Below are 144,179 nucleotides of genomic sequence, written 5' to 3' on the forward strand. Positions count from 1 at the left end.
ACATACGCCTTATTCTGCAATTGTTTGTGTTATTTTGGAGATTTCGAACTTTTAAAAAATACTTCGGAAGAGGCTTAAGCCCTTTCAAACCATTTTTTCCGCAGAAACGAAAAAATACGAATTTATTACTTTTATGTCTACTATCTGCATGCGTAACTTCCTTGGAATTGCTTGTGAATTTTCGTCAATTTTGGCATAGTATTTGAAGACATTTGAATGGGGACCGTTGCTCTCCCTACAACCGTTTTCTCACACAAAAGAAAACATCTGTGTTTCTTAATTTTCCATCTATTATGTGTATATGCACTTTTCTGCAAATTGTTTTGTATCCTTTTGGAGATTTCGAAGTTTTTTGAGAAAATTTTGGGAGGGGCTTAGGCTTCTTCAAACAGTTTCTTACACAGAAACGAAAAATAGAGGTCACTTTATTTTATGTGTAGTATCTACCTGCACATTTTCCTTGAAATTTGCGTGCAACACTTTGCGGATGTTCCATGTTAGCAAATAACTTAAAAAGGAACAATCATATAATGTGAAATATGACTGCAGTAAAAGATAGGCAATAGACAGAATATAGGAAGGAAAAAGAGGAAGAGGAAATGATATTCAAATTAATAAACATTATCATTATGAATTATGAAGGAACGATATAATTTTAACAATTCCTTCTGGAATTTTTCCCACTCTATTTCATTTAGTTTATGTAAGAGAAAAAACGTCTCCTTCTCTTCGCATCAACTTTGAATATAAGAGAATGTTCCACTTTGTTTATGACCACTTCACAGTATGGCTTCGGTTTCTTCGTGTTGATTAGACACGACCAACCACAAAATGTAAAAACATTATCCAGAAAACCAAGACAGTTAAATAAAGAGAAGAAAAAAAGAAAGACGATAAGTTTTTTTTCGAGAAAGGAAGAAGAATGAAGAAGAAAAACTAAATACGAAGCTAAGAGTAAAATTTTCCTTCCACTTAGGAATAACATCCGCCAGAATAAAACGAGCAATTCCTGAGCGAGCGGGAAAAAAATGACTGTGACAAAATATTGGATATTCACACTGGCTTTTTCCTCTTCTTCTTTCTCACGCTAAAATATGATCACGTTCTACCGCTAGATAGCGTAGTTGTAACAAACCGGCGAGAAAAAAAAAAAAAAAACAAATGCAAAACGATAAGAAAAAGGAAGGAAAATAATAATAACGAAACTAACTTTTAAGAAAAAGAAATTAAAAGTGAATATTAATTTGAATTTCGTGGTGCTTTTATGTTACAAAAAGGTCTACGGGGACTAATTCTGAAACTGAGTAAAGGTAATTTTTAGGTTAGAATCTAAAATGAAGGAAAAGAAATTACCGTTTTATAATTTAAAAAAAAAATTTCTGAAATTTGATTGTACCAAATTAGAAAATGAAATACACAGCGCCTTAGAATGAAACAGTTTTATATTTTAGAAAGTAGAGTGTAATGAAATGCAAAAGAACTAATTTCACACACATTGTAGGGTATACTGAATAAAAGGGTATATTTTCGCTTCTTAAGTGTTAATTTGAAAATAACTTCGAAAGAATGGACATATTCTAGCTCGTTTAGTTTATGTACCTAGGTAGGTCTCTGTACTACGAAACAACTGAAATCAAATTAAATTTGTTAATTAATTGATTGAGTATTGTTTGGATCATTATGCTAGGCACAGATCATGAAAGAATGTGCCTACTATTAAGTGGAATCGTACGCCCTAGTAGCAAGGTTGGTTGGTCCACCGTTGCGAATTGAGTGAAATTGGTGGGGGATGGTCGGTGCGAGCATATCGCGAAATGTATAGTTGGCCAACAAACTATTCTCCCGATCTTTATGCAACGGCACTAGAATTGACTACGATACTAGCCCGGTTTTCCCAACTAAGAAAACCGTTACTTTAGCGTTGGCTAAATGTCGGGGAACCGCTCTTTTGGTTGAGAAATGGTTGAAAAAGTGGCCAAACCTGACGTTGTGCCAACGTTGATATGTCGTATCGCCATCATTTTCCCAACGTTTGGAAAACTGATTTGCTATTAGCAACCTTTGGCAACGATTTCTGAATAACATTGGGCATAAGGGCATTTGGGTATATGAGTTTCTTGGTCAGGTGCCAAAGCTAAGATCCCAGCAAAAATATTCAGATCTTAAGGGGCAAACAATCAAATTTGCGGGCACTGACCTCTAGCCTTCCTGAAGTTGACACTCACTGACATAAGGACTTGATTTCTGTCTGTTAATAGTTGGCAGATGCACAAATGTGCTACACATCACGCAAAGGTGATTTACAAGAAAATTATCGATAAACAAAAGTCAAGATGTTGTAAATTTACCCTTTATCACTGATTAGTTATAAATTCCGGGAGTGCGGAGAAAAACAATCGCATGTGGAGTACGTAAAACACATGGAGTACGTATGTGTGTAACTCCTGTAGTTTTTGGAATTAACGTACAGCAAACATATAGCTGAAAAAGTATATTTTATAAGTACTTTCCGTATAAGTGTTCCGAATAAACGTACTTTCCATACGAACGAAAGAACTGTATATAGGTGGTCAGCATCTCACATACAGATGGACGTATGTGACATATAGCTGACGTATGTAACAGGGGTATATGTATGAAGTATACGGAAGACTGTTAGATGTCAGACATCCTGCAACGGCATGATGTGACATCCAAGTGGAAAAAAAGGCCAATTGTAGAATATGGATAACATCCGTTCGATTTTCTGTAGTAAACGTAAGGATACCATATATTTGTACAGTCCGCAGCAAAAAAACCTGCAACATGAGTATGTAAGCTTATTGTGAAACGAGGAAGTCTCTTGCTCCAAAATAAATGTGAAAGGCAGGATGCCGTGGTTTCTTCTGGTGTGATTCGTGCCACTTAGACGTTATGTTGATTCCCTGGGCTGATAGGCGTAGTTTCACAATACACTTACATGCTCATGTTGCAAGTGTTTTGCTGCGGACTGTACAATATACCGCTGTCCGGATAACGGATTTTTCTGTGTAGTTTAAGGGGAAGATTCCACCTGAAAACTACGAAATTCTCCCGCGAAGCCATATCTACGATAATTTTCAGTTTTTTTTACAGTACTAATTTTCACTCCCTGTACTGAAAATCCCAGTAAAATTTTTAAAGCACAGTGTCCCTGACTTCAAAGTATCTCGAAATAATACTATCGTGAATTCACCTGTTATAGCTAACTTTAAGCCGAAGCACCCATTAGAAAGCCTCAAGAAGTTTACATACGAAGAAGAATATTCACAAAATTTACTGCTGTACATATTTCTCTTAGCATGTTGTTAATTCACTCGTTTATTCTAGATTTCGATCCGATGCATTTGGAACGATTGTAAAACGTTAACTATATATACAACATTTCAAAACCGAATATTTTAACCCTCCCGTGGCCTTGGGGTCAATATGACCCCAAGGAACACGCATTTCTTAAATAATTTCTTTGTAAGATAATTTCGGTTATTGATTCTTTTAGTATTCCTCGGCCTAGTCTGATTCTTGTCATATAATAAATATGCACATAATAATGCATAAGGTTTTTTTTTTAAATATAATACTGAAATTATTGGTAACGTATTTTTAGTGTATATTTTCGTACACGGAAAGTGAGAATAGTAATAGAAAGTGACAACATATGGTCAAGGTCAGTTATATGAATAGGAAAACAAACTTTCCCATCAAGAGCAACAACAGCCAGTTGACCTCTTTGTAAGCTTCTCGGCCCGTTGTTTTTTCAAAACATAAACATATCTGATTACGAACGTATGGACTTCCCAGAAAATAAAATAGCAGCACACTTATTGAAAAACAATTTTTTGGATTTTTCTGCGTGATACGTCACGAAATTGAAGAATATAAAAAGCGCGGGCAAGAGACATGGGCAATGACAATTCATATCAACGAATCATATGCTTTTGGAATTAATCACCAGTAACCGCAATGGAGTTTGGAACGCTTGCCGTGTAAGTACCTCTCTTTTCCTATAGTATACCTTCTCCAACTTTGGGGAGGAGCTTCAGCAAAACTCTGCCATCTGGCATGCCTTAGAAAAAGTCATTCATCATTGTGGGTATAAGTCTCCTGTGGCAAGCGCCCCACTGTGCATTACAGTCTTAAAGATTTATTTTTATATTATTGAAAATTCAGTCATAATAAATTGTAGTTTAAATGGGACTTCATATTTTCATTTCAAGCCCTGATACTTAATTTAAATGGGTTTAAATTGCAGTGCACAGCCTAACCATTAAGGAATACAGTTTACTTATTTACAATGTACTACGTCTCCATATTTTAATATTTTATTCTTTATATAATTCAAAATTAAAAGTTAATTATTTTAAGGAATGTTGTTAAATAAACTGGGTAACACATCAGACCTTGGGGTTATATTGACCCCATTGTCTAATATTATTATTATTATTATTATTATTATTATTATTATTATTATTATTATTATTATTATTATTATTATTATTATTTATAATAAGCCACCTAAAGACACTAGATTAACTATTATTTAGTCTATCGTTCATGTTTGCATGCCTTTATGAGAAATTAAATAATTGGGGTCAAATAGACCCCCTGGACGGGCGTGTGTGTAGATTTGAAGGGCCATAGGAGGGTTAAAATGGACAGTATACAGAAATTTCAAGGCACACAAATTTTCAACTTCAAGTTGATTTTGATTCTTCATTTTATATTCTTTAACATCTTAAGATTTTAATGCGAAGCAATAAGCTATTTCTTTTTTACTAAATCTCAGATTGTAAATACCAACTTTGATTACTATTGGATACATGTTATGAAAATTGCCGTCTAACTGAGAAATAGATAGACGTCCAAATGCAAACTGTGTGAAATGGAAGAAGAGTCGTCAACTTCCCTTCAGCTTCGACGTTTCTAATTGTATCACCTGGTGATAGGCTGAATACGTTCGATAAAAAGAAAAGTTGATTGAATCAATAATTTATTGCCGGGAAAGCAAAGCATGAATATTACAATGGTTTCCTTGATTGATAGATCTAAATCAATTTAAAACTTTGTTAAGTTTCAATTTAAGACTCAGTGCACTAAGTTTTCGTCTGTTAAGACATATTGAAATTTCAAGCCATTTTTTTTCCCGTTCCCTTAAGGAAAAAGAGCCATTATTTCTCCATTCTTCCAACAAGCATCCTGATTATCTTTTATTTATTTGCTTTTGTTTATTTATTATGAAGAGCGCGCGCGCGCGCCAGAGAGAAAACAAAAGATAAATAGCTTTCGGGAGTTGGGGAAAAAGAGGAGAGAAAAGATGCACGTTCCTGAGTGCATAAGTTTTCGTGGCAGGTTTAATTTTCGAAGTGGAAAACCACCTGTCAAGGTTTAAGAGTACGGGCAGAGGGGGTGAGTTTTCTAGGAGGAAGAGCTCAGACTGTGTGCTTTAGTATTCCCAAGAGGAAGTTACGGAACTCCAGCACCACTTGTTATATATATATATATATATATATATATATATATATATATATATATATATATATATATATATATATATATATATATATAACGCTGTCTTCCAGGTGTACATTACATCACCTGATGGGGCTACGGAAAGTAGGAAAAGTAGGGAAAGTGGCCGGGTCACGGGTTGATTGATTTTTCTTTCTTCTTTCCTTCCGTACGGAAGCAGTTGCCCCTGAGATCAATTTATTGGCGCTTGGACAAACTTGAACGAGCAAACCGGAGGCTAATCGCAAGTTCTTTATCTTTGTTACACGTCTGTGGCGCTGGAGACTTTGTTTACCATTCTTTCTCCCTTGTACAGAAGGTTATGCTTCCTTGTGTCTTACATTTAAAAGAATTTTTGTTTAGAATTTTAGAACACGGCGTTGCCAGAACATGAAACAACATAAATCTCAAAATTATTGGATCTTCTATCGGGTAGTATCTTAAAGGAATTTTCTCGCAAGAAGTTCACGTAGATAAATAACTAATATGTTATCACTGTGGGACGTAGTTTTTGGTTTGATCCGCCAGTATTAACTTTCCATTTCTAGACCTTAAATAAGATATAGTTTTGTCAAAGGAGATAAGACTACCAGTTTGAAAAACTTTCGATTCTTATCTTTAGATTGAACTAAATCGAACAATTTTGACCATTTCGTACCTTCATTAATATGAAAAGACAATCAGTAAGATGTTAGAAAACTTGAAGAAGGGCTGTAAGAAATATTGGATGAAAACAAATGTTAGAAAGACAGAAGCTATGGTGATTGAAACGAAGAGGTTTGTGTCAAATATAAAAGTAGGTAGGGAGAATATAGAATATGTGACTAGTTTTAGATACCTGGGTAGTATTATTAGCAGAGATGCAAATAATCACTGGTTCATCAAGCCCTGGGCGAGTGGTTCACCGGTGCGGGCGAGTATTTAATATCATACCGAAGGTAAGTAAATTATTTCTATTGTGGGATGTGGACTAGTAGTATTTTTCCTTGGGCGAATGAAATTTTGTTGCTTATTTGCATCCCTGATTATTAGTAATGATATGAAATAAAACATGAAATAAAACCAAGGATAGGAATGGCGAAAGAATCCTTTAGGAGAAAGAAAATACTATTTTCTGGGACCTTGAATGAAGAGTTGATAAAAAGACTCATACAGTGCTTCGTGTGGAATATTGTACTGTATGGATCAGAAAAAAACATGGACATTACACGAAAAGGGTGAACAATGACTGGAAGCTTTCGAAATGTGGGTGTGGAGAAGAATGGAGAGATTTAGCTTGGTCGAGCCGAAAAGGAATGAGAGTATGCTAGAAATGGTAGGGTAGAAACGAATTATAAATAGTATTAAGAAGAGGAAGAGAAAAATGGTTGGGACATTGACTCAGAAGGAACGGTATCATGGGGGACGTCTTAGAGGGTATGGTGGCAGGAAAGAGAGGGAGGGGCGGAGTAGACTATAATTAATGGATGATATAAAAACAAAGAAATCATATGTGAAGACGAAGAGATTAGCCGAAGACCCTGGAGCATGGAAGCTCTTCCCTCCAGTTGCAGTAAGTGACCTGCCAATTATGACACAATACCTATGGTGATATCTTCATTTTAAGCAAGAGTGGTCAATTTAACATTAGTTTCGACAGTTGGTATCCTTGACAAGAAAAATGATACTTCTTTTGGCCACGAAAACAGCACCATACTGCAAGAAAAGAAAATCAATTTCTTGAATCAAAAAGAAAAAAAGGTATGTGTAAATCAGCAATGTTATTTCAGATTCTATTAGAGAAGGGGGTGAATACTCTCCACCAATATAAATAGAGTACATTACGATAGTACTGATTAAAATATAGGGACTATCATATATCATAATCAGGGATTTGTGGTGCAGTTTATTCAATCAACACTACCATTTACAACATCTAACCTAATTTGAACGCCATATATAGAGAGGAATAAATTACATTACTGCAACAGAAACAAAATAGTTGTATAAAACAAAATAATATTACTTACTACAATATCAAAATTCAAGCTTTTGTAAATGAATATCATCAAGCAAACAAACGTGGCCAACGCTTCTTTCCAAAAGACTATACAAAAACTCCTTTCCTCTATTTATCCTCTCAGTACAACGAGAGATATAATGACCTCTATTGATAGGGGGATCAAGGCAAAATTTTCACCCGAGCAAAGTGGCTTTCGGCGCCCCCCTAGTCCTAACCTATACTTAACATCTTATTACAGCGATTTTAATATTTTAAATCCATTTTTCAAGAAGAAAAATTAATACTCAAATGCATGGCATAGGCATATTTAGTATACTTAAAAATATACATATTGTGATTTTATTATCATTATTTATGTACTGATACCTATGAAGAAAAACAATATTGAACAGCATTTATTGAATACTTTATTAATTTTTACTTTTGATTGTTATTGAAATCTTGTAATTGAAGTTATGAAACAATTAACAATTTTAAAACACGCATCAGCTGATTGGTTTACTTCTCTTCGCACGTCGTGCGTAGAAAATTTAAATCAGCTTGTAACTGCATCCAGGGGTGGATCCAGAAGGAGGGCGGTCGGTGCGATTGCCTCCCCCAGCAGAGGAAACTTTCTTATTTTATATATAAATAAAACCCATCCCAGAGTTTGGAGCTCTTAAAAGTAGCTCTAAGTAGCAGTATTACAACCCATCGCCCCACCAGAAGTCCGTCTTGGATCCGCCCCTGACTGCATCAAGCTGAATTTCAACTATCGTTTACGAACGGCTCAACATTACATATGTGTTGCCACTTTCTACATTGTTTATATAATTATTCACTATTCAATTAATAATAATAATAATAATAATAATAATAATAATAATAATAATAATAATAATAATAATAATAATAATAATAATAATAATAATAATAATAATAATTTTTAGGTGTGTGGTTTTGGCTCCAGTTAAAGTTCGGAACCCTACTTTGATCGGATTGGCACAAACTGTCGTAGGTCAAGTTCTTTTTAGTGAATTCAAATTTTATATTGGATGAATCTTATGCGATAAGTAAAACTGAATTTATTCAAAAATTAGCTTCGCGTTTGTATTTGTCAAATAGTAATTCTATACTTGCCCCTCCATCCATTTTTTTTCTGAATAGGTCCTGGATAATATTTAATAAAGTTTCTATGTTATTATAAATACCACGTTAAAAGAATAACATATATAATAAACTCAAATAACATTCATTGCCTGGGAAAATCTCACAAAGAACATGGCCCGCTATAAATAATACCAACTCCTTCATTACTCTTTCTTCTACATGCCATGTCTCCATTTGTCGATACAGCTTCCTAGTACTAAGAAACTCTCTTCTTCCATGGTGGAATAGAAAAAGATGATGTAATTCACGCTACTTTACAATAATATAAACCAAAGAAGTCGGTAGAAAACACGTAATAAAATTTAAGTTTTGAGACTCGTTTTGGTGTACCCTGACTTTGGCGCCCCGGACAGTCGCTCGAGTTGCCTGGCTCTTAATCCTACCCTGTCTATTGCTTAATACATCAACAATAGAACCACAATTCCACATTCAATTCGTAAATTAAACAAAACAATACGTCTTATTCTGTGCAGATTTGCTTTAACACAACACAAAATATGTTTTAATTTGGAATATATGGTATAGCACTTACACTTGCTTTTTCCAGGTGTTGCGTTGTGTTGTGATTCACAAACTTTGCGAAGACTAGAAAAGAATGTGACCTCATATCTCTTGAACAATATACGAACTGGATATTTTAATAATATACTTGACATTTAAAAAAATGTAAAATAATGTTGCCGTAAAAAGGACGAGAGGCATTTGCCAGACCAAAAGTATCTGAACCATTAATTCGATATTTTTACTGGAAAAATCAACAACTTGGTGCGGTGAATGGGAACTGGCATTGTGGTGGTAAAGAACTATACGTAATAGTGTAAACATTCATAAATGTCTCCAAAATTCATCCACATTAACATCCAAGTTACGTAATAGCAGACCTCTTCTAGATATGACGAATCACCAATGCACATAATTAACATTTATTCAGTATACGTTATCAATTAATTGTTTAAATCGCCGTGTTTCATCACATATACAGTATGTTCATATCAACACAGTTTCAGCCTGAGTTCCAACGGTATTAAATGGGAGAAAACAAAGGTGTTTTATGGTGGACTGCACACCCATGGTCTCCCTCAAGTTACGTCTGTAGAAATTGGGATGGTAATACACAAAATCTTTTCTTACCGCTTACATCCTGCGAAGAAACATTCCTTGCCACTGGAATAGATTATTTATTAGCACGATCAAAACTTAAAATTGTGATAATAATTCATTGAGGAAGAAACTTCTCAGGTCTGTGAGGAATAATTGCAGACTTGTAAATAGTCTAATAAAACTAACAATTAAATACAAGAGTGGGTGAGTGAGTTGTCCTGTTGATTAATATCTCGGGATATAATGGACATAATGTAATAAAGTAGAAGACAATGTAAAACATGACATCTACGCTTCACTTCTGGATAACTTTGCACTTAGTCATCATTTACTTCCACGCACTTCCTCCAACGACGCACCAGCCCTCCCATGGCGGCACAGTAGAAATCCTTGCCTTTGGAGCGACACCACGATAGTCCAGCATGCTGGATGTCTTCGCAGTAGTAGACAGATGCAAAAGTTACTGGGTAAAACATCAGGTTTGTAGGTGCGTGTGGGTGGACAGTGTATCCAAGCTTCGTCCTTGGTTAGCTTGCTAGTGTGGGGCCAGCATTGTCATGGAGAAGAGGAGGAATTCCAATGTCAAGTATGATGAGTATCAGTCGAGATTTTACCTTCTTCAGTATTTCTATGTATTGCTTTGAGTTCAAGGTGGTACCCTTGGGAAGAAACTCGGTGTGGACAACGCAATTCATATCGAAAAGCAGAGTCAACAGAAATTTTCATGCAGATTCACAGACCTTGGATTTTCTTTGGAGTGGGAAAACCTCGTGACAGTACTCCATGGTTTGCTTTTTCATCGTTGGGTCATAGTGGTGGACTCATGATTCGTTGCCTGTGACGATTTGGCACACGAAAGTGCAGATTTTCCTCAGCCATCCATTTTCTCGCGGGTTTCATCTCACCTGTCAACATCCTTGGAATACATTTTGCTCATATTTTGCGGTACTTTAGTAATTCCCTGATTATGAACCCGACTCATCCCGGACATATGTCAAGCTGCAGGACAACCTCCTTCTGCTTGGTTCCTCAGTTTAGCTGATTAACTTCTTACCCGGGTCCCTTTATGAGTCACGTCGATGGCAGTTAATGGTCTTTCAGAGCGAAACTTGTCAATAAGCTTGAAATGGCTTGAATGGATTCCCTTGACTGCATTGACCCATCTTTAAACAGTGCTCTCGTGCACGCAGTGCTCACAGTACACAACTTGCATCAGGCGAAAAAAATTGGATGGGTGCAACTCCTTCCGTCGTCAAGAATTCGATTACGGCTCTCTGCTTTAAACGCACTTCCATACCAGTAGTCATCTTGACCACAACTGCTGATCACGTGGGCAGATGAAAACTCTTCCTACGTGACGTTGTAGATAAGGAATAGTGGAACGCTTATCAAAGTTTCGACATCTGCAAATAAAAATAAGAGAGATATTAACTAATGGGCAAAGTTTTTCAGCATATCCTCGTAATTTAGTAATAATAAAAATTTCGGAGTCAATTTTAATTGAAAATCGTTAAAAAATGTGACAATTAAAAATAATTAATTTTCTCGAAAACAATGTGAAATGAATATTTTTGAAAGTTATTTCGCTACTTATTTTAGAAACTTCATGGCGAATTTACGCCACTAATTTTTGTTATACTGTAGACCTTTCTCTCCAAGTGAACATTGTCACCTTAACTTGTTTTGAAATTATTGTCAAATCCTGCTCTCGGACTCTTCGAGAAATGAATAACAAAGATTTTTGATGGTTATGTTACTTATTTCCATTTGTATTAGATTCACAAAATATGGTTTAACAGGATTTGCGGTTACTTGAGATATGCTCCCTGCTGTGTGCAAATGTGGTATGCTATGCCTTTAACCATCTACTTAGGCCTCATTGCTTCCATGCCGAACTGCATTGCTCCTGTACTGCTAGCACAAGGTGAAGTTAGTAGGTATTAGGTAAGTGGTCATAATATGCAGTGTGCCATGCCTATAGCGACCTACTAAAATCTCATTGCTTCAATGTCAAACTGCATTCACCCTGTACTACCAGTAAAAGGTGAAGTTAACAGATATTAGGTAGGTGGTTATAATGCGTTATACAGGGTGGTACTATAATAAACTGTCAAACAAATAGAGGTGATAATAGACTTAAAAGTAAGCAAAAATATCTATTGAACATGGGTCAAAAGCTGTACCGTTTTACCATGAGAGGTGTTCAAAAACTGGCGATGGCGGTGATACAATGCTGAGTATCTCATGAGCACGAAAAGATATTATTTTCGGGTCAAAATGTTACACAGAAAGTCGCAACTAAAACATTGATTGCGCCGTGTAGACTTTGTGGTGGACAAACACCGTGCTCGTGGGTTTTCTCGGGGTTCTCCCGTTTCCTCCCACTTTCTTCATTTCACCATTTTACTCATCTCTCATCATCACCGTCTCCTTTAGCCTAACCGGCAAAACCGTGGGACGTTAAACTTAAAGATTTCATTTCAAAACATTGATTGACATACCGATGGTCACCGGGGTAACACAGATGGAGAATACGTGTGAGAATTCTCCAGCTATCAATAGGGGACCTCATTATCGCTGCGACCGCTCCACCAGCATCGGTACATTATTCCATTTCTCTGTTGCGACTTTCTATGTAGTATCTTGAGTCAACAGGAATATCTTTACGCGTTCATGAGATATCGGACATTACATAAGCGCCTTCGATACTTTTGGACACATCTCATGGTAAAACGGTGATTTTGACGTATGTTCGTTTGACAGTTTTACAAATATATATTTCCATTATCACTTCCTTCTGTTTCTCGGTGTATTATCGTATCACACTGCATGTTATAAAGGTAACCAAGAAAGTTCTATCGCTTTTTGTGGAGGTCTGTGTTCTATTGGGACTCACACTGTGAGTTGAATGCGAATGGAGATAAAGCAAAAGTTAGTTGTTGGTTTGAGGATATCCAACATACTACCTAGTTATGGCAATTCAGTTACACTGTAAACTTATCTAAGGACAGAGTGAATTTGGGACCTTCACAGAGCGTCAGAAGGGTGTGTATGCTGCACGAGTTCAAACTGGGGTCAAACGCCACTGCAGCGGGGCGGAAGATATGACAGGCCTTTTGCGGGGGTGTCGTGACTACATGGACAGTGCTGCGGTGGTTTAACAAGTTTAAGGCGGTGACGAACCACTTGAAGATGCACCACGTCTACACAGCCAACCAGACCAACAGAAGACCAACACATGTACAAAGTAAAGATCTCCAGGCAGCAATTGAGGTAAACAGTGGTCAGACATGTGAGGAACTGAGATTACAATTCAATGTGAGTGGAGAAACAATTCGCAGCACCTCCATCAACTTGGGAAGCACTTCAAGTTGGGTCGATGGGTCCAAAATGATTTGATTCCGGGCCAGAAGGCAACCTGTGTTTCTTTGCTGTCTCGTCTGACGAAGCAGCCATTTCTGGACAGGGTGTTGACATGTGATGAAAAGTTGGTCCTGTACGAAGGTCCACGGTGCGGTTTTTGGTTAGCATCCATTAAACCGTTTTTAAAACAGCCGAAACCAGCAGTGCACAAAAAGAAGGACTTCCGTGTTTGGAGGACTGCTAGTGGCATCGTGCGTCGAGAACTGCTACTAGCTGTTCAGGGCATCAATGTAACTGTGTACTGTCAGCAGTTGAACTGTGTTCAAGAAAAACTCAAAACTCTAGAGCCAGCATTTCTGAAAGGGGTCCTTCTGTTACATGACAACGCTAAGCTCACGTGGCTAGGATGACCCGGGACACCATTCTACGCCTTGGATTGGAAACACTATTGCATTCGCCATACTCCCTGGACATTGCACCATCCGATTATCACCTGTTCCATTCCTTGGACAATCACCTTAGAGGACTCCAGTTCAAATCCCTAGTAAAGGTGCAAAATGCATTTGATACACTCTTCGCTTCATGGCCCACCAAGTTCTACCGCGATGGAATCCATAGCATTCCAGAAAATTGGGAGAAAGTCGTCGATAATGATGGGGACTATTTTTGATCTTCCAGGTACGCCTTTCGTGACATATCGATGTTCAAAGTGGTGGGTGATAAAGCGACAGAACTTTCTTGGTTACCTTTATAATAATCTCTGGTTGTGAGCTCCTCCGAGGCAGAAGAAACCTGACCTCGACTCCCGTTTAATAACTTGGATCCCATGTTTAACTATGGATCCATGTCTTTTATAGCCTCACTGTTGGGAGGCGCTAAGGACCAAATTAACGGCCACGTCATACCGAAACTATTTAGTGAAACAAATGTTAGCGAAGCTCGTACTATCTGACTCATTGTGTCCGATATGCCACTTATACTAATGCCTGTTGTTTAACAAGTGCAACTTCTAGTAATACGTATTAAGTTTCATTAGGTGATATGCTATCTGATTTAGAAAGAATTTTTACTGGTGAGTTTTCTACAATATAAATACCTACCCCACTCGGTTCTTTTATTAACTCTATCATTTTTATATTGCGCATTCCCTGGGAATATACCAGATTGTCGTTAGGGGAAGTTTCGACCATGTTTCGCTAAATAAGATGCAGTGTATACAGGAGAGAGTGACACAAGAAAGTGGCAAAAGTGGTTAAGACAGAATAACTATTGACGATATATTCTAAGCCCTTGGAAGGTTTTTTTTTTTTTTTTTTTTTTTTTTTTTTTTTTTTTTTTTTTTTGTTGACAGGCAAATCCTCTTTTATAACGGACCATTGGTTTGAAAGGGAAAGTAGTAAAAGGAGTGGTGGAGATTACAAACTGATAGAGATGTTGCCAGGTTTCGTTATGAATGAAACGTGTAAACTTATTCTAAAATGTCACTATTGCAGGGGCGAATCCAGGACGGACTTCTGGGGAGGGGGAAGGTGCGGTGGGTTGTAGTTCTGCTACTTAGAGCTACTTTTAAGAGCTCCAAACTCTGGGATGGGTTTTATTAATATTTAAAATAAGAAAGGTTCGTCTTCTTGAAGGGGGGGCAATCGCCCCGATCGCCCCCTGGATTCGCCACTGCACTATTGTATCAGTTGACATTAATATTATTTGAAATTCTTATCTGTTCGCGCAAAGTAGGCTTTGTGGTGGACAAACATCGTATTTGTGGGTTTCTTCAGAGTCCTCCCGTTTGCTCCCACTTTATTCATTCCACCATTGCATTCATTTCTCATCGTCACCGTCTCCTTTAATCTAGTCGGCATATCGTGGGACGTACAACTGAAATATTTCATTTTATTTCATTTCTAAATATAATGTACGAAGTTACTCTTTCATTTTTCATCTTTTCATTTCGATACTTTTAACTAAATTTTGAAATGTCACTCTACATGTTACACTAAACATGTTTTGACCATATCCTGAATATGACGGAGAGCAGAGCATAAGATTTGTGAAGATCAAAATGAGCTGACAAGACAGCTAGAGCCATCTATTGTGTCTCTACGTACTTTTCTCAGCCATCAAGGAAGTGGTGTCATCAGACGGTATTCGAACGAACTAGTAATACTATACTTCAAGTGATCAGAATTAATATTATACAATTTCAGATATTTTCTTTCACGACATTTCGCTACTCCGTGTAATACAGTAGCAGCACATGCATTGATGATTTTTGCAGTTGCCTACATAACTCCAATATTTTAAATCTATACAAAAGTGTTTATGGTCATGGTCCGCGAAGGGAATTTTCTAGAGGGCATCTCCCTGGTTGGTATATTACGATTGGTGCTTTTTTTTATATGAAGAAAGTCTTAAGAAATTTGTTATAATCGTGCAGCCATAGACAAGAACATAGACATGTAACAGCGTTGGAGATTGAGATGTAAACATTTTTTTCTACTTGAAAAATTCGTCCTATTCAGTGCAGATGCCTCTTGTGTAGCAACCATTACGCACAATTAGTGATAGACAAATTCCCGGGAAAATATTTTTCAGGAATATTCCCCGGGACGATTTAGAAAAATATTGATATTCCGGGAATTTATGTACAAACAGAAAGAAAATTGCATTCTTGTAATACAGTATGATTTTTAAATATAATTCGACCTTTTTATTCATATTGCTGTCTCCATAGGATTTTTAAAAATATATATATTGAACACAAGCTCTCCACTGACTTCTATCCTTAGCTAACTGCATCCAGTTTCTACTTTGTATTCCAATCTCTGCGAGATCCATCTTAATATTGTCCTCCCATCTGCGCCTAGGTCTTCCTAATGGTCGTTTTCCGATTGGTCTTCCAGTCAAGACTTTGAAAGCGTTTCTACTTTCTTCCATTCTAGCTACATGACCCGCCCACCTATGCCTCCTAGACTTGACGACCCTAACAATCTTGGGTAAACCATATAAATTATGTAGTTCCTTGTTATGAAGTTCCCGCCATTCCCCATTCCCGTTCCTCTTGGGTCCGAATATTCGTCTCAGGATCTTGTTCTCAAATACTTTCAGTCTATGTTCTTCCCTCAGAGTAAGTGACCATGTTTCGCAGCCATACAGAACAACAGGCATGATTATCGTTTTGTATATTTTAAGCTTCAAATTCCTCGACAGAATTCGGGACGACAAGAGATTTTGAACCGAATAGTAACACGAATTCCCTGCTTTTAGTCGACATTTAATATCTCCGTGAATATGATTTTCCTCTGTTAATATTGATCCTAGATATTTGAAATTATCCACTTTATCAAAAGTATTATTTAATATTTTAACGCATCCATAATTTGCTATATTCCGGTCCCGACGCACTTCCATGTATTTAGTTTTCTCTGCATTTACTTCTAAGCTCACTTTTTTTTCGAGTATTTGGCGAATGGTAAATATTTGGTCGATAGTTGATCGATTTCGTCTAAATCCGCACTGATAATCTCCAATAATTTCATCTGCGTATGGGGTCAGTCTTGCTAATAGAATATTTGAAAGGATTTTATAGGACGTTAACAAAAGAGAAATGCCTCGATAATTATTGCAGTCAGTTTTGTCTCCTTTCATGTGAATTAGAACAATGATTGATTCTTTCCACTCTTGTGGCAATTTTTCCTTGTTCCAGATAAGGAGAATGAGTTTGTGTATCTTGTTCCACAATTTTTCGCCTCCAGCTAAAATTAACTCAGCCACAATTTCATCTACACCCGGAGACTTGTGTTTCTTTAATTTCTTTATAGCGGTTTCTACTTCTATTCGGTTGGGTTCTGGAATATACGGTTCTGGGGTGTGTATCTCCTTTTCTCCACGCACACTAATTTTCGGTTGCGTGTTAAGCAAATCGTCAAAGAAATCTTTCCATCTATTTAAGATGCTATCCGTGTCAGTGAGAACTGTACCGTCATATTTCTTTAATATATAAGCACGAGGTTGATAGCCTTTTTAAAATTCGTTGATTCCCTTATACATGTCCCGAATGTTTTTATTTTTACTATTATCTTCAAGTTCCTTAATTTTAGCTCTCAGAAAATCGCGTTTCTTTGTTCTAAAAGTTTTGGAAGTTTCCCGCCTGATATCTGCGAAATTTTGTGTAGTTATTTCATTCGGATTTTGTAGCCAGCGTAATTTTGCCTGTTTTCTCTTCTCTGCTAGTTTTATGCATTCCTGGTCGAACCATGGTTTGTTCCTACGTATTTCCCCGTGTCCCAATTTTTCTTTTGCTGAAATTTTAATGCTATCTCTAATTTCAATCCAGGTATCCTCAACACTAGTGCACTCCGAATCTTCTAAAGCCGAGAATCTATTCAAAACTTCAATCTGGTATTTCTCTCTTACCTGGCTCTCTTCTAATTTCTTTAAATTGAATCTCTCCGGACAATGAATATTACCTTTATTCAACGATAATCTCTCTCGTATTATCGCTGCTACCAGGTAGTAGTCTGTGTCACAATCAGCCCCTCTAAACGATCGGACATCAATTATGCTAGATTGCCTTCTTCTATCTACTAAAACGTGATCAATTTGATTGTGTTTCCCCGTTTGGTGATGTCCAAGTGTACTTATGAACGTCGCGATGTGGGAATTTTGTACTCTTCACGATTAGGTTTTTGGATGTTGCAAAGTTCACGAGTCTAACACCGTTGTCATTACTTTCCTTATGCAGACTTTCGTTCCCTATAATCGGTTACACCGCTAAAACAGTTTAAATATATGTGCAAGTGGATTTTCTAAACTTGTCCCCAGGTCGGTAGCCAGCCCAAAAATGTAGGAAGGGGGGCGGCTGAAGTTAGGGAGGGCCCGATCCAAAAATATTATAGTTAATCACCATATTACATTTCATTTGCAAGACTACCGTGCCGTGAAAAGTTTTTTTTGGGGGGAGAAAAATTCTTTTTTGGGGGGAGGGGCCGACCCCCTAGACCCCCTGGTCCCTACTACTGATATTATAAACATATTAAATTTTTTAAATGTTCTAAACAAATTAGTTTGGGTAACTTGCAGTGAACATATCTAGACTGTTGAAAAATTCGTAAGATTGGCAATGTATGACCTACAGTATATAGAGAATGTTGAGTTGAGGTACACGGTGTTTTGTTACTGTGTTATTACTGCATACTATTAAAGCTCTAATTTAAGAAGAAGATGGGCTATTTCGAATAATATACGGTACCCGGTGTTACAACAATTCGCCAACAACGCTTGCTACATAAATACAAACGTAAAAAAGCAAACAAATTCTAATTAACACAAGTTCGGAAACACCGGTACTAATGAAACATCCCGACAAGCAACCGTAATTTTGATATATAAACATTACATTTTAAAAATATATGCACTTACAACTACACAGAGTTCTTTATTCAATATCTGATTCTTAATTTTAAGCTTATGCATTCAGTTGGAATGCTTTCGTCGTCGTTTTGAAGAAAGAAAAGTAACTATAATCGTTAATTTACGAAATATAGCTCACTGGTAGAATTGAGAGGTATCTGAGAAGACGACGAGCGTTGTTTTTTGGTTTGTAGGGCATGTGGGTAGAAATAAATAAGAATAAATATTTAGAAAAAAGAGAGTCGAGGGTCCTAGTTTAGGAAGAAAGAAAAGGAAGGTTCTTAGGGCGTTTAACACCTTGGATGCGTGTTCCGTACCTCAGTTCCTGGGCGTCGACTGGTCGTCTCCATGTCTTGGCCTCTGTATCGAATTGGCGTGGGATTTGGAATAGATTTCTCCTGCTGTAGCTCACACTCGCTCCTCGTGTACTTCTCCGTTTCTCGTGTGCTAGTCCGCTTCTCGTGTGCTACTCCCATTTTCCGGGTCCTGGAACGTTTTTCCCTACCAACCAAAGAAGGAAGATGACCGTCGAAATTGTGGAAAACATCCAAAGTACGCACGTGTAAGGATTCAGGAAAATGCAAGGTAAATGGAATTCTCGACTTATTTAATAATTTATCAACAGTTACAGAACACTTCGGTTACATCAGGTTACATAAGCTACATAAATTTACCAAGAATGAAGAATGAGGAATCGTCTGCTAAAGAAAATTTTGAAATGTTTGCTGATTGTCTTATTATTCCAAGTTGTGACTGTTTTACATCATCCATAGAAAATAAGGTGGAAAAAAATAATAAAAAAATTGAAATCGTTATTAAATCTTGAATTGTCTTTATACTGATTACTAGGGTTAGGATTTTATTGCACTATAAATGCGGGTAAAATGCAAAATAAAAAATGCAATTATGCACTAAAAATCTAAACAAAATGCAGTATAATTTGAAAAAAATGCTTTCACAGAGAATCATCCGTTACTATTTATTAGTGTATTATATATATATATATATATATATATATATATATATATATATATATATATATATATATATATATATATATATATATATATATATATATATGTGTGTGTGTGTGTGTGTGTGTGTGTGTATGTGTGTGGTTCTACTCTGTTGTGTTTTTCTCAAAAGAGGCACGTAACACTGAGTTGCAATAAACAACAAAAATCATATGAAGGTTTTCGAATTGGAATGCATGGCGGTTGTCTGCAAATAATGATTTGTACATTGAAAAGGTTCTTTCAGTTTCTACAGAAACCACCGGAGCATATTCGAAATAGACCATATCACTTATTCCTAGATCACTTTCTAATTTGGGCAGTACAAATTTTCTGCCTGAAAGAATGTCCACTATTGCACACAAAACCTGGTAACCTGTTTTTTTTTTCAATACATCTGTCATTTTTCTTGACACTACCAGTCCTACATCCCCAGGAACACTTTCTAATGCACTTACTACATTTTTGATTGAGTCAATTGAAGTTGTCAACTTTTCTCCAGATTTTTCTAAGGAAGTAATCACACCTGGTAGAAATCCAAAATTAGATTGAATGTACACAAGCTTACCTTGAATTTCAGGATTGGCCAATATCTCTTGTGCAGTTCGAATCGCGGAAGCTTCGGAGGGGTCGTTTTCTTCACAGCTTCGAAGTTTTGACAATAGTATTTACAGGCTTCTAGCCACGTTCCCCACCTGGTAAGAACGGGGCTAGGTGGTAGAGGGAGTTCAGGATGCTCAGACTTAAAAGCAGCTACACGTGATGGGGCCTTACTCAACACTTTCTTTACACTTCCTATGAGTTTATCACCATTAGGAAACTGCACACGTATCTCTTCAGCCACTCTGTGGCAACCATGCGCGAGGCACGTAATGTGAACCATTTTCGAATATAGCGCCTGCAGTGAGTTCGCTGCTTTTACCATATACGGTGCAGCATCGGTTACAAAGAGCAGCACGTTTTCGTAAAGGACGCCATTAGGCCATAAGAGATGCATTGATTTATCAAATAACTTACTGATCGTGGAATAATTGACCTTTTCCAGAACTTCGCAATTCAAAAGAAATGTTTTACCCGGCCCACCCTCCTGCATCACTCCAACAACAACATTCACTACATTTCGTCCCTCCGAATCACACGTTTCATCCATGGACACCCATATTTTCTTTCCGTCCACTTCTTGTCTAATACACTGCATTGTTTTCTCGTAAAGTTTGTTCACGTAATTCTTCCTTAATGTCGAAGAATCGGGGAGGGATTTACAAGTGTATTTTTCCAAAGAGGCACGCAATGTCACGTTGTCCACTTTGTTCAACGGAATGTCAGCACAAATAAATGCTTCGCACAAATCTTCGAAAAAAACAGAATGATTTTTAGATGTACCACACTGCGGGAGAAGTTGTTGCGCGGCGTTTGCCCCTCGTTTCGCACGTAACTTAAGTCCCCGTGTGTGTTTGTCCCTTGAAACATGCTGTTCAACGGTGAATTTTCTTTCGGCCGAAACTGCCGTATCACACACCTTACAGTAGAGAACACTTCCATCTGTTATAAATATTTTTTCACCTCCAAATTCACTCACAAATCGTTTAAGCTTGGAAGCAGTACTCTCTTTTATCTTCGGCATTTTAACCAGATAAACTGCAGAATTAGGCGTCTACCAACAGCTCAAAAAAACAGAGAATGCCAATGTCACTGAATTCTCGCTCCTTCGCTTCATGTGACTAATCGCCAGAGACTGCAGTCTGCGGACATTGGCCACACCTACTCCAACGAATTTTCGAACTAGAATAGTGTAGAGCAATTTTCCTTGCATTTTATTTTGTGTAGGCGGAAGCATTCTGCTTTCTGCTTCAATTTATTGTTTTTATAAGAAAAATGAGAATTATGCAGTTAAAAGTAAGAATAAATACTAAATATGCATGTAAAATGCCCAAAAAACTGTCAAAATGCACTTATACACAGAAATGGGCAAAAAATGCAAAAAATGCACAAACAAGTTTGTCTTAAATGACTTCTTTTTAATAAAACAGGATTTATAACACAACAAGCAATGTTTATACTAATCCAGAAAAAAGATGCAAAATCATCAAGATCCTAAGCCTACTGATTACTAATAATATATGGGAAATCCAATATTTCTGCATTAATCAGAGAGCGATAAGTGCAGGGCAAAATCTGATTCTTCGGATGGGATATCTGAGTCTGGATAATCACTTTCACTGGTACACAATTCAATAGATTCTTCACCGTTTTTCGTAGAAGTACTTTGAATCATTTCCACCTCTTCACGTGATTTCTATACATGTTCTTTTCTGAGCGTGTCTGACTTATTAAGCAGTTTCCACTTATATGCCAAAAAAGTAAATTTCCTTCTCGTTAATATTATATTATTAATTACTTATGTAAAGTACAGTCAACGATTTTCAATCTTTTATACCTCCAAATTATTTAAAACCTACAAGTAAATTATAACAAATGAAAATAAAGTAATTAGTCATATAATTGTTATAATTTGGAAAATAAAGAAATGGAAATAAATTCCCTTTCGGGAATTTATATGCCAGGGAAAAAACTCGGAATATTCCGGTTTTTTTATTTTCCTTCCCACTGCCCATCACTACGCACAATAGTTGTTAGGCGAAAGACATGTGCAGGGAATAGAACGAACTTTTTCCAACAAGCAAAAATTTTTAGTTCTCTTCTCATTCTTCAATGCTCTTCCAAGTATATGTTTTTCTATTCTACAATGAATATTACAGGATAGATTTTAACTCATTTAGGACTTAATGGAAATATATTCTTAGCGTGTATACTATAATGACATAGATGCTTTATTTGACAGTATATAAAGGAGGGTTGATAAGAGTCATTTCTGCCCACGAGAGTCATGCTCAGTTAAAACCACTAGCTGTTCTCTCAGCTATGCGTATACTCGTTTGGAAGCTCCTAGCTGCACTGCCAAGAATTCCACCTGGTAAAATTTCAGTTCTAAGAACTTTACATGTACCCTTGAAGCTAAAAAAATGTTATATGAGATACATAACGTTGATATCGTGATAATATGAAAAAGATTGCCTGAGACATTCCTGAGATGATTGTCCAAACAAAAATGACGCACCACAAGAGAAAAATATTTCTTCAGGTTCTTTTTTTTGTTTTTTTTAGTTTTTTTTTTAGAACAATTGACTTATGCCATATCACCCAATTGAAAGTGTAACAATTTAATTACGAAATATGTCCAAAATGCCTGAGTTGTATAAGGAAAGGTCATAAAAAAAGCTATGAATTACTCCCTTTCGGTTATTCAGAACAAATGAGTTATTCCGTATTATCACGTTACCAAAGAAACATTTACTTCGCCTGAAAGAAAACAAAACCTGAAAATCTCTACCCCTTAAGTTTCTTTTCAGAACAAGTGAGTTATTGTGTATTATCATTTTATTAATATAAGTTATATATTTATAAACAAACAAAATTGTCAAAGTCGTGCTTGATAAAATCCAGCGCCATAACTTAGATATTTTTCTTGGGGCAAGCATTAATACGCGTATTTGGCCCCCTAAAGAAAGTTGTTTCTCTAATACTTGGGCCCCATCTTTCTCTTACTCTTTATGGGTTTCCAGTAGTCTGTAAGGCCTCCCGCACGGCAAGGTCTTTGGGTCCGTTAGTTACGCCCCTTGGCCTGTTCCATACCTGGCAAATTAGTTAAGGGGACAATATTTTTAAATCTCAAAGTCATACGAATAAATATTATCTCTAGAGCCTCTAATAGTAAAATTATTTTTTGTTTTGTTTATGTAATGAAGTGAACCTATTTGATGGTTCATTTATAATTTTGTGTTCGTATCGTATATCGAGTAACAAAATATGTCTTAAAGTGGGTCAGTAAAGGGACCGACGTATGGCCAGCCGAGTCAGCAAAAATTTTCTCGGTTTTGATTGGCTGATAGAGGCCACGTGACTTTAGGCCCCGCACAGGCGGGAAATTCAAATTTTAGCCACTCCCCAGGTCACGTGGTATGATGTCATGAGTCACCCTGCGGGGAAATTCCTCATTCTCTTTTATGACCAGGATTTTTGAAATTCGTTCCCTTTTACGGGTAAAATGAGTGTTTTGATACCTGATTCTGATTGGCTGACAGATGTCACGTGATCTTAGACCCTGGGATAATTGAAATTCATTCCCTTTTATGGGTAACATGAATGCTTTCGTACCACGATACTGATTCTCTGACAGATGTCACGTGATCTTAGGCTGTGGGATTTTTTTTAAAAAATTCGTTCCATTTTACGGGTAAGATGAGTGCTTTGATATCTGATTCTGATTGGTTGATAGAGGTCACGTGATTTTAGGCTCTAGGATTTTTTAAAATTCGTTCCCTTTTACAGTTAAAACGAATGCTTTGATACCTGATTCTTATTGGTTGATAGAGGTCACGTGATCTTAGACCTTGGGATTTTGGAAATTCGGGTATCCTCTTTGATGTTGGTACTACGATACTGATTGGCTGATAGAGGTCACATGATTTTAGACCCGCCACACGGTGAACAGGTTACATGGTATAACGGGGGGGGGGGGAAGTCCCTCACTCATTTGTTTCCTTTTACGGGTAAGATTAGTGTTTTGGTACCACGATTTTGATCGGTTGATAGAAGTCACATGATCTTAGCCCCAGCCCATGCGAGATATTCAATTTTTTTTTTAGATTACGTGATATGACGGCGATCCACCCTTGACCGGGATTTTAGAATTACGTTCCCTTTTATTGTTACTGTACTGGTTATGTACTGAAGTTCACCTTAAATATTATCGTTTCCTTTTAAGGGTAAGATGGTTCTTACCTTATATGTTTACGTATGGAGATCTTGTCCTTGAATTAGTATATCTCTGAAAGGATACATTTATTTCTAACAATGGTGAAAGAAGAGTCCATCCTTATCACTTGTAGATTTCATTGTTAGAATTCTTATAACACATTGTTGTGAGTTTAAGCGATGTTTAAACGCTCTGCAAGCGCTTCATTAATGGAAACAGTGTTGCCAGATTATTTTTACCTAAACTGCTCCGATTCTTTTCGAAACGGTTCCGCAGAGTGCAAGAATTTTTAAACTAAAAAATTTTCGAACTAAAAAATTCAAAACTAAAAATTTTTACGAACTAAAAGAATTGAATCAAAATATTTTCGAACCAAAAAAATTGAAACAAAAAATTTAAAAAAAATTCGAACTAAAAATTTTGAAACTAAAAAATGTTCGAACTAAAAAATTGAAACAAAATTTTTTCGAACTAAACCAATGTTTAAAAACAAAAGTTTCGAACTAAAGATATAAATCAAATTAAAAATTTTCAAATCAAACTTTTTATCGAACTAAACTTTTAAAATTTTCAAACTAGAAATTTAAACCGAGTTTTAGAAAACTAAAAAGAAATATCCTAATAAATGTTTCTCCAGGAATCGAACTCAGTTCTTTCAAACCAAAGACGTGTATGCTAACCATTTAGCTATGAATGAATTCCGTGTTATTTGTGCTTGGTGGATTTCGAACCATGGTCCCTGAAATACTTTACGATGTGTAAAGAAAGTAACGTTTCCGTTCGTGGATTAAAATAAAATGCTGAAAGACTTCTTTGTGTGTTGACATAGAAGCACATATGATTGAAATGCAAACGTCAGCGGATATTGTATTGTATTACTTTTGTTTTACTACGAACGTGTCAGCATGATTCATGAAAAAAGGAAACATTGACATTCTCTTATTGAATATGTGGAAAATGAAATGTCGTCACAGTTAGGACAGGTAGTGACATGATCCTGGCAGAAATCATTTGGGATGATGTCGTGATCAGAATTGCGATACTAGATGTCGTAACTATTGAGAAACGTGAATGACGTCAAGATCGATTGTTACACATCGTTTTGGTTCGTGATTCATGACGAAAGCAGCATTTTGATTGGTTCGTTGTGATGTCATTTTATGATTTTCCTCGTTTCTGATTGGTTGATGTTGACGTCGTTTTCACAGCGACCTAAATAAAAATCTAAATTTCATTTTTCAAATCCTACATCACTCTCAACTGTCAAGTGAAGAAGGTGTGCTTTTTAGAAGTGTCTTTATTACTCCGACTTTTTGTTCATCGAATTTGAGGTAAGTTCAGTGAGATTTTATTTTCACACAAGATTCGAAAATCATTTTTATTTAATATTTGTGGGAACTACACATTATGATCACGAATACACTGTTTTACTTTTAGCACGAAGTATTAGGGCTATGAGAGCATTTGAAGGAATTAGTGGAATGGGAAAGTGGGAGTACCCCGAATAAACTCACGAGATCGAATCAGGAACCCCACATATTAAAAGTATCGTGTTCTCTAAAACTAAGCACGAAAAATGATATGCTTTGTTTATTTTGGTTTAGCGTCGCTTCAGTAGTGTGAGCTTATTGTTGAATCTGAGCGCCCGTCGGGAATTGAACCATGGCCAGAGATATATACGATTGGTTTTTAAAAGAATGCATTACAAAACTTCGAAAACTACGACTGAGAATAATATGGTTTGATTCCCTTTGAAACCATTGTTTTAGTTTAGCGTCCCTTAAGCTTAACGTGATATTCGAGCAACCACACGGGATTGAACCAAGGACAGAGGTGTGTACGCCAACCACTTAGTATAATTTTGAAAAGAATCTATGGTAAATTTCGAAAATTACGCATGAGAATATTATTAAATTTCAGAAAAGGATTGACAGCGCCCTGATGTGGAAAGCAAACCCACCGAGGGTTGAACCAGGCCTTCCACGTTAGAAGCATGTACGCTAACCGCTTAGCCACGATGAAAAAAGAGTGCATGAATATTTGGTTAAAAGTTTTACGCTATACAGATTTTGTTTTGACAATTACATATGCGTAACTTTAATGTTTGATGAATCTCTTAAACTTGCGAACGCATTGTTTTAGTTTAGCGTCCCTTCAGCTTAACGTGATATTTGAGCAACCACCCGGGATTGAACCAGGGCCAGAGGTGTGTACGCCAACCACTTAGCTTAGTTTTGAGAAGAATGTATAATAAATTTCGAAAAGTACGCATGAGAATATTATTAAATTTCAGAAAAGGATTGACAGCGCCCCGACATGGAAAGCAAACCCACCGAGGATTGAAACAGGGCCTTCCACGTTAGAAGCATGTATGCTAACCGCTTAGGCACAATGAAAAAAAAAAAGAGTGCATGAATATTTGGTTAAAAGTTATACACTATACAGATTTTGTTTTGACAATTACAGATGCGTAACGTTAATGCTTGGTGTATCTCTTCAATTTGCAAACGCATCATTTTAAAGTCGAGGAGAAAAATGCTTACGTGTACTTTGTCACATCTCAGCACTGTTGAAACATTCATTCATTTCATGCATTCTTTTTATCACTATAGAATGGTAGGTCAGTTATATGCTGATGCAATGGTCTCGAGTTTGATTTCCAGTATGACAGCAATAAAACACACATTTCAGTAACATAATTATTTTAAGAAAAACTTTAATTTCTAGTGCGCGTGTTTTAATAATGGGGCAGTGAGCGCCCCGCCGGGAATCAAACTCAGAACCTTTACATGAATTGGTTAGTTAACAATTTATCATGAATGTTATGATTTCATGTTTATCAGGTGATTAAGATTTTTCTTTCTTCTTTTCTTTTGTAGTAAATTCACGCTGCTCAATTCCTTTTTTCCCCATTGCATATTTCTTTTACCGTAATTGTACCTGTTTGTTTGCTTTTCCTTTTTTTAAACTATGGCTGAATCGGGTTTTACTGTTCGTAACGAAGTCACTCGTCATTATAGACGATTTGACATTCAGGGCAGATTGATGGAAGTACAATTTAACGCACCACCCGTAGGAACCGATATTATCCAATACGTGCATAATAGTTTCCAAGCGATACTGGATCATTTATTAGCCAATGTTGACATGAGACGATGGTTGGTTTATCGGCAATATCGCCACGAAATACCAATAAGCCATTTTGGGTGAGTTTTCGCCAAGCCCGAAACCCGACACTGGAGACGATATGGGCCTCGTTCGAAAGAGTTTTACAAAACAATGCATTTCTCCTCCACGAGCAATTCACCGTTCATTTTCATCGTGTGGATATTCCACGTGGCTATGGCGGTTTGCGGCAAAGAGCACTTCAAAATGAAAAGTTTTTACGTTGCAAGCGAGGGATTGTACGCGTAAAAAATCAAGATTCAGGGTGTCTGGCGTACGCCCTTGTCATTGCTATTGGCCTGAAAAAAAATACAAGAATGTAGATGGGAAACGACATAAGTAGTATAAACATCAATCGAAATGTGTTGTGGATCAAGAAGTCGATGCGTTATTGTCAAATGCAGGAGTGAATTTGGACCATGGTGCCAGTGTAAATGAAATACGACAATTCCAGCCATACTTCAAAGGATATAAAATTACTGTGTATACTAGTTTCACAGGCCATGACATCATGTATGAGGGGCCCAACGATGAAAATCACACTTGCATAAATTTGATTTGTTTGGCTGGCCATTTTGACATAATCTAATCTTTAACTGCTTGTTTTGCAACCAATTTCTACTGTGAAGCGTGCCACAAAAATATGATCAGCGTAACAGACATGTGAAAAATTGTCCTGTAACGTGCTCCAAATGTTTACAGAGACCTGCATGCGACAAGAATCAAACGCTGGTGCTGTGTAACGACTGCAATTTTCAATTTTACGTTCAAGACTGTTTTAACAATCATCGTAATGCTCCATATCATCAAGGGGAACCTGTATGTAAAATGATGAAGCAATGTACTAAATGTTACAGAGTATATTCTTTTGTACGAAGTGGACAACGCATTCATGATTTAATGAGATCTTTTGTAATGTTAATGAGATCTATTTTCCATAGTTTGCTGGCAGCAAAAAGAGAACCTAGAGGGTATGGTGGCTGGAAAGAGAGGGAGGGGGCGAGGGAGACTACAATTAATGGATGATATTAAAGCAGAAAGATCATACGCGAAGACGAAAAGGTTAGCGGAGGACCGTGGAGCATGGAAACTTCTCAGCTGCGGCAAGTGACCTGCCAATAAAGGCAGAATACCTATGATGATGATGATGATTTGTAATGTTTGTAAGAAGATTGTTCCAGGATCGCATCAATGTTTCATGCTTCCCTATCGGCAATGCTTGAAACCTGGTGTTCCATCACTCATGCACGCAAGAAAGCCTTATTGATTTTCTACTATATAGAATCCATGCAGGACAAGAACATTGACGATAATATGTTTGTACACGTTACGAATTTATTGGTTGCACAACATGTATGTTATGCATGTGTTGAAAACTATAATATCCAGCAGTCTTGCAGTACGTGTAGTTAGCGCCAGCATATTTTCCAGGGAGAGGATCCAATTTATAATTTTCTCTAGTACTTGCGGGAAAGTCGTCCCAATATAAATAGGTTTTTCTGTCTCGCTCACAACTCGAAGGGTTACGATGGACATTTTATTCTAAAGACTATGGTAGAACAATGTCAATGGAGACCTGACGTCATATTAAATGGGACCAAGATAATGAGTTTAACGTTGAATAATCTGACGTTCATTGACTCTTTGAACTTCCTGCCTATAGCATTAAGCAAATTGTCGAAAGCGTTCAATTTACCTGCAACCAAAGGCTACTTCCCGCATTTCTTCAACACCAAAGAAAATCAATCGTATATTGGACCACTTCCAGAAACGAAGTATTATGGTGCAAATGAAATGTCCGTTGAAGACAGGAACAAGTTCGTGCAGTGGTACAACGACCATCGTAATGACACGTTTGATTTCCAGAATGAAATTATCAACTATTGTATTCAAGATGTCAATGTACTGCGACAAGCATGCGTTTCGTTTATGACGTCATTTGAAGCAGAAATCAAAGTGAATCCCTTCTTGGAGATGATAACGATTGTAAGTGCTTCCAATTTTGTATTCCGCCGGAACTTTCTCAAGCCCATTACCATTGGAATTATACCGGCACATGGTTATCGATGGAGAAGTACGCAATCGATCGCTGCAATGCAATGGCTGGCCTACATTGAAAAAAACTAAGGAAGTCATGCGGCCTGCATGCGGCCCGACAAATCTTACATGCGGCCCGACAAAAAGAAGTGTTTATTGCGGGATTCCATGTTGATGGCTACTACCAAGATCCTGAGACGTTAGAGGAGCACGTCTATAAGCACGCCGACTGTTTTTATCACGGCTGTAAAGTGTGTATTACTACAGGCCGTAATCAACCCATCTACGGCAATCCAGAAGACACCATGGAATTCCCTTATGGACGAACGCAACGAAAAAATGTAAGACTGCGTGAATTGGGGTACATTGTACATGAAATGTGGGAGTGCGAATTTAAACAGTTCTTGAAACTAAATCCAGCAATGGCGACGCATCTCAAGAATCATCCGTACATGAACCGCAGACCCTTAAATCCAAGAGATAGCTTTTTTGGAGGAAGAACCAATTGTGTGAAATTGTACCATCAAGTCGACGAAAAAGCAGAAAAAAGTATTTCGATATTGTTTCGCTTTATCCGTTCATAAATAAGTGTGCTAAATACCCTGTAGGACATCCTAGAATTTATTTACAGGGTGATGAAAATATATCACCAATAAATAAAGTCAATAGTCTGATCAAAATGACGATATTGCCAAGTCGCCATCTTTATCATGGTCTCCTCCCTTATCGATGCAACAAGAAACTACTGTTTCCACTGTGTGCTGCTTGTGCCGAAGAAATGAACCCAGACCCTACAGCAACGTGTACGCACAACGATCAGGAGCGATGCCTCACTGGAACATGGGTATCATTATATATATATCGGGTGGCCCATTTTAACCTTTCCACGGAGATATCTCGATAGAACGGCTAAATATAAATGAATCCAACAAAAACTCAAATGTTAAATGCAATGGGACACACCAAATATTGTCGTTTCAGCGCCCCCAAGGTCCAACTTTAAAATTTTAAATGGAAACGTGCGTTGAGTGATATCTCGTTCGATAGATCTTCAAACACTAAACAGAGATGTGCAAAAGATTTTTCGTATCAGTCATTGTATTCAAAATGGTCGCCAAGACATGGTGCCTGTATCAGATAAAACGTCCAGTACACTAACATGAAAACGGTTTTAGATAAATGAACAGAATAAAGCTCGTATAGGAAATCACCGGGAGTTGTTGTTCGGTTATTTATTTCAACCGTTTTGATATTATTCGTACTGGGCCCTCCTGAAAGCTGGCCCTGGGGTCACCGCAACATCATTCGACGTGCACTATGCAATTTTCCTGTTTCTCTTTTTGTTCTGCTCATTTATCTCCAACCATTTTCATATTAGTAGTACTGGACGTTTTGTTTCACAAAAGAATCATGTCTAGGTTGCCATTTTGAATACGGTGACCGATATGAAAAATATTTTATCACAAGTCCATGTAGTGTTTGAAGATTATCAAATGAGGTTTCAATTTAAAATTTTAAAATCGGGCCCTTGGCCTTCGTGAAGGGCTGCCCTGATAGGCATCGGGACAACACCGTCCGATGTATCTCATTGCATTTCCTATTTGAGTTTTTGTTTTGTTCAATTGTGTTTAACGATTTTCGAGATATTTCCGTAGAATCCGTGATTATTAAAGTGTAAATCGAGACGCTACAAAGCATTTAAACTTGAATGGCAGAGCTAATTATGTGACGTTGTCTCCATTTCAGGTAGTTTTTCATTTTGACAGATGCGGACTGTTTTGAATAGTTTCAGCTCTTTCGTTTCTCGTTAAGTACGTGATTGTGACGAGACCGATATTTTTGCATGGAAGTAAAATAATGTCCCATATTGAACATTTATAAAATCAACAAAAAATCGAAAAGAAATCATGAAATTGATAATTTAATCAGAGCATGACTTTTTGTATATAAAAGTTGCATTATTTATGTTATAAATTATTTTGGACAGTAAATTTCTGTTTGTTAAATTTACGATTGAGTGATTCTCTTTAATAGAGAAAATGATTTTATATATCAACTAATGAGCATAAGTTGAGTGACAGAGCTAATTGTGTGATGTTATCTTCATTTCAGGTAGTTCTTCATTTTAACAGAAGCAGGCTTTTTTAAAAATAGATATCTCAATGTGACATAATTGACGTTTGGTTTTTGAGTAAAAGAGTGCCTGATATTGACCATTTTAGCACATCTCTCCTTTTAAGGTCACCTTATCCATCCATTATGATAGTTTGCAAACTGGTCAATAGCTTACATTTCACGCGTTGTTTAATAAATGCGATGTTTCGAATGGTGAGATCATTGACGTAGAAAACATGGAATATCTGATAATATTTATGTGTTAAAATTATCACAAATCTTGAAATAGAAGTTTGAAAATGAAATTATAAAGTTTAACGTCCCACGTAATGTCTATTAAGTTAAAGGAACCTGTTGATTAATGGATGTCAATTGTAATGGAAGAATTGATGGAATTAGAATGTGGGACAAAACGGAAATTCACTGACACATTGTTGTCCACCAGAAACTTACTTGGTGGAGGTTCGAACTAGAAACCCACTGGTAAACCATTGAATTATATATTATTATTCGTGCCATCGTGCCCCTACGAGAAGCTTCAATTATGTATTATTTTAAGTTATGATACAATTGTTGGCATAAAGTTTCTATGGAATGACAAATTAACATTAATTATAATTTTTACTATTAACACAATAATTCGTTTAAATTAAGTTTTTGTCCAGACCAGTTTTGAATTCAGGGGGTAGCCCGGGGGGAATCTCCCCCCCGAAGAAAATTCATTCCCCCCGGAGAAACAAAAAATTTCAGTCACAAAATGTAGAAATTACTTCACCCAATTATATGCTTTTCTTTCCGTGCACGTGCAGGCGAAATCCGATCTCTCAATATACATATAAATGACGCAGACCCATTCTATATAAATATTAACCCTTTATTTACTGACGGTACTTTTAAGTACATGCAGAAAGAAAATGTTATAGAAAATCATTTGTACGTTGTGTTCAAACGGTACTTCTTGGTAACGCTTCACTCTGTTTTGCAAAACGACCAACAGCTGGCTGCACGACGTAGAAGAAATATTTTCCCCGCCAAAGCCATTTTGTTTCAGCAATTCAGAAAGGGTGCCACGCAGTTTTGGCTACTAAGGATTTGAAAGGTCCTGGAGAGTTAACTAAAACAGGCAGGTGCTGAGATATTTTTTATTTTTATCAACGTACTCGGTATTCATGTATTCATTGTTTAGTTTCGGAATCCTTTGATTGTTGTGTGCGAGAAAGCCAATTGTTGTTTCTTGCCTTTGAAGTACCGACCGGGCTGGAAAGATAGATTATTGGCTCATTTTACTTGTTTTTGTGATTTTTATGGGAGAATTGAGTAAACTTCTCCACGTAATGTGAAATGTGTTTGGAACTTCTTTGAATGAATGAAGCATAGATATATCTGACTCAGATGCAAGCACTGGCGTATGTGGACAGGGGGTAGGGGGCATTCGTCTCCATGATTTTTTTATATAACATAACGTATATTTGGAAATAATCTGAAAAATGGATACCTTAATCAAGTCAAAGTAAATAGGGAATGTTCGGGAAAGCATCTGATGATCAACCTTCCCATTCTGGTCGCGCCAATAATGCACTCATTAATACAATCAAATGTTTCATTGGCGCGAACAGCAAGGTACCAGTGGGGAGAGTTTGGGACTCAATCTGATGAGCAATCACACTTCCGGTTGTGCTAGTAAATTTGTAAGTTTCTACTAGATTCCTCAATAACATTAGTCTAAATAAAATTGCTTTACGGCGCAACAGCTTGTTAGGACCAGGGCCAGCTAAGCGGCTTTTCTGCGTGGTACACGTGGTCAGTGTGCCGCTATTCCCAGCCGCTTTGAGTAACCTTCTCGACTGGTTTGATTCCGGTTTTCCTCGGCACTCATTTTCAGAGGATGAGTGAACCTCTGGGATAGTGCTCTCAACGGGTCGGATAAAGGTCCAACCCGACCCGACCTGGGACCCGAGTAGCTCTGACTTGACCCGACAAGTGACTCTAGCTGCTCTGACCTGACCCGATCCGTTTGAGAGCACTACTCTGGGACTTAAGGCCTGAGGTGGAAGGTTCCTCTAATACACCCACCGGAAATTGAACCGGGGTCGATGGATTGGCAGTCGGCCACCCTACCGACTGAGCTACAGGTTAGGCACATTTGAGTTAATAGGGCTCTAAAATTAACTTATTTGTACGATATTTATGTAATTCTCCTACGATACTAACTTTTTTTTTTTTAGAATGCTGAACATAGACGCCTGCTCCCCTCAAACGAAATCCATTTTTGCTTGGAAGAGATGGAAATGAAATGAAATATTTGAGTTTTACGTCCCACGGTTATGCTGATTAGGCTAAAGGAGACGGTGATAATGAGAAATGAGTGAAATGGTGGAATGAAGAAAGTGGGAGGAAACGGGAGAACCCCGAGGAAACCCACGAGCACGGTGTTTGTCCACCACAAAATTCACTTGGCGGGGGCTGGGATCGAACCCGGAACCCCAAGCACCAGAGGTGAACGCTCTACCACTGAGCCACCGCGCCCCACCTGGAAGAGATGGATGACAATGTTGTAACGCCTGAGGGTTCAAGCGACGAAGAAAATGAAAATCTGAGTTCTGGTCAATAGGCAAGTTCTTGTTCCAGAGAATCGCCATTACCCGAAGATAGGGAACCAGAAGTTGCTGTTCAAGATGAAGAAAGTTCGCTTCCATCGAATATTCCAATCGCAAGAAAATGGCGGAAGAAGGATGTAAGCACAACTATCCCGATTTTCACACTGCAGAAAGGTCCCATTACAGAAATATTCTATTCATTGGATACCGCTACTGATTATTTCCTGACATTTTTTGACAATAATGTCATTAATAACATCATTTACCAATCCAATTTGTATTCCGTGCAAAAACAAAGGAAGATACAGCCAATAAGTGTGGAAGAGATTTATGGGTTTCTTGGTTTCCAGTTTCTCTTGGGTACCACAGACTTCCGAAAATCAAAGACTATTGGTGCAGTGATATAGATTTATGCGTTCCAATCGTGCCAAAGTAGTCTAGGCTCAATAGAAATAGATCGAAATTAGTATTAATGTTTATACTAATTTCGACGTTATTCCTGTTGGTACTTAGGCTATCTTGTATTCAACTGTGGTTATAGTGCTGCCAAAATGTCTTGAGCCGTGGCAAAAATGCGAACTAAAGCTCACCCTCGACACACCCACGCGTTGAGCCAATAAGGGTTCAGCTGTTGCTAAACGGGAGAGAATTAGCGAAAGGGAGTGGAATTTCTTCAGTCGACAGCAGCGCTCAGAACAGGAGACTAGGTGTCAATTCAATGTGGTATATCTATAGTAAATGTCTACATTCATTTCTAAGTGGTAATAAAGCTCAGTTGTTCACTTACAATGTCATATTTTACTTAAAAAATCACAAAACAAAGAGTTAAAACATTTTCTTGTATACTGTGCATTTTGTGAAAAATGACATTTCTGACCTGACGGTACTTTTGAGTCAAAGGGACCGCCAAAAAATCAGGAAAGATTTTTTTTTCAATTGTTGCGCTAAAATATTTTATTTTACTCCAATTCAATCAAAAAGCACTAAGGAGATCATGTCTAGCTTTATTGGTTCATAATGTCGTAAATAAAGGGTTAAACATGTAACATCTAAGATAGAATACCAAATAGTCAATAAAACTTGTATTTCTTAACGCTATGACCGAGTTTGACAGAACATGAAATTGTTAACTGTTGAAGAAAGGTTTGTATTTTAGTAGGTACTATACTCTCGCCCTATATTATATATTAGTAGGTAGCACTAGCACAGATTGAGATAGGAAAGGAAAGATAGGGAAGATCTTTCGATCATTCCATATTATATCTGATGTCAGCAGACTTCAGTTCTTGAAAATGTACAGTTCTTGCGTTATTTGAAATAGAGCGCCTAAATCCTATTTCTCGCATCGGAAGTAACAGACATAAATGTGATTTATGATTGTTAAAGTAAACACAGCTTTCTTTAATTAAAAATAAGTCAGTTAAAGGGTGAGATTCAGAGGTCGTCATTTAGAGGGATCAGGGAGGAACAGTTATCCCTCCTGGGTTAGAGATTTATATAGAATTTATCAATATGATAGTAGTATATAAGTGGAAGATTGCTATTGAAGGTGATGAAGATCCTGCTTAGTGCCATGCCATGGGGGAGGGGCAAGCGGGGCGCCGAAGTAAGGGGCGCAAAATTCGTTAGGGAAAAAGAAAGGAAAACAAGGAAAGAAAAACAGAGGAGTGAAACACAGTACAAAATGAAAGGAAGAAAAGAATAAAAAGTGTTCAAAATCAAGGAAAAGCAGGGTTTACTTTTTAAGATTTTCTTACCTTTCGCGGCTGGTCTGTTGACCTCACTCATATATACGTTGGTGCCATCGTATACTCTCGCGCCAAGCGCTGATTTTCCACGGCACGGCACTAATCCTACTGAAGATTTCGTAAACTAAACTATACCAAGGCTAATATGCTTGATTTAGAATCAGAAGTGTGAGAAAGAATGATCGCTTTTTGTTAAGATATTCCTATGTATGTTTGTTTTAGGACAAAAAATATTTGAGTTAATTTAAATCTTTTTAAAAACTTCTACATTAGTAACAAAAAGTAACTACTGAATATAGGAAATAATAACAAAAATAGCTACTGTAAGGTCCGTTACACAGTGAAGCGGAGCTACGCGCTACGCGCCACGTGATTACATACAAAATTCTCCTCAGTCAGTGTTGCGAGTCAACATGAGTAAGATCGAAAGGACAATACTGGCTTCTTATTATCTCTGTAAGAAGAGAAAACGAACACAGAAAAATGGGCGGTTCCAAAGTCACCCCTTAGTTACTCAGAGAATATTGAAGGGAGCTTTTGTGACTGTGTGTGTAGGTTTGCGACAAAATGAGAAAAAGTTCTTCAATTATTTTCGCATGTCAGTCCGGTCGTTCGATGAATTAATTGGAAAAATTGCGAATCTCAGGATTTTTGTATTCTACGCAAGCGGGATCCCACAAACATGGTCTTAATTCAACTTCTGTAATAAGTCTTTCTGGATCAATCTCCATTTTGGTTTTGCTACTATGCACCTTGCTCTTTACATTTTAAAGGGAAGTTGCTGCTCCGCGCGCGGAGTTCCGCTTGACTATGTAAGCACCTATTTGCTCAATGGCCCTATCCGCCTCGCGGAGGACAGAACGCGGATAGAGCCACGCGGAGGCTGCTCCGCGTGACTATGTATGCATCCATAAGAAACAATAAATAATCTTGTCACGCGGGACTCCGCGTGCGGAGCTCTGCGTGACTGTGTAACGGACCTAAATAGCAGTTAAACTTTTGTGTAAAATATTTTTGTCAGTCTTTATTTAATGTTCTAGATAAAATTAAACGATTGTTTTTTTTTAAAATTATAATCTCGCATTGAATATTTATCAGCAATTAGTCTCAATATTAGGTAAGATGTGCATGTGAATGGAATTGTTAAATATGCTGCTTTCTTGCAAAAATACAGAAAAACAACCCTTCTCCCCGAGGAGTTGACATTCCCCCCGGGTGAAAATGTCTGAATTCAACACTGGTCCAGACCCTTGGTGTTTTCCAATAACAATAAAATTTATTCTGACCACTAAAGAACATCACTAAGAAAGAGTTAAATGTCCAACGCTAAAAACTGCTGTCATTGAAGACAATTCACCATTGTCTGTGAAAATAATCTATTACCATGGATCTTATAATCTCGTGATTCTAAAGGCCTGCATTTGATATGGAACATATATAGGAAAGGAGTGTCTAATAATATGTGCTTGGTGTGGGTTTCTGTCACCACGGCATGGCGCTTCCTCAGGTTGCAGATTGAGGAGAAGGCCTCTAGATATAAAGGTTAGCTGCGAATTTACTGAATAAGCAGTCGCGGACAGACGACTACGAGTGGTCCTCCAGTTTGGGGGTTTGGATAAGGCTAACAACCTCATCCTGCAAAAAAAGACAATTGTTCAGAAATATTCACAAAAGACTCGGACAAGGACTGATAACTTGGCACGACCTCAGCAAAAGAAAATGAACATGAAATTTGGAACATGGAATATTAGAAGTCTTTATAGGGCAGGCGCGTTAAAATCCGCAACGAGTGAGTTAGAAAAATACAGGATGGACCTAGTAGGACTTCGGAACTGGGTTTTTCGTTCAGAAACGAATATTACCAGCAATTAAACGGGTTGAATTCGTTACTGACAGACTTTCTTTTATTACTCTTAAGGGACAGTGGTGTGATATTATTGTTTTAAATGTACATGCACCAACTGAAGATAAGGATGACGATATAAAGGACAGTTTTTACGTAGAAGTAGAACGGATATTTGACCAACTCCCGCGATACCATATGGAAATTCTATTATTGGATTTCAATGCGAAGGCAGGACAAGAGGATATTTTCAAACCGATTATAGGGAACTAAAGTCTGCATAAGGAAAGTAATGACAAAGGTGTTAGACTCGTGAACTTTGCAACATCCGAAAACCTAATCATGAAGAGTACAAAATTTCCACATCGCGACGTTCATAAATACACTTGGACATCACCAGACGGAAAAACACATAATCAAATTGATCACGTTATAGTAGAAGAAGGCAATCTAGCATAATTGATGTCCTGTCGTTTAGAGGGGATGATTGTGACACTGATCACTACCTGGTTGCTGCGATCATACGAGAGAAATTATCGTTGAATAAAGGTAATATTCAATGTCCGAAAACGGAGGGATTTAATTTAAAGAAATTAGAAGAGAGCCAGGTAAGAGAGAAATACCAGATTGTAGTTTCGAATAGATTCTCGGAGTGCATTAGTGTTGAGGATACTTGGATTGAAATTAGAGATAGCATTAAAATTTCAGAAAAAAAAGGATACGAGGAAATACGTAGTAACAAACCATGGTTCGACCAGGAATTATTAAACTAGCAGAGAAGAGAAAACAGGCAAAATTACGCTGCCTATAAAATCCGAATGATATAACTACACAAAATTTCGCAGATACCAGGAGGGAAACTTCCAAAACTTTTAGAAGAAAGAAAAGCTTTTTTTGAAAACTAAAATTAAGGAACTTGAAGATAATAGTAAAAATAAAAATATTCCGGACATGTATAAGGAGATCAGCGAATTTAAGAAAGGCTATCTACCTCGTGCTTATATATTAAAGAAATAGGACGGTACAATTCCCACTGATACAAATAGCCTCTCAAATAGATGGAATGATTTCTTTGGAGATCTGCTTAACACGCAGCCAAAAACTAATGTGCGTGGAGAAAAGAGATACATACCGCAGAACCGTATATTCCAGAACTCAACCGAATAGAAGTAGAAACGGCTATAAAGAAATTAAAGAAACACAAATCTCCGGGTGTAGATGTAATTCCGCCTGAGTTAATTTATGCTGGAGGTGAAAAATTGTGGAACAATATACACAAACTCATTCTCCTTATCTGGAACAAGGAAGAATTGCCACAAGAGTGGAAAGAATCAATCATTGTTCTAATTCACAAGAAGGGCGACAAAACTGACTAATAATTATGGAGGCATTTCTCCTGTCAGCATTCTATGAAATCCTTACAAATATTCTATTAGCAAGACTGACGCCCTACGCAGATGAAATTATTGGAGATTATCAGTGCGGATTTAGACGAAATCGATCAAGTGTCGACCAAATATTTACCATTCGCCAAACACTCGAAAAAAATGGGAACACAATAAACCGGTACATCAACTATTTATTGATTTTAGAAAGGCGTACGACTCGGTTACGAGAGAAACATTATACAACGTTCTTACATAACTTGGAATACCGAGAAAGCTAATTAGATTAATTAATATATGTTTAAATGAATCCCAAAGTAAAACCCGGGTAGGAAAATTTTTGTCCACTTGCTTTCACGTCGAAAATGGCCTGAAACATGGAGATGCGTTGTCGCCATTATTTTTTAACTTCGTTCTGGAATACGCTATAAGGAAAATCAAAGATAGCAACCAAGGCCTAGAGCTGAACGGTATTCATCAGGTTATGGCATATGCTGATGATGTAAATTTAATAAGGGATGATAGGAGAACAATAGAAAGAAATGCAGAGATCTTATTAAACGCTTGCATGGACATGGGTTTAGAAGTAAATGCAGAGAAAACTTAGTACATGAAAGTACTAAATAAAACTTTCGATAAAGTGGACACCTTTAAATATCTAGGATCAATAGTAACAGAGGAAAATCATATTCGCGAAGAAATTAAATGTCGACTAAAAGTACGGAAGTCGTGTTACTAGTATGTTCAAAATCTCTTGTCGTCGCGAATTCTGTCGAAAAATTGGAAACTTAAAATATACAAAAACATAATCGTGCCTGTTTTTCTGTATGGTTGCGGAGCATGGTCGCTTAGTCTGAGGGAAGAGCATAGACTGAAAGTATTTGAGAACAAGATCCTTAGACAAATATTGGAACCCAAGAGAACGGGAATGGGAAATGGTGGAAACCTCATGATGAGGAACTACATAATTTATACGCTTTACCCAACATTGTTTGGGTCGTCAAGTCTAGGAGGCTTAGGTTGGCGGGTCATGTAGCTAGAATGGAAGAAAGTACAAACACTTTCAAAGTCTTGACTGGAAGACGAATCGGAAAACGACCATTAGACAGACCTAGGCGCAGATGGGAGGACAATATTAAATGGATCTCGCAGAGTTAGGAATACAGAGTAGAAACTGGATCCAATTGACTAAGGATAGAAGTCAGTGAAGAGCTTTTGTGAACGCGGCATTGAACCTCTGGGTTCCATAGGCCATAGAGTTAGTTAGTTAGTTAGGGCCTTATGCATTGTCGTTTTGACGTCTGATTAACGACATACTACGGGTTTGACTAGCGGATGGTTATCAAAATTGTATTCAGAGTCTCTGATTAGGACGTAATATTGGACGAAGTTAATCTCATGTGACTAATTAATCTAGATCAGTGACTAATCTTTTACCCTCGGTTTAGCCCGTGCGATACAACATTTCGTATTTCGTAATTCATGTATTTTCGTTTTTACAGACTACGCATGCGCTCACCTACTTTTCCGTAGTTGCCACATTTATTTTACTCACCGATGCATTGGGGTTCTATAAGTTAGTCACACCCAAATCATCATTTTAGTTGTACTGAAAGTAGACTCTCAATGCCAAAAGGTGCACCTTCTTTCGTAAAGAGTTAGTATTCTTACTAACTAGACTGTGACTAAACTTCGATTAACGAATTCGCTCTGAATACAGCCCTTAATGTCTAATATTAATATTTGCATTTTGAAATTATGCAAATTTTTGAAATAAAAGGTTGAAAAATTAGTATACTAATAATCAGGGCTAAAAATATGTCTTGAAAGGTAGGGGGCGCATGACGTCACGCTGTACCCCGTGTCTATCTTCAGTGGCGGCGCTTGGCTCGTAATAGTAGGAGACAAGGGGAAGGCAAGAAAAAAGATTGGGGATGCTAGGTAACCACACTGTTTTGGTTTGACGATTATTATTATTAGTCTACTATCATTATTTAATTCTGAGGCTTCTTCCAATCCAATTTATTTATGATTGCACTGCTTTATGCTTGTGGGTAGTAAATGAGCATCGGCACGTTTCTGGACACACTTTAATGTAAGCGCAACACAGAAACATAAACTTACAAACAAATATTGAAAGAAGCATATCATACACATACAATAAAGTGAATTGTAAATGTTGAAAGCACGTATGCCCAAAGTATATGTGCTTAAAACTGCAGTCATGTCCAAAATGATTGTCGCATGTCTATAAATATGTTATTGTACGAATACTATATAATTTGATAACGATTCCCTGTATTTCTTACAATGTTAGTATGTATATAATCGGCAAAGATATGTATGTGGTAAATTTCATGAGAAAAGAGCAGTAAATAAGAACAATATTACGCATAAATCTTTCTTCTTCATTTACCAACTTTTTGTTTTACTCATTCTAATATACGTATTTATAATTCTTTTCCTGTGAAATTTACCACAAAATACATTTCCCAGTTATACACATAGTAACAGTATTAACTTTATTACACACATGTGGCTGCAGTTTATCAATAGTTATCATTAGACGTACAGTAAGTACAAAGGGATTATAAAATGTTCAACGTAAAACATGGAAATACTCAGTGGTTAGCCATACTCAGAAGAATTTATTTAATTAGAGATCAGAACCTGCATTAAACAATGCGATAATGAATAAAAGAAGCTTCTATATCTATCAATATGTAAATGAAGAATGAAGATTTCAGTGTCATATAGATTTCAGTGGCAAATTCTACAGCAGTAGCTCGTGATCAGGAGTTCACCGGTTGCACGTAGAAAAATGGGGGGTCGAAGGAGGGGTAAGAAAAAAATATTGGTGTGGTGGTAGCACCTCCTCGCCTTCTGTAGGGCCACCACTGTCAATTGTATTTTTTTATATGAAGTGGAAGGTCGCCATACATATTTTTTCGGAGACTCCCCGCATTCCCCCACACTTTACTGCTGCTTATTATGTGATTGTTGTTATAAAGTTTCTAGTAGATGACATATGAACACTTAATTTAGATACCCGGTAGATTAAGTATGTACACTTGCACTTGTGTATCGCAAAGTAATAGATATTAGTGTAGAACAAGTAACCTTCTCATGTCGTCTAATAACGACTATATGAATAATTTTATTCAGATTGTGTGTTTCTTAAATATATATATTGAACTGGAATCACGGCGAGCAAGGGCGTCTATTTCTCTGTAACATTGGAGATGGGTCATTCGTATGTGTGTTTTGTTGCAGACAAGGGTCTAAGAAGGCTTTTATGAGGTTATTATGAGAAATTGAATTCAAGATATGTAAAATATTGTATATTCATTAAAATATATATTCATAAAACACATGGGACATTGGGAAGCCCAGGCCCCTCAGAATTGGCGTCCTTGACGGCGAGTCACGTTGAATTTTTATGCTAGAGACATTAAACGGCTTAATTGGGTTCTTAATGCAGTATTGTTATTAAATTGTATTGAATGATGCATTAAGACTAATTTAAAAGAGTATAACGATTTCAATTTGTTATTGTTAACTTTAGGATCATTAACCACCTGATGGGTTTCCCGATATTAATAAGAAATATTCATAAAACTGAAGGCCATCGGTTAAAAAAAAATAATTGTGTAACACTAATTCATGCTGAGGCTCCTTCAGTGTCTGCAAATATTCTGCGTACAGTAACGCAACACACACAAAAAAGTAAAATGTCATTGACTACTATCTCCATTATCGTAATATTCTATTTGCGTTTATGCAAACCGTTAGCGAAATTGTCCGTTGTCTTTCCAAAATAATTTTTCATTGACACCGAAAAAAATTATACTGTACAATTGAAGTTTAAATGGAGTATGATATTAATGAAAACATGTTTTTATTTTAGGCAACGTAACTGTTATCATAAATGTTTTGAATTGTATCGCAAGTATAGCGTTGCTATAACGCAATCAATTACTGAAAGTCTCCATTGCTATTACACAGTCTTCTATCGGGACCAAATAATTTATATCGTCCTGGCACCTTGCGTCTGTGTGAGTTAGTGATGGGCAAAATGGTTCATTTCGGAGAATCGATTCATTTAGTCTGATTCAGTGAAATGATTCGATCATTTAATTCGTTCATATGAATTGGTTGTTAGCGCATTCCCTTCGCGCAAGTGAATTGGTTGGGAATGATTCGCTCATTGAATCAGTTAGGTTTCCGCGCATCTATTTTGCGCAGATGAATTATTCGATCATATGAATTGGTTGGGAATGATTCGCTCATTGAATCAGTTAGGTTTTCGCGCATCTATTTTGCGCAGATGAATTATTCGATCATATGAATTGAGTGGGAATTATTCGATCCTATGAATCGCTTGGGCTACTGCATTGCTTTTCTGCGCAACTTAATAAATTCCTTGTGAGGAGAGGAAGTACACCAGATGACACGGCCATCGTTGCATTGGGGTGAGTGGTGGCTCGGTGCTATTATGAAGTTTCAATAATATGGTGTTGCTCTGCTCCCATTGTTGTTATTTTTGCATCTTGTTTTGATATTACGGCTTGAGGCAAAAACTAACACTGTTGCAATCTCCACGTTTTTTCTGCCAATTTCAGTTCTCGAGGAAGTACTTTGATGAAATATACTCCATAAAATTTTCACGGGATACTAGCAGTTTTAAGAATATATTTGTAACTTCTTGTTGTCGTACATATTAATATGGGGAAAAATATAGAGTCCTAAGTGCAATGTATAGGCTACATTCATGTTTTTGGTTTTAAATACAAAAGTACTATGCAATGAGTCCGTAGTAGTATATTCATTTCTGATGCGTATTATTTCCCCAGGTACACTTTGTAAAGTACACATTATGTTAATGAATTTTATTCTGTTGTTACGTCTTACAGTTTTGCACTATAGGCTAAAGAAGAGACGGATGATTAATTAAAGTAAATTGTTATCTTGCAATCCATTCTATTCTATCCTGAGGTCACCGTGGCTCACTGATAAAGCTGTTACCTCCGGTGTGTGGGGTTCTTGGTTTGATCCACTGCTAAATAAGTTTGTTGTGTACATCATGATGTCGGTGGGTTTTGTCGGGTACTCCCGTTTCCTCCCACACTCTCATTCCACCTATTCGTCCATAATCATTTACTTGCCTTAATCATTCGTTTTCCTTAGATTAATGGACATAAACGTGGAATGTTAAACTGCAAAATTTCTATTTTGTCCTATTACATTCTAAAATATGTTCTATTTTATTCTTGACTGGCAAAAAATAATGATCTTTTTGAATTCTTTTGAGCTAGAGAAGAAAGGGAGTTAACACATCAAAATATACTTAATATTATTGTGATCATTTTATAAGGTTTCCCTCTGGGAGATATTGAGTAAACGCAGAATGAAATGAAATGTTAAAAACTTTTACGTTCCATGGTTATCTTCGTCGAGACTAAAGGAAACGATGATGATGAGGATGAATGAAATGGTGAAATGAAGGAAGTGAGCGAAAACGAGAGAACTCAGAGAAAACCCACACATATGGTGTTTGTCCACCATAAAGCCCATTTGGCGTAAATAGGAGAAAATCAGGGACCGCAAGCAACAGAAAAGTTTATTTTGAAAGTAATCTGCTTCTAACAACGCGGCTTCCTCTCTTCGCAAGAAGCAACCCTACCACGCAGGATGAAAAAAAAAAAAAAAAAAAAAAAACGCACGCCATCTACGAAAGCAGGAAGAAAAAACACGCGTACGGTTTTCTTTCTTTTACCATTCCCCGTGAACTGTAAGCGCATTTGCAGAAGCAACCCTATAAATTCTCACACAAGCTGGCACTTTGTGATTCTCAATTCATTTCGATCACGGCAAGCAATTCAGTGGAAAGTACAAATGATTCATTAGAAGAATCGATTCATTTCTAGCAAGAATCATAATTCATTTGATTCACGCCATGATTCGTTCATAATGATCGAATCGTTCATGATCGACACAACACTAGTGTGAGTCTTTCTCTTGAAACTGAAAGTCGTTCTCTGGTATGATGAGTTAAAATCTTTTATGCTACAGTTTATATTATCATACATACTATATTAAAAGCCGGGTTAAGTTTAGAGTTGCCCTTCCGTTTTTTATAAAAATTAGGAAAATTTACAGGAGAGATGAGGTAAGAAATGATTTCAAGTTCTTATCTGATGTTTGTGTGTGTAAGTTTGGCAATAAAGTTATGCTTACTACGAGAAAAGATGTGGAAGTGGGTACTATTTTTAAGACGCGGAAGGTTCGATGATTCAGCGGCATACCCATTTTATGTCGAGAACAGAAAGCAACGAATCCGTTCCTATTTCTACAACAACTACTACTGCTTATACAATGGATCTGTATAGTAAAACTGCATATTTTAATGTGTTTACTGATTTTTGGTGGTTGGAAACTGGAGGGACAACTCTACATTTAAGCGAAAACTCCTATTGTCAGTGCCGCTCCAGCTGGTATTCTCAAAAACAAAAATTACACTATTAATTTTACCAAAATGGATCAAAATTTCTTTAATTTCAAGCTAACTCGTTCCTACCCAAATCCTACTTGCCTCTATCATATTCTACTAGCAGGATTCTAGAACACAGGTCCCCCTTTCCATTTAGTTGTAATAAAGACCGAAAACAACGTGCCCTGCGGAGCTCTATCCCGCCTTCACTCGCTCACGCTCGCTCGGCAATACTATTTGAAATTAATATTAAACTTTGGTACAGAAAAGAGCATTTATTCCGAACTGGGGCGTCCGCTTTCGCGACGTGTTTTCGCTGTTATCTCTTTTCCACAGTTTCTGCAATTTGTTATTGGGTTTATTAATCCGTGCTCTTCACAACTTTTAAAAGATTTTGCTCGTTATCAACGTATTGCTTCACAAGTGTTAAAACTGTTGGTTCATTGCCCTTGTACATTCCCATGTTGATAACATAAATGCTCGTTTCTTTCCCACAATGCATCTGTTCAGTTACCTTGCGCCGAGTACTTCCCTCCGCTCGTCGTATAGTTCCATGTTTATAACCGCTTACAACAAATAAACAGATTTTTTGATACTCTTATATATTATGAAGCACACAAACGATCAAATTATCTATATCTTTCCTGTAAATATAAAAAAAAAATTGCTGGAAGTGGACTCCCAACTTTGGAACTTAAACCCAGAAAGGAATCAACCTAGCTGCTAACCTATGTAGGGAGGACCTGTGTTCTAGAACCTTTCCTATTCTACTCTATCCTAGTTTACTATACTTTTTTAAAGCAGTCCTACTTTTCGATTCGCAGGTGGGGCGTGTATTGTCAAGTTTTCCCAATTCTCCATATCAGCCATAGATAAAACGAGTTTTTATTTGTTGGTAGGATCTATATCTGGGACAACAATGTCTTTAACCGGTAGTGATTTTAGAGGAAAAAGAAGAAAATATGCTAACTTGAGTTGGTATAATTTCTAAATTCACAATGTGCCAACGTGTATTTGTATATAAATGAAGTATATGTTTTACGCATAAATTTCTTATTTCATACAGTTTTTCTCATTGTAGCCTACATATTTTTTTCCGTGTCGTATGAGAAGATCCTACTTAACATTGATGAAACTCACAGGATCCACCAGAAATAATTGTTGAAACAAATAAATACTCTTACGACTTGCGTTTAAATATTCGGTCCAATAAAAGGAGATTGAATGCAAAATAGACAAATGAATCTGTTATGTACCAAAGAGTATGAATGTTATGTACCTAAGTTACATAGTGCGAATCTGGTAGAGCCCCGCCGAAGTTCGCTTGCACGTCCGTAGGACCATGGGCATCAAAAACACTGCATTTGCTTATAAGCGATAAAAGTGGTAAATCGCGACAAAGGCATTCCCATTTTTTTAAACCTTGATATTTATTTGATGGAGGGCAGGATTTGCGTAGAATCATGAAAAGAGTTATAATTTCGCTAATTTATATTAATGCTATATTTGATTAGTTTCTATACATTTGGCCTCTTTCGTCTAGATGACCTTTCTTCTATATTAAAGCAGTTAGGTTTCTAAACCTAGATACGGAAAAATTATGTATCATACAGCACATGAAGGTTTGTCGTTTCATCTTTATTTTGTGTGTCTAATTTTGTATTGGAAGAATATGGCAATATCAAAAATGTCATTACGTATTGCATTAAATTCACAAAATATAATAGGTTAACGAGACATATATTTATTTATTTATTTATTTATTGAACAATTTCCCAGATACAGCATAACTTTGCCATTTTACACAGGGACATATTAACAAAAGAAAGAAAAAAAAACAATACAACAATAACAACAACATAGAAAAAAAGAGTGTAAAAGTAAAACTATTCCGTCAAAGCTCGTTTAATTGCTCTTTCAAACACTGGGTAGCTCGAAAAAATGTCCACATCAGTTGTTACTTGATTATAACTGTTTGGTATTCTATAAAAAAGAGACCTCTGTATAACAGCCAACCTAGGACGGGCAAGATGGAATAGGTGGGTATTCCGAGTGATGCGGGAAGGGACACGTAAGGATAGTTCCTGAAGTAATATTTCCGATCTTAAGGTTCCATTAACTATTTTATGTAGATATTTCAGGTCAGAGATAATTCTGCGTACTTCAGGAGTCTGAATATTAAGATGTCGCAAGAGCTCCTTCTTAGATAATATTCGAAGTGCAGGAACACGAAATCGGACTATAGCAATGAAGAAATTGAGAACAGAATCAAGTCTGGAGAGATGTGTAGGTGCTGCCATGGCCCATATGGGAGAGCAGTATTCGATCTTGGGCGCTATTAAAGTCTTATAAAAAGTTGCTAATGAAGAAACAGTGCGTAGTTCGGTGAATCGATAAAGAAGTCCCAACATGCGCATTGAATTCTTTAGTATTGAGGAGATGTGGTCAGAGAAGGTGAGGTTTGAATCAAAGATGACACCAAGATCGTTATGACTAGCAGAATGTGTGATAGGGGAATCGTTGATATGGTATGTGGAGGGAACAGGAGACTTTTTCAAAGTAATAGTAATACTATCACATTTCTTACTGTTGAGTTTCAAGTGCCACATTTCACACCAGCCTGTAAGGTAATTTATGTCTTCCTGTAGAGCAATTGTGTCATGGAGACACGATATTTCTCTGTATAACTTACAATCGTCAGCAAAAAGCAGAAGGCCACTAGGTTGAGCTGATAAGTGCGTGTAGAGATCATCCATATACAGGACAAACAGTAGAGGCCCAAGTACACTCCCCTGAGGCACCCCTGAGATCACGGGTTGGGGGTTAGAAGTCGCCCCTGAAAGAACAACTCTCTGTTTACGGTCCTTCAAGTAGCTTGTGATTAGAGAGAGAAATTTGCCATGTACATTTAATCTATTGGAGAGTTTATGAAGAAGATGAATGTGACTGACAGAATCAAAGGCCTTCGAGAGATCAAAGTAGATAACATCTAATTGAGTATTGTTATTCATACATTTGACTGCACAGGAAAGAAGAGTACTTAAGTTTGAGAGACTTGAGCTTTTCGGTAGAAAGCCGTGCTGAGAACTATGGATGTAAGGTGAGGTGAATTTAAGTAGCCTGTCTTTAATTATTTTTTCGCAGATAATTGATATTACAGAAAGAAGAGATATTGGCCTATAGGAGGATACATGATCTTTAAGTCCTGATTTATATATTGGGGTCACGTGAGCCAGTTTCCAACTGGTGGGATAATACCCTTCCTTGAAGCATCTATTGAATAAGATAGATAGAGGAACTGCAATAACTGAAGCAGTTTTGTTGAGAAAGAGAGGACTAATTTTATCAGGTCCAAGTGATCTATGTGGAGATAACGATAGCAAGAGAGCCAGAACTTCGCCCGGGGTGGTAGACAGAATGGATAAGGTGTCCGAACAGATGGGGTGGAGAGGGGGGAGATGGGTTGTAGAGGAAAGGGAAGTAAATGTTTTGCAGAAGTAGTTATTGAAGAGGTCTGGTCTTTGATCATCACTCGCTTCAGTATTTTCATCTTGAATTGTTGCCGGTATGCCCGGAGATTTTGTTCTAGGTTTAATTACAGACCAAAAGACTTTAGGGTTACTAACAGTAAAATCACCAATTGAGTCCATGTATTCAAAATATTTACGTCGCTGTACCTTCTTGGCAAGACTTCTAATTCTAGCAAAGTTTTTATATGTGTAGTCACTCGGATGTGATTTCCATAGAGTCCAGGCAAGCTTTTTGTTTTTAAGAAGGTCACGAAGTTCATTGTCGTACCAGACCGGAAACCTGTTCGATTTTGATGCTTTCACCGGCACAAAGTCCTTTATGGCTGAGTGGACAACGGATGTAAATAAGTCCACAGCGTCGTCAACAGTTCCTACCTCTAACAAACACCAAGGAAACAGTTCAATAGCCCGGCAGATGTCACCCCAGGGGGCTTTCTTCCATAGAAGTTGTGACCTATTTTTGAGGGGCTGGTTTGTAGTAGTGGAGGGGAGGAAATCGAAAGAAACATCCAAGGAATCGTGATCCGATATATGCAACAAGGGATCACGTGCACTATACATATTGTATTTTGTTTATTTATAATAGTGTTTGAAAAAAAATCAGCATTTCACCTCACTACATTGTAACGATTCATGATGTGAACCCTTTATAAAAAATGGGAAAATGTAAGCAAGTTTCTTTAGAGAAGTGGTGGTAGAATTGTTAGAATTCTAGAATTTTGCATAAATTTGTTTTCGTAAAATTAGGGCAGAAATTCTATATCTTCCAAAGTTTCCTCCAGCGGGTCCAATCCTTTGTACAATCAGTCGCTCGTAAATAATTTTCATAAGTTCCAAAGAAATAGCTTGCTGCTCGTAGTTTTGTTGTACAGTATGATAAAATTGACTAAGAGCATTGAAATGTTTGAAGTTGCTCTGTATCAAAAAGAACTTTCGTTAAAATTTTCTTTGAAATTTAAGGATATGACATCGTCAGAGATATTGTTTTGCCATTTTTCTCGTAAGACAATGTGAACGTCGCTATCGGTTAAAAATACCAAGAGAGCAGTAAGAATTATTGCGCATCGTGTACTATCCATTACATAAAAATGGGCCCCTGATTTCGCGGGCTGCCCTGACGTTCACTCAAAACTTATATTGCGATACTTAAGACACACAAGTTTTCTTTGAACTGTGTTGTGAAAAAAAAGAAAAAGGAATCGATGAAATAGTGCTTATTTTGTTGTACTCTTTTTGTAGATTAATGTTTATAGAACTATATATTGGATTGGAAACAATATCACGTTAAATAATTTTCTAACTACGATATGTAGACTGTAAGTTGGGAAAAGTTCAGTTTTCATTACTTGATACTTTTGTGTATTAAAAATAAATCTCTGACGTTCTGATCTGTTTTACCGTTGTAGATTGAGAAACGTGTAGAACACAGTTCGAAAATTTGGAATTGTAGTGTTCCAGATATGTGGAACTTTTAACGAAAAAGAATTTACTTGGTAGTAGGGTTGGCTGGTTTAAACCAAAAAACGAAAAATGTCCGTAAAAGTGTAAGTATTCGTAAAATCTTGATGAACACACATTTCTGGGTTATCACGTTTCACTCCCCATATATTATTCGTACTATATTCAGACCTAGTGATGGGCAGTGGGAATATTCCCGGTGGGAAGGAATTTAAAAATGGGAATATTCCCGGGTTTTTTCCCCTGGCCTATAAATTCCCGGGAAGGAATTTATTTCCATTTCTTTACTTTATCTTCAAAATTATAAGAACCACATCACTAATTACTTTATTTTAATATTTTATGATTTACTTCTAGGTTTAAAAGAATTTGGAGGTTAAAAAATTTAAAATTATTTGACGGTACTTTATATAACTAATAATATGATTTTTAAATTCCATTTCCATTTGCACCAAAATGTAAGGTAATTGTTTAGTATTGGGGCGCCAAAACTAGCAAAAAGTAGGATGATTTACGGAAGAAATGAGTTGATAGTGATGTTCAAGTAGTCAAGAAAGTGTCGAACACATTTTTTAGTGCAGTAGGGGCTTTGTACAATCCGCGGCAAAAAACCTGCAACATGAGGATGTAAGTTTATTGTGAAACTACGCCTAACAGCACAGGGAATGAACATAACCTCTAAGTGGAACGAATCACGACAGGATAAACCTGGGCCTCCTCCCGTGCACATTTATTTTGGAGCAAAAGACTTCGTCATTTCACAATAAACTTATATGCTCATGTTGCAGGTTTTTTGCCGCGGATTGTACAAAACGGAAAGGTACGTGGAAGTGATTTGTGTGAGAGAAGAAAGTGAATTGTTGGTAACGAAGACAGAAAAGAACGTGCCATGTGAGCTCTAACCCGCCTTCATTCGCTAACGCTCGCTCTGCAATGCCGTCTGAATTTAATGTTGGTAACGTAATTTAACGTATGAGACCATAAAACAACCGCATCGGAATAGAATATCGCCAAAAAGTAGGTGCAAAAGCTGGACCCAATGCTAAAGAACAGCCAATATTAGCAAAGTACTAATTTTCAAGTGATGAAAAGGAACCATTTTGTAAAGTACCGGTAATTTAGAATTATGTAGAAATAGAGACGAAGTACTATTAATAAACCCTGAATCACCATTAGTGATAGACGTCGGTCTGTCTCCTCTCTCTTACTCGAATTTCTGAAGAAGTACTCGGACTTCTTTTACATGTGAATTAACGTATGGAATTTCGAGAAATAGGTAGAATGAAAGGTCTTGTAAGGCAATGGTACGTGCTAAAATATAAAGATAAGTAAGTATCTTGCAAATTTTGTGAACATAAATATGTATGCGCAAATGTTGATAAATTGGTGAGACATGTATCTTCTAGCATTTACCCAATCTAATTGGTTTATAAGATTTATAAATTTAATGTGTTTATAATATCAGTAATAGAGTCAAGTTGAGCAAATCCATTTACATATAACTGTTACTAAATAATTTTTCACAGATATTTAATTGATAGAACATATTGTAAATAAATATAAATTTATGCGTACTCTCTAAATATAATAGTGTTAATAAAGTAACAGTACCGTTCAGAATATATAGATTTTAAAGAAACCTCTGTGGACAACAGTAATAATATGCTGTGATATTAAAATTAATTCAACTTTGAAATCATAATATGGTAATAGAATACAATTTTCTTTCTGATTGAACATAAATTCCCGGATAAATTCCCATTTTGGGAATCTTCCCGGGAATATTCCCAGGGAATATTCCCGAAAAATATCTTCCCGGGAATTTACCCATCACTATTCAGACCTAAATTCCCCATTCTTTACTCAAAGAGATTATATTACTAAAACAACTTTTTTATGTAACTTTATGGATGTTTTTTTTGTGATTTTTTATACTTTGTTATAATTTTTATGCAACCAAAGAAAAATTATAAACATTGTTTCATTTTAATAATGTTTACTATTGATAAAATACATCGAAATGACGTACTTTTTTGGGAGGGGTTCATACAAAACCCACGAGAGGCAATTATTAAAATAAGAAGAATTTTTGGTAACTATTTATGTATAAATAGGCCAGAGCTAAAGTGGACTCAAATAATTCGTATCTTTATTTACTTTTCGTACTGATATGCAAAGTAAGTCGTTATATTTCGACTTGGACTTATAAAAGTCGTAGTGAACTGACTTGGACTAAATTAGTTCTTCTGTACTCTGTAGTACTTTGAAATTGTCCATATGTAATTCTGTATAAAGGATCCACTTGTGCAATTGTTTATCTTTTTCTCCTTCTGTACTAATGACTCTTGACGATTATATTAACAAATATGTAAAAATCACTCAACGCATTTTTACCAGGAGTCCTTCGTGAGTGAATCGGCAGACATATCGAATTTGTGGCATATTAATCCCGGTTTCAAGTTCAAATGGAGGACAATTTCTCTTAGATGTAAGCCGAGGAGCTGTTTGGATTCCGCTTTAAACTTGTGACCCCTTCCAACATTACCCGGTTGTTGCATACTAACACTAAAGCGCAACAAGATTACTTCTGTCCATATGTGATATAAATACATATTGCAAGTTATATTGTGACAGGACACGCTGCCCCATCAGCATTTGTGTACCCGTTGTTTTCGCAAGTTTTGCGTTTCGCTCACTTCGAGCGGTGTGACTGAGCGCTCCGCTCAGTAACCTTCTGAACACCACCAATGTTGTCTAAACTTCAATGGCAACATTGTCAACACATGATCATGAGCAGCAGTGTGAATCGACAGCAATTGGGCAGGTTGAAGGAGAATAATAAAAGAAGAATGCAATTATGAAGAATTATTTGTAAGTGAATTAATAGAACAAGAATTGTTAAAGGACTTCTTTTGTTTTAACCTGCCGGTAAAGGTAAGAAAACTAAATGTGCTCGAAAAATAACAAGTAAGCCATATTCGTGAAGAAGCCAGCCACTGCCAGTAAACATCGCATGTCACGTACTAATGTTAACGAAAAGAATTAAAACGAGCGATATGTGTATACGGATACGACACACTAAAGCATGCTTAGCATTCGTAACATTATAGAATTATTTTGATATTACCGTAAAAACATATGCGCATATAAAAGGTAAATTTACAATATTGATCATTATTTATGTAAGCCGATGTAATATTCATTTCAAATACCTCACTCATAACCTAATCTATTTTATTGGATACTGCATATCAGTGCTACAAAAAGTAAATATAAAGTTTCTTGCGCCAGTCAATATTAGTAGAGGTTGATAATTTGTATACACACTAAAGGATCAGTAAATATAGAACGTCGTGCATATAATGAGCGCATAATATGAACGGATTACTTTGCATTGAATTCTTTTACTCTTAAGCTCAAGTTTGAAACATATATCCACAAAAAGCGCTTAGGCCTATATAATAGCGGAATATTACTTCAAATTATAGCTATAAAAATATCTAACAACCACAGTAGTGATATAACATCGTTAAATAACTGCATTATTTCTGAAAACTGTGCTAGCCAACATATTTATCTGTGAAGAATGTTTGAAATATCAGTAATAAGTTGAATTCAATTTAAAAAAAAGTTCGCCAGTCGTGACTATCAAGTGTCAATCAGTTAGTCACTTTGCATTCAAATTAGTATTTCACTAGTGAATCATCTGTTCAGGCAAAGACAGAACTGAAGATAGAAACATTTATACCAAGCGGCAAGTATAATATAATAGTTTAGTGCATCCGTAAAAAGGAAATAATTAAACATAATAAATGAATAATAAATACAAATGTAAATAAGAGATCAAACTTCTTTCTAGACATTTGAAATAACATAATTTGCTACTGTCGTCTGGACTTCCATTTATTCTGAAAAGACTTTTAGAAATATAGTAGAGAAACCTTATTGCATGTACTACTATTATTTTTGTTGTATATAGTATTTTGTATGTTTCCTTGTTTTATATATTTTATTTCTTTTGAGTACTTGTCAATCTCATTTTTATGTTGAACGAAATTAATAATTAAAATCAGTGATGTTATCAAATCATTATTAAAGCGACTGTTTACGCCAAAATATTGTTCGTTTGTGGTGAGCATTATCTGTTGTGTATATGAATACTATTTTGTGATAGAATGTGGTATTATAGAAACAAATATAGTAAATAAATACGTAGGGTTTTTAATAACAAGTTTACGCAAGTGTATTCTGGAACTTTTGAGTCTAGATTGCATCATCTCTCTACGTCCACACTACGTCTGACAACTTCGTGAATTACAACATTGTGGTTATTTGTATTGAAGGCTCGAATGGTAAGTTGTCGATTACGACCGAAGAGTGTTGTAGTATTAATATTAGTATTCTTATTTGAGTTCACTATTTCTTGATACACTTTTTTTCGGAGCGTGCGCTCCTGCTACCGAGATTCCCGATAACGGGAGGTTATTAAAATTTTGTTTCATATTTTAATCACTAATACTCTCCACCGTTACCGTCACCGTTACAATAGAAACAAAAAAATCTGGTTTAAACCAAAAAAAAAAAAAAAACGTTTAAACAAAAAAAAGTTTTTTTGTTTTTTTTCAATACAAACCATGGTTTTTGCCAACACTGCTTGGTAGAGTATGTATTAAAATGAAAAGAAAAGTGTTTATCCCAACATTCTGTGCAGTGAGTGGAGAGTCATGTGGCAGCTTAGCCTTTGAATTCCCCGGCATTATATACGTAACTGGAATTGCAGCAACGCTGTACGGACCATCTCGTGCTGTTTTGTCGCATTAAGGAAGCTCGCAGCTGGAGCCTACATCATATGAATGTAATAGGAAAAAATGTAATGTCTCATGACCTTTTACATCAATCTTAATAACAATAGCAATGGATGAACTATCAATGAAACATCGAAATGAAACTTTGCATAGCACATCCAAAAATCTATTAATCTAATTACTTCATTCGTTTTCGCCACATGTTGACTTATCGCTGCTGCTATCTTTCTGAACATGTATTATTCACAATGGCTCCATTTGTACTTTAAGATCTATCAGTATCCACATTTTCGAGATTACAAACATGTTAAAGGTAAAAAAGAAATGTAGCCTTGGCAATCACGTTTTCACCCAAGTTGTTCTGCAATCAATTCCCCGGCCGAATGTACCAGATCAACATGGGTGTTATCTTTTCCTTCATTGAATGAGAACAATATGGAATGTGTAGGTGACGAGGGCTGTTTATGGTATATTGTAAATGAGGAAGTACTGATGATGTTTTCAACATTTCCCTACGGTTTGTATACGTCAAATAAGTACACACACACATATACTCACATCATACAGGGTGTCCGAGAACTCCTTCCCTGATTACAGAAATTGATAACTCAGGCTAGAAATAAGATAGAAATATGAAACTGGTGTTGAATTGTTTACAAACTATAAAAGTTTTGGTCACATCAGTACACTTCCACATGAGCACACTTGGTAGCACGTAGCACATCTAGGCGATATTCAATTTCCATCCACCGTGTCTGCTGAGGTTCTTGGTCGACCAGACCTCGGAAGGTCAGCAACCGACCCTGTGTTCTTGAACTTCTCATACCAGGCTTTAATGCTCTTGACATCAGGTGGAGTCCTCCCAAATGTTGTCTGGAACTGTCTCTGCACCGTGGTTGGTGATCGTGTCTCATGGTACCACAGGACACACTGTGCCTTCTCCTGGTTGGTTGGCATGGCTTCTTGGGCTTCTTACTTACGTACTACAAACCTAAAACAAACAAAATTGAGACTTGGTAAAACAGAACAAACCTAACACAGACAAAAACTTTTATAGTTTGTAAACAATTCAACACCAGTTTCATATTTCTATCTTATTTCTAGCCTGAGTTATTAATTTCTGTAATCAGGGAAGGACTTCTCGGACACCCTGTATGTGTTGATTGCAATAAAACGGGCAAACGTGCATTTATATTTTCTGGAGTATTTTTCGATTTTTCATTCAAAGATATGCCTATTTGTTCTTGAAGAAAGACACTTTAAGATCCTTTTATAAGTGTTTCTTTTTTTTTTAATTTTAATAATACACCGCAGCAATTCAGAGATAATGATGTCTCAACTTTCACTGACTAACATTAAAATTACTAAGTATTGAGTAATGAAATTTTCAGGACTTAAAGTTAATAGATGGACCTACATATCGCGTACGAGAAATTATTTTACGATTTCTTTTCCGATATATAGTCGTATGAACATTAACCAACCAAAAGAGTACAATAACATAAGCACTCTTTCATTAATTCCTATTTTTCTCAGTTCTCAGTACAAAGAAAAGTTTCATATCTTAAGTATTGAAATAACGACATTTTAAGAATAACTAACGAGATACGACAATGCAATATAAATTTCGAATGATCATCAGGTTAGCATTACGAAGTGAAGGGCGTATCTTTATGAAATGGATAGTAGTAACTAAATTACGGTATCGGAAATCTTGAGTATAATACAAGATTGCTAACTTCGTGCAAGTATTAAGGAAAATATAAAATAAATTTTGAATTGGAACATGTCGCTATCTCCGTATGTTCCGTCGCTTCTTATATATACGTGGTTAACACTCAGTGTTAATATGAGCTCCTCCGTGGATAAGCGGTTAGCGTACGCACCTTTGGCGTGGGGGACCCGGGTTTAATTTCTGGCCTGAGCTCATTTGGCTTTTATTCCACGTTAATCAGTGGGTCCACGTCTCATAAAGCTTCGATGCTAAAAGGGACGTTAAACTCAAAATCAACTCAACTTAGTGTGTTAATATCATTCGAGTAATGAACTGTGGCAGTTGTGAGATCAGAAGACCCTGACAGTGTAAGAAATACTGCTGAAACTCTGGTAAGCCTAGTTGATTCCTATCGGAAAAATCCTTCGGGGCGATTTCGTTTTTCCTGGAAGAGGCATTCACTATCGTAGAACTAACTCCTTCGGCGGTTTAGGAGAATGTTGTTTCACTACTATTATATAAAGTACCAAAAGGCGCACACGGCTCAAACCAGTATTTATAAAACATGGGGAAAATACTATACAGTTGTTTGTATGGTAGAAAAAATTGCTGGTAAATATCTGTTTAAATCTGAAGGAACCTTTTAATGTGAACAGGCATTTATTTTAGTAAAATAAAATTGTTGTAAAGTTTTGGTTAAGTAAAAATATAACACATTTCTCTCACCTTTATATCTCACTTTAATTTACAAAAGAATTCGGACTTGTAGTTAGCATATATGCCAATAAGGCTCTTCGGTGTTAAGATCTTGTGATGTTGATCTTGATGTTTAAATATCGAAGAACTGAATTACATCGAAAATAAAAATGACATATCGTTTTACGAAATGCTTCAGTTCTATAAAATATACCGTATACCTATGCTCTTAGTACTTTTTTCTTTCGTTAATTTAAGGTAGTTGTACGCTAGACGAGAATGAGATTGTTATAGGCCCAATTACATCTCTATTTAATATCTCTCTAGATGCTCTTTAGATAAGCCTGTACGCCTTATGCGCGAAAGATTGGTTTATTTCTAGTAAGAACATTTGCTGTTAGGATCCAGCATTAACCAGTAGGTCGATGTTTCACATAACTTTGCTACCAAAATTTGCACTAAACACCAATACGCCTAATTATCCGATAAATACCATAAGTTGCTGTATAGAAAATAATCCAATTACAATTAAATTTTCGAAATCGAAAATACCAAAATATTAAAGGAAATTAGAGCACGCAATAACGACGCAAATTAAGTTTAAATAGAAATAGCTAGAGCTAAATGTATTTGATTAAGGATGAGAGGCTGGAGACAAGTAGATCTGTCTTTAAGATATTATAATACGTCTTGAAAATGTAAACCATTTCTAAGTAAAATTTGTATAGCATTGTTTTTCATATTTTATTTAAGAAATATAAGCTAGGTATGTAGCACAGTTTCCTGTCTTCAGGCAATACTGATCGTACGTAGAGAATTCATTACTTTAAGAAAAAGAGAGAAAGAAGGCAATAATCGTACTTAGATAAAATGTATTTACGTATAATAAGAAAGATTATTTATATCTATAACATAAACTATTTATTAAATATAGGTAGTTTTTGTTAAATATAGTTATCAGGAAAATAGGTTAGTTTTCGATTTATCAAGAGAGAAAAGAAAGAAAAATCGGATATTAATCTGCTTTTCAGTAGTTCGTTGTGCTTCTGTATTTTTGGTATTTAGATCTATCGTTATTATTTTATTAGTAACAACATTTCAAAAATTTTAAGATACTTGTTCCAGTACCTTTTATATCCCTAGTCTGATACCAAACCATACCACCCACAAATCAATTTCATTTGAACTGGCATTATTTTGGTGTTTCCCCCAGCTTCGTGATAAATTTAAATAAAACGAATATTTTTCTTATTCCTTTCAGATTTGTGTTTTTTCCTTGAACATTGAATGCTGAAGATTTCAAATCTCAAACTTGAACAATTTTTTGTATTAACGAAACAGCTTCTCATTATTTCAACGTTGTAATAAAATTGAAATGGAAACAAACAACGTTCCTATTAAAGCTGAAGTGGAAAGGGAAATCGTGTTATCTCAAGAATGTAATTATGAACTTTGTAGTAGCAGCTCTGACGATCATAAAGATCCTCTTGCAATACGCTTGGAATGCAAGGAACGAGAAAGTACAACGGAGGGAGAGAATTTCGCTCCAGAAAGTAATGAGGATAAAACAATATCAGATTGGAAACTAACATCTAAAGCAATATGTTTGATCAAGCGTTTGTCAACAGTTGAGGTACCTGTAAATTCCAATAGTTTTCACAGTAACATCAAGCCAAATTCCTCCGATTTAACAGACAGCACAGAAGAGTCAAGCAATCAGATATCTTCCAATATTGGATATAAGAATGATCCCGAAGGGGACGTTCAAGAGAATGATAAGCAAGACGCAGGTGTCAATGCTCAGGTTGTCAGGTACGTTTAGATGTGTCTATTTAATAAGAGTTATATTTTGTATATTTATTTTTTCAACTTGCAATACTTCGTTAACTATTCTTTCGTTTAGTTTTAACTGAGTAAATGGAATCGCAAACTTGAATAAATAAATAAAAAAAGAGAAAAAAAAAAAAACAAACGCATCCTAATGTTTAGCTTATAAGTTCAAGTGAGCAATACTTGATCCGTAACGAAATGTCATCAAGTTCAAACTTTAGGTTTTCTTGCTTCATTTTTTAATAATGACTAGTCACATCATAGTTTATGAGAAGCATTGCAAACGATGCCTTATAATCGTTAAATGAGTTGGCAGGCAAGTACTTTTTTATACTTGTATGTGCTGTGGCCTCTTTATTAAATAATAAGGTATTAATTTTTTGAATGATTGGCAATATGCAGTTGATTAACTCAAACTATCTTCGTGTGGTGGTTTGAATTGTATTTTAAGGAACATTTGTTGTTCTACTGTTACTGTGAATGAAGGGAACGTTTGAGTGATTAACCATAGGTATTCACACTTTAATAAACAACAAAATGTCAGCGTTCTCTGTGTTCTCTACCTTTCACCACGTCAAATTCAATTCAAGTTGCGTGTAACTAAATAACACATAGAAGAAATGACAAGATATGTATGCTCTTTCTCAGCAAATGTTGCTTGGACCTCGATGAGAGAAAGTGACGGTGGATTACAGTGGTTGCAAAGAGTGTTAAGTCATAGTAATACACGGAGGGTTGAAGTAGATACGGACTTACTAGACCGTGGATGTGACACGGATGAGGTTTCTATTGAACCATGCCGTCTCGAATATATACATCACTTAAATAATCCAGAGCCCTTTATGCTATTTAAATTTACGTATTGCCTTAAAAGTGTAGAGTAACTGCTAGATGGATTTCTAGATAAATTGCGCACAAAATCAAATTAATAATTTAGTTGACTAAAGTTTTTTTAATTAACACAGTGCTTTGTTTAAATATTCGTTTCTCAATTTATTTTGAACCAAACTTACGAATTTGGTTTATTCTTTAACACTAAATCTAAAATATATTTGATGGTTTTCAGTTTTTTTTTGGTTTCACTGGTATTAAAATATTAAAGTAGTCAATAGTTACACGATACTAATCTTACACGTTCCAGGCGTGAGTAGTAATGCTTACTTTTAAATTTGTCATCGATATTTCAGGTACAAACGTCGAACTCCTTTTATTGGGTATTTTTGGCTAATCTCGAGTGTTTGGTTTTTGTCATTTTATTGATGGCACTTCGTTGAATTTACTACTAACTAATTAAACGTGGAGCTAGCACGAAACTTCTCACGTAATAAATATAAATATTATTTCTAATTCAGCAGTAAGCGGAGAAACGAAAGTTAAAAAAAAACGGGACAGGATGCTTTAAAAAAATTATTAATTGGACAGGATGCAAATATGTGGTGATCTTTGTCCCCATTTCTGCAAAAAAAAAAAAAAAAAAAAATTAAGTTATATGTCTAGATTGTATAAATGTATGCGTAAATTGTTGTTGGTCTAAACAGTAACAGGTAATACAAGATAATTGGTAGCATCTTTAAGTAAGAGATGCACCGACTTCTCACTATTTTGACGAAAATTTATTTTTCACAAATGTACGAGTGTTTGAAACCAATGACTTGTTTACATTTTCGCTTCGGTTTTACCTTTAACCTTGAATTATAGTTTTACCCCACACCAAATTGTGCTTCTTTGCATTACTATAGTCTTAATTTCGTGTAAATATCTTTTCGGAAAGACCATTCATTCAGTTCTAGCATTTGTTTCACTTCATCTGGTATTGTCTAGATTTTTGTCCCATTCTCGTATTTCTTTTCCGACATCAGACAAAAATTCAAGACTCATACTACCCACAGAGAAATAGTCAGCTAATTTTTAGTGTAATACGAGCTATTAGTTTTCGGTGGATAAAAATCCTAACAAAAAAAGTGTGTGAAAAAAATGCTAGAAGTTGTAATACCAGAAACACATCTTTAATAAGGAGGGCAATTTCTATTTACGTAATAGGAGCGATAACTAGTTACGGTAGTCGTAGCTATACACAATAACTAGTATACGTATCTGGTAAAAAAAGAATCTATATATTGATATTCCTTTCAATTTGTTTTAGCAACTGTATTAATAAATTAGTGAAGTTAGTTTGTTATCATAAGCACCTATGTCTATATTTATTGGATAATTTCCTAATTAAGATTTTTCTTCTAATGATTTCCTTTTTTGTGTTGGTTATCGATGATTTTACTATTTATGTGTCTAAAAATAAACATACTAGTTCAGCATTTCTGGTATACATAAAAAATATATTTTAGAAATGCATTGTTTTAGAAATGGGTTTGTACTGCGGTTTATTTTGTACTACAGATTTGTGTACACCAAATTCCAAACAAGATAGATTCATTGATTTTTAACGGAGTAGATTCCCAATATTCTTGTTTGCTAGTGCCATTTTCTGGAAAAAAACACTTTCAAATGTCATCATGCACCATTTTTCCGTTATTTTATTTATAGTTTTAAGTAGCACTTTTGAAATGCTTTTTCCAATTAATAAAACGCAACTATGGACGAATTATCCTAGGATATCTTTGACTTCTTTTCTAATGTCAGACTCTTTCTATTTCTCTGTCTTATTAACCCACATTTTTCCGAATTAATTTTTGTGGCGAATTTCCTTGGTATTTTTACGGAGTACTCTGTGATGAGGAATAATCACTAAATTCTTGAAATAAATGATCTGCATCCTACGTGTACACTTTTCGGAGGGTGGGTCGAAAATGACACATCGGAAATATCGTTCTTAGTCACAGGTGTCGTTTTCGACCCATTGAGAACATGAGGTAAAGTTTTCAATACGTTGTTCTTCCGAATAAATTTGTTAGTCAGTATCAACTGGAATAAGTGTTTACATTAATTAAAATTTGTTAATTTTAATTTTTACATTTTTGTCAGAGACGTGTTGTTTTGATAGATCTACAATGTTTGAACAGTTTATAGAGCATTGTTCTCAAATTTCTTCTAAGAAACATTTAGATAATAACTGTATGATTTATATATACGTGAAAATACATTTTACACCATTTTGTATCTACACTAGCGCACCAATGATGGATATTTATGGCTGAGAGTGAAACGCGTCGAAACATTTGTCATGCAGAAATAGTTTGCATTTAACATTGTTTCATTTTTGCAAATCTTCAGATCCTGCTTAAACTTGAAACCATTACTTTATGATCTATGTTGTTGTACCTGAGAATGGTATCTGAAGATTTAGAAGTTGCAACATCCACTTCAGGCCCAGGCTTTAAATTCCAAAATTTCCTTAAAATTACCTTGCAAATGCTTATGTGCTATTGTGGAGGGTCACCAGTATATCCAGCCTTCCTTCCAAGTATACAACAGTTTGCGGTAACAACCTTTAGCATCCAGACTGAACGGGAAATACCACTTCATTTCACGACTGAAAGAGCGATAGAGCTGCAGGTTTGGTCCAGTTTGTCCGCTCTACACATGTTTGCATTATAGTCGGAAACCAGTGCTGACATTTGCACCAGGATCCACTTACCAGACGAAGAAGAACGGATTGATGTTGTCTTCAGTGGTTAGGCACCGTGGCAGAAATAATTGACTTCGTCCCGTCGTTGGAAAATTCTTGTGTGAATTGTAGCTGTTGCTAGGTGTGTATGTGGCCGTAGGCGTGTGATGGGTACCTTTATTTAACAGTGATAGAATCCGCTCACTGTTAGAGTCCGAAACTTTCAACGGGAATTGGATTTTATGCCAAACTGGGTTGAATTTGGCCTTGGTTACCACGTGTATATATCATAGCGTATGATCAGTATGTAGAAGAATTCATAATACTCAGACTCCGTAGAATTTGGCCTTGAGTTTCCATATGAAATTGATTTGTTGCTAAGGGGATATAGCATTTAATGACTATTTTTTGACGGAAGTATTGAGACACATGATGTGTGTGTGTGAGGTCGTATGTTTCATGTAGTAGAATCACGTGATGAAAAGTAGTGATTGTGAGTAGGATGATGATGTAAACGGAACGCAGAACGTACACGTATGTGTATGTGTATATCATTCCGTTAGCAGCTGTTCTGAAGGAAGAAAAATCGAATTAAAGATGACATGGTCGATAAATATATTAGGTAAGCTTACTACGCAATCATTGGATCCCTTTAACCCTTAAGTACTATGGACGAAAATAATCACATAACTACTATGGAGCGGTCTGTCAGACCGCATTGTTCTTTTTCATTTTCTGAAAAGTAGTGTTATTATATATTTTTTAAAATGCTATCCTACATATTATAGTTGTTTATAGAAAAATAAAGAGTAGTAATTTCACTATGTAAAAAAGTTTTATATTATTAAAACAATGAGAAACGAAACATAGTCAAAAGTTTAAACAATTCTTTCTCTGTTGTTATAAAATTTTAAATATTGAAATATTCCATTTATTTCTCTGTTTCTATATAGTCAAAATAACACTATTCCAAAATATATTGTTCTTATAGATGCACTGAGATTAAAAAAAAACAAAAAAAAAATCATGGAATTGTAGCTTTTTCAAACCTACAAGAAAGTATTGTTACATTTTTGTTTAGTGAAAAGGAAATGAATAAAACTAATTTTCCGTTCTTATATGATGGCGAATGTATAGAAAATGCATTTTACCGGTAAAGAAATAACTGTAATAACTTTTCTGACTTCATGGACTATCTTTGGGCAGGCACTTGGAACATTTCTTTGTTGCACTGAAAGCACATCTGCACCCCACACCCCTGACATTAATAATTTTCTTTCCGCTTAGGACGCATTTTACGGAAGACCACAATTTCGTCTTCTTGAACTCGTCACTCGTGCGGGATGGTGGAAATCTCACTTTCAATCTGCAGTATGGTCTTGATTGAAAACCTCAGGCCTTTGTGACAGATGTCCTTTGAACAAACTACGTTCCATATGATGCCTCAGAAATCCTTTTGCCAACATTTTCATGAAATCAAATTTTGTCATCACTGCTGACTTAGCGTAGGATTGATGCAAAACATACGCATTGATACCATACGCAACATCCAGCATACGCAGCATAAAGAAAATTGTCAATGGCTATCATCTTGTTCAACGACTTGAGGTGTAATTTGTACATTTTTAGTCTAGAGTATCCACTCCGCCTTTAGTCATAAGATATGATTATTTCATGTTTTCCAGTCTCTGGCTCATTATTTGATATGTGGTGCCAGACAAGCCACACGGGAAGACACAAAGCAGTTAATAATTGGCAGATAACGAAAGACTGCTAAACAGTAAAATACTCATGTAACTACTATAGTACGTCTGTGAGACCGCGCGACCCACCCAGCGCCGCGTACAGGAGATCAACTATAACACAAACTTCACAATATGTAACTATTTGTTAAACAGGTTTTTACACGAAAAGATTCACTTGTAATGGTAGTGGTATAGCAAATATAATGATACAAAAAATCACAGCAATCTGAGAGACGGTCCATAGTACTTACGGGTTAAAAAGATGCGTGATTTAGAGATTTGCGTACCATTTCGTATTGTAGACTTTGAGGTAATTACAGTGATTAATGGAAGGAAGGCATGTGTCACATTTCAAGGAGGATAAAACAGTAATTTTACCATGATGCTGTACTGGAAAATTAGAAGAAGATAATGGTGCATTATTATCATATTTGCAAAGTGGAAAAATATGTTTAACATGTAAAGGAATGAAGATTAATTTATCTGGACGTACCATGCACGATCTTGTATTTACTGAGATTGTATCTTGTTCGTAAATATATGGAACATGTACAAACAAGACGAAGCATGATTTTTCCACTTCTTCTTCCTTACCGTTCGTACGTGCAAGGATATCCGTATGCATAGTGACATTATTCTGTGCATTAGCTACTGGAATGAAAGGTCTATGTATACTTGTCTACCAACTATGCATACTAAGAACGATTACTTACTAAATGGTACTTTTCATTGGTACTGGAACATAGTCTTAATTCAATAGAAAACAAATTAATTTGTATTGGATTGGATAGTGACACATTTGAATCAGTGATTCATACCGGTTGAGGAATTGTGTTTGGAGCAAAGTTAAATTTGGCAGAATGTGAGAATCTATAAATTTGACACCGTTTGTTTCCGTCTATTTCAAGTTTCAAGTGAAAACTACATTTATAAAATCTCTTGGACAGAATAAAAAACTGGTGTTGCGAAAAGTATTGTTTGTAAAATTAGTGATGTTACAGAAGAAAGGAAAGCTTCATGCTCCTCGAAACAGTGTATAATTGAATTCAAGTGATTGGCTTTACTTTTTGGAAATTTTACCGTGAATTGTGCATGCTCTGAAAAACAGTAAAGCTTGCAGTGTTGTGCTACGTGAATATTTTCACTTGTGTACAGATGCTGTTCGTAATCATGAACAATCGCAGTTTCTTACGTGTAGAAAACTTACTAGAATTTATACATGTGTGGACGTAGAGAGTATTATAAATGGAATGAACTTCAGTTTTCCAAGAGTGTCTCTTCATAATAATAATAAGGATGGTGATATAAACGTGGATGGTGAAAGATTAAAATTGGAAACGAAAGTATTTGGCAAACAAAAACTCATAGACTCACTAACGAGTGAATTACTTGACAGTGCACAAACACAGTCATGGTGGAGGAAACCGATACACAACGTTTGCATTGTATGGATGAGGTGGGCTTCTGTTAAGAAAGAAGGAAATTATTTTTTCACTTATAGTGAGCAGTGTAATCATAAATTTAGTGCATTTAATAATAAAGATATAGCGAAACTAAAATGCTTTATTTACAAATAAATTTGTGCTTTCTGTTCGTTTAATGCACTTAAATTTTAGATAAATTTTTATTACTTCAGTAACATTTTACGTTATATGAAAAGAAAATCATGTAATATTTTCGTTGTGTACTATGAATATTATTTATAATAGTGAATTCACATATTTGAATGTTTTTAAATAAAAGAAAAATTTTCGTATTTGAATTTATTATTATAGAAATCTTTCTAAACTATAATACAATATTTTTTTATTTAAAAAAATAAAAAATAATTAATATTAAGTTTAAAACAAAGTCCTATTATCTTATTACTACTACAAGTATAATATTGAATTCACATACTTCTTTTGATGTACAAAAAAGATTCATTCCGTAGGGTTCAAATATTCATTCATTGATTTTATTATTAGTAATTGTATGGTTGTCATTGAATTTAAAAAAAGTTCTTGATTTTTTTTGAATAGTATAGAATCCCTTAATTCAATGAATGTTTTGGGAAAAGTACAAAATACGTTTTTGATATATATACTTAATTACTTAGGTGATCATAAAAACATTTATTACTAAATGGAAAAAAAAGTAAAACTATAAAAAAAAAACAAGAGCTGACATACTACTTATTGAATAATAGTGTTTACAAAAGAGAAGAAAAATTATGGTAAGTACATCTTTTTTGAAAAAAGTTTTTTTAAACTCAGTTGTTAAATATCATACAGTTCTTGAAAAAAGAATTAATGTTCACTGTAGGTATTACTTCATTTTCATATGAAACTGTCATTTAACAATTTTCTAATTTTCACTATAGGTGTCCCTTCATTTTTTGGTTGAATCTGTCACTGAGTATTATTATTTATATGTTGTAACGTCATTACTTTCTAAAAAAATGATTATGTTGATCACGATGTTCTTATTAAATGTGCCTAGAATTCATACTTACAAAGAAGGGCCACGCAGTGGCTCCGCTGAGATCCGAACGAGACAATTGTGTTTGCATTTGAAATGCTATAACTAGATGAATCCCAAAGTTATACGTGCCACCGGGAGGAATATCGTGAGTTACAACATATTTTGTAATGTATGAACTACAAAAAAATTACCTGGCAGAATAGTTTGAACCGAGTCATTTGTTCGGAAACGGTTGGGTAAGTGGAAAACTCGACCAACACGTATCCCATCATTTTCAACGACAAACTTTTTGAGGTAAAAAAAAATGTCCCAGGGTCCCCCGCAGGGCCCCAGACGGGGTCCAACTCAAAATTTTCAAATGGCAAGGGGGGTTAAGTGGCACATCATTTGAAAGCTGTTGTAAAATGAAAGAAAATGCAGAAAGTCTCGACTCTCTACAACAACCCTGTGCAAAATGGCAACGGGTCAAAGTGTAAACAAAAAACTTAATTGAAAAGTCCATGGTCATCCCTATAAATCGGAAATGGTGAGACAAATGTGAAAACAGGAAAGGATGTGTGGTATTATTTTCAAAGTACAACGATTTAAGTGAAAACGTCCTGTCCCAGGGTCCCCACATGGTCCCAGGTGGGGTCCAAATAAAAAATTTCAAATGGCAAGAGAGGTAGGACATCGTTTGAAAGCTCTTGTTAAGTGAAAGGAGATGGAGCACGTCTTGACTTTCTACGACAACCCTGTCCAAAATTGCGGTGGGTCAAAATGTAAACAAATTCGAAAACAATCCAAGATGGCCGCTTAAAACCTATATCGAAAGGATAAGCATGCCAAACTGCTGAAGCTAGGAAAACAAATTTGGCATTAATGTTGATTATTAAGTGACTAAAATATGCAAAATGTTCAAAAACGCGACATCTTGAGTTCAAAATGCCGCACTATGTATCGAACGCTTATCCAGCTCACACCACTGGTGTTGGTGAAGCGAACGTTTATGGTTAATAGTCCACAAAATATCAAAGAGTATAATCTGTAATCCAATATGGCTGCCAGCGTGAAAAATGAGTTTGTATATAAACATGTTATTTCTTGGAATTCTGTGAGCAAACCAACAAAGATTGACGCAGTTCGATGTACTGAAATGACTTACATATGTTTGGTACTACTTGGCAATCTTGGAAATGATTTTTTTTTTTATATTTGGTATTGCTTGAAGTATTTAGATCAAACCAACGAATGACATACAAATGTAACCATCACGAATACGTTACAATAGAGCCCCCAACCTAGTGGTGCAGCAAGTTCTTTCTGTATGAACTACGTATGACAAAATTAGAGAAATACCCGAAAGTATTCAACTTTTTTTTTTCACTATGGGTAGGAAGTCATAGTTGTGTGTTCATCGCATATTCGTTATATTCAAATAAATAATGTCGAGAGAACCGTGACGAACGTGCATTAAGAAGAAAACATATATGTGTTGTTACCGAATGAAATAATAGTTGAAGTGAATCGAAATTCAATTGTTGTTTAGTCTTCCTAGTATTTCTAAATACATAATAGAGAAAAATAGAGATTTAGATTTGTACTGTTATGAATGACATAGGTTTTAAGCGGCCAGCTTGGATTCAAGGTGCCCATAGTTTTTCAATTAAGCTTTTATTTACATTTTGACCCGCCACAATTTTGGACAGGGTTGTCGTAGAAAGTCAAGACGTGCTCCATCTACTTTCATTTAACAAGATCTTGCAAACGATGATCTTCTTAACCTCTCTTGCCATTTGAAACTTTTTAGTTGGACCCCACCTGGGACCCTGTGGGCACCCGGGGACAGGACGTTTTACTTAAATTGTTGTACTTTGAAAATAATGCCAGACTCCTTTCCTATTTTCATATTTTTCTCACCATTTCCGATTTATAGGGGTAACCATGGACTTTTCAATTAAGTTTTTTGTTTACACTTTGACCCGTTGCCATTTTTCACAGGGTTGTTGTAGAGAGTCGAGACTTTCTGCATTTTCTTTCATTTTACAACAGCTTTCAAATGATGTGCCACTTAACCCCCTTGCCATTTGAAAATTTTGAGTTGGACCCCGTCTGGGGCCCTGCGGGGGACCCTGGGACAAAGTTTTTTTTTTACCTCAAAAAGTTTGTCGTTGAAAATGATGGGATACGTGTTGGTCGAGTTTTCCACTTACCCAACTGTTTCCGAACAAATGACTCGGTTCAAACTATTCTGCCAGGTAATTTTTTTGTAGTTCATACATTACAAAATATGTTGTAACTCACGATATTCCTCCCGGTGGCACGTATAACTTTGGGATTTATCTAGTTATAGCATTTCAAATGCAAACACAATTGTCTCGTTCGGATCTCAGCGGAGCCACTGCGTGACCCTTCCTTGTTAGAATGATGTTGAACATACACACGATGTCGTTCCTTTCATTTTTGATATGAAAAATTTGAAAAGTAATTCAGAATTTTTCTATAATAAGAAAGAAATGATGAAATGATAATACAAGAACAAATGAATACTTATAGTAATAGACAGAACAATTGGAGATTATTTCTTTATGGTTTTGATGAGAATGTATGATGAAAATCGTTTGAGGACTTTCCTTTAGCCTTGAAACAGAAAAAAAATTATAAATAATATTCACGTAGGGACGATTTCACATTTTGAATTTTATTATTGGTGAATTTATTATAAAGAGAAATTCTACGCAGAAATTGAATGTGTTGAATTACAGAGGGAGGAAGTCGAAATATAGCGAAGTATTCTGCATGTGTTTCGTATTCTATTGTGGGTGACATCATATATAAAAATACATACGTCTATATATATGAAGTGGTACTTGAAAATAATAATAATAACGTACTTTTGAAAATATATGATTATGTTCCTCTGGTGATCCACTTCTAAGAGGGATTGAAATTTTCCATATGTGCTGCATAGGACACATTCTGGTAGAGGGTTTTTAAATTAACTTCGAAACAAACGAACACATCCGTGTCTAATAAAGTTCCAATGCTGCAGAGCCCTGGCTGCTTCATCTTGCATAATGTCGAAAACAAAGGTAGTGTATTCTTGAGCAAAGTCAAGGCAAAGAATGTTGTTACCATAGATTAAAAAGTAAATACCTGATCCACAAAATAAGGTTTGATATGAAGAAATATATGGCTTTTCTTCAAAATTTGGTTGTAAAGGTTTTCCATCAGTATGTAATGATAAGAAATTAATGTCAAAATATTTTGGGGTAGACGGATTGGAAGTTATCGTTCCTATATAGGCATCATTTTCAGTAAACGCCAAAATCGCTCGAGTTGGTAATACTTCCATGAATAAAGTTTGTATTGCTTTTGATTGAAGACCATTTGGAATAACGAATGAATTCATTTGAGTTCTTTTGAAAGGATATTTCTGTTGATGTTGATTATCGAAGCTTGTGTTTTGTTAGTTTTATTGTAGGACTAACAGCAACCTTTGAAATATGTGAAGCACGGACTAAAATATTTACTTTAGCCTCAACAGAGAAATAATTAGCGATGAGACAAAAATTTGGCTTAGCAGGAATTAATTTGATGCGTAGTTCTCCTTGGATTAAAAATGTATCCTGATTAAAAGTATCACAATGAAGATGTCCAAGCATGTCGAATTTTGCACTGTTTTTGCTAATCTATAACGCTGTTGTAATCCCTTACAAACACTAGTTTTTGCATCCATATGTCCAGTAGTATCTTGAAACCATAATGGACATTGAAAATGAGTGTTTTAGCATAATCATCATAATTTAACTTTTTTCTTACGGATGATCGATATAAATGATTATCACAGAAATGCAATCATTTTTTTATTTATTTAAATACCTCACTGAACATAAAATTTAAAGTACATTAATAGAAGTCAAACCCATACCGTTTCTCGAAATTATCCGTCTGGCTTAACGATTTGAGCTTAAATATAAAGAGTGTGTGTGGAATATCTATGTATTCATCACTTGTTCCTGGTATGACGTGTTATCAGCTAGTGAACTGATTGGTTTATTTGTAACAATATGATTATCTAGTATACTGCTTTGCGTTGTGAGATGTGAGAGGCCAGGATGATGATTTAATCGAAGATGTCTGATAGTTTCCTCTTCTTATAAAATCTATTTTTCTTTGCTTTCTGTGTACGTCTTTTCTTTTTACTAGTGCATTTCTTCTTCCTCCTATGATGTGTAATGATGAAGTGTTAAAGATAGAATGATGTTTAATTCTTTTCTTTCGCTGATATCCAGGTGCTGACATAGATTTCAGTGTATTTTTAGCTTTATGCAAGCTGGACTTCACTTCACCCATTCGCTGATGAAAGGATTCGTTAATAGGTTGTTTATCAATGATGAGTCATTAATATCGTTTGCGCCAGATTTTGATAATTCCTTCGTTATTGTTTTACGCCTTGTTTTACTAATGACATGACAGAGCGAAATAATCCTCCAAGGAAACTTTGAATAGCATGTCCATAATGATAATGTGATCCAGCATAAACCTTTCCAGTTGCAGAAAGAGATTGTTTTTATAATATGTAAATATGGATTGCTGATAGTTTTTGATGTTTTCGCACTGGTCAAAAATGTAGTTTACCGCATATATTTCCGAAACTAAATGCGAGTGGAGAGCCTGTACAATCTCTTATATCTATTTCATGTGTTCAAAATGCATGTTGTTAATAACTACATAATGTGGAGGTTTAAAATGTGTATAGCACTAGTTCCAAATGTATGATCACGGTAGTTATATTTTTGATTCATAATAATGGTGACAGTTTCCTTAGCCGAACCGGCATAACTGTGGGACGTATAACTCAAATGTTTCGAAGGTTTATAATAATAGTGCTACTGATCTCCAAAGACACGGATTCAATTATCAAATATGAAATATCAATATAATAACGGACAGGAATATGTACAGACTTCCGTTCATCAATTTTTGGACGATTGTAAACATTTTATTATTTTGTTCATTAATATTTAAATTTAAATGAGAATAATGAAACTCAAAAATAGCCACTTTCCATTTTTCACGGAATTCCATTCTTTGATGAAGTTTAGTAGTGTATGATGTTATGAGGAAAATATTCCATAGCACTATTACTGGGAAGCGTAACTGAAAAAGCTCCATCCGATTCCATTCAATTGATCTTTTGGGGTGATGCAGGTATCCAGGAGTTGAAAGAACAAGGATATACTTTCCGATGAATAAGAGATTCTATTCTGTTACCTATTCTTACGGTTAGTGTGCGTATGATATTATTGATGTAAAAAGTTTTTGATTACGTTACAGGCTGTGATTCCTTTCTAAAAATAGTCAATCCAGCGGTTCTTTATTTAAATCTTCTATTTGATAAACAGGTAGATCTCTAGGTATTATTTCGTTCACTTTAAATTTTTTCCATTTCTAGTTTCGCATCTATCCGTTATCAACTATTTCTACTTTTACTAATTCGTACTGTATCACCAATATTAAGATGTTTTAAAAAATCCCTAGTTTTCTTCTTCATTTTACTACAATATTGATTATGCCACGTTTGCAATAGGTTATTTTGAGAAACGTTTGCAGACATCATCTTAACACTTGAATGATACCTTTCATTCTATGATTTCTCAAGAAGAGGCAATACATTTCCATAATTATACGTTTGATACTTTGTGTGAAATTCTTCCACATTTTTTCTTTTAGAGTTCTGTTAAAACGCTCTGCAATTCTAGCCTTTAAATCAGGACTTTTGTTTGTAATATTTTTTATTTTGTTTCTTTAAAATATTTCTGTATTGCTCTTTTTGTAAACTCACTTCCTTTATCTGTTTGGAATGTAAATGGTTTCGAAAAAATTTTTGATAAAAGTCTTTGAAAATAATTCTCATATTTTTAAGCCATTTATTTTTTTCAGATTTTATTGGCAGACAGCAATTATATCATTCCAACACATCTATCACTGTAAGAATATAACGATATCCATCATTAAATGTATGAAGAGACTGAAGATCATTATTCCCACTCATCGTCAATATTGTTCACCACACAGAAATGTCTTTTTAAACGACGACGTACTGGTTTGTGTAATGTATATGTTGATTGTTTCAGTAAGCACTTTCTTATACAGCGTATTGAAATTTTCTTCTTTGTAGCTACCCACAATTGTTTAGCAGTTTAAAATAAAGCAGAATGTGATGGTCTGTTCTAAATTCTGTTAGAGGACAAATGTAAAATGTTTTGCATTTCTTGATCCTAACTAAATTCACACTTTTTCAGGGTTGCTGCTGATGTTGATTGTATACGATTAGAAATTGAGATGATGCTAAAGTCATTTTGTTTGCATGTTCCATATCACTAGCCAAATAGTAAACTTGAAAACGGACCACTTAAAATATAAGTTAATAATGCTGGTAAAAATCCACTTGTTGCAGTAAAAATGCTCTTTCTTTAGGATTGAGTTTCCATTGTTCGTAAGATATTGAAGTGTCGTCTTGTATCACATTAACCTAGATTTCTGTATCTTTATAAGATATAGGTTACATTTCAATGCATTATCACAACATTCGCAAATACTACGAATCACTGAAAAGTGCATTTGTCACTATAGCTTTAAGTAATTTAGGATTTGGTTTGCTCAGCGTACGAAGATCATCCTCGTGTTTTACTTTGGAGTCATATTTATAGAATGAAGAAACATTATAAAATTATATTATAAACACATAATGATAAACATCGTCAGAAAATATATTTAGAAACGATTTTCATCTGGTGTATCCTGTTTGAAATTAATAAATAAATAACCGTATGGTAACGTTGTTGTGTCGTTCAAACTTTGTTCAAGAAATTTTAAATTCTGATTGGTTATTTTGAATTTTCAGGAATTACCTGGTAACTCATATGTTTAATTTGTGATTTATCTCTTGGAATTTTAAATAATACATGATTAGAACTATTCAAAATCTTACAACTGCTACCTTTTCTTTGATGAAATATGTTTGAGTAATAAATATTACACTAAGATTTTTATGATGAAAAGCTTTTGTAAAGAAATCAATTATATAACGGTTCACTTCATAGATATCATAGTCAGTAATGACAATATGAGATCCACTTTCAGGTAAAAAGTCTTTTGTTTGAGGTAATTCTTCAATGAACTTTAATTTCATTGAAATCTCTATGTATTTTCAACTCTTCGTAGTACCAATAAGTATTACGAAAGGTTGAATTAACCATGCGTGATAAATTGGAAAGTAGTCGTGTTACAAAGGAAGTTTTTCCACATGCATCTGATTCTGCAACAAGACATGAAAACAAATATTTCCATGTCGTACTTATGTTAAGGAGTATGATAGTTTACTCTGCAACCATATATTTATAAATGTTTGTATTACATTTCTCTTTTCAATTGAGGAGTGTGTGGTACAGTTTCATACGCGTTTGGAATTCTACGTCGTTTTATGTAATTCACTTTATACACATTTGTTTCGGGAAGGCTAACGACAGTATGATCTGTCCTTCGGCACATTTTTCTCATTTGTAATTTTGCCTTCTATGGTTAGAGACGACTCTTCTTTTTCTTCATCTTCATAAACTATCACTTACTTCGTCACATCGAAATTTAACAGTTTTTAAGATTCATAATTTAGTGAAAATCCTTGTATTTTACGTACTTGATACTGTTTATTCATTTTGTGGTCAAAAATACGTAACGGATAATTCTTCGGACCAGCTGATACATATCCTGCGATATATGTTCTTTACTATTTTCGAATAATTCGTTTGTTAAATCACCTAAAATGTCACCAGTTGGGATAGTGCTTTCATCAGGTTTTTGTGTATAAATTACTGAATCGGTATCAAAATATAATACTTTTTCTAGTAGCTGATCTAAATTCTTATACAATTCCAATCTAGCTTGTGCTGTTGTATATGCGGCTGTGACGTTTACTCTTGATAATGAAACAGGGACTTCGTCTGACTATTGCCGATATACTTATAGCATGCCATCATTTACTAGAAATATTTGATGAACTTCTAAATCATGATCTGTTATCATATAATTCCTTTGGGTCATTAATGACGCTTACTTGTCACATATTCTCACGTTGACCAAATTTTTCAGAAATTGAATTTACCATTAACTTAGATATACTCCTAGCTACTAGATTATCTTTTACATTTTATATCTAGCCGTATTCCTTCTTTTTCATAAAATTGTTGAATGTGCATCTCTTTTAGCTCATCTGTCTCACAACAAGGTGACCATCCACTAGCTTCCATTTTTGCTTTTATATATTTATGTATTCTGCAAACAATCAACCACTATTTGTATTCTTACCATATTGAACAACATCATATGCTCAAATCTCATGAAAATTCATTTGTATCATTTATCCAATGATTTCTTACTTCATCTGCTACGCACGTACCATGTAGAACTCATTCTTCATCACTGTGTTTACAAGTTCACTCATTTCATTTGTAAGGCAGTATATAATGAGTTTTTGGAGGAAAACTTAACTAATCATTCTACCTCTTCAATCTGGGAAAATGGAATCTCCAAGCAAATAGATTGTCTAGTGACGAATTGCAAATTAATTACTTTTTCATACGAATAGGTACAGTCCGCAGCAAAAAAGCCTGCAAGACGAGCAGGTAAGTTTATTGCCAAAGTACGCATAACAGCGCAGGGAATCAACATAACGTCTAAGTGGCACGAATGACGCGAGGAGAAACCTGGGCATCCTCCCCTGCACGTTTATTTTGGAACAAGAGACTTCGCCGTTTCACAATAAACTTACATGCTTATGTTTCAGGTTTCTTGCTGCGGACTGTACAAACTATTAACGTTTACAAAATTTACTTTTTCTTCAGTCTTTTCGGTTTTATGATACAAATGTATGGCATTCGCACGCTCTCCATAAAAAGCGTCACTAGGATTCAATGGTTTTTTCTTGGTATGGGTGGTTTATAACATATTTCTTCATCTCTTCATTTCCTACCAACTGTTTTTTAAATCCACAACCCCATATTTCGTGAACTTCACATCCAAAATCCTTTAATTTTTGAATCTTGTTTGCTGCTTGATATCGAAATTGCATGGTGTCTTTAGCATTGTTACATATGTTTGTGTCGATCATTATGGTAGCAAAAAATAAAAACGTGTGTGAAATACACATCATATTTCCACACGTGTCTTCTTCCTGTGTCGTCTGTCCATTTACCATCTACCTTGATTGATGCAATTCGTTTTTCCTTACTACGTGCAGCATTCGTAATTTGAATTTTTGTTGTTTATTCTTCCTTTTCAATCGATTGTAAGTCTCTCCCGCGATACCCGTTCTTTGGTATCATACTAATAGTATTGTAAAGTACTCAAAATCTTCACATGTATTTTGTAAATTTATTTGGCTTATTGTCAAACAAGAAAGCGATATTGAAACTGTTTAGGAAAATAAAAACATAACGTAGGCGTCACACCACAATTATAGGAAGTTTTGCTATACGGAAATAACAAAGTAAGGCATTTCATAAGGAGACCTGAGCTAAGCTCTACGCTACAACCAGGAAGTATCTGAATCCCGGAAAAGGATTGTGCTAGGTTAGTACGGGCAGTGGACGGGATTTGGAATGAAGATCGCATAGTGAAAAGACATCGATTGGAGGTTATCAAAGATGAACTACCTGTCCACAAATATGAATTTAGTAATTTTGATAACCATTTGACTGTAATAACTGAGCACATTAGAATATTTATATAAACAGCATAGTTTAATACTTTTTATAATGTAATGTTCGAGATAAATAAAAATTACCCATAATGTAGCTGTAACATTTCTTATATTGTTCATCCTGACATATGTCCTCGTTTATTTTATTGATATGCTGATGTAGTTATGCTGTGAAGGTTTGAACCTATTTCGTCCATTTGTTTTAATTTTATTACGGATAGTACATAGCCGCTCCATCAGAAGTTTGTACTAAAGAGGAAGAACGAGTAATGATCCAGATTTTGTGATCGGAATATGTATCAGGAGCCGTAATCCATGAAAGACTTTCGTCACAATTCGGAAAGTATGTCTTCCCGCTAAATAGTATTTACAGATGGATTGAAAAATTCAAAAATATTCGCACAAATACGCTCAATGTTGACAACATTTTTGGCCCTAGATCGTCGTCCGACTCTTTCCTCGTGCGTAACACCAATGGGACCATTTTTGAATTTTTGAATGCTTTCCCAGAAACTGCGTTGCTTGAGGATACTGTTCCCGTAGTGTGCCGAAGGAAGAGAAACCGGATCACTGCTCATTTTTGCTCTTTGCTTCAAATTTCTAATGATGTGCCCATGATCTATCTGCAACAAAATAAGGAATTAGGATCGAACGATGACCACAAGAGGGTTGCGATGAGATACACGGGCAGATGTTAGTATGCACAACGCAGGAAAATATATAGCTACAGCGCGGATATTTTTTAAATTTTTCTTCGTATTTATGTCTGCTACATTTCTTTTCATAAACAGATCACAGCCTTTTTTACACTCAGTTTTAACTTTTAAAATAATAAACAATAAACACTGACTTTTTTCGGGATGCAGACAACTGCCGGGAACATCGTTTCACATCCCATGCAATAATAGGGTTGTAAATTCGATATAATATATTGCTTTCTTTCAATAGCATGGCATCAGCTTATTACGAAGGGCCTATTTGGTTTGTCATAAGGACCATATTCTGTCACGTGATCAACTCAAATATCACATTTCGTGCTAAATCGAGCCTAGAGATTCGAAATCCAAATCTACGATATTTCAAGCACGTAAGCTCCGCGAGGGATGCTCTGGATAATTAGCAGAAGATGCATATATTTTATCATTATTTTTTTATTTTTCTAAAACAACCTACTTTTCAGAACATTCTATCCATTTTTACTCTATGTGCTATAAGTCGGTTTTATGTTTTTCATTATGTGCTAGCCGTAATCTTTTAATTAGCTATCCCTGTATTATATTTGTGGGGCTGAGAGAGAAATTATGGCAAGTCCAAGCCATATAGGAAGGACACTAAGAAGGTTTTGAGCTGTAGACAACTGGAAAGCAGGAAGTGAAAAATTGTTTCCTCAATAAACAATAGATTCTGTGCAACAATCTATTGTCTTGATAATACTTTTTCTCTTCTTCTGTGAAATTAATATTTGATGACTTATACTACTTTACTTTTTAGCCGCAGACTTTTTGAGATGTAGGGACATCTTTCTTCATTGATTTTCCGTTGAATTTAATGTTCATGATTCGTTGGTTTTTTTGACTATGTTATACTATGGAACGCATTTATTTTTGTGTGTTTCAAATTTGGGAGGTTACGTCTTGATAGCATTGGAAATTTTGGAAGTCTCTAACAGTATGAACCCAAGATAGACGAACTTTACGCATTTCCTCATTACCTTAACATCGAATTCTACAATTATAGTATCATGTATTTGTTATAATTTTGTGAAATATATATATATATATATATATATATATATATATATATATATAAAAAAAACATTTTTCAAATAGTTTTGTATCGGGACAGTGTTTAGACATGTATCACAACTAAACACGTAGATATTTCTGAATAGACGTTAATGTCGTAATATGGATTAAAATTTGCTAGCTCAAAACATTCTAAGGATAATAGAATCACTTGTAGGCATTGGTAAATTGCCTGAAATTATACCTTTGTTCAAACATTAGGAATTGTTATAACCTTTTAATCTTTATTTAAATTTTAATTGTTTTTGTCGTTTTACTAACAGTTTCTGGTATTTGTAATAGTAAAGATTCTCGTAATCAGTATCTCGCCATTTCTACTGTATTTTACAATGTCCCTTCTTTGTTCTTCAATGTTATTTTTATGCTTTTGCTTTTTAATTAATTTCTTACTGGTTCCATAAACACACTCTTTGCAGAGAAGCGAATACAGTTTTTGCTCGAAACCAGGCAATTTCTCATTCAGATGAGAAATCTGATACAAGCAAAACGTTTTGTAAAGGATTAACTCTATCGCATATGTCGAGATCACGTAAAAGTGTAAAACATACGCATCAAAGGTATGTAAAACGAATTAATATTAGAGCACACATGTTACTAAATACAGGAGAAAATCATGAGTGTGGAAACGAGTTTACTGCAATATCAAGTACGGAAACGCACCTAGATATACATAAATGTTTTAAAGCTCGTATGTGCCAAGAGTGTGGCAGGGAATTTTGTCAGAGTTCTAGTTTGAAAGCACACATCTTAACACATACTGGTGAAAAACCTCATATGTGCCAAGAATGTGGACGGGGATTTACTCAAAGTTTTAACTTAAAGAGACACATCTTTACACATACTGGTGAAAAACCTCACCAGTGCGAAGTGTGCAGCAAGGGGTTTACGAATAGATCAGATGTGAGAAAACACATCTTAACACATACGGGTGAAAAACCTCATAAGTGCAAAGAGTGTGGAAGGGGATTTACTCATAGTTCTAACTTAAGAAGACACATCTATACACACACTCGTGAAAAACCTCACCAGTGTCAAGTTTGCAGCAAGGGGTTTACTAATATCACAGATATGAGAGCACATATGTTAATACATACAGGTGAAAAACCTTATATATGCGAAGAATGTGGCAAGGAATTTACTCATAATTCTGCCTTAAGAAATCACACCTTCACACATACCGGTGCAAGACCTCATAAGTGCCAGGAATGTGGAAAGAGATTTACTCGTAATTCTGATTTAAGAAAACACATCTTTACACATACTGGTGAAAGACCTCACAAGTGCCAAGTGTGCGGGCTGGGATTTCGTGCGAATTCGCATGTGACAGCACACATGTTAATACATACCGGTGAAAAGCCTCACAAGTGCCAAGTATGTGGAAGGGTATTTGCTCAAAAATCTTACTTAAGAAGACACTTGTTTACACATTCTGGTGAAAAACCTCACAAGTGTCAAGTGTGTGGTTGGAGATTTAGTGCGAAATCACTTGTGAGAGCCCACATGTTAATACATACAGGTGAAAAACCTCACAACTGCCAAGAATGTGGACGGAGATTTACTCGTAGTTCTGATTTAAGAAACCACATCTTTACACATACTGGTGAAAGACCTCACAAGTGTCATGTGTGCAACAAGAAATTCGTTACAACGTCAAAATTGCAAGCGCACATGGTTATCCATACAGATAGAAATGCTCTCACATGTACAGAATGTAGAAAAAGGTTTAGTCATACTCGTACTCTGAAAAGGCACATCCTAACACATTCTGGTGAAAAACATCTTACATGTGTAGAGTGTGGAAAGGGATTTAGTGAAAAAGGTACTTTGATATCACACATCAGAACACATACAGGAGAAAAACCTCACAAGTGCGAAAGATGTGGAAGGGCGTTTGGTCAAAGGTCTCATTTGACAGCTCACATCTTAACACATTCGAGTGAGAAGACACTTACATGCGAAGAATGTGGAAAAGGGTTTAGTCGGAAAGATAATTTGAAAGCTCACATCAAAACACACAGGTCAAAAATCTCACACGCGTGAAGAATATTGAAAGGGATTTAGCAAAACTGCATTTTCATAGCAGACATCATAAATTAATTAGAAAATGTCATATTCCTAAAAGTTTTGAACTTAGTTTTTATTCGATTATTCTAAGAAGCTGTCGACATGTTGAAGTTTGTTAAGGAGAAATACCTTAAATTCAGTATTTGAACTTTTCAATTAAAGTACTTGTACACGTGTTTCAGTGTATTTTTTAAAATCTTTTTCGTAAGTGAACAAATAGGACGGCGTACTCTTCAATAACCACTCCATACAAGCTATTCGAATTCACACAAATATGAACCTTTAGGAGTGGAAATATCTCCAAGAGGAAAAACGATAAATGTATAATTTTACTCTGAGTATTAGTGTTCGCTAACATTAAATAAAGATGGTTACGGGCTGTCGAACTATCCTTCAAATACCATTCTTCTCTGACATCTAGCAGGAATATAGTATCTAGCAGGAATACGACTAAAGCTTAATCGTGATGTGTTGCCCACCATGTGATTGTGAATAAAGCAAGAAAGCATCTAATGTGAAAGTATTTCAGTGAGTCACTAGTAAGTGACATACTCAGATTTTATCTCTGAGTGTTCTATCTAAATTATAGAAAAATTATTGCAGGACAACACTTGCCTAGGGGTCCCCGTTAGTGTCATGTTCTTAATTGCAGTTTATTTACTGTCAGCTGAAGCACGTAGTTTATATTATAAATGAGCTAAAGCGTGAGGTAGGTATCCATCGATCGTAGTAAGAAGGGCTATCGCAATAGTAATTACAGCCAGCTGTTTCAGCTCGTCTCTACCAATTGTCTTCCGTCCGATGGTCCTCTTTCTCACTATATATATAAACACATTGCATAACCAGTTTTCGTTTGAACAATACTGATACCTGGATAACAACTTTATTATCTAGTCATTTGTTTTCGTCTTAATACGCCAAGTGTCAAGGTCATTACAATGGCTATTCTGCTTTCCCTGAAGTTCAAAATTTTTCTCTTATTAAATGTTAAGCTTACAGAACTATTTTTTTTTTCATTATTAACAACCCGTTGGATTTTATGCAGTGTGAAGTTCGAGGTTTGTAATCACGATTATAGATACTATTGGAAAGTCTAAGGAATTTCGAAGAGAAATAAAAATGAAATTTTTCTGTTTAAAGACCCACGAATATGCCGCTAAGCGTAAGAGAGACGGGTGATCAAGGCAAGTGAATGATGATCGGAGAACTGGTGATATAGCACCTGAACCTCGCCTGCTGAAAGAGAAAATTCAAATGTGTAATGTGGAGGGAAACAGAAGTACCCCGAAAAAACCTATAGACGCGATGTTCACCACAGTTTACTTCCCCGGGGATTGAACTAGGTACTCAACCAACCAATTCCACTCTTCTGTAACAGAGCCACCTTGCGCCACAGAGACAAAAATGTGTACAAAAAATATGCTAATTAGTAATGTAGGAATGGGCCATGGCCAGCGCTGCAAGGTTTGAGAGACAGGAAATTTTCTCGATCCAACTTCCTTTCCTACTCTAGTATCGGAAATTTACTCGTTGGGTCCAATGTGCCATTCATGTAGTGTTATGTAACTCTCACTGAAATGTTATTTTGTAATATTCCTGGAAAAATTGAAATTTTCTTGCATTGGTCCCTTGGGATCAATGGGGAATGGTAATGCCATTTCTGTATTGCTGCGACGTGTTGGTCCCATGCACATAGGCATACACTTTGTCATCTTGTAAGTTTTATGAATATTGATTTCTATCTTTTTACGTGAAGTATTTGTAAAAACAATCAGTATTATCAGAGCAGCATAACAATTATTTCGGAACACTTTTGTACTAATAGCGATTGTTTGAGGGTGAACAAGATAAGTATTTCTCCTACAAAAATGTTTCGGTCTCATATATTTTAAATATAATTGCAACTAAATTTACTTTTGTGCCTTTTTTTATTTTGAATTAGTTCATCAGAATAGCAACTAGAAATTATCGACTCATGAAAATAGTTCTTAAATTCACAAAATAGGCCTCTCTTATGATCATGTGGTACATCACATGAAAATCCATATTTTTCACCGCGTAGTGATAAATGAAGGTGTTTGCGAATCAGAATCGGACGTACGAGAGAGGATCAGGAAGTAAGCTTACAAACCCAATATTTCTCGAGGTTCCTTTCTTATAGAGGAGGGAGGAGAGTGCACTGCCACCTAGTGCACTAGTTGTAGGTAAATAAAAAGGGGACTTTTTTTCTGACACAACATGTAACCACAACTGAAATTCATCGGCAGCAGGTAGAGGTTTAATCTAGGACTTTTCACCGAGTGCCTCATTTTCCTTGAAGTCAGTCCGCACCCGCATACAGTCCAGCAGATCACCATGCTGTCGAAGCACTGTCTTATGATGTTATGTGATACTATGGTACTTGGGTTCAGTTCTCGGTGACGCTTCGATACATTGTATTATTGAAAGTAATTTAACTTAGTTTTATTTGCATAATCACTTATTTTTAATAAGTCATGTTACTTGATGAAGGAAGGAGGAAATACCATTATAAAAATTATTTACATTGTTCATGAATTGTCATCTTTGTTACGAAAAGCAAAAACTGCAGCTTAACGATATTACGTTAAAGAGAATTTACATAATGAAGTCATTATATAACTGCTTAATAATCACTATTAAATCAGCATTTTATTTCCAGAATTGTATTACGGAAATGTTTGTAACATTGTAAGAATCTCTGTATTCATCTCTTCCAGTAATTTCTTAGATTGACAAAATTTAAATTATCCGGAAGATTGCGTCTGGAGATTTTAAGTATTTTTGGTCGGCAGAATGTTCTTTCTCAACTGAATTTTCCCAAGAGTTTCCACGTACTGGCTGGAGCCATTGTTGTCCTGAAGTATCTCTGAAATCTGCAATCTCATGTTTTCGGTTACATAAAATTATTTCCTTGGAAATAGAGGAGTGAGTAAAGATTGAGAGCCGAGAGAGCGCGGACGGTAGAAAGAGACACGACGAACTAGTAAACGCGATGAGCCGTAAATTATAAACAAAATGAACATGTCACTTTGTGATACAGTACTACACTCAAAGTAACGAGACAGAATTAATCGTTTTAATTTAAAGTGTTCGGAAAGTTCGTGCATAGTTCTTATTTGCAAGTGTTTGACGATTACCAAGTTTCATTATTCCAAGGACATTTTTGTAATATCCAAAGCAGAGTTGCAGAAAAAGACTCTTGGCAACATGGATCCAGAAGTACACAAGGTATGACATTCTCTTTGGCCAGATTTCCTTTCTTTTATTCCAGATAATCTTTCAGACATTTAAACACGTCAAATCTAAGAACACTAAACTCTATATCCAATAAACTGATCTAGAATGAACATTAAGGTTTCTCTAAATTCAACGCTAGCACCATTTGCCACAACATTAATTATTTTTCATTGCCCGCAATTTGCCTAATTTTTCAGGGGCATGTTCATAAGAGAAATTTAAGATATATCTGTAAGTTTGATGTGGTCTTCTTTCTTAAGCTACAATCCCCACATTAGAGTAGACCAGGCTAACATGGTGGATGATGCTGAAGGATCCCAATTTTTACATTAGCCCTCCAGAACATGGTTGGAGATGCTTAACGATCCTACAGATAAATTAGTCCACGTAGTCAAGGCACAAACGTTTAAGGTGGAGATCCCAAATAGATTATTACCAATCAGCTGAAGTATTAGAAATTTGAAAACTTAACTAATTTCATTGTCCCTCATTAGAGTTATTTTAAACCCCTGTCCGCCACCCATTTTAGCCGTTCTATTTGTGTTAAGAACTTAGTTTTGTGGGTGATAAAAGACGACGGAAAACCGGCGACAATGTTCTCTTCATCTAAATATTATTACCTAGATTTAGGGGTATTGCGTAACTTTAAGAAATACTGTCCAACTTTTAGTGAAAAAGAGGAAGGAATTTTTAGGGACAACATTTTGTCATTAAGATACAAGAAATGGTTTTTAGTCCAATTTTCAAGAAGAAATTTTGACTTGCAGGAATTAATTGAATTAGGATTTAGAAGGCATTTTCTATCTACGATATCAGGGGTAGTAGAAACGTCTCTAACATTACGAAATGCATTAAAGTTGGCAGAACCCAATTATACAATATGTGGTATTTTTAGAGCTGGTGTAGATCAATTAAAGGTAAACACATGGTTAGAGAGATTTAGACATAACTTCAAATGTACTCCAGCTATCGAAATCGCTCGCTTAGTTCAGACCTTTGCTCGATTCGAGAAGCAATCTAAGATAATAGTATCCAGTGATGAAACATATTTGTATTTAGCTGCATTTGCAGAGCTATTCATGCAACGTAATGCATGGCTATTTAATTAAGGGGATCTAGCATGTAGTAGTAATCATTAATATGTAGTAGTTATTATCATAGGTTAAGAGAAAATATTTGTGTAGATAAATTCAATTGATGTACGATATTTTATATTTAGACTAAAAAACATAGTTTCTTGCTAATAATAATAATAATTAAAAAATTATAGACAGAACATTACTTACGGAGAAGCATAATAAACGAAGTGAGATTTCTTATGCCAGATATTAATGAAAAAATCGACTACTCACATCTTCACGGCATGCAGGTAAACATAAAGATAAGACAATAAAGGTCACATCAACATTTGAGCGAATGTGATATGTAGGTTATAAAGGATAAGGTATAACAACATCATAACATGTCTTTAGGGCATGAAGAAATGATACGAAATAAGTGATTCAAACGGAATGAAATCAAGACTAATAACTAGAATGGACTATCTCTAAAATATAAATATTAAGAGTTGAACTGATTTATTATTAATTTAACACGTAGATAATATATAATTAAGTGCTTAAAACTAAGTAGTTCAGGGTTTATGACCGTAGTTTAGCGACTCGATTTGCCGAGCGAGTCGGGCCGCTCGTTTCTCAACAAAAGCTCCATCTGGGCCAGACTAAAAACCGACCCTTTTCTTTTGAAAATCGTATCGAAAAATTCCGGAATTTAGTGAGTTTTTAAGAGTTAAGTAATTGCCGATTTAAGTTAAAATTTGGAAATATTGGTATATTTTAACAATTAAGTTTAGAAGAAATTTTTCTAAGATAAGTTCCCTAGATAGGTAGGAAGTCAACTTCTCAGGAAGTTAAAAACGGCATAGGGCCTGACTTCATTGAGAATTTTTTTTTTTAAATCACATTAGTCTTCGGTGACAACACTCAGAGGTAGCCAAATGCATCTAAAGAATAATCGGCTCTTAGCCTCGTTTGTTCCCTTGTAAAGCAATGATATTTTTTTAAATGTAGAATCCTACTTACCTAGAAAAACGTCTGTGGAGTACAAAAGGTCAAAAATTTTTAATGACTTCTTACAATCGTTAAGAAAAGAGTAAACATTTGAAATACAAAAATTACTTTGAATAGTTCGCAGCAAGTCAAACTAGGTGATGTATTTTCATATTAATATAAAAGAAATGCGTAACAAGCTCTTTGTTATGTAGCGTCGCACTATATAACGTTAATGATCAGTTATGTACGAAGAATTTAAATTCTTGACAATTTAACTTACTATTATTACGATAGATATTAAGAATGAAATGAATAACACTACGCAGAAATATAGGCATTAGACGAAACAGTTATTGGATTTAGACAATTTTATTTTTGACAAGATGAGTGACAAATATATATAGATTAAAGAATTTCTTATAATAATGTAATGGAAGTAGCAAATGATAATAAATAGTTGATTATGTATACAGTAACGTTATTGACGTACTTAAAGTAGAAATAACAAGAAAATGAAAGTAAATAAGTTATAATAGTTGTGATATATTTATAGGGTAAAATGGACAATGTAAAGCACGAGTCAAAGATTTCCGTAATAGATGTTTAAATGCGGTTACGATTTATAGTCAACACTAAGTGTAGACTATGGGTATCGTACAAAACTTGGGTTGAAAGAAAAATACAGGTGGATTTTAGAAGTCTTTTCAAAGATCAGACTTAGATGTCCACATTAGGAGCAATAATAATTAACGATAAATAAATATTTTCTAAGGCTAAGACAATATTTTCCCCGGATAGATATAAGAAGTCAAGAATGATTTAACACGATTTTAGACTAGAGCTAAGTTCTCTAATATTTAACGGCCAACAAACATGAAGGATTTATGCTAATAATTTTGATTATGACATATTTATATTCATCATAAGTAGAAGCTTTGCTTTGTATATACTTAAACAAAAACAAACTATTTGCTGAGCAAAACAATATATTCACATAAAAAACTACATACGTGTTACAGTTTCGCCAACTAACATTTTGGCTTCATCAGACACTATCTAATATATCTAATATAGTTTTTTATGTGAATATATTGTTTTGCTCAGCAAATACTTTGTTTTTGTTTTTTATTTATATTCAGTATTAAAGACTTCAGTTAAAATTCCTATTGCGTAGTGCACTAATGGCAATCAGGATTTTAGTATTTTATTCCGATTTAGACATTCATTTTAGTTAATAGACGTATTAACTAAACTCATTTTTCTGAAACTAATACTGAAAACTATTATGACAGGTCGACCACATTCATTATTATCCATAAATGAGCCGAAAGTTGTTCGTATATTTCAACCAAAAGATAAGACATGACGATATTGACATTGTACATAATTTCTTAGTTATATTAGTATCATTAGTTATAATTTTATAAGTTATACTATTTAATCATAGATACAAGCACTTTTATATAGTCATAAGATTTCTCTAGTATAGTATATATATATATATATATATATATATATATATATAGTACTCACGTTTCGCAGAACTCAACATGGGCTAACATAATAGGGCACACGTTCTTACATGAATGCCTCAGTATAACCCATGTTTAGGCGCACAAGGTCAAGGCCTTTTCAAGGGCAAACAACGCCGCACATTTTTCTTTCTCTTTACCACAACAAACATCAACAGTGACACAATAAACACCATTTATTTAATTGAAACTTCTTCCATTGAAACACAACAAAACTTAAAACCAACTTTTCCCCAAGAACCTCTTCCACCCGATGCCAAATCGTTACCGCACCACCACCCGAACCTCTTGGCCAGAAGATAATAATGTGAGCATGAAGAACAATTAGTTGACCCGCAAGAAATTCAACAAACATAATTTTCGAATGAAGACCGACACGGATTCTGCTCCCGAACATCGCAGCAAAGCCTGCAATAACTCAATTATCATCCTGGCAATAAGTAATTCTTTCCACCTCATTATTATGTAGTGTGCAACCCTTACCATGAGTACTTGCGCCATAATTAACAACAAGTGAATAAATTAGTGAAAAGTGAGAAAAATATTTTATCAATAAAAACAGTGTTTCAATTGCGAGTTTTCACAGAAATCTAACGTTGAAGTATTGTGTTTCATGTGTACGACTGCAAAATGTAGTGAGTTCAAAGATCAGAAAAATAATTATTTTTGGTTTCTTAATTATTTATTAACAAAGATGTGATCATTGTCATGTGAATCATCATGTCAGCATATCAGTTGGACAATAGCGTGGGATCAAAGTTTCCTAGCCGCTTGCGAAACGAATCATAACTCATCCCGCCAAGAGCAAGAAAGACCGCCGACTTTCATTCATTGCTGTAAGGCGGAGCTTAGAGTTATTTGTGCGTAACTTTACTCTTATTCTAATGTTTTGTTTTTACGTCGCCAGATAGCAGCATGTACTGGAAGAACTTTCTACACAAACTTTATCTCAATGCGTATTTGTGATACTGAAACATTAGCATTAATTTCACATTTAATATTTTATCTATTTACGTCATACCAAAACTATATGTATATATATTTATTTTCTTGTAAATTGCATTTTTTCTTTTTGACAGCACGAATCTGTCGAAGTTTAATCGCCGGGGGATGTTATGGGATGCTATGGTACTTGGGTTCAATTTTCGGTGACGCTGCGATACATTGTTTTATTGAAAGTAATTTAACTTAGTTTTATTTGCATAATCACTTATTTTTATTAAATTGTGTTACTTGATAAAGGAAGGAGGAAATACCGTTATGAAAATTATTTACATTGATCATGTAGTGTTATCGTTGTTACGAAAAGCAAAAACTGCAGCTTAACGATATTACGTTAAAGAGAATTTACATAATGAATTCATTATATAACTGTTAAATAATCACTATTAAATCTGCATTTTATTTCCAGAATTGTGTTACGGAAATGTTTGTAACATTGTAAGAATCTCTGTATTCATCTCTTCCAGTAATTTCTTAGATTGACAAAATTTAAATTATCCGGAAGATTGCGTCTGGAGATTTTAAGTATTTTTGGTCGGCAGAATGTTCTTTCTCAACTGAATTTTCCCAAGAGTTTCCACGTACTGGCTGGAGCCATTGTTGTCCTGAAGTATCTCTGAAATCTGCAATCTCATGTTTTCAGTTACATAAAATTATTTCCTTGGAAATAGAGGAGTGAGTAAAGATTGAGAGCCGAGGGAGCGCGGACGGTAGAAAGAGACACGACGAACTAGTAAACGCGATGAGCCGTAAATTATAAACAAAACGAACATGTCACTTTGTGATACAGTACTACACTCAAAGTAACGAGACAGAATTAATCGTTTTAATTTAAAGTGTTCGGAAAGTTCGTGCATAGTTCTTATTTGCAAGTGTTTGACGATTACCAAGTTTCATTATTCCAAGGACATTTTTGTAATATCCAAAGCAGAGTTGCAGAAAAGGACTCTTGGCAACATGGATCCAGAAGTACACAAGGTATGACATTCTCTTTGGCCAGATTTCCTTTCTTTTATTCCAGATAATCTTTCAGAGATTTAAACACGTCAAATCTAAGAACATTAAACTCTATATCTAATAAACTGATCTAGAATGAACATTAAGGTTTCTCTAAATTCAACGCCAGCATCATTTGCCACAACTTGAATTATTTTTAGTTTTCATTGCACGCAATTTGCCTAAATTTTCAGGTGCATGTTTATAAGAGAAATTTCCGATATTTCTCTAAGTTTGGTCTGGTTTTCTCCCTTAAGCACATTCACTTCGAACTAGAGTAGACCAGGGTAACAGCACTTTCGCTTGGACATCATCGACTACCCTCTTTAACCGCAGACCACGCTATAAACGACTTTCACCTTTTGCCGCACTTAGAGGAACACCTAAGAGGTCGTTCTTTCGCTTCGTAGGAGCAGGTGAAACATTTCGTAATAACATGTCTTAAACAGCTCTTAAACGCAACAACAGTTCTTTTACCAGCAGGATATCTTCAATATCGTTCGACGATGCGACAAGTGACTCAACCAATATGCAGACTACGTCCACAAATAACCTAATATATGTACATCTGCTATATTATTAGTTGTATGAAATATATACACACCTTTCACTGCAGGTTTTGTAATGTTAGTTTCTGATAATTCCTTGTCCATCGCATCTACGATTTTCTGCACCGATAGACCAGAAAGCACCGGTTTCCTGTTGTGATTAAGTATACTTGCTCGACCAGTGTGAACACAGGCGTTGCTGGAATGCTAGGAGATGGTAAAAAACGCTCCTTATTCCATAAAAGATTAAACCTGTCAAGTGTCCATTGTTTAAATTTTAGAAGTGAATGAAATATTTCCTCGTTGAATATGTGTTTTATGGTAAATTCATGTAAATCTAAGAAACTAAAGCTGAAAACCTTATCTTCCAAATTTAGTAACGCGTTGGTTATTATCCACGATATACATCGAAAACGGTCTGCGAAGATTATTCCACAGCTATCTTAGAAATTAATTTAGTTTCTATATTATGAGAGGTACATCAGTGCAATTAGTACCTTTCTGAGAAATAGACAAAGCATGACTCTATCTTTTCTATCTAGAAACATATTGGGTATTTTATCAACTATCTATTACGAGAAAGGCCAGCTACGAATTTTTCACAGCGACTTCGAAGCAGATTGGAAAAAATTGAGTTAAAACCTATATTAAGAAAGGTTTCTCCGTGTCATGAGCGTCTTTCTGAGAAATTGATTAACCCGCGATATTATCTTTTCTAGTTACAAATACATTGGATATTTTATCGACGATTTATATCGAAAAAGACCAACCACGAAATTTCGACCGCAATTCCAATTTTAGGAGAGGTTTCTCCGTGCAATTAGCGTATTTGTGAGAAATACACTAACGCGTAATGCTATCTTTTCTTTTTAGAAACACATTGAATATTTTATCAACGATTTATGCCAGTCCTGAATTTTCCACAGAAATCTCCAACCAGATATGGAGAAATACGGTAAATTCCTTAGTTGAAAGAAGTTTTTCTGTATATTTGCCATTTGTCTATGAAATTGAGTAACGCGTGATACTATCTTGCCTATTTAGAAACAAATTGATATTTAATCAACGATTTATATCAAAAAAGGCCAGACACGAATCTTTCACAGCGATCACCAACCAGATTTTGAGAAATTATGTTAATTCCTATATTAAGAGAGGTCCTTCCTTGTAATTAGTCTCTTTCTGAGAAATTGACGAACGCGTGATATCTTGACTGTTTAGAAACATATTGGATATTATATCCACGATTTATATTGAGAGAGGCCTGCATCCACCTTTCCAAAGCAATCTAAAACCAGTTTCGAAACAATAAAGTTATTTTCTATACTAAGAGAGGTCTTTCATATAATTAGCATCTTTCTGAGAAATTGACTAGCGCGTGATGATATATTTTGTATTCCGAAACACATTGGATGTTTTATCAAATATTTTTCTCGAAAAGGGCCACCCACAAATTTTCACAACGATCTCCAACCAGATTTGGAGAAATTAATTCCTATTATAAGAGAGGTTTTTCGGTGCAATTACCATCTTTCTGGGAAATTGACTAACGCGTGATGCAATCTTTTCTTCCTGTAAACACATTGGATCAGCCACGAATATTCCACAGCGATCTCCAACCAGATTTCCAGAAATTGAGGTAATTTCTACGTTATGAGAGGTTTGTCCGTGTAATTAACATTTTTCTCACAATTTGTCTAGCGGGTGAAGCTATCGTTTTTATTTAGAAACACATTGGGTATTTTATCAACGATTTATGTCGAAAAGTGCAAGCTACGAATTCTTCACAGCGATCTCCAACCAGATTTGGAGAAATTAAGTTAATCTTTATATTAAGAGAGGTCTTTCCATTTAAATAACGTCTTTCTGAGAAAACGACTAACGCGTGATTATATCTTTTCTATTTGGGAACACATTAAATATTTTATCAATGATTTATGTCCAAAAAGGCCAGTCAGGATTTTTCCACATCGATCTCCAACCAGATTGGAAGAAATTGTGTTAATTCCTAAATTAAGAGGAATTTTTCGTGGGATTACCGTCTATCTGAGAAATTGACTACAGTGTGATGCAAACTTTTCTATTTAGAAACTCATTGGATATTTTATCAATGATTTATATTGAAAACGGCAACCTACGAATTTTTCTCAGTGATCTCCAACCAGGTTTGTTGAAACTAAAGTAACTCTTATATTAAGGAATGTCTTCTGTGTGTGTACCCACACAGCATTGAAACCTCCCATGGACATCCATGAAACGTAACATGTGGAATATTGTGATGTCCCAGAGATATCCAAAAATGTCCACTCGTTGTAAATGGGACCTCCGTGCATCCCCAAATGTTCTCCTTGGTAACATCCCAGGGATATCCAGTGCGATGTACCTTGGATGTCCCATGAGGCATCTGTGCGACCTCCAAAACGCCTATTTTAGTTAGAATTCTGGGATATCCAAGTGCGATGTCCCTGTGATGTCCAAAATGTCTATTTTGGTTAGATCCCTCGGACATCTCGTGCGATATTCCTGGGATGTCCTATGCTACATCCATGAAACATCACTAGTGGGATGTCCCAAACATGATACAGTGTTACTACAGGTCTATAGACACGAAAATATAGGGAGTCTTTTGTGACGTCACGACATCCTAACTGGGTTTATTAATGTAAGCATAACCATCGTCATAAAGTCGCCTAAATGGATTCAGGTATTCTGATTTTTTTAAAAAAAGAGACAAACTATATTGTTCAAAAGATATCATTGTATAAGGCTCATTTTTAAAGACCTGAATCCAATTTGCGAGTTTCAAAAATGGCGGGCGATGGTTGTGAACACACTATAGCAGTTTGAATTTCATGAGAGCATTCATAAAGTCCTAAACATATATCTACGGATATTATATTTTCGCGACCATAATCCTGTAGTAACACTGCAATATCTTTGAGACATTCCATTAGTGACCTCAGACAATCCTGTAAATAAAAAAAATAAAAACATTCTGCGTTATTTTAGTCACATATTGAAATTATTGTCACATATTAATATTAGATCACCGGAAAGGAATATTATGCATAGCCATAATTTTGCTATAGCTTCGGCGGAAGGAGTCGTACGAATTAACCTTGTACTTTTAACTTAGTGGAGTTACATAGCAAAAGCCAAAAGCCGGGAGTTACATATTTCCCAATCATCCCCTCCGTCCGATAGCATAACTGTGCTTTGCCAACTTTCACCCCGGCTGGGGAGGACCTGAATGAAGAAGTTGGTCGCACCGTGTTTGGTTACGTACGGGCTACCTTTGACTAAGATTAAACAACAAAATTAACTTGATCTTTCTCTCTCCTTTTTTTCTTTACTACTGTCTGCCGCGAGAGATAGACCATTATTCGCGCTTTGAGGCAAATACGTTCCGCAACCTGAACACGCGGAGAAATTCAACTTGCAGAGAAAAGTTAAAAAGACAATTAAAACACAAATATCAAACTTGAAAATAATTAATATTTGTCCGCTGAATGACCTACATTACGAATAACGCAACACAATAAACATAATAACACAAATATGAACTGAACGTGCATAAACATGAATTATAAAGACAACAACAAACAAATCTCACACTTCTATCGTCAACTGTGCAACCGCAAGACATGCAAATCTTACTTATACACTGCTATTAATATATATATATAATATCGTCACCTAATCTATCTGACCGTTTATGTATTTTGTTTCCTTAAATTCAATCAGATTCTTTCTCCTTTTTTTAAATACTCTTTTACAGTGGCTCGTTGACTTGTTTTCACTACGAAAAATGAGATTTTAGATTGGCGTGCTTTATCTAACGAATGATGTTGTTTGGTCACTATAACTTCCCGTTTAATAACTTCACTGAAGTGATATGGAGGCGAAGTCTTCTTTTAGAGCGTCACTAGAAATGTTCCAAAACTAAATTACTTACTGACGTCTCACCGGCAGGTATTTCACCTCAATACTCCTGGGCAAGACGCTTATGCTCTTTGCAGTTCTCTTTCTCCAGGTTTTCCTTCTACTTCAATTCATACAGGCACGACAAAACTTTTATTAAACAGCTTTTAACGAAGCTTACTATTAACATTAACAAATACAAGAATGTCCTCCTCCGCACATTGCATATGCAGTTCATCTCAGGTCGCCATGGTTGAAGAGTGCTTGGCGCAATTTCTAGCCAGCACAAAGCACCTCACAGTCCATCCGCCATGGATGTAACGCTGTTTTCTATAGGCTGATAATCGAAAATTGTCCAATCAGAATTTAACTTGGAAAATGACTTAGGACATTGCATGATATAGCAACTTCTCGAACGTTCCAGACGACTACGCAAAAAGAAATTCTAATGCGTTCGACACAAAACGCTATTGTCCTCCACACTCACACATACACAGAAAAAGTCAGTTTTTGGCGTCAAAGAGACGACGTGTCCTGTAAGAGCACCCCTTGTATTTTACGTACTTGATACTTCTTATTCGTATTGTGGTCAAAAACACGTAACGCATAATTCTTCGGACCAGCTGATACATATTCTGCGATATATGTTTCTTTACTATTTTCGAATAATTCATTTGTTAAATCACCTAAAATATCACTAGTTGTGATAGTGCTTTCACCAGGTTTTTGTGTATAAGTTACTGAATCGGTATCAAAATATAATACTTTTTATTGTAGGTGATCTAAATTCTTATATAATTCCAATCTAGCTTGTGCTGTTGTATATGCAGCTGTGACGTTTACTCTTGATAATGAAACAGGGACTTCGTCTGACTATTGCCGATATACTTACAACATGCCATCTATTACTAGAAATATTTGATGAACTTCTAAATCATGATCTGTTATCATATAATTCCTTTGGGTCATTAATGACGCTTACTTGTCACATGTTCTCACGTTGACCAAATATTTCAGAAATTGAATTTACCATTAACTTAGATATACTCCTAGGTACTAGATTATGTTTCACTTTTTATATCTAGCCGTATTCCTTCATTTTCATAAAATTGTTGAATGTACTTCTCTTTTAGCTCATCTGTCTCACAACATAATGACCATCCACTAGCTTCCATTTTTGCTTTTACATATTTATGTATTCTGTTAACCATCAACCACTTTTTGTATTCTCCCCATATTGAACAACATCATAAGCGCAAATCTCATGAATATCCATTCGTATCATTTATCCAATGATTTCTTACTTCATCTGCTACCCACGTACCATGCAGTGATGAGCAGTGGGAATATTCCCGGCTGGAAGGAATTTAAAAAATGGGAATATTCCCGGGTTTATTCCCTGGCCTATAAATTCCCGGGTAGGAATTTATTTCAATTTCTTTACTTTATCTTTCAAATTATAAGAACCATATGACTAATTACTTTATTTTAATATATTGACAACCTCCTCAGTTCGTGTCTGAAATTCGGGGATGTTGAGGTGAACTGAAGAAGTCACCTTCCACTCACCATCTGAAATGAGTGGGAATGTATTTGACTAATAAGCGAGAGGTAAACTTACGATACATAACCTTATGGGGATTTTAGTATTGGAATAACAACTCACAAGTAAGGGACCATATGGTTGTCGAGCAAATCAGATGCAGACATACGCCGTCTGATTGAGCATGCAAAGATATGCAGAACACAGAAATTTAAGGTGCTAAGGGCCTAAGGGAGCGGAGCGAGGAAAAAGGAAACATTGAATGTCGGCAAAATTGGGGAAAGTCAGAAATGACGGGAAAAGTTAATTTCGTGCAAACAGGGAAAGAAAGTCAACCAAAAGAAAGAAACTAAACATAACAAGGGCATCAAGGATGAAGAAAGATCATAATCAGGGTTGCCATCCGGACCGCAGTGTTGCCAGCGCTGCATAACATTGATATGGAAGATATAGCACAGTATAGCAATTTATGCACAAGGAAAAATATATGTAACACAAAAGACAATGGAAAAGACTCTGTACACGTGCGTAAAAAGGTTTAACGTAGTCGTGAGTGAATATTACACCCGCGTGAATGCAAATGGAGGATAAATAGAGAACAGTTCACACCATTTGTAGTTTAATTGCAGTTGACGTGAAGATCACGAATGAATGCGTGATCAACACACAAACATTTCTCGCAGTGAGCACAGAGGATGAAAGCAAGCTGGTCACACGCGTCTCGGCAGCATTCCTCTGTGAGTCCTTTTTCAAAGCAATGTGCGGAAGGTGTTTCAAACTGTCCAGGATGTTCATTGGAGTAGCCACATTTGAAAAGCGCAAAGCGTATCACCTTTTGGAATCGCCCAGAGAAAAACTGTTAATGAACAAATGACTGAAGGCGGAGAAAGTTCTCACGTTGCCACACATTAATACTGGAGAACACTAACGTATCTGTGATGAACTTCACCATGTTTTTGAACGGACAAAAGAAGAACACATCAGCAGGTTGTACATTTCGGAGGAATCAGCTTTTTGTAGAACTGAACACCGTCAGGAACTGTTATGTTGTAAAGAGTGTCATCCTTGAGTTACCACCGGGTTCCGAAACAAGAACATACATGTGTGGAAGCAATGTACCGTCCATCCCGATCACCAGCATAATCATATAGGAATGCGTTGTTGCGGTAACTGAACGATGCTCCCAAACACTATCGTTTCTGTGTTATCATGTGTACCCCTTCACTTTCATGTCTATATTTGTCCTCCCTCATGTACATTATTCACTCATAACTATCGTTAAACCTTTTTACGCACGTGTACAGAGTCTTTTCAATTGTCTTTTGTGTCACTAATATTTTTCCTTGTGCATAAATTGCTATACTGTGCTATATCTTCCATATCAATGTTATGCAGCGCTGGCAACACTGCGGTCCGGATGGCAACCCTGATTATGTTCTTTCTTCGTCCTTGATGCCCTTGTTATGTTTAGTTTCTTTTTTTGGTTGACTTTCTTTCAATGTTTGCAAGAAATTAACTTTTCCCGTCATTCCTGACTTTCTTCAATTTTGCCGACATTCAATGTTTCCTTTTTCCTCGCTCCGCTCCCTTAGGCCCTTAGCACCTTAAATTTCTGTGTTCTCCATATCTTTGCATGCTCAATCAGACGGCGTATGTCTGAATCAGATTTGCGCGACAACCATATGGTCCCTTACTTGTCAGTAATTCGATTATGAATGCCGTGTGTATTTTCATAGTAAAATCTGTGCAAGTGTAAATGTCGTGTATTCAAATACGGGTAATTAGATGTTTTGCCAGATCGCGCATCGCATACCAAGCATTGAGCTGTTGATCAATGAATTGAAAGCAAAACATACCTCTTGGATTCTGGTCTACTTGTCCTCCGATGCTGGTCCTTAATGGTCTCTCTCCTAGACAGGCTGAGAGGTATTTCCGTTGATGGTATCTCCACGATGTAGGTTGATGGTTCGAATCTCGAACGAGAAGGAGACTAAGCCGTATACATCTGTGGTTCAACTATAGGCGAGCTTAACGTCTAATATAAGTGACGTATTTAACTTATAATGTTCGTCTGTTATACGAAGAATTCATGTGACTTTAGGCTAGTCACGCTAAACCGATGATGACCATCGTTCTCCTCCTTTCGAAAACTCTCCAAAACATTCTCTTGACAACTCACTATCGAATTCTATATCCAACTGTCCAACTCTCCCGAAACAACTGTCCGTCAGGTTTTGTTCAATTTCCTCTCGGTCGGAATTCGCCGCTGCTGCACGACGTCAGAGGCGCGTGCTCTTTTTCTCCAGGAAACGAGGTTGTTTCCTCATTGTGATCAACAACTGGCAATCCTTCGTCTCACGATTCTTGGCAATTCTAACATACCCGTGAAAGTATCTGATGTTGACAATCATTTTACAAATGCACTTACATTAGATTTTATTAATTCTTCTCATTCAAACATTTATGAGATTTTATTCCTTAATTCCCAGACAAGAAACAATTTGCTAAAATGGTGTTCTAAATAACTGGTTACGTAAGATTATGAAATTAATGACTGCTACATTTATGTAATATGTTATGCTGATACTAATCGTTTCCGTATTTTTCTATTATTCTACAAACCTTAACCAAAAATAAAATCTTTAATAAAAATGAACTTAATAAAATATACTTAAAAATGACCATGAAATATGGGCTCTGCCACAATATTATGATCCACTTCTAGGTTTTAAAGAATTTTGAGGTTAAAAAATTTAAAATTATTTGACGATATTTTATATAACTAATAATATGATTTTTTGGTTCCATTTCCATTTGCACTGAAAGTAAGGTAATTGTGTAGTATTGGGGGGCCAAAACTAGCAAAAAGTAGGAAGATTTACAGAAGAAATGAGTTGATAGCAGAGTTGGCGTGGGTCAATGCAAAATTTGACCCACGACCCACTGACCCATGACCCCACCGTGACCCACGACCCACTGACGCACCACCCATCATGACCCACCACCCACCGTGACCCACTCTGACCCACCACCCACTGTGACCTATACTGATTCACGAAAATCCATCGTCATCAACTCTGAACACGACCCACGGCCTCTTCTGTACTGACGAAAGAGTTTACACTTGTAATAGAACATGACTGTGAAATTGTCACTAATCGGAGTTTGAATTTCTAGTCAATCGCTCAAGCACCGCTCTGTCAGAATAACGGTGGACCTGATCTTTATGATATAAAATGGTAAAGTGTTTGTTAGTGAGGAAATTGAAACAGTTCGAGGTGAGGGGAAATTAGTGTGTGCGTAAAATATACTTGCACTAGGAGAGTATTCTTGCAAGTGTTAATTTCTCAACGCATTCCAAAAGAAACTTCTATTCGCAGGAAAATACCTTTGTACAATATGGAAAAGGTTATGGTTTCTCAGTTCACAGTATTTTTCTCACAAAAAACTTGAAAAATCAGTTTTTTATAGTGTATAAAGGTGCTCGGGTACCCTATGTGAGAGCATCTCCATAAAGTATGCTCATAATTGTAATTTGTGTAATCAGTAAACACCACGTTAAATTTAAGTTACAAATATGCATACTTGCAATTATTATGAATATTTATTCAAAGTAGTTTACCTAAAGCAAAGAAGAGACTTACTAAAAAATAGGTATAAAGTTGAGTAGCACAAATAAGCCATGAGTAATACAAGTAGGCCTATATATTATCTATAGCTCGTAATTTTCCACTTTAAAACAAACCTGAAATCGGGTTTATTTCCTGTTGGTAACTCTTTCGTGGTAAATCATCCGCAGCGGAATGATGTCCATCCTTCAGCCAAGAAATAACTAGCTCGTCTGCTTTGAGCTTGTCTAGCGGTGGCCATTAACATTGATGAACAACAAGTTAGACAGTGTTTGAGCACTTAGCATATTTCTAATGTCAGTCATCTGTAAATTCATAAGGGGAAATCCCCGTTCGCACTCTGTCGTGGAAATTGATAATACTTCTATCCGATTTCTGCAACTCCTCATCGACAATTTGCTTCTTAGACTTAAGTCTGATAACGATTTTTCTCGGTCAGTTTTGAAATACTCAGCAAGAAGTATCATCTCTCTATCACCATAGAACATCTTTTCCATATCGACCATGTCAGTTGGCAATGTCGACTCATGGAGAACAGAAACTTCATCTACCACGCCTTCGATAGGGAATCTTGTGAATAAATTATCAATTAAGGCCTGATAAACTGAAGATTTCTTATTTGATTATAAATTTAATTTTTGTAATTACACATGTAGATTTGATGCCATTACGAAGTTCCCTCTCCCGTCTAGAAAGCGAAATAGAACGTGGTTCTTGGAAAGTGTTCATAGGTGAATGGGAATTTCTCTCCTTCTTCCCCTTCAATTACCACAGTGCTGTTTGCCATGTGTGAAATTACGAGGAATTTCAATTAAATTATCATAGTATAATTATTTCCTTGTTGAATTATCAATACTTTTCAGTGGAAAAAAGGATGAAATTTGAAAGTTCCAAATCAAGGTAAGTAGACCAACATAAAGGGAAAAATGTATAAAATTTTCCATATAATTATGCGTACAATCCAAACTTCAAATTTCAGTGTAATTAAGCTTACAATACAAATTTTAGACCTATTTTAGTCACAAGTTTTTGTGTTGATTGCTCTGTGCTGTAAGCGCTCAATATAATAAACATAAGCTTCAGCAATTATTATAGTAGAAAGGAATGGGTATATGAAGCCAAGCACAGTAATTTTTTGTTTCTGATTTTTTTCTTAAATAACATCGATCGTTTTCGATCATTTTTACAAACCAACTCACTACCAATTTTCCATATATAGAAAGTCCCCCCCCTCCATAAAGGAGAATTTAAAAATATGCTACGACACATTCTGTTTATTTTCAATAAAGAGTTAATACACTGAATTTCAGCTCAGTTAGTATAACGGTTTGCGAGATACTAAATTTTTTTCGCAAAAATTCGGATCCTCACCCTCCTTAGGATATGTAGCTATTATAATGAAAGCAATACAACATCCCAATTTGGATTAAGGCCTAACTACATACCAGAAGTAATTTCATTTGACTTTGCAATTCGGCCGTGATGATGAGGCACACATAGTTACATTCATTTTTTTATATAATAATTTATATATTACAGTGATCGAAAAATGATTTTTTCCAGTAGTTAGCTCCTCTAAAAACTCACAGATCTCGAAGGCCAAGTAGTATATAAGCCTTATTGCTATTATTACAATTAAAAATATCAATATCCAAAAGCGCCTGAAGTTCCTTTTTCACTTGGTTAGATATACTCACCTCAGGTAAGTAGACAGAAACAAGTGGAAAAGGAAGGGAAATGAAGGTCTTGGAAGTAAAACGAAGACAAATTTACCAGTCTTCAGAAGATACTGTCTACAATGCAGTGAGCAGAGAGGGTCGGTAGATCATACTGAGTGGGTGGGTCGCAGTGGGTCATCCCACACAGCAAGGAATATTTCCTCAACCAAAAGAAAATATTTTCCTTGATTTGCAAAAGGTTTTCCTTCTCTGGAGATTTCCATTCTGGTTTCCCTAATGTATTCCGAATATTTCCCGAAAATATTTTTTAAAAAATGTTTGGAAAACATTTTAGAAATTACCGAGAGTACATTTTGAGAATGCTTGCCAGAAAGTAAATCCAGGAAAATATTCACAAAATATATTAGAAATATTGTTTTGGATGTATTGTAATATGTTTTTACTGTTCAGAGGGGAAATATTTTCGAAATGATACTAAAAATGTTTTCCATATATGATACGGAAAACAATGAAATGAAATATATTCCATATATTTAAAAAATGTTTTCTAATACGTTATTAACAATATTTTCTATTTTTATGAGAAAATATATTGAATATATATTTTTAAAATCGTTTTGAATATTTTAAAAATAAATTCTTTCGTAATATAAGAAATATTTTTTAGAAATATTTTAAAAAGATTTACTTAATTTTTTACAAAAGTATTTTGGTAATCTGCTCATATAACTTAAATGAAGTATTTCCGACCAATATTTTAGTATTATTTCCAGAATATTTTATCGAATTTTGAATATAAAACGTTAAGACAGGGAAAGGAAAACATATTAAAAATGAATAGAAAATGTTTTCCGTTATGTTTTGGAAAATATTTTGTGTTTTTAGTGAACCACATTTTCTGATATATTATAGAAACATTTTTACATTGTTTTCAGAATATACTCTTTCGTTACTGGAGAAAATATATTCCTTGTTATATCTGAGAAGTATTCCAAATATTTACCGAAAATATTTTTTTAAAAATGTTTGGAAAACATTTTACGAAGTACAGAAAGTATATTTTTAGAACATTAGCAGGAAAATAATGTAAGAAAAAATACACAAATTGTACTAGAAATATTGTGTTGGATGTAATGTAATATGTTTTCACTGTTGAGAGGGGAAATATTTTCGAAATGATACTAAAAATGTTTTCCATATATGATACGGAAAACAATGAAATGTAATATATTCCATATATTTAAAAAATGTTTTCTAATACGTTATTAGCAATATTTTCTATTTTTACGAGAAAACATATTGAATATATATTTTTAAAAACGTTTAGAATATTTTAAAAATATTTTTTTCGTAATATAAGAAATATTTTTCAGAAATGTTTTAAAAAGGTTTACTTAATTTTTTACAAAAGTATTTTGGTAATCTTCTCATATAACTTAAATGAAGCATTTCCGACCAATATTTTAGTATTACTTCCAGAATATTTTATCGAATTTTGAATATAAAACTTTAAAACAGGGAAAGGAAAATATATTAAAAATGAATAGAAAATGTTTTCCGTTATGTTTTGGAAAATATATTGTGTTTTTAGTGAACCACATTTTCTGATATATTATAGAAACATTTTTACATTGTTTTCAGAATATACTCTTTCGTTACTGGTGAAAATATAGTCCCTGTTATATCTGAGAAGTATTCCAAATATTTACCAGAAACATTTTCAAAAAATGTTTGGAAAACATTTTATGAAGTACAGGAAATACATTTTTAGAACGATAGCAGGAAAATAATGTAGCGAAAATTTTCACAAATTGTACTAGAAATATTGTGTTGAATGTAATGTAATATGTTTTTAATGTTGAGAGAGAAAATATTTTGGAAGCAATACTAAAAATGTTTTACATACATGATATAGAAAACAAAATAGGTTCCAAATTGACTCTCCATAGGACGTTTAGTCTTGGAGCCACTTTTCATACCGATTTGCGTTAATGCAACGCAAAAGTAGTGTTTCATTTGGCCGGCTTAGAGGTTGGTATAGTTCTGTTCACGACATAAAATGGGCTATTTATGTATGCTGTGATATTTTCAGTTCAAACATGGGCTGATCCTGAAATACGAATTTAATTATTAGTGGAGATTGAGATACAATATAAAGGAATGTTCCTTGCCGGCCTGGCATCATTGGAATTTTCGTATGTTTTTGTGTCGTGCGTGTGTAGTTTTTCAAATTTTAACACATTCGAGTCGGAGGCCCTCTTTGCGTGGTTTCTCCCTCAGGACGGCGGTTTTACCATGTTTTTTGGGATTTTGTAAACAATCTACTACAAAGAATACAATTAAAAAATCTTTCATTTCTCAGCATATATACTTAGGACTATTTAATACACAAATCTCAAATCATTTGTTCATTTCTATATATTTTTATTTATTTGTTATAAATGAGCCGTTTTGCAGTTTTAAAAAAAGTCCGACGAACAATACAATTGAATACTGAGGTACATATAATAACTTTTACAAGCAGTTACATCGTTGATAATGAAATACAAGAACCTTACAGAGTGATTGGATATCATGAAATTGCAAAATACTAGTTTACACTAAGAATTTAGTGCAAGGCTGATTTGTGCTGCAAATCAATCAAACCGATAAAACCAAGATATAGAAGTTATGTATGTTGATGACTCATTCACAGCTGCTTCGGTTGAAGCACAATTGACAAATTCGCGCGGAAACAGTCTCTCATTCTGGACTGGTCGCAGTGTCGAATTTTTTTTACAAGTACTTGAGGCATCACAAAGTATAAATGAGAAGCCGAAACATACCTACGGACATGCGTTTGCCATTCAAAGTAACGAAACCTTGGGCCCGCCGGGCAGGCGGGCTCCGTCCACTGAACAAGAAAACATAGCCCGCCTACGTGGCGGGCTCCGTCTCGAATGTGTTAAAAATTTTATTCTCAGTGATATGCAGGATTTTTGGCAGGATTTATACTGTACCAGTACCAATTATTATCCGGCGAAGTAAAGTACAGCAAAATAATGTATGAAGCTTAAATACTATCACGTTAAGTTGTGTGAAGCGAAGAGTTATCTAAAAGAAGGAATCATGTATTCTCCGACTTCTGATACGAGATCTATAGGGAAGTTAATGGAGCGATTCAGAAGCTACGTAGGTACTGAAAATACTTTTCTGAATAGACCTATAGCCACAAAGCTAAATTTTGACGACACATTTGACCTCTTAAATAAAAGGAAAGGGGATAGTGATGGCCAAAGACAATTACAGAAAAAGAAAAAGGAAGAACCATCAGCAGAGGAAGGTAAATATCGACGTTGGAGATATTTTCGATAAAGTATCTTGTGAGCATAAAGTGTAAAGTTAATGTAAACTAAAATGAGTTGCAATGAGTCTGAGAAAGCAAACTATAGATTAGTCTATTCCGTGCAGTTTTACTATCCGGATCCATAGTGTATGCAGTAGTAGGAGTAGCAGTAGAAAGGTTAGAAGCTCCCCCCCCAGGGATTCGTTGGGTTCTGTTCTCAACATAAAATGGGCAAATTAAACACTTTCCAAAATTTTTCTGTACATTTTACAATGTGTGGATCCGTATAGTAAAACTGCACCGTCTTTTCTGTTCTAATTTGAGGTTCCTGATTGTAAGGGCCAGGCTTGGGTAATAAAATGTGGGGTCAATTACATAAGGCGAGAATAAAATTAATCGTAATGTACAGAATAAATCTGGGATATAGTATACAACAGGTCCTCATCATTTTCCGAGGACTCACGAAGTTCAGTATTTTACGGATTATTCATTGAGGACCTAGGAACTTGAAAATGGGGTAACAAAGCGATTTTCATTTACTTATCGACTGAAACTTGTACATGACATACAACCATTTCTACACGTGGTGCAAGAGTTTGAACTATCCTCGAGTACGGTGCACTTTATGTGCGCCTCTGTAGTGCCCCTGTACTTTATATTTCACTATGTGTGTGTGGGGGGAGAAGGGACTTGAACGCATATTGCATGTCTTGTGCTCGTGGATAGTTCTTACTGTTGCATTACGTACAAATGTGATGGTATTTCATGTAGAAGTTGTAATAGCACACATAAGAAGCGCAGATCACGGTGTACTCATACTGCATATTCCAGTGTGAGTACAACATGATCTGGGTTTCTAATGTGTTCTATTACCACTTGTACATGACATACCACCATTTCTGTACGTGGTGCAAGAGTAAGAACTATCCTCGAGTACGGAACACGATGAGGAGCTGTTGTATACTATTACCTTTTTTTTTTTTTTTTTTTTTAAAGGTTGATACACTAACCCAAAGTGGAGATGAGTTGTCAGAATCAGCAGCAGTAATGTATTAACGTATACTGCGCTATTCTATTTTAGGTCAGATACTGCCAATATTTATGTTAACTTCTTTAATCGGAAAATTCACTGTTTACTAGCTTAGAGAGTATTTTCAAAGTGAAGAGCTACATTTCTCGAAGCAGATTCAGTCTAGGAAGACTTTAGCTTTGTGCGAATAAATATAGTGTCGTAGAGTTCGGATATACACCATGCTACAGTTCAAAATGACCCGTGCTATGTGGGAACTAGCAAGCACTAGTGCTGTCTGAATCAGAACGGTAAAGGTAGAGGAGCCAGCAAAGTGTAGGTGCGACTGCGAGTAAAGAGTGATATTGAAAAATAGAACAATTTACATATTTCTCCTGTACATTTTAATGGTTTATTCTCGCATATAAGAAGCAATTAAGAAGTTGTCTTTTATTGGAACATTGCCTTCATAACTTGAGTTCATGGTGGTGGCTTTGTGCAGTATGTAAATACAAGCGTATACTTTGAATCAGGGTGGATTGATTTAAATCAGTCTGATTTAAATCAAGATTTAAATTACTTGATTTTTTAAATAAAAATCGTTGATTTATATCAAATTCCGAAATAATTTAAAGTGAAAATAAGTAAAGTCCCGTTTCTGTTCTGTTATTCCGATTTTATGGAAGATGATAATCATAATACAATAAGACTCAAATGTACAGTATGTACAGCTTTGAAAACAAGTGTCATGCAGAGGATGATTAGGGAAAATCCCGTTTTGAACGGGTAACAGGGCAATCCTGTTTTCTTCTCTTCGTAACATAGGGTTTATATTGTAAATCGTTAGCTATTCCAACGGGGAAATCACCATCGACATTTAAGACGAAGATTCTTTTGTGTGCGCGTCTATATATTTGTTCCCAGATAATACGGCGTATTTAGAAGTGTCCTATCCCTCTCCGATTTTTTTTTTTTTTTTTTTTTTTTTGTTGTTTTGTTTAGACTTTATAACTTCAGCAAAATTTATGTATTTCGTGCCGCAAGCTAGTTACAATTTCCTTTAAAATATGCCCCTGCCAAATATCAGTGACTTTTGAGGAAGAAAGTGTCACTTTAATAAGCGATGCTGTACTTTTTCCTTAACTTTTAAATTATATTACCTATTTTTAGGTGATAGGATAAAATCTTTATTATTCGATTAAAAAAGTACCAATAAAGCTTTTTACTTCGTTTTTTCAAGATTGAAGGAATTTTAGAGCACGTTACATATGCTTTCACTTCTCTCTGCGTCGAGACATAGGATGTGAGGACGTCATAAATAAAAAAAAAAAAATTGTGCCTATTTTTATTATTTTTTGGCGGGCCTACATTTTGCATTCAGAATACTGAAATTCTGCACACTCGTTCAGTGCACTCTTAGTATTTTTCAGATGATTTCAGATCTCTGCGTGAAAACAGGGGGGTCCAGAGGGGCGAAAATGTAAAATATATATATATATATATATATGTATATATATATATTTTTAACAAAAAACAGCTTTCTTCGCGATTTCCCCGCCTAAGATGGAGACATATGAATGGTACCATCTGAAAGGCTGTTCTGTTCCGAAGAGAATGATGTACGAACCATGATCTTAGGATAAATAGGGATGTTTCAGTGAACTTTTACCTGAGATCATGTTTTATACGGAAATCTGGGGTATTCGGGGATATTTTTTGCGGGCTTACTTTTGTATCTAGAAGTTTGAAATTTTGGACACTCATTCACTTCACCCCTTAGTATTTTTCAGATTTGTTTCAGATTGTTGCCTTTAAACACAGGCGGTACAGAGGGCTAAAAAGTAAAAAAAAAGGGGATATTTCTTAACAGAAAATCCGTTTTTTCGTGATTTTCCAGCCCCAGATAGCCTACACGATGGACACATTTGAATGGTACAGTTTGAAACTGTTTTATTCTAGGATAAATAACATGTCTGAGGAAATTTTTATATTACATCCGTGTCATCTGGGGTATGGTGAGGATGTTCTTAGCTCATTGTTAAATATTTTTCCCGCCCTTATTATTCAAGATAGAAGCTTGAAATTTTATACACACATTTAGTACACCCTTAATATTTAACAGTTGATTTTGAGATCTGTGCGTTAACACAAGGGAGTCCAGAGGGGATCAAAATTTGAAAAAAAAATCAGAAAAAATCCCGACATCTCTCAAAATTTTGCGCTTCAGGGACATGATAGGGAAAATGTGAGTGTTACCGTTTTAAAGGCTGTTCTATTCTGAAGAGAATGAGGTATGAACCATCATCCTAGGATAAATAGGGATGATGCTTGACTGAAAGTCTATAATTTACCAAAAAAAAAAAGCCATAATTTAAAGCTAAGAAACATTGTTTGGGATTGATATATGTTAACGATTGGGGATTAATTCAAAATTCAACCTCAATACTTTCACTTAAATGGCATAATTGGCATTTAATACTAATTTGTAATGCTTTTTCTTCAGTTCGCGAGTTGTATTATACGAGGAGAAAGATTTGATTTAAATAAAAAAAATCATCAAAAATGATTTTTTTTAAAAAAAATCATGATTTTTTCCACCCTGCTTTGAATTACGTTTTAAAACTTACACGTCAGATTACGATTTTCATCTGATTATTTCATCCATATTCACATTCTTATATTTTGATTACTTATATACATTCTTGAACAGAGTCAAATTTTAACTTTCCGGGATGAGCGCTGTAGTAATTTATGGCAGAACGAGCGGATGTATTTTTTGTAACAGTAGAGGTTATACAACTTGATTTTAATTTGTGTTGTAATGTATTTGTTTTAGTTTACATTTACGTGGGAATGTACTATTTTAGGTCCGTATAGATTTGCAAAATTTACCAATGGAGTACTACTTTTATTTCAGGAGAGCAGTGTGTAATCAACAGGGTTGGCTGGTTTAAACCAGCTGTTTTTTTTTCAAAAAAACCAACTGGTTTAAACAAAAAAAAAAAAAAAAACGAAAAATGCTTTAAATCGTGTGAACTTCATGGTGACGTTTCCACATATCAAACCATCCGCATTACATTTATCTACTTTCCACCCTTTAAGCAGGACCACGACCGTCGAACCACAACCCATCTTTCAAGTGTAAACCAAGTAGCGATTCGAGGTGTCCCTCTAAGCAGGAGTCCTCTCCGTGATAAACTTGGTATTTCATAAGGATGTTAAGCCTAAACATACGAAATGAAACCAAATGATATATTTCTACTTGAATGAATGCCTGTTGTTTTATAAAGAAGCCAAGGTTGCTTAAATATATTGATAGAAATTGCCAAATTTATCAAGTGCCTACGTAGCTTCCAACATCAGCTTGGATTTGACTTGGTTTTAATTTTATTGAATGATATATACATACCAAATTTGTAATTTAATACCTCAATTTTAGCGTAGTGATTATGATCCGTTGACCTTAAAATTTTACATACAGATACATGTAAAGTAATAACAGGATTTTCCTAATGGCTAAGGCGGGAGTTTCCCGATTTATATATAATTCTAGGTATAATGTTTTTACTTGTGTAACTGTTTGTCTTTTTGTCCTTCTGAAATTACTCTTGACAATTATATTAACAAGTAGGACCATGTAAAGATCAGTACAACGTATTTTTATCAGAAGTCCTTCGTGAGTGAGTCTGCAATCGCATTTGTGACCAATTAGTCCCGGTTTCGTGTCCAAATGGACAATTTCTCTTGGATGTAAGTCGAGAAGCGGTTTGGATTCCGCTTTAAGCTTGTGACCCCTTCCAGCATAACCTTGCTGTTGCATAATAACACCAAGGGGAAACAAACTAATTTCTGTCCATATTTAATATGAATACATAGAGTAAATTATTTAAACCAAAAAACTGGTTTAAACAAACAAAAAAAAGTTTAAACCTCCCCCCCCCCCAAAAGTTTTTTTTCAATAAAAACCATGGTTTTGGCCAACCCTGGTAATTAATAACAATATATGATGATTTTAGTCTTTACATAATCATTAGCTTACGCGCATACGCACCCTCGCTGACGCACTTATTCCTTACGGACGCAACTTCACGCTGCCCCATTCCTTGTTGCGCTCCTGTCCTGACTCGGTTATGTAGCATTTGTAGTTTTTAGTGGCAACGACATACCCATGTTGGTTGGTGTTTATATCACAACCGTTTCAATGGCATTCCTTCGAACGCGTATTTACACCCGTAACAAGTAAGCCTTCCTAAAGTGTCTTTCGTCCAGTAATATAACTCTTCCCGTAAGAAATACTTTAGTTGCTGAGACTGAATTTACTGATCAAAGATTTGAAATGTAATGAATTTGAGATGTGGAGCTAGGACAGTACTTTATACTTTTACTTGTTATCTGGCGTATATTGTCTTTCACTTTGAGTTCTGTTATTATGCTGAATAAAATTAACAAGTCAAAATACAGATATAGGCGTAGTAACAATGCAGAACGGGCTGTTCTTTTTATTTTTTTAAATATATATATGATAAGTGATGACAAATTATTGTTGTGTTTCATCTAGTTACGCATCGTGGTTTTAGTTGTTAATTATAGAAACGAGCGTAGAGAATCTTCTACAATTCGACTCGATCGGCATTTGTTTATTTGTTCTATGTTAATTATCGTAAAAGTTAAAATGAAAACGCGGCGTGTGTCTTTCTTCAACTGGCGGAAATAATTTTATTGCTTGGGGTTGTAAAACTTCAAATGAAACGTTTGTTTTATATCTTAACGCTTATGCCATGTAGTCTAAAGAAGACGTGAGGATCACGGTGGTTCATTTGTAGAATGCTTACTTCTGGTGCGTTGGGTAAGCAGGTCACAATACTTCCTTGAGAATTCTTACATATTTATACAGAAAGCAAATTTAGGAAAATGATAATATTTATTTTTATTATTATATTTTCAGTTTTAGCTGAAAGGTTAGAAACAGCGGAAATGGAACTAGCTAGTTGTCATGCGAGGAACAAAGTGCTGGAATGCAACATGAGGGATCTTAAGACGTCGAAAGAAGAAATGGAATGTAAGCTGAAGCAAGAAAGACAAGCTCTAAAAATAGAAAGGGATCATGATAGAGAAAAGGTGAGTGAACTATGTATGTTCAGATAACGTTCCATAGTTATACTCTTTATGCTAAACGAGATGGATGAAGAATGAACGTAAATAATTAAGAAATTACATTTTTGTACTCTCCCGCAGGGAATCGAACGTGAGACTACGTGCCCGAAATGCACACACACTAGTAACTAGATCAGCGGGCAGTACTATGTATTTTCAGATTACGATATTCATTTCTTCTTTTTGTATTAGAACAAGTGTAATTTGTCAGTTAATTACGTTACACAGACACAGTTTATTCAACTGAGTGTGAAATTGGGGGGTGGAGGGACTGTAGGCACGGTATTAAATAGTAGATCTCTCAATGCACCTAGTTCGATCCTAGAGTATGTGAGTTTATGATGAACAACGTGATGAGCGTGAGCCGCAGCTTGAGGCGTGAGCGTGAGCTTTGGCTAAAAGTGTAATAATTGGTTTCTTTCTTTACCAAAGTTTTACATTTAATTCACATAATAATGCCGAGTGAGCGTTAGCGAGTGGAGACGGGTTAGTGCCCCGCAGGGCACGTTGTTTTCTGTTTTTATTACAGCTAAATGGGAAGACGTTCCTGTGTTCTAGAAGATTGCTGCCTTCTTGGTTATGTCACTAACCGTTACAGTAAACAATATAACTTTCTCCACGTTTCTTTATATTAGCATATATCAGGGTTGGCAAAAACATGGTTTTTATTGAAAAAAAAAAAACGGTTTTTTGGTTTAAACCAGGTTTGTTTGGTTTAAATAATTTGCTCTATATATTCATATCATATATGGACAGAAATAAGTTTTTTTTTTTCATCCTGATGTTATTGTGCAACAACCGGGTTATGCTGGAAGGGGTCACATAAGCTTAAAGCGGAATAAAAACCGCTTCTTGAGTTACATCCGAGAGAAATACATACGTCTGCCTTATTTCCGTGTTACATACGTCTGCCGACTCACTCACGAAGGAATCCTGATAAAAATATGTTGAACTGATCTTTACATGCTTCTTGATATAATTGTCAAGAGTAATTTCGGAAGAGCAAAAAGATAAACAGTTGCACAAGTAAAACTATTATAGAGATTTACATATGGACAATTTCTAAGTACTACGGAGTACAGAACTAACTTAGTTCAAGTTAGTTAACAATGACTTTTATTGGTCCAAATTAAAGAAATACAACGACTTAATTTGCATATCAGTAAGAAAATTGAAAAAGATACGAATTATTTGAGTCCACTTTGGCTCAGACTCATTTATACATAAATAGATACCAAAAATAGTTCTCATTTCACTAAATGCCTCTCGTGGGGTCTGTATGACCCCCCCCCCACACACACACACAAAGTACGGCATTTCGATGTATTTTATCAATAGTAAACATTGAAACGAAACAATATTTAGAATTTTTCTTTGATTGCAATTACATAACAATAATAACAACTACAAAAAATCACAAACATTATAAACTTAAAAAAAAAAAAATGCTTTTGTAGTATAATCTTTTTGAGTAATGAATGGGGAATTCAGGTCTGAATATAACACGAATAATATATGGGAGTGAAACGTGATAACCCACAAATGTGTGTTCATCAAGATTTTACAAACACTTAAACTTTTACGAACATTTTTCGTTTTTTGGTTTAAACCAGCCAACCCTGGTATATATATAGGGTGTAAAAAAAATTAAAGCATCAAACCTACAGAGGTGATTTGTCACATCAGAGCAAAGGAATAGTTAATATGGACCTGTGGTGAAAAAGTCCATACTTTCGACGCTATAGGCTGTCGAAGACATAAGAAAATAAACTTTAAAAATCTATAGCTTCAGTGTGGGACCGAGCGCAGTCAAGGAAGACATCACTTTAGAACTAGTATGTGCCCTATTCAGATACCCATGTTTCAGAATTCTGCGGTGCTTGCGTATCAATGGACAGTTTATGAGCACTTCAACTTTTCTGAGTATTCCTCAACTGGCTCTATAAAAAATAATGTGTAAGTGCGGCAAGATTCTGAAATATGGATATCTGGATAGGGCACGTACTAGCTCTTAAGTAATGTGTTGACTCGACTGGGATCGGTCTCACAGTAGTGGAACTCTGGACCTCTAAATTTCCTTTTCGCACGTTTTCGGCAGCCTGTAACTATAGACGTTTGACTACGGGTCCATATGAACTTTTTTTTTTCTTTTCGTGTGCAGAGTAAGAATTAAATGATAACTTAGCTGCTGATAGTCGAATTTCGGTTAAAACTACGCTAGAAGTCGTGTAGCCGAATAGTAACCGAGTAGTACTCAGTGATACTACACTTTGCCTTTTCCTGGATTACTATAGTACGGAAGGTATAACGTCGTTGCTTTCCCGTGAAAAGTTGTAATGACGTTTATAGGGAGTTGCCAGCTTGGTTACTCGTGGCTCGGTGAGCGCAGTGAATGGTGGCTGGTGATTTGCTATCCTCTTACCCCCAGTGACGAGCAGGTCCAAGTGCGGGAAGCCAATGACGCTATACCTTCTGACCTTTAGTTACCAAGAAAATTGTCAAAAGGTGTTAACCAACTTACTTGGTTACATTAAGCAAAAGGAATAACAGCTGTACAGTTTTGCGGTAAAAATAGCCGTCTCGTCTTTGTAATTGCTCATTGCGCTTAATTATTGCCGGTACTTGGGCTGTTATAGACAATTAGTTATTTTAACCCCTCTTCCTTGGTTGCAGGACTCAGTTATTCAGGATAAATTAACACGTCTCAATTGATCTTTCTTTTCGAGTATCGAAATTCATATATAATATTAAATTAGCTGCAGCATGGGATATTTCGAAGAAAATTTTTCTGGTCACAGTATGAAACATCCTCAGATATGCTAGTTGTCATTGTCGTGTATGTGATGCACTAACCAATTAAAGTAGTGTATACTAATTACGGCTCTCGATTAATTTAATCGTGTGGTTGGCGTAATCATAAATATATTCATCTTTATTAAAAATTAGTTGCTATATAGATGTATATGTAGTATATAAGCGAATTTTAAAGGGAAATGTAGACATAGTAACTCCCACAGGATTTTTTTACAGGGGGAAGTGGGCAAAATGACCGACATACAAGCAAAGACGCAGATACAAATACGTAGAACCACATAATATTTAATGTAAAAAAAACAAAACAGTTATTGCAACTCACTGCTAACTTCACTAACTGTTGTGTGTGAATAAAAAAATTTAGCATATTTTAATACTAATTAGGAAAATCCATTGCTAAAGCAAGTGCTCCCTGCAGCGGGCGGCTATGGTTACAGAATACAGTTTTAGTGTTATTGATACTTCGTAAGTGAAATCCTCATTTAGTTGGGCGAGGAATCTAGAATACAATAGTGCTATGATAAAGAAAAGAGTAAGCTTTTATATTTTAGGTATGTTTTGTATTTGTAACCTGTTCTTCTTTCCGAAAGTATTTTCTCCTTTAGAACAACTTAACTCTGTGCTTCAGAAATGCAGAAGTACAACTCTTATGTAAATCAGGCGCAAATATATGTATTGAAAATTGAAAGTAAAGATTACCATGAAAAAAAGCAATGATAGAACGACAGTGTGAAAAATACGAATCAACCAGTGCTAGATAGCCACTGAAAAGCACGAATATTATTAACAGAGTGAGCACAAGGGCGTAGCAGGATGAGCTTGGTGTGCTTCCGTATGGAGCGGGCATGTCAGCGACGGTGGATATGCACGTAACCGAGGGTAGTGTAAAAATTTTATATCCCATACAACTATGCCTTACATCTAATAGAGCTTTACTTCACTCCTGTGGTTCTGCATCATCACTTTACATAATGCCGTGAGTTCATAATAGCTTCCTTACGGAGTACTATGCATTACGTATTACGTGTAGATTGCTATTGCAAAATGAATCAACATTTAAATAACATAAATAATGGTTTGCGCCTTCCATTTCAACTCAGCCAAAAAAAAAGTACCATCACCATCTCAGATATTATTGAAACTTTTTTTTTTATAGCAACTAGACACGTTTTTTAAATGACCCGTATTTTTTGTTGTCGGATAAGATTTTCCCGCCAAGTAATGGGCCATCAAAACGGGAAGTTCAATTTACGAATGGACGTGGAAAATGGTAAACTTCGTAGCCTCATCATTCAGCTATGGAGACAGATAGTTATAATTCTTGTTGTGGTATGTACACTCATGACAAAAATTATTGTCGCATGTCTATAAATATGTTGTTGTAGGAATATAATTTGATAACGAATTCGTCCGGTATTTCTTATAATGTTAGTATGTGTATAATCGGGAAAGACGATGTATGTGGCAAATTTCATGTCAAAAGAGCAGTAAATAAGAACAATAAAATGAAAATAAAACTTTCTTGTCCATTTAGCAACATTTTGTTTTACTCATTCTAATTTTCGTGTTTGTAATTCTTTTCTTCTGAAATTTACTACGAATATACATTTCCCAATTATACATGTAGTATCAATATTAATAGTACCCTGCAAAATCATTATCAAATTATATTCTTACAAGAAGACAGTTATAGATATGCGACAATCATTTTGGACATGAGTGTACATAGGGATATAAATAAAATATATTTTATTAGTTTGGTTTGCGCATGCGTATCTTTTGGTACATAAATTAACAAATGAACGTAAGTTTATCTCTAAAGTCGAAGTTTGCGTCGAGCACTTCCGGTTCGAATTTTAAAATTCTATTTTACGGTTGGTAAGACCTAGTTACGCGCTTCTCGAAAAAAAATTGTATTGCTTGTGTGTGCAACCGTCTTGTCGCAAAAAAAAAAAAAAATTCGAGAAACCGTCAAATTTTCAAAAATCACCTTTCTCGAAATCACCATAATTTAAAATCCTGAAATGTTGTCAAATTGTTCAACTTCACATGAATAATAAACACCCCAAATAGCATTGTCGACCAATGCTTCATGAATGAACTACAGCCTCTTGAAGTTAGCGAAGTTTCATTAACTTCAATATCACCGTTGGCAACACTGAAAACAATGAAAGTGCAACAATTTGATGATGTTTGTGGTTCACATTCATTAAATATGGAATAAAAGTTTCTCCTGGCTCCTTTTTATTATTTTGATCAAAAAGGCTCTCTCAAATAATAAGGTGAGCCTCCCCTTCTCCGTTTTCTTAAACCGATGTAACCTAAGGTGTAAATTACGATTACGAAACAAAGTTTCACTGATTTTTTCCACTCTGAAGTAATTATTTGCTTACTTAGTGTCTTCTTCGCTAATAGCATGTAACCATGACAGATGCTCCAATAGGTGTAGGTGCACTCACAACTCGTAGCACGTTGTCGATAGTCACAAAACACTTATATTCTCTTCTGGAAACCTGTACCCTGTTGAAGGTGCATGTGGAAACAAAGAAAAAATAATGAAATGAAATCTTGGGAGTTTTACGTCCCACGTTTATGCCGGTTAGGCTAAAGGAGACAGTGATTATGAGAAATGAGTGAAATGGCGGAATGAAGAAAGTGGGAGGAAACAGGAGAACCTCGAAAAACCCACCAGCATGGTGTTTGTCCACCACAAAGTCCACACGGCGCGAGCTGGGATCGAACCAAAGACCCCAAGCACCGGAGGTGAACGCTCTACCACTGAGCCACCGCGCCTCCTGGAAACACAAAGAACACTGCAATTTCATGTAATATTTGATTTATTGATAATATTTCTGCTATCCATCACTGGTTATTATATATGTATGTAACAAAAGTTAATTTTTGCAAATTTCTTAAATCTACACTTTGAATTGCAGAAGCTCGATTTTGGGGAAAGCATGAAGTTAGTCCATAGTAACCCGTTACTGCCATAAAAGCCAAAGATGACTTCGGTAAATACCGGTTACCGGTCGCACACTTTCCCACTTTTTTTTTTAAATTGTCGAATTCGGTTTTTGGCAACAAGACGAGAGTAATACCCGGAGTTGGTACTTGCACTATACTCACGAATTTTTCTGCTGGTTTAATACTGTGAATCTGTTTTTCGTCTTCCCGTGTTGCCACATTCTTATCCCCCCTCTCCCCAATACGTCGCAGAGACCCTTACCACGGCCGGTTTCACTGAAAAGCAACTGCTTTATCGGACCTGTCTTCATCTTGGACATCTGAAAGCAATTTTTAAAGTGGAATGCAGCACCATCAGAAATCACTGAAACGGTTTATTAAATTGTAGACACTTATTTTCACGTACTCGAACCTTTTTCTATAACGCATATTTTCGCTTTTCTTCGAGTATTTTTAGAATCTTATTCATGGCTATGAGTACGAGCCGAATCGTGTGTTTTGTCATCGCTTATTACGGCAAAACTGTCAGTTGTTTCATAATTATATATCTCTCCCGTAAAGGAGATTTGCTCGTTTCTCCAGTGATCACTCTGAACTTCCCTTTGCAGAATAACAGTCTAATTTAAGCGAAGTCCACATGCAGTAAAATAGAATTTTTATCTTGAAATTTTACACGGTGCTTTTCGGTAGCATTTTTTTCCACTTTCATTGTTGCAAACTGTGCCTTCAAAGTTAACGAAAGTTCGCTAACTTAAAAAGGCTGTAGTTCATTCATGAAGCATTGGTCGAGAATGCTATTTGGTGTGTTTATTATTCATGTACAGTTGAACCATCTGACAAAATTTAAGAATTTGAAATTATGATGTTTTCGAGAAAATGACGATTTTTGAAAATTTGACGATTGCTCGAATTTTTTGCGATGAAACGGTTGCATACAGAAGCGATACTTTTTTTTTGGGGGGGGGGAGCGGGTAACTAGGTCTTACCAACCGTGAAGACAGAATTTAAAATTCGAACCGGAAGTGCTCGAAAAAAGCATAAACTTCGACTTTTCACATAAACTTACGTTCATTTGTTAATTTATGTACTTAAAGATACGCATGCGCAAACCAAACTATAATAAAATATAGTTTATTCATATCCCTATGTACATACCACAACAAGAATTATAACTCTACATGTCTCCATTGCTGAATTGTGAGGCTCCGAATTTGACCATTTTCCACGTTTTCTACAATTCATGAATTGTACTCCCCGTCCTTGATGGCCCATTACTTGGTGGGAATTTTTTTTCGACAAAAAAAAGGCCCCTTAAAAACATGTCTAGTTCCTATTAAAAAAAAGTTTGAACAATATCTGAGATGGCGATGGTACAATTTTATTATTTATTTATTTTTGCCTCAATTGAACTCAGATATCTAATTTAAGTTAAAAACAATGTACATTTCTCATTAATTTTTAGTTACTATAAAGATGTGACTTAAAATTTGTAAAATACTGTACATATTTTAATTTTTTACATTTTCTTTTTCTATAATAGATTATTTAAAAAAAAGGTACAAAACGTAAGAAATGTTTATTAAGCACTGACCTGTTCCGAGAGATCAGAAAAAATGATTACGAGCTGGTTTTGGAATGAACATAGCTGTTCTTTATGCTATGTATTGGGTAGTTCAGGAAGTGAGTATTTATTGAATGTTTTATTATTATTATTCGATATGCCCATTAAACCATATAGTTAAGACTATTGTATTGATAGAAAGTTTGACACTATAATATTAATAAATTTTCATAGAAATAGGCACTAACGATACATTTAAATAGGAAGAATGGGTCAAATAGAATTTACTGTAGGCAGCCAATGACACCCCAAAATAAACAAACTTCTGTTCTTTATAATATATCGAACGTAAAGGAACAACATTGGTTGATTTGGCGCTTTATTGATGCATTTCGAAGGAAAAAAAGAGAAGCAGGACACGAGACAATGCTTCAAAAAGACGATCCGCCCAAGAAAAGAAGAAAATTCCCGACGAGAGCTCACGTCGTGGTTCGGATTCCACGTTAATCAGTAGGTTCACGTTTTGTATAGCCTCGCTGTTCACGGGACGTTAAACTCAAAATCAACTGAACTGAAAGAAGAAAATATATTCAAGCTGATAAAAGAATTCGCGTACAGAATTTTGAAACTGTTGACATTGCAGAATAATGCTGGATTTGGCCCATAATTCCGTCATCGAATGTTAATGTCATGGTAATTGTAACATAAGACAAAGCAAATTATTCAATAGGTATATTAGATTTCACTGTTGTTTCCTTTCCAATTATCTGTGTTGCAAATACGTAGTAATAAGCAGTAATGCAGTGTAATGAATTGCTATGAAGTTATGAATATCCTTTACGTTAGAGATATTGTAAAGATAACTTCAGAAGTTTACTTTGGGGTGTTGTAGGATGCCTACAGCAAATTTTATTTTAGCCCAATATAGATTCATGCTGAAAAAAATTTCTGCAGGTCATTGTGTCCGATTTTCCTGAAATTAGGATATATCATTCTAAAAACAAAATAATTAGACCCATTTTTTTCTGCACTATACAAAAAAAAAAAAAAAAAAAAAAATAGAACTAAATTAAGCATTTGTTGCAACTGAGACTTTCAGTGACTGTTTGCCATGGCATTTTAAAGAAAATGTGGATCAAATTTAACCTTTCCGAACTTCTTAATTTTAGGTTGTGCAGTTATTTTTTGAGTTTTAGTGATATTAATGCCTATTTTTAAGGCTTTTAGTACGTAATCATCCGGTTTCTATTTTTGAAGTACATTATAACCCATTTAAGTAGATTAACCTATTTAGATATACGGCTTTGCGTCCAAACGTCCTGCTCCGGTATCACAGGGTGGTATAGGAGCAGAGGGCTGGTGTTATTTATCACTAGCCTTTAAGATATATCTATAAGTGAGCATAGTGAGAAGGACCACATATACTTCTACCTTATTAATTTATACAGTATGGCGCTAAATTCGGTGTACTAAAGCAGAGGGGTGATTCCTGAGAGTTAAAAAAAAAAAAAATCCAATAAACATAGGGCGGAAACTCCATCGTTTATGTGTTATAGGCTGCTGAAATCATGAAAAAATGAACTTTAAAGGTTCATAGCTCCAAAACTATGGGACCTACCTTGGTCCGGTCAAGACTTCCCTATCCAAAAATGCGTGTTTCAGAATCCTAAGGTGCTTCCACAACAATGTTTATAGACTACGGGCCTATGATATAAAGTACTCTCCAACTACCTCCATAAAAATTGTTGCGTGAGTACCTTAGGATTCTAAAACATGTATTTTTGGATAGAGCACATATTAGTTCCTAAGTGAAGTCTTGACCCGACTTTGGTAGGTCCCATAGTTTTGGAGCTATGGACCTTTAGAATTGATTTTTTCATGTTTTCGGCAGCCTATAACACGTGAACGATGGGCTTCTCGCCCTAAGTTTATTGGAACTTTTTTGCCTGTTTTACTCTCAGGAAACTCTCCTCTGCTTTTGAACGACGAATTTAGCGCCATACTGTAGGTATCGTTAAAAAAATGTAAATATTAAGCTAGGCTTAATCTGCACTTTTAAAAAAAGTTTATATCTCTATTACTTTATGGCAGGCATGCATATAGCGGAGTTGGGATTTGGGCACCAGAGTCCAGCGGGCAAGCTCTGTGTCGGTTTTCTACATTATTTATTTACAAATACTGAACAAAAATTCAGAATAAATTAAATCTTTTAAAAGTTTTTTTCTTTTTAACTCTTTTTAAAGCGAGCTTATCTTCTTTATCTTTTAAGTCGAAGCAGGAAATATAAACCACCGAACGATTTCTGTGTATGAACTCTGTCAAACTCGTAACCCAGCTGAGTTACTTTCCTTCCTTCGCTCAGTAATACTCATTCATCTACAGTTTCCATTTTCATCCTAAGTTAAGTTTATTGTGTTCTGTAATATCATTATTTTAAATTTGGATCATAGTTTCAATTCTATATTTACACTATAACTTTATTCAGCGTACCAAATTTGAGTGATAGTTATTAAGATATTTAGTATATAACTTCCAAAAGTATAGGAAACAATGTTTTAGTATTTTGGATAGCCTGAGGTAAGATAAAAAACCCGCATAAAACGCTTCGTTTGACTTAACCTTGATTCTGAGATATCTTTCGTTTTTAAATTTTGTCACACATGCTACAAATAGTAATTTTACAACAATTGGTTTATTTTAGGAGTCCACTGTGTTTGGAGGCTATCAACCGAGATGATTTGAAGGTACGCCGCACACAGGTACTACATAGACGGTACCAAATTTGACCGTAAGTAAGGATGAATCCCAGAAAAAGGAAGAAAGTGTTGTGACTCACCTAGCATTTCAGTGTCTTCCTATGTGATAAACTATCATCAGCCTCCCATCATTAGCGCGCGGCTTGCTCAATTTGCAGATTCGACGAAAAACGTTTTATATATAGAGTGTTTGGCATAGAGACATTTAGTATAGGAAGCCCAAAGTTCATAGCGTCAACATAACACCAATTTAAAAATATAGACTGAAGATCTAATTAATTCTTATTGACTGTGATTTTTTTATTGGCGTAGCTCGCTTCGTGTGATGTGTATGGTACTCATTTAAGCTAATTTGCGGGTATATTATGCTTAGTTTTAATTTATGGCAGTTAAATCACACTTCAGATTCTAAAGTAATGTATAATATACCTATTTCGTATCGCTAAATATATTCTTAGATGAAGGTGACAGAGAACTTTTCAAGAAATAGTTTAACTTATTTTGTGTGTGTTGAGGGGGGGGGGGACGTAAGTAAACGCATGATTCTGCTGCTTGGTTTTCGGTGATTGGTACAGTCATCTTCTGAACTACAATACTAGGGTGTGGGGAAGAGTTTGTAAGGTGCAACTCTGTTCGAACTTTTCTTACAAAGTAAGTGTTTTTTTTTTCTTTTTTTTATGTTAAATAAAACTTGTTAAAATTGATACACTGATGACGTGTATATACATTTCAAATTATTATAATGTACGGTATGCAATTAGTAGACTTAAATTAATAGAGACTTTTTGTTTATGTATTCACATTAAATATATTGTGTACTACAAATGTATACTTAATGTAAAATTTAATACATTATTACTGTAATTATTGTCAATAAATCTACAGGATTTTATGTGTCTTTTAAAGGTTCATTCCTTTATTTGGCTTTCGGTTTATGTAATTATAAGTAATGTAGAATGGTGGAATTTTGATCATTTTAAGGATAATTTCTTTATTATATACGATAACTCAAAGAAATAATCGATTGTATATCGCATAAAATATTTACATGATATAAAATAAGTTATTTTCCCCATTTATCATGTATAAATCTTACCACCAGTGGGGTTCTGTAGTATAGACACTGGTTGCCCAAGTACTTCACAAGTTGCGGTATAGTCAATGCGGTCTGGTTGCTTGAGCACTGACTTCAGGAGTGGTAGAATGAATGACTATTCGGAAACAGTGAGTAGCCTAGTGGTTAATGCATCGACACGGTAAGTTGAAGTTACAGGTTCAAACCTTAGTCCAGTCTTGCATTTTCTTTCCTTTTGTAATTATGTACTTTAGCTTAGTAGACCTGATTTCTTTATACCCGAGTTATTTCATCATGACTTTCAACACAAGGACGACATGAACCACTCACATGTTGATAACTGGGATGTCTTCCTTGTGCTCTGTCATTTATTCTACGCACTACAATAGCTGTTTTAGTGTTGTGTAAAACATACAACGAAGAGCACAATTAAGACACCTCGACAGTGGACATCTGAGTGGTCCACGTCGTCCTTGTGTTAAGAGTCATGGTGCAATAAAATGGTTTCATGGTGATATGATCACGTTTTATAGTGATTCTTTATAAGAAAAACTCATTATATACACGTGTTTGTAAGTTTCGTATATTTTTAATACGTCTGTAAGAAACTGTACTATAGCATTTTTTTTAGTTCCATTAAGAATACTTTTCACAAAATGCATGTGATTTGTTCCGATTGTTATTGTTCCTCCATATCATTTTTCAAGGAATATTGGCATAGATATAGAATGTGTGTCCGAGATAATTTAGTTTTCTTCACTTGTATTGCACAGTGCCCCCTGTGGTGTCGTCTTGTAATATTAAGGGATCCCGGGTACATGACAAAATATTTAGATAATATTTTCTGTACATGATAGAAAATATTCAGAGAATATAAGGTAGACAAATCAAAAACATTTTCAAATTACTTTTCTTGGTGTTTTGTAGCAGTAGCAAATGTTAAAAAAATATTAAACTAGTTTCAGACGAATTTGTGCTAACAAAGAAAATATTTACGATTTATTTTTCAAATAGCAATTGATATGTTTTTGATTTGTTATTGTATGTAGTTTCAGAACGTACTTAAAGTACTTTCCAACATTTTCTGGTTTTCGCAGAGAAATATTTTAAATTCTTTCTGAATATTTTTCCGTCATTACTACCATAACACCGACAGTTCGAAATACATTTCTTTCTTCAACCTATAAGTTAGAATACTAGAATTTATTTCAACAAATTTATGTGATGATAGAAGTTTTTGTGTGTTCTAAACCGGTTCCAGTATACACAGACTTCTACCACTCCATCAATTTGTACAAATGAAATCCAGATATTTTAACTTACAAGAGTTGGAAAACTGTTCAGTATTGAAGAAAGAAATGTATTTCAAACTGTAGGTGTTATCGTGGTGATGATGAAAAAATATTCAGAAAGAATTTAAAATATTCTATGTGAAAACCATAAATCGTTAGAAAGTATTTTAAGTACGTTCTGAAACTAAATACAATAACAAATCAAAAACAAAAACATATCAATTGCTATTTGAAAAATGAATCGTAAATATTTTCTTTCTTAGCACAAATTCATATCTGAAACTAGTTTAATATTTTCTAAACATTTTCTACTGTTACAAAACACCAAGGAAAATAATTTGAAAATGTTTTTGATATGTCTACCTTATATTCTCTGAATATTTTCTGTCTTGTACAGAAAATATTCTCTAAATATTTTGTCATGTACAGAAAATGTTCTCTAAATATTTTGTCATGTACAGAAAATGTTCTCTAAATATTTTGTCATGTACAGAAAATATTCTCTAAATATTTTCTGTCATGCACAGAAAATGTTCAGTAAATATTTTCTGTGATGTACGGAAAATATTCACTAAATATTTTTTGTCATGTATAGAAAATATTTTTTGGTATGAGTGGAAAATATTTTAAAATTATTATTTGACAGAACATTAATTTTTGTTAAAAATGGATTAGAAATCTTCAGAAAACATTTCAACTAAGTACCCAATACATTGTAAAAATATTTAGAAAAAATTTCTTTATTTTAGGCAAATGATTTTCAGTGTTATTGGCAAATGATTTTAAAATATTCCATGCAAAACATTTTAAAAACCATTCCGTTAACATTGTATAAAACGTTTCAAATACATTTTCAGTAATGTGTGGAAATGGTACAGAAAACATTTTTTGGAAAACTTTTCTAACGGCGTATAAAATATTTCTACAACATTTTTGAGTATATTGCGAAAATATTTTCAGTATTATTTGGAAAATGTTTTCAACAACATATGGAATATATTTCCTTAAGGGAAGTAGGATACATTTTCTGAAGGAAAATGATGGTACGTTTTAGAAACGTTTTGAAAATATTTCATTGCTGTGTGGGATGGTGGGTGGTGGGTCACATGCCGTTGACCCACGACCGACTGACCCACTCAAAAACTTGACCCACCGACCCACTCCATCTCTGGTTGATAGTGATTTTCAAGTAGTCAAGAAGTATCGAACACATTTTTTGGGCAGTAGGGGATTTATACAAACCAGAAAGGTAAGTGGAAGTGATTTATGTGGGAGAAGAAAGTGAATTGTTGGTATCGAAGATAAAAAAACAAAGTGCCATGGGGAGCTTTAACCCGTCTTCATTCGCTAACGCTCGATCTGCAATGCTGTCTGAATTTAATATTGGTAATGTAATTTAACGTATGAAACCATAAAACAACCGTATCGGAATAGAATATCGCAAAAAAATGAAGGTGCAAAAGCTGCCCCTCAATGCTAAAGAACAGCAAAAATTAGCAAAGTACTAATTTACAAATGATGAAAAAGAACCATTTTGTAAAGTAATTTAGAATTATGTAGAAATAGAAATGAAATACTATTAATAAACCCTGAACCACCATTAGTAATAGACGTCGGTCTGTCTCCTCTCCTTGACTCGAATTTCTGAAGAGGTAGGGCCTACTCGGACTTCTCTTACATGTGAATTAACGTATAGAATTTCGAGAAATAGGTTGATTGAAAGGCCCTGTATGGCAATGTTACGTGCTAAAATATAAAGATAACTGAGTATTTAGCAAATTTTGTGAATATAAATATGTATGCGCAAATGTTGATAACTTTGTGAGACATGTATCTTCTAGCATTTACCCAATCTAATTGGTTTATAATATTTATAAACTTAATGTGTTTATAATATCAGTAATAGAGCAAATCCACTTACATATAAATCTAAAATGTTACTATATAATTTACTATATATTTTTAACACATATTTAATTGATAGAACATATTGTAAATAAATATAAATTTATGCGTACTCTCTAAATATAATAAAGTGTTAATAAAGTAACAAAGTACCGTTTAGAACATACATTTTAAAGAATCCTCAGTGAACAATATTAATAATATTCTGTGATATAAAAATTAATTCAACTTTGAAATCATAATATAGTAAGAGAATGCAATTTTCTTTCTGATTGTACATAAATTCCCGGATAAATTCCCATTTTGAGAATCTTCCCAGGGAATATTCCCGAAAAATATCTTCCCGGGAATTTACCCATCACTAGTACCATGTAGAACTCATTCTTCATCACTGTGATTACAAGTTCACTCATTTCATTCATCACAACATGTATAACAAAGGGGAAACATTAATTTGTCATTTCATTTGTAAGGCAATACACAATGAGTTTTTGGACGAAAACTTAACTAATCATTCTACTTCTTCAATGCTGGGAAAATTAGGATCTCCAAGCAAATAGATTGTCTGGTGACGAGTTGCAAATTAATTACTTTTTCATACAAATAGGTACAGTCCGCCTATGTAAGTTTGTTGCAAATTACGCATAAGAGCGCAGGGAATCAACATAACGTCTAAGTGGCACGAATCACGCGAGGAGAAACCTGGGCATCCTCCCCTGCACGTTTATTTTGGAACCAGAGATTTCGCCGTTTCACAATAAACTTACATGCTTATGTTGCAGGTTTCTTGCTTCGGACTGTACAAACTATTAACGTTTACATAATTTACTTTTCTTTTTTTAGGCTTTTCTGTTTTATGATACATATGTATGGCATTCACACTCTCTCCAGAAAAAGCGTCACTAGGATTCAATGGTGTTTTCTTGATATGGGTGGTTTATAACATATTTCTTCATCTCTTCATTTCCTACCAACTGTTTTTTAAATCCACAACCCCATATTTATCAATCGATTTTTACCGAAATATTAAAAAAACATTGAAACACGTTCAAATTATTTTAAATTAGGAGCCTAAATACAAAAGATCAAGTTTTAAGCTTATGGGATTCAGAGATATGGCCATCTTATTAAAGTAATTCTGACCTTTTCCCTGGTCCCGCCCTTTTTCTTCTATTCTAGGTTGTATGTCAAAACAAAAAAGGAAATACATGTCTAATTATTTTAAATGACAAGGACAAATAAATCTTCAAGTATTTAAGCCTAAGAGATTCAGAGATATGGCCACATTATTAAAGTACATTCCACCCCTTACTCTCCCTTTCCAAAAATCCTTATTTAGTGGTACCATACATCACAAATCCTATGTATTGTCCAAATTTCAAGTTTTTAACTTAAGCGGTTTTGCCTGTGCGAGAACCAGTCAGTCACACAAAACTATGAATTTTACGCATAAGCTTACTTTTGGCGCACCACATTTTGCAAGATCTACAGGCTAACGATCCTACCCAATCTTGACACATTTCTTGCACTTTCCGGTTTCGTTTTGCACAACATGCACTAAATGAGGAGTTCTAAAGACTACAGCGCATAAACCACGAACCAACATAAAAGCACGAATTCTATCTAACCGAATAAAGGCATGAGCACAGCAGAGGTGTCCAAGCGGCAGCGAAAGGGTGCATCCGTAGGGAGCAGTCACATCAGCGACGAGGGTATACGCATAAACGAGGATGGTGGAAAAACATTTAAAACATCTGTAATAATTGTTATCTTCGAAAACACTTAATTTCGATGCTAAAGAAAAAAAAACTCTTTTACTCCCTTTGCATACTTTCCACGGTTGATTTTACGCCCCATCATACCTTGACTCTGCAGAAACTTTATAACCCTTCTCTCTTTATCACACATTAAAAAAATGTTAGTATTATATCCACCGCAGATGACCATAACTGACGTATGAATCGGAACTTCCCGCGGTTTACTTCTACTCTATTTGCATTCTTCTATTCTTCCGCCTTACGCTTCAGTAAATAATTACACTTAGAACACGTTCACTACCATTCACAATGTATTTCAGTATGATATCCACTAACAGAAATTACTTAATATTTACACTCTGCTGCTTTTACGAAAAGTGTTTTACATCATATTTAACCTATAAATTTTGTTTTCGGTAGAACCGTCTGCTCGAGGGAACCCAAGTAATTATAATACTTCATTAATTACATCGAGTGGCACCCCAAAAGTAAAACTACATGCAGAATTATTATAGCCTGTCATTAAAATGGTAATGTACTCACCTTTTCCCTTTGGAAGCATCCCCTCGCTCCCGCTCGGTCAACCATCTTCGCCCTGCTCTGACTCGGATAGATGGCATTGGTGCTTTTTAGCGGCCACCTAGTACAAATTGGTTTGTATTTTGTGTACTATAGTTCTTATGCCATACATCCAACCCCGTATATATATAGGGCGGCGGAAAGTTCGTCACCGGTAATTTTGTCACCAAAATATTACCATATAGGTAATTTCGTCACCGAAAATTTTGTCATGATAATTTCATCACCAGTGTCTTTTAGAACATAATACAAATACAATGAATGAATCGAAATAGTTTTTGAAATTGCTTTCTTTAATCTTCAACTGAAGCAAATTAAAACATATAATAATAATAATAATAATAATAATAATAATAATTATTATTATTATTATTATTATTATTATTAAATAGTTACATATTTTATATATCGTATTTGAGATAAGAGATAAAAGGTTCTAGTGATTCTGTCAGAAATATCAAATAGGAAATTTTGTCACGGTTATTTTTTCACCTTTCTTGAACTAAGTAGAGGCAAAGTAAATGACCTAAACAGCTTATGTTATTTTAATCAAACTTGGAAAACAATTCGGTTGGTGTTGAACTCTGCAAAATTTAAGTTTCGGGTACTCGACGCAGAAGCAAGCACCAGTGCAAGAAAATAGTGCCAGCTTCAGCAAATACTAAAAGCAAAGGCAACATGGAACTATTGTGTTTATATATATATCACTATTTACAAATATTTAGCTTCGCCAATATCAAAATTTTAGAAAAATTGAAAACAAATATGGGAAGATATGCCAATCCTTTCATTTTCCCGCAAACTAGACGAAAATTTGCATCATTCTTGTACCGTTCTCCGAGCCCAAACTCTTGGACTTTCATCCACGTTAACTGAGTCATGTGAAAAGAGTGATCTTTTTTAGGAGCTATTGAAAGAAGAATGTTATATTTCAACTCTGATTAAATATTGGCAAATTGTTATTGGATATATATGTGAAAACAAATTTATATAAAGGAAGAAAAACATATTCTGTAAATATTTCTAACAATTTCCATTAAATATAGCCTTATGGAGCTATTGAGAAGTGAAACATGGATGGTGGACGGGAACTTTTCAATGGCTCCTTAAAAAAAAAAAAAGTAATCCCTATATGTTATTTGAGGTGAGACTTCCTTTACTAGGTGTATGCCCTAATGCAGAGCAAGACACAACATTCATATGAAGAACTGTTTCGTGCGGTGGTGCATCAGTGCAGTGAACTTAGTGAATACCCGGACCCTGTAACTGTGGTTATGGATTTCGAGATAGCAGAAATGCAGACTGTAAAAGCAACTTTCGGAAACTCAACTCGTGTATAGCATTGCTTTTCTTCACCTGACTCAATCAACGTGGAGAAAGGTCCAAGAGATTGCATTCACACAATAGTACAAGAGCATTGAAAATTTCTGTCTATTATGCGAGAAAATGAATGGATTGGCATTTCTTCCCGTAGAAGATGTGCATTAGGAATTCCAGAGGCCTCGGAGGAAGAGCTGGAACTTCTGGATTATTTTAATAGTACTTAATTCAACAAGTTGACGCAACGGTTTCAACTGCGCTACATCAGGATGCTGTGGGTCAGCCACCAGAAAAGAAAACTAGAAGAGTGTTTCAGATTTTGTAGAAACGGCTCCAATCTTTGTGCATAACGCAGTGGCGTATTTACGATTTTGTTTCGGGAGGGGCTTTGCTAACTTTCGGGGAGGCCTTTGCCTGGAAATGTGAAAATTCTGCAAGATATTTCATTTACTTTACTATACTAAGTAAGATTTCGGGAGGGGGGCTTAAGCCCGGAGGCCATCCCCCTAAATACGCCACTGCCATAACGTATAACACTAGAACTAAATTTTTGAAAAAAAGAATGCTTGTTGTTATGAGTAATCATGTTATGAACTACTAATCATGTTATGAATAGTAGAAAATCAACATGTAAAACACTTATTGCATTATAACAAGTTATATTTTTCTATTTTCTGTTCTGAAATTTTGAAAACTTAATATTTGTAAATAGTGATATATAAATCCATTAGTAGCTTATTTTGCTTGTGCTTTTAACATTTGCTGAAGCTGACATTATGTTCTTTATTATTGTTTGTTCTTGCGTCGAGTATCCGAAACTTCGATTTTCCAGAGTCGAACACCAACTGAATTGTTTTCCAAGTTTGATTAAGATAAAATTAGCTGTTTTGGTCGTTTACTTTGTCTCTGCTTAGTTCAACAAAGGTGAAAAATGACCATGACAAAATTTCCTACATTCAAATACTTTGGTAACAAAATTACAGGTGACGAAATTACTGTGTCAAAATTTCCGGTGACGAAATAACCTACATGCTAATATTTTGGTGACGAAATTACCGTGACGAAAATTCCGGTGGCGAAATTACCTAAGTTCATATATATATATGCAAATCATAAAAGAATAAATGTAATTTATCGACAATTACTTGCGATGCCCCTCTTGAATTTTATCTATGCCATGGGAGATATTTTGAGGTTGCTTAGCTCAAACCATTTAGGAGATAAGAAGAGGGAAAGCTGTAAAAGAATCGGTGCAGTTTTACTATACGGATCCACAGATTGTAAAATGTACGGGAAGATTTGGGGAAGTCTTTAATTTGCCCAATTTATGTCGAGAACAGAACCCAACGAACCCCCGCGGAGCTTCTATCCCGTTCCAAATCCCACTCCTACTCCTACTGCTATTACTACTTATACTATGGATCCGTATAGTAAAATTGCACGAAAAAAGCCTAATTTTTCAACTATTAACTAAAGTTGAAAGGGTGAACCAAAAGTAAACCTGAACAGAATTTTATATAGAGAGATAAAAATAAAAATTTAAAAATTATACGCATTTTTACCGAAATGAGGTCACTGTCATATGAGCAAGAAGAGATAGAATACTTTTCTAAGTCTTCAGCAGCTCAAAAAATGTTTGATATTTATTACACATGCAAGGATGTAGACAGCAGGTTTTTGTAGGAGGGGCCCGTTGTTTTTGTAGGGGAGCCAGCTACAATGTGCATAACAAAAAAAAAAAAAAAAAAAAGTGTTGCAGCTAGTGCTTTTGAGGCCTGAAAAAACCGAAAAATTTTGGCTTCCTTCCGGAAAACTAAAAACGCTGCTTTTATGTTTAGCTTATTATTATTATTATTATTATTATTATTATTATTTATTTATTTATTTATTTATTTATTGCCTTTTCTTCATAAATTATATTCCTGATAGTTTTTATTATGATTAACTAAGAACTACTGCCCCGGACCAAACATTATATTATTGTGCATGGCTATTTCTATTTAAACCTTTGTACACAGTTCCGTAGCACCTATCTATAAAGGTAACCAAGAAAGTTCTATCGCTTTCTCACCCGCCACTTTTGAACATCCATATATCACCTAATGCGTATATGGAAGATCATAACTAGTCTCCATCACCATCGACGCCTTTCTGCTAATGATCTGGAAGACCATGGATTCCATCGTGGTAGAACTTGGTGGGGCGTAAAACGAAAAGGGTATCAAGTGCATTTTGAACCTCTAATAGGGATTTTAACTGGCGTTCTCTAAGGTGATTGCCCATGGCATGGAAGAGGTGATAATCGGGAGATGCAATATTCGGGAGTATGGCGGATGCAATAGTGTTTCCCATCCAATGAGAAGAGTGATGCCCCGGGTCATCCTAGCCACCTGGGGCTTAGCGTTGTCCTGTAACAGAAGAACCCTTTTGGAATTCAGAAGTGCTGGTTCCAGAGTTTCGGGTTTTTCTTGAAGATGGCTCAACTGCTGACAGTACACCATTGCATTGATGCTCTGACCAGCTGGTAGCAGTTCCCGATGCACGATGCAGCGAGCAGTCCACCAAATACATAGGAGAATCTTCTTGTGCAGTGCTGGTTTCGGCTGTTTTGGAACCGGTTCATTGGATGCTGACCAATGATAATGGCGCTGGCGCCGTGCAGCTTCGTACTGTACTCACTTATCACATGTCAACAACCTGTCCAGAAATGGCTCCTACTTCAGACGAGACAACAAAGAAACACAGATTGTTCGCGTTGCTTTCTCGCCCGGATGCAAATCATGTAGGACCTATCGACCCAATTTCTAGTGTTTTCCCAGTTAATAGAGGTGCTGGAAAACGGTAGAGCAGTGTCATACTTCGGATGATAGTCTGTTAGTAACAAGTTGTACTCAGGATCTAATTGATATGGCTGCTGTTGATAATCAGCACAAGTGGATGTCCAATCCATAGTATGGCTGGCAGCTGGAGGTGTAGTCTGACTAACGTTGGGAGTAATTCGTTGTTTCTTTGGATCGAGGGTTTGTTCGCCATCAGAGAGAGATAGAGAACGAATCCGATGTCCTTTAGTTATGCAGTCAACATAGGTAGACGGAGGAATAGTGTTATGGTCTGAACGTGATATTCCAGTAACAATACGTGGCTGCGTTTGCTGGCGACCGTTAGGCCCGATGTTGAGAGGTTGTGATCCTAAATCCTGACTGAGATTCGAAGTTCAAGCATCTTCGCCAAAGTCTGTCATCGTGATGGAAGAGCCGAAGCCCAAATGGCAATGAATAAGATGAAAAAGGTGTTAGATGAAGTTCTAAAAACAAGACACCCTTCGAAAGTTTCGTCAGACACATAACTGTTGTAATTGTGCTATTCTCGCAAGTACGTATGCTATACTTGGTCCCAGTGGCGTATTTACGATTTTGTTTCGTGAGGGGTTTTGCTAACTTTCGGGGGGGCTTTGCCTGAAAATGTGAAAATTCTGCAAGATATTTAATATACTTTACTAATGTAAGTAAGATTTCGGGGGGGGGCTTAAGCCCGAAACCCCCCTAAATACGCCACTGCTTGGTCCTCGCTGGCACAGTAACTGACACAAGAGAGGTTAGGTTTCTTGGTAATGTATGTGATTTCTTTCTTTTTTTAGTAGTAAAGGGTTAGGGATTAGGGTGTTCTTTATTCATCATTTAATTTAAGCTTGGCCATTAGAGGGTTACGCCCTCTCTTTGGACAGATTTTAGTACACTATTGTTTAAAAAATTTCATGATGGTCTATGTGCAATTTTCAAACACAAAGATTTAAAAAATCTAAACTCAAAATTAGTGCAAAAATTTAAATATGAGTGCAGAAAAGAACACACATAACTGGTGCACTAGGAAACTTTTTTTTTAATGTTTAAGAAAGTGTATATAGAGATTGAGGTGCTTTATGAAATAAATATGATGACGGGGAAAGATGAGATGCAGGTGTTGCACGCCACAATCACAAACACATTGTTAAGAAGACAAATGCAGATTAGTTCTTCTGTCTCGGGGAGGCTCTAGACTGATGGCGACAAAGGGAAAGCCCAGTGTTTGTGCTGAAATTATATATGGTGCAGAGATGGAAACAAATGAGGGACATGATCAGCTATATGATAAATATGGAAGATATCGCGCTCGTCGGTGGTAGGGTGCTCAGTATTAAGATACATCGTTATAAGTATATTTCATGGCGTGTGAATGTACTTATATGGGGCGTCAGTTTCAGCATCTACCGCTAGGGTATCGAGAAGAAATGGGTGTGAGACTGGTAGTCGAGAGAGTATATATTTCAAGCGGATATCGGCGAGGTGTTGAGTCAGTTGAGGAAAGTGAATGTACTCGTAAGTCAGAAAGTTGAAATATGGCAGCCTGATATGATGTGCAAGTCGAATGGCATGACACTCAACTATTGACAAACGGTCATAGAACTTCGTAGGAGCGTTGCACCAAGCGATGTGGCCAAAAGTTAAGATAGGCCGAAGGAACATTTTATATATATTTAGGAGCAAGGCGGCGTTTAGCCCCAGTTGGTGCCAGTTAGAGGGCGAAGAAGATTGAGCCGGATATTAGCCTTTTGAGAGAGTTTCTCAAGATGAGCCTTCCAGTTAAGTTTGGAGTCGAATACAACCCCGATATATGTGGCCGTAGTAGTTGGTTGTAGAGAATGATCGTTAAGTGTGACTTTAAGGTTTCGCGGATTGCGATGAATCTTGGAGCGGCGTTTCGGGGGTAAAAAGACCAGCGCTTGAGTTTTGTCACTATTGACAGTAAGTTTCCAAGTTTGGCACCATTGCATAAATCCATTGAGAGTGGATTGTAATGTCGTGCTGATCTGATGCATGGTCTTGCCAAGAGCTAGAAAGGCCGTGTCATCGGCATATTGAAATAAGAATACGTTTTCCGTAGGTTTTGGTATATCAGAGGCATATAGTATATATAAGAGCGGTCTGAGGGCATAACCCTGTGGAACACCACAATACGGAAAAACAGGGTGTGAGATAGCAGTACCTATATAGACATATCCGATTCGATTTACTAAAAAGGAATATATGATACGTAAGTAGCAGATCGGGAGGTTTAGCTTCTGTAACTTTTGAATAAGTCCATAGTGCCATACTATATCGAAAGCCTTTTCAAGGTCCATTAAGACAAGGCAAGATGGAAAGTCCTTGTTATATTGATTTGTTGTTATTGTAGAGAGCCGAATTAACAGATTATTAATAGAAAATTCTGGTTGGAAACCTGCTTGATGTATGGGCAATAAGTTATACTCCTGCATATGTAAATGAAGCCGCTGGACAAGAATTTTCTCAAACAGTTTACTGAAAACTGTTGTCAGTTGTATTGGGCGGTAGGAAGTATCAGAATGTGCTGGTTTATTAGGCTTAAGAAACATACAGATTTTGGATACTTTTCAATCCGCAGGGTAAAAGCCAGTGCGGGGAATAAAGTTGTAGACAGTAACGAGTAGAGTAAGTAAAGATAATGGAGCTTCTTTTATTAGCCGGTAGGAAATATGATCGATGGCAGGTGCAATATTACGTTTCTTATGAAGTGCGCATTGAAGTTCATGTGTAGTGATTGGTGCTGAAAGAGGATGGTCGATATCTATTACGTGTGATGATGATGGTTGTAAAGCTGGAATAGTGGACAAGTCTCTGCGGTTATGTCAATTATATGATATTGCAGGCGTGAAAACTGTTTGTAATTGTGTTGAAAAAGCGTTTGTCTTATTATGATCTGTAAAGAGGGGGACACTATTATCCAACAGAGGATATGATATTTTAGTGCTTTTGCTTGTGAGTCTATGGAAGGTTTTCCAATATCGGCTTGGTGAGGCTTCGTCGTTTAGTTTATTACACGCGCTGATCCATGTGCGACGTTTGTATGCTGTGAGATAATTTGTTACAGTTCGGTGCCATTGTCTGAGTTGACGAAGACATTCTTCATTGCCGGTTCGTCTAAATTCTCGAAAATGCTGTCATGATTTCCGTATTAAAGAAGATAGGTTGCAGGAAATTTTGGCTTAGACGGATAAATTTTTTCCACAGGTATATATTGTTGAGCACCAGTATGTAAAGCATACGTGATGTGGTTGACAACATTGTACATGTCAGTTTCTGAATTTGGTGGTTGAAGATTGGAGACACGGATATTTACGGTCAGTCAAAATTCAGTCCAGTCAGCCTTATCGTAACGCTGAATATGTGACTCTAACTTTTGTAGAGATGGCCGAATCTTTTTGATGGTTAGTTTGATAGGACAGTGATAGCTTGCAATCGTGTCAAGAACATTCACCTCAGAGTCATTTATAAGCGAGAGAGATGTGATTACTACATCTGGGGTTGTTTGACTAGCTAGTCGAGTGGGACCAGGAAGATTATGAATGTGGAGTTGTAGTGTAGTTGAAATAAAGTCCGTAAAACGTTGTTTCTCTTTTGCACTTTTGCTATGGATGTTTATGTCAGCCATGATGATTATGTTTTTAAAGTTTTGAGTGATATATTCGAAAAAGGTATTGGATGACCAGGGCGTATATATATGGTTGCTATATTAACTGTAAGAGAGGGGTAGTATATAAAGAATAAGAGTTGTTCAGGAAGATTTGTAAATACAGTAGGATTGTATTGGCGATAAGGACGTTTGGTGCGAAGCATCTACACATCGACGAACTTCTATAATGAGAGGTGCGAAGCATCTACATTTGACTCCAATTCCCGATGCGTATATCTTGGGTATCGTCGTCCTTCTCTCCCAATCATCAACAAAGTTCTGCTTCTTGCTTCTGATATGACACTTCCACTAATAAATGTTCTAAATAAGGATACTTCTATTAAGTTTCTAGTACAATTTCCAGCTTCCATTGCTATCAACATTAACCCTTTTACTATCAATGGTGCTTTTTCGTACCATAGGGCAATGTTGTCTTTAACCACTTATTTAAGTCCTTATCATATCCTGGATCCGCCACTGTATATATATGTATATATTGTTAAGACCTAAAGTAGCCTGTAACTCTGATGGCCAGGTTTCGATTCTGTGGTTTGGAATGTGAGCAAGAGGCAGTGGTGTAGTGACAGGAAGCATGGGAAAAATATTCTTTCGGGAATAATTTATTTAAACTTTGTCTGGCTAAAGTTATTCCTGGCCGTTGTTGGCGTTAAGACTACAGAGCAGCAAACAGAAGTATGAAAGACGAAACAAAAAAGATCTTGTGCTATCTATGATGACAGAACGAGAAACAGTTGTAAAAAAAAAGAAACATTAAAAAATATATATAACATAAAATAACAAGTTTCAATAGATATACGGATTTCGGAGCGTGATTTATAGCCTAGCCTGGGCTAGTACCACGGTTGGCTGCTAGAGCAACTTCGATGCTAGTAGTACTTTACTTCCTGCCACGTGTCGGTATCTGCCCACGCGCTTCTTCAAGGTGAAATCGAGATCATAAAAACAGTAGAAAGAAGGTAAATTGTCCTTAACTATCTGCCCACGCGTGGTGCAATATAATGCAATAAGGTAAAATACAGGAAATGGTAAAATAGGATGAAACACGGTGAAATCTGATAAACTAGCCACCGCCCCGAGAGTATAAAAGAGGTAAGTCCGACCTTGGCTACATCCTGTCTTGGACGCGCAGCCCTCCTGTGTTGGTTCTGTCATCATTGGTAGCAACCGTACTACGACTTAAGACTCAGGTATGCTGCCGAACTTAGAAATTATTTCTAAGTTCGTCATCAACATGTTTTAAATTAAAGTTCTTTAAGAAGCGATAACATGCCGAGCACGCCAAGGATTAAGCAAGCATTAACACCTTACCTGCTGGTCGAGTCCAAGTAATTCTTAAACTTCTCCCTTTTATTCTTTTCTTCTCTTCACACATTTTTGCAAAAGATAAAAAAAATTGTGAGTAACTTCGCAAACTGAGGAGCAGTTTATAGGCTAGAAACATATATATAAGGTAATGCAATTACAGTTAAACATGGTGGAATACTATAAACGGTCTAGTTACTCTGTATGTAACTCTTGTACTTCTTTTTGAGTTCTTTTGTAATAAATCCTTTTTATCATGGAATTCTTATTTATTCATTTATTGATCCATTAGACTCACCTAATGATTTAGGTACAAGCTAAAAATCCTCACATTTATACTGAACGATTCAGGTACAATCTCAAAGTTAAGCCTCTGATTTACAAACTTCTATGCTACTTCTCTTCCAATAAGGCACCAGTTAGGTAAGTTCCAGACTAGCGGCCTAAGAGAGCGTCCCGCTCAAGGTTAATTGCAAATTAATATAAAATCCGTCGGCTAGGAGGAAAAATACGAAAAAAAAGATTATAATATAAATCACCCATACAAGGGAAGGTTCTCTAAAGTCTTTCTTTAGTTAAAAAAAAGTATAGGTTCATTCCATCGAACCTTTCCTGTGCGTATCCTGCGCAGGTGGTGGAGCCCCCAAACCAAAACTCACACACCAACACAACAAAACACCGTAACAGTTTTTGGTGGTCAGGTGCCAAGTACGCTTAAAGTCTGAACATCCCAACCCCCCAAACACAAGAATCAAACGTAACAATTTTTGGTAGTTCGCCGGATTACATTCTGACAATCCCTCAAACAACCAAACAACGTAACAATATTATATATATGTCGGGTGGCCCATTTTAACCTTGCCACGGAAATATCTCGAACACTGCTGAATATAAATGAACCCAACAAAAACTCAAATGTTAAATGCAATGGGACACAACAAATGTTGTCGCGGTGCCTTCAAGGTGCAACTTTAAAATTTTAAACGGAAACGTGCGTTGAGTGACATCTCGTTCGATAGATCTTCAAATACTAAACAGAGATGTACAAACGATTTTTCGTATCAGTCATTGTATTTAAAATGGTCGCCAAGACATGGTGCCTGTATGAGATAAAACGTCCAGTACACAAATATAAAAACGGTTTTAGATAAATGAACATAACGAAAAGCGAAGCAGGAAAATATCATGGGGAACGTGGAATGATGTTGTCGCGGTTATGGCCAGGGCCACATTTCATGGGGACCCAGGGTCTAACACTAATATGAAAACGGTTGGAGATAAATGAACAGAACGAAAAGCGAAACAGGAAAATATCATGGGGCACGTCTAATGATGATGTCGCGGTGCCCCCAAGATCCAACTTTAAAATTTTAAGTGGAAACATGGGTCAAGTGCAGTGGCGTATTTACGATTTTGTTTCGGGAGGGGCTTTGCTAACTTTCGGGGGGCTTTCTCCTGGAAATGTGAAAATTCTGCAAGATATTTAAATTACTTTACTATACTAAGTAAGATTTCGGGGGGCTTAAGCCCGGAAGCCACCCCCTAAATACGCCACTGGTCAAGTGATACCTCGTTCCATAGATTTTCAAACTCTAAACAGTGTTGGGGCAAAAAATGTTCATATCTGTCACCGTTTCCGAAATGTTCGCCAAGACATAGTGCCTGTATCAGATAAAACATCCAGTACACTAATATGAAAAAGGTTGCAGAGAAATGTACAGAATAAAACTCGTATAGGAAATCACCGGGAGTTGTTGTTCGGTTTTTTGTTTCAACCGTTTTGATATTATTCGTACTGGACGTTTTATCTGATGCAGGCACCAAGTTTTGGCGGCCATTTTGAATGCGATGACTGATATGAGAAATCTTTTGCCACAACGCCTCTTAGTTTTTAAATATGTATCGAACGAGATATCACTTGACTCATGTTTCTGTTGACAATTTTGAAGTTAGGCCCTGTGTCCTCCTGAAAGGCGGCTCTGGGGGCACCGCGACATCATTCGACGTGCACTATGCCATTTTCCTGTTTCACTTTTTGTTCTGTTCATTTATCTCCAACTATTTTCATATTAGTAGTACTGGATGTTTTGTTTGATACAAGCATCATGTCTTGGTTGCCATTTTGAATACAGTGACCGATATGAAAAATCTTTTGTCACAAGTCTATTTAGTGTTTGAAGATTATCGAATGAGGTTTCTATTTAAAATTTTAAAATCGGGCCTAGACTTCATGAAGGGCGGTCCTGATAGGCACCGAAACAACACTGTCCGATGTACCTCATTGCATTTCCTATTTGAGTTTTTGTTTTGTTCAATTGTGTTTAACGGTTTTCGAGATTTTTCCGTGGAATCCGTGATTATTAAAGTGTAATCCGAGACGCTACAAAGCATTTAAACTTGAGTGGCAGAGCTAATTATGTGACGTTGTCTCCATTTCAAGTAGTTCTTCATTTTGACAGATGCGGACTGTTATGAATAGTTTCAGCTCTTTCATTTCTCGTTAAGTACGTGATTGTGACGATATCGAATTTTTTGCGTGGGAGTAAAATAATGTCCCATATTGAACATTTATAAAATCAGCAAAAATGGAACAAAAGAAATCATGAAATTGGTAATTTAATCAGAGCATAACTTTTTGTACATACAAGTTGCATTATTTATGTTATCAATTACGGTATTTTGGGCAATAAATTTCTTTTTGTTAAATTTACGATTGACTGATTCTCTTTAATGAAGAAAATGATTTTATATATCAACTAATGAGCATAAGTTGAGTGACAGAGCTAATTGTGTGACGTTTTCTTCATTTCAGGTAGTTCTTCATTTTAACAGAAGCAGGCTTTTTTAAAAATAGATATCTCAATGTGACATGATTAACGTTTGGCTTTTGAGTAAAAGAGTGCCTGATATTGACAATTTTAGCTCATCTCTCCTTTTAAGGTCATTTTATCCATCCATTATGATAGTTTGCAAACTGGTCAATAGTTTACATTTCACGTGTGGTTTAGTAAATGAGACGTTTCGAACGGTGCGATCGTTGACGTAGGAAACATGGAATATCTGATAATATTTATGTGTTAAAATTATCACAAATCTTGAAATAGAAGTTTGAAAATGAAATTTTAAAGTTTAACGTCCCACGTAATGTCTATTAAGTTAAAAGAACCTGTTCATTAATTGTCAATTGTAATGGAAAAATTGATGGAATGAGAATGTGGGACAAAACGGAAGAATCCTGCGAAAATTCACTGACACATCGTTGTCCACCAGAAACTTACTTGGTGTAGGTTCGAACTAGAAACCCAGTGGCAAACGCTTGAATTATATATTATTATTCGTGCCATCGTGCCCCTACGAGAAGCTTCAATTATGTATTATTTTAATTTATGATACAATTTTTGACATAAAGTTTCTATTGAATGACAAATTAACATTAATTATAATTTTTAATATTAACACAATAATTCGTTGAAATTAAATTTTTGTTCAGACCCTTTGTGTTCCCCAATAACAATAACATTTATTCTGACCACTAAAGAACATCACTAAGAAACAGCTAAATGTGCAACGCTAAAAACTGCTGTCATTGAAGACAATTCACCATTGTCTGTGAAAATAATATATTACCATGGATCTTATAATATCGTGATTCTAAAGGCCTGCATTTGGTGTGGAACATATATAGGAAAGGAGTATCTAATAAATTGGGCTTGTTGTGGGTTTCTGTCACCACGGCATGGCGCGTCCTCAGGTTGCGGATTGAGGAAAAGGCCTCTAGATATAGAGGTTAGCTGCGAATATACTGAATAAGCAGTCGCGGACAGACGACTACCAGTGGTCCTCCAGCTTGGGGGTTTGGATAAGGCTAACAACCTCATCCTGCAAAAAAAGACACTTGTTCAGAAATATTCACAAAAGACTCGGACAAGGACGGACAAGGCTGAGGCACGAACTCAGCAAAAGAAAATGGACATGAAATTTGGAACATGGAATATTAGAAGTCTGTATGGGGCAGGCGCGTTAAAATCCGTAACGAGTGAGTTAGAAAAATACAGGATGGACCTGGTAGGACTTCGGAACCGGGTTTTTCGTTCACAAACGAATATTACCAGAAATTAAACGGGTTGAATTTGTTACTGACAGACTTTCTTTTATTACTCTTAAGGGACGGTGGTGTGATATTATTGTTTTAAATGTACATGCACCAACTGAATATAATGATGACGATATAAAGGACAGTTTTTACGTAGAAGTGGAACGGATATTTGACCAACTCCCGCGATACCATATGGAAATTCTATTATTGGATTTCAATGCGAAGGTAGGGCAAGAGAATATTTTCAAACCGATTATAGGGAACGAAAGTCTGCATAGGGAAAGTAATGACAAAGGTGTTAGACTAGTGAACTTTGCAACATCCAAAAACCTAATGATGCAGAGTACAAAATTCTCACATCGCGACGTTCATAAATACACTTGGACATCACCAGACGGAAAAACACATAATCAAATTGATCACGTTTTAGTAGATAGAAGAAGGTAATCCAGCGTAATTGATGTCCTGTCCTTTAGATGGGATGATTGTGACACTGATCACTATCTGGTTGCAGCGATCATACGAGAGAGATTATCGTTGAATAAAGGTAATATTCAATGTCCGAAAACGGAGAGATTTAATTTAAATAAATTAGAAGAGAGCGAGGTAAGAGAGGAATACCAGATTGAAGTTTCGAAGAAATTCTCGGTTCTAGAAGATTCGGACTGCACTAGTGTTGAGGATACTTGGATTGAAATTAGAGATAGCATTAAAATTTCAGCAAAAGAAAAATTGGGATACGAGCAAATACGTAGGAACAAACCATGGTTCGACCAGGAATGCATTAAACTAGCAGAGAAGAGAAAACAGGCAAAATTACGCTGCCTATAAAATCCGAATGATATAACTACACAAAATTTCGCAGATAGCAGGCGGGAAACTTGCAAAACTTTTAGAACAAAGAAACGCGTTTTTTGAAAACTAAAATTAAGGAAATTGAAGATAATAGTAAAAATAAAAACATTCCGGACATGTATAAGGGGATCAGCGAATTTCAGAAAAACTATCAACCTCGTGCTTATATATTAAAGAAAGCTAACGGTACAGTTCCCACTGATACGGACACTCTCTCAAATAGATGGACAGATTTCTTTGGAGATTTGCTTAACACGCAGCCAAAAACTAATGTGCGTGGAGAAGAGATACACACCGAAGAACCATATATTCCAGAACTCAACCGAATAGAAGTGGAACCGGCTATAAAGAAATTAAAGAAACACAAATCTCCGGGTGTAGATGTAATTCCGCCTGAGTTAATTTATGCTGGAGGTGAAAAATTGTGGAACAAGATACACAAACTCATTCTCCTTATCTGGAACAAGGAAGAATTGCCACAAGAGTGGAAAGAATCAATCATTGTTCTAATTCACAAGAAGGGCGACAAAACTGACTAATAATTATGGAGGCATTTCTCCTGTCAGCATTCCATAAAATCCTTACAAATATTCTATTAGCAAGATTGACGCCCTACGCAGATAAAATTATTGGAGATTATCAGTGCGGATTTAGACGAAAGCGATCAAGTATCGACCAAATATTTACCATTCGCCAAACACTAGAAAAAAATGGGAACACAATAAACCGGTACATCAACTATTTATTGATTTTAGGAAGGCGTACGACTCGGTTAGGAGAGAAACATTATACAACGTTCTTACATAACTTGGAATACCGAGAAAGCTAATTAGATTAATTAAGATATGTTTAAATGAATCCCAAAGTAAAGCAAGGGTAGGAAAATTTTTGTCCACGAGCTTTGACGTCGAAAATGGCCTGAAACATGGAGATGCGTTGTCGCCATTATTATTTAACTTTGTTCTGGAATACGCTATAAGGAAAATCAAAGATAGCAACCAGGGCCTAGAGTTGAACGGTATTCATCAGGTTATGGCATATGCTGATGATGTAAATTTAATAGGGGATGATAGGAGAACAATAGAAAGAAATGCAGAGATCTTGTTAAACGCTAGCAGGGACATGGGTTTAGAAGTAAATGCAGAGAAAACTAAATACATGGAAGTACTAAATAAAACTTTCGATAAAGTGGACACCTTCAAATATCTAGGATCAATAGTAACAGAGGAAAATTATATTCACGAAGAAATTAAATGTCGACTAAAAGTACGGAAGTCGTGTTACTATTCTGTTCAAAATCTCTTGTCGTTGCGAATTCTGTCGAAAAATTGGAAACTTAAAATATAGAAAAACATAATCATGCCTGTTTTTCTGTATGGTTGCGGAACATGGTCGCTTAGTCTGAGGGAAGAGCATAGACTGAAAGTATTTGAGAACAAGATCCTTAGACAAATATTGGAACCCAAGAGAACGGGAATGGGAAATGGTGGAAACTTCATAACGAGGAACTACATAATTTATACGGTTTACCCAACATTGTTTGGCTCGTCAAGTCTAGGAGGCTTAGGTGGGCAGGTCATGTAGCTAGAATGGAAGAAAGTAGAAACAGTTTCAAAGTCTTGACTGGAAGACCAATCGGAAAACGACCATTAGGCAGACCTAGGCACAGATGGGAGGACAATATTAAATGGATCTCGCAGAGATAGGAATACAAAGTAGAAACTGGATCCAATTGACTAAGGTTAGAAATCAGTGGAGAGCTTTTGTGAACGCGGCATTGAACCTCCAGGTTCCATAGGCCATAGAGTTAGTTAGTTAGTTAGTGTCTAATATTAATAATTGTATTTTGAAATTATGCAAATTTTTGAAATAAAATTTGAAACATTAATATACTTATAATCAGAGATAAAAGTGTATCTTGAAAGGTAGGGGGCGCATGACGTCACGCTGTACCCCCGTATCTATCTTCAGTGGCGGCGCTAGGCTCGTAATAGTAGGAGACAAGAGGAAGGCAAGAAAAAAGATTGGGGAGGCTAGGTAACCACACTGTTTTTGGTTTGACTATTATTATTATTAGTCTATTATCATTATTTAATTCTGAGGCTTTTTCCAATCCAATTTATTTATGATTTCACTGCTTTATGCTTGTGGGTAGTAAATGAACATCGGCACGTTTCTGGACACACTTTAATGTAAGCACAACACAGAAACATAAACTTACAACAAATATTGAAACAAGCATATCATACACATACAATATAGTGAATTGCAAATGTTAGAAACACGTATGCCCAAAGCATACGTGCTATAAAAAGCACAGTTATGTCCAAAATGATTGTCGCATGTCTATAAATATGTTATTGTACGAATACTATATAATTTGATAACGATTCTTACAATGTTAGTATGTGTATAATCGGCAAGAATATGTATGTGGTAAATTTCATGAGAAAAGAACAGTAAATAAGAACAATATTACGCAAAAATCTTTCTTCTTCATTTACCAACTTTTTGTTTTACTCATTCTAATTTACGTATTTATAACTCTTTTCCAG

The 144,179-nt window shown here is 35.6% G+C and overlaps 2 protein-coding genes across 4 annotated transcripts; both read left to right on the forward strand.

Moving 5' to 3' along the window:
* The first annotated feature begins 3,976 nt into the window (after positions 1-3,976).
* On the forward strand, positions 3,977-81,349 carry LOC145681198 (uncharacterized). 3 transcript variants are annotated; one of them, XM_081752700.1, is made up of 3 exons: positions 3,977-4,004; positions 59,224-59,774; positions 79,526-81,349. In XM_081752700.1, exons 2-3 carry the CDS (start codon positions 59,338-59,340, stop codon positions 81,147-81,149), a joined length of 2,061 nt encoding a protein of 686 aa, XP_081608826.1. In that variant the 5' UTR covers positions 3,977-4,004; positions 59,224-59,337; the 3' UTR covers positions 81,150-81,349. The 3 variants fall into 3 exon arrangements, with proteins under 3 accessions (XP_081608826.1, XP_081608824.1, XP_081608825.1); XM_081752698.1 differs by lacking the exon at positions 3,977-4,004 and adding an exon at positions 45,263-45,438; XM_081752699.1 differs by lacking the exon at positions 3,977-4,004 and adding an exon at positions 45,572-45,763.
* Positions 81,350-103,851: 22,502 nt separating this feature from the next.
* Positions 103,852-121,035, forward strand: LOC145681199 (uncharacterized). Its single transcript, XM_081752701.1, has 4 exons — positions 103,852-104,654; positions 110,612-110,784; positions 118,139-118,278; positions 120,861-121,035. The coding sequence occupies exons 1-3, from the start codon at positions 104,378-104,380 to the stop codon at positions 118,145-118,147; spliced, it is 459 nt and encodes a 152-aa protein (XP_081608827.1). The 5' UTR covers positions 103,852-104,377; the 3' UTR covers positions 118,148-118,278; positions 120,861-121,035.
* The last annotated feature ends 23,144 nt before the right edge of the window (positions 121,036-144,179 follow it).

Source organism: Thermobia domestica, chromosome 3, assembly GCF_964235325.1.
Source record: "Thermobia domestica chromosome 3, izTheDome1.hap1.1, whole genome shotgun sequence".
NCBI lineage: Eukaryota > Metazoa > Arthropoda > Insecta > Zygentoma > Lepismatidae > Thermobia > Thermobia domestica.

Excerpts from the sequence above, each read along its gene's own strand:
- LOC145681199 (XM_081752701.1), top strand. The coding sequence starts at position 104,378 with ATGAAGCTTAAATACTATCACGTTAAGTTGTGTGAAGCGAAGAGTTAT. Across the intron at positions 104,655-110,611 it reads AGAACCATCAGCAGAGGAAG|TTTTAGCTGAAAGGTTAGAA; the intron begins GTAAATATCGAC and ends TTATATTTTCAG.
- LOC145681198 (XM_081752700.1), top strand. The coding sequence starts at position 59,338 with ATGGAAACAAACAACGTTCCTATTAAAGCTGAAGTGGAAAGGGAAATC. Across the intron at positions 59,775-79,525 it reads GTCAATGCTCAGGTTGTCAG|AGAAGCGAATACAGTTTTTG; the intron begins GTACGTTTAGAT and ends CACTCTTTGCAG.